General features: G+C 47.0%; 2 protein-coding genes across 7 annotated transcripts; both read right to left on the bottom strand.

Annotated features, from left to right (window-relative positions):
• Nucleotides 1–559: 559 nt before the first annotated feature.
• Nucleotides 560–12,895, bottom strand: LG01H1orf115 (linkage group 01 C1orf115 homolog). The gene is made up of 2 exons (XM_048498853.1): nucleotides 12,256–12,895; nucleotides 560–2,889 (listed from the first exon to the last, which is right to left on the bottom strand). The coding sequence occupies exons 1-2, from the start codon at nucleotides 12,559–12,561 to the stop codon at nucleotides 2,770–2,772; spliced, it is 426 nt and encodes a 141-aa protein (XP_048354810.1). The 5' UTR covers nucleotides 12,562–12,895; the 3' UTR covers nucleotides 560–2,769.
• A 3,085-nt stretch (nucleotides 12,896–15,980) lies between these two features.
• MARK1 (microtubule affinity regulating kinase 1) lies at nucleotides 15,981–96,791 on the bottom strand. Of its 6 annotated transcripts, none has more exons than XM_048498309.1 (18): nucleotides 96,412–96,789; nucleotides 54,003–54,206; nucleotides 51,245–51,298; nucleotides 48,887–48,935; nucleotides 47,665–47,730; nucleotides 43,262–43,332; nucleotides 41,418–41,474; nucleotides 40,905–41,141; nucleotides 40,706–40,825; nucleotides 35,729–35,828; nucleotides 34,616–34,728; nucleotides 32,129–32,303; nucleotides 30,440–30,633; nucleotides 26,280–26,380; nucleotides 25,461–25,622; nucleotides 22,829–23,080; nucleotides 20,452–20,496; nucleotides 15,981–18,047 (listed from the first exon to the last, which is right to left on the bottom strand). In XM_048498309.1, exons 1-18 carry the CDS (start codon nucleotides 96,460–96,462, stop codon nucleotides 17,693–17,695), a joined length of 2,406 nt encoding a protein of 801 aa, XP_048354266.1. In that variant the 5' UTR covers nucleotides 96,463–96,789; the 3' UTR covers nucleotides 15,981–17,692. The 6 variants fall into 6 exon arrangements, with proteins under 6 accessions (XP_048354266.1, XP_048354342.1, XP_048354427.1 ...); XM_048498385.1 differs by having other exon boundaries at nucleotides 32,150–32,303; nucleotides 96,412–96,787; XM_048498470.1 differs by lacking the exon at nucleotides 20,452–20,496 and having other exon boundaries at nucleotides 96,412–96,791.
• Between the last annotated feature and the right edge of the window lie 7,718 nt (nucleotides 96,792–104,509).

The raw sequence follows: 104,509 nt of genomic DNA, 5'->3' as shown, positions 1-104,509 counted from the left end.
GAACATACAAAGCTTTAGCTGAGTGAGAAATCTACTCTGAATTTTCAGCCAGAGGAAATGGAGTCTGGACTGAAGTATTCTGAATGTCAGCTTATGCTGATAACAGTGGTACACAGACATGTGAACTAGGAGACTGTCACAGGGAAAAGTAGAAGTGGGGTTATATCCTCCATTTAGATCCAAAAAGTAGAAAGAAATAGGACACTTCTTCTAGACAGAGAAGAAAAATCCTAAATCAGAAGGGGGACTGTGCTCTGAGGAGAAATCTCTGGTCTGTGGCATGCCTGAAAAGATTATCTCAGAGGTGAGATTGTAAATTGAGTTTCCAACAGACAATAGGCTTAGGCAAGGGTACCAGCCTTCAAGAACCCAGTAGTGGTGAGAGGCACTAAGGAAAAACAACTACTTGATTCATGAAATTATATTACCAACAAAGAAACAAAAAAATTCTCTCTCATATAAGAAACTGAGAAACAAAAGCTTTATGACACTAAAGTCTGTGAAAAGAACTGAAAATTGATTAATAAGTTTATAATCTTTTAAAAAAATCTCAATACAATTATCTAATAAAGTTTTTTATTTGTTGGACTTACATAAACCTCAAGTGCCATTATAAGGGGTAAGGGGTTGTTATCTAATAAAGATACACTGTATATTTTTCCAGTAGTTTGTGGTGCTGAGCAAAAAGTCACAGAATTATCTTCCAAAGGATGGTACATTTATTATAACATTAGCCTAAGGCCATTACACTTTGCCAAAGGTGGCTTAGTCTCTGGTGGGAAATTCTGCCTCATGATATGTGATGTCTATAGGGTTGCCTCAACAGGCTTGTTTACAATAGGTCAAAACCTTTCAATGGCAGTAAAACAGCCCCAGAAATCTAGCTTAGTGCTTAATGTATTGCACAGTGATACATGATTCTGATCTCTTATTTTTGGTGCCCATGTTATGGCATGCAGACGAGTTCAATTACATGCTGGGATCATACATCCCAGTCCCACATACACAGATAGCGCTGCTGAAATTGCAGTACCACAATTCAACCTCCCACATCCACAAAAGTTTCCTTAGTGAACATAAACATGGTATGTGCTTTGCTTTTACAGGTTTATGTCATTTAATTTGCTGAAGCATCTAAACAGATGGCTCATGTGGCTTGAAACGTCTTAACATATTTGCTCTACAGGCTCTTTCTACTGTGCTTCCCTTAGTCTCTGCTTGTGATAATGTTCCTGATCACCTGGAAAGATCTGCACATGCCACTGGGTTCAGGTTCAGTAGTAAATTAGAGATCAACAAGATTTTGAGAGTAAAGCTTTCAAGAACCACTCCCTCCATCAGACTCTATACCAAAAGACACTATGCAAATGTACATACTTTATGCACACATTCTAATGTATCTGCATAGCTTTGGCACCAAACTTGCTGTTACAATCCCCATCCATTCTGAAAGGATTACTATGGTCAGCATTCGGTGGGTTGATTTTGGACACAACTGGACTATGCTAAATGCCAATGTATTATTCCATGTGTATCCTGCCCATCATCAATAAGCCCAGAATCCTACCCAATCCAATGAATACCTTGCTTTCTACCTTGTACTGCTTTCCTGCATTGTACTGGTATATTATCTGGTTGAGGCATAATGGAAGGGGTAATGGAAAGGAACCACAGTTCAGCTGTAGAGCATTTGCCTGGCAATACAGAAGGTCCCAGGTTCAATCGCTGGCATCTCTACTTCCAAGTATCAAGTAGCAGGTGATGTGAAAGACCTCTTCTACCTGACACCCTGAAGAGCTGCTGTCTATCAGAGTAGACAATTTTGACCTTGATAGACCAATGGTATGATTCAGTATGAGGTAGTTTCATGAGTTCAATATTCAGCTTCCTCAGAAATTGCCTTTTTGCATCTTTTCAAGCCCATATTCTGAGAGCTCTTCCTCGAAGGCTTATTATTTTACCACTGGGAATAGTAGAGAATTTCACCAGTATGGCTTTTACCATCATGTTGATGGCTGTGCTGAGGAGAAGATGCACCTGACAAAGCTTTCTTTCTATAGCTCCCCCTTAAAGATACAGGTCTCTCCAGTATGATCTTGGTAATCCTGCTAGGGAGGCCTACCTCATACTGAGAACCATGCTGCGAGGTAATTGGAAACAGATTGTCTGAAACCCAGTAGAAGTTAGGCCTTGCTTTGCCTCTTTTTCTGTCTAATAAAGCAAAACTTCTTGTCTCCAACTTGTTCTGAGGCTGCCAAATTCTGGATGTGTTTCCACTGTGCTAATAATATGTAAAAACACCACAGGTGCATCTTTCCCTGACAGGGAGAAGCAGTGATAGGAAACACTGCCCCTGTTAAATGCCAGATCATCATGGAACAAAAAGGAGGAAACTTTTTCTCTTTCCCTCTATTTTCTTCCTTCCTTCTTTTAACCATTTTCTTTCTCTCACTTTGACTTACTTTCCCCCTCTTTCTCCATAATCGAAGGCTTTGAAAAAGGACAATCTGACTGTCTTTTTAAAGGACAAGATCTGACTCATTAATCAAAATGCTGTTCCTTTGGTCTGACTCATTATCTGATCTAATATTAACTTAATTTCTGACAAATGTAAGGAACTGGTTCAAGCCATGCTCTCCAAATGTTCTGGTCTGATCCTTTTCTTATTGCTGAAATGCTGTCAATTCTGAAGACATTAAAGGGGAAGATGGCATGCACCTTGGCGATGAATTCTTTTTTCTTCCATCTTGAAAGAAGAGGGCCACTGGTCTACCGAAACAGTGTTGCTACCGAAGCAGCTACTCCAAAGGGCGATGAGTAGGCATTGGCAAGGCTTTGCAGGCCAAGCACCACATAACGGCATCCTTTCTGCAGCACTTTGCCCACATTCTGGATTAACAGAAAGACAGAGCCATTAAAGAGCAGGAAAACTTTTCTATCTATCAAGCGATTTCTGCAGTAATAAGAACGGTTTAACTGGGGTTTAATTCTTGCATTACCTTTCAATCACACAGTACTGAAGAGCCCACATGGTGTGCCAGTTAAAGCACTGAATGAAGATACTAAGATGATTAATTCTTGTACTGTAACATGATCATGCTTGGCCTAGTCACAGCCTAGACTACCTCAAAGAGTTATTGTGAGACTGAAACTGTAGTGTGGGACTATAATGGCAAAATAAAAATACAATATAGTTACTACATATCATGTCCATATTATATTAATGTTTTTACTTAGTCTGAGTTGTTTTCCTGTTTCCTCACACTAGCACTTTTTATCTAGCACTGTATGTCAAAGTCCACAGTGGCTTACAAATTTAAATGGATTACAATAAACACAGTTAAAGCATTATAAAACCAGCTCAAAATATCAATTAATCACTTCCCAGTAATATCTTCAAGAAGCCCATTTTGATGACTAATGAAATATTCACAATATAAAACAAAGAATTACTACAAATATTACATGAAGTTTTCCTTCTTTTTGAGCTGAACTCCAGCACCAGAATCCAGCTGACCACAGTGTGGAAAGATGAGGCCAGGGGTCAGTTTTCCTTACTTGTGAGCTCTAGACCCTTGCACACATCTCTCTTGAAAAGCCCAACAAAGGAGCAGCAAGGCTTCCGTATGCCTACTCTGCCTGTGACATTTTCACAGTCTCCAAAATCATGATACTTGTAATAACTGGCTTAAAATTTGCCAAGATGGTAAAGCAAATGTTGCCCAGTCATTTCTCATTAAAACCAATGGAAATAGAAAGAAAGACAAAGAATGAAAACTCAAGAAGGTGATAATGCAAAAAAAATGAACACAGTCACAAACATCATTTAGTTGAATGGCACCACATAAACAAACCCATAAATAATGAAAATCCCACAATCTGGACCAGCTTGATTCATTCTGTGAAATGCAAGCAGTTAATGGTTGTAACAGTGGTACTGCCAATAGTTGGCACTGCACTTGGAATGAAACTCCAAGCCCTTTCCTTTCCTCTGGGTTGCCTCAGGGCTGTAGTATACAACATAACTATCTGTTTCAGTTGGCCATGGGCCCATTCATCAGAGCAGATTTGGGTACAGTTCCCTTGCTGACCTTTGGGTGAGTTAGAAAGATGAAGAAACAACACAATCCTGTAGAACAAAACCTGGGCAGGGGGAGTACTTCAAGGGAGGGGTAAGTTGGTGACTGCCTTTTTCAGCAGGGCACCTGTTGCATAAGACATTGCATCACATTCCTATTTGCTGCTTCCACTTTGATATGGAAATCTCCTGTCCCCTGGTTCAGCTTTGATATGGAGAGGTATTAAACCTGCAGGCCAGCAGTCTCTTACCCACTGCCATTGAACATATAAAGCAGTGTTTCCCAACCTTTTTGAAGTCACAGTACCCTTGGCCTCACTCTTCATATCTCACGGTGCCCCTGCCATCCCCCCCACCATCCCCTCCCAGTGCCCCTGCTTGCCACCCCCCACTTTCCCCTCCCAGGGTGAAGGGAATCACTGGGGGCGGGGCGGGAAGTGGCTGCTGACCTTGCGGCAGGCCCTGCCCCATGGGCCAGCTCCATGTCCTTGCTGGCGGTGGCAGGAGACACCACAAAAGCGAGGGGGGCTGGTAGCATTGCTGCGGTACCCCTGGGACATGCTTACGGCACCCCAGGGTACCACGGAACCCTGGTTGGGAATCGCTGGTATAAAGGGTGTCAATACTTTATCTCCTTCCTTACTTTGTGAACATTATATCACATCATTTAACATGGCAGAGATGGCGCCATAAATGTTTGTACCTTGGCCAAAACACTGGCGTCCTGATCTCAGCAATGACTAAAGTCCTTTCCAACACAAATAAACAACACTCCAAGCTCCCAGCGCTTGTGCTTAACCCTGTATGCAGTGCAGCAATATTTGCAAGGCAGGATGTGAATCACGTTTGTTGGCTGAGACTGATGAATCAACTGGAGTTGGAAAACAGCCTTACATCTAATTCATATAAGATTTGAGACTTCACAAAGGACATAGATATTTACCGTACAGTTGTTTGAATCATAACTTCCTTTTCTGGTTGTGGAACATACTACCACATGTGCAATCCATGGAACATATAATGCTTAACTGCCCCAAATATGAAGAAGCTAGGACCAGGCTTTTGACTCTTCTTCCTGCTAAGTTTAAGGAATACTCTGTTGCTGGGAAGGTTGCATTCCTACTAAACAACTCTTCTGTGATTTTAAATTCTGTAGCTAGGTTCCTTTTAGGAACTTTGGAATAATACCTGTGATGGTTTTATGTATGGAACATTTGTCTGGATAATGCTGGTTGTTATATTGGTATTATGCCTAATAAAGGTTTTATGTATGTATACTACCACATATGGAAAGAGCAGTTTTTCTTTGGGGGAGGAAATTTCCTTGCAGAGCACCACTTGATATATATGCCCACACTGTTTCCAGGGGTTCGCTGACAACATGATTTGCGGGGAGCAAAACAGGCTATAGAGGGAAGTGGAATGTTTCTCTTCATTTCCACTCTGCTATGAAAGTTTGCTGGGTGACCTGGGCCCAATCATGTACTTTCAGTCTAAATCAGGGGTCTGCAACCTGCGGCTCCAGAGCTGCATGCGGCTCTTTCAGCCTTATACTGCGGCTCTGCGTGGCCTGGAGGTCGGAGGGTAGCGTGGGCATGTCCCTCCAGCCCTCCAGAGCAGCGCCGGAAGGAAAGGTGAGTGGAGGGGCCGAACCGGAGGCGGCTCTGTGCGGAGCCACCTCTCCGGCTCGGTAGATCTTCGGGGCCATGGAAAACGGGTCCAAATGGCTCTTTGTGTGGTAAAGGTTGCCGACCCCTGGTCTAAATTACCTCTCAGGGTTGTTGTGAAGATAAAATGAATGAGAGGGGACCAATGCAAGTTGCTCCCCACTGAGGAGAAAGGAAGGATAAAAATGATGCAAATAAATAAATAAATCTAGCACAACTCTGCTTGTGCTAGAAAAAAATAGTGATATGATAGTGATACAGTGATTCTTTTTTCTATTTTTTTCCAAAGCATCATTTATTTTTTAATTTTTAAAATGAAAATAAATTATTAAATATGGAATATTCTTGACAAATATGAACTAGCTTCTTCCCCCGAACTGCATATCCATCAGAAAAAAAGGAGACACGCTCATCTTGTCAAGTCTTTGGGAATTCAGTCCCCTCTCCTGTGAAAATTTCATTCATTAGTCAGTTAATTTTTTGAAAAAAACTGCATACAACACCTATCTTAAAGCAGCCCCCCCCCCCACCTTTCTGCGCTTTTGGATGCATTTGGAATTATGACACAGCATGGTGGGCAGAGCAATGAAACAGCAGCAATAAAATGGCTTCCACAGAAGGCAGCCATTAAATGATGGCAACAGCTTAACTTCAATAACTTAGATTCAGAGCCCTTTGGGGATTGGGCGGTATAGAAATCCCATAAATAAATAAAATAAAATAAATAAATAATACAGTATAGATTCTTGTGCTGAGAAGGCTGCTGCTGCTGCTGCTGCTGCGTGTTTTTTTTAAAAAACCAGCACAGCCAATCAAATGTCCACTAATCAATGAGAAGCACTGCTGGACTAAAGCCTTACCTGGCCCCACCCACTTCCTAAAAACAATTGGCAGACATCAGAAAAGGTATTGGCGAGTGCCATGGTGCCCATGGGTACAACATTGAAACCTCTTCCCTTGAAGGGTTCTTGTGAGGCTCAAATTGAGTAGTGTACCATGTACAGTGCTCTGAACTCCTTAAAGGAAGAACAGGGACAAATATGCCTAATTATAAACGTCGAGAGTTGTCAGAGGCGTAGCACCAATGGGGTGGGGTGGTGCATGACGCCCTGGGCAGAGCCATGGCAGAGGTGTGGCCAGGCTGCAGAGGGGACATGGTGGGGGTGTTCCAGGGCAGCAGGGGCGCAGGGCATGCGAGCACCCCGGGCGGAGTTTCCCCTCACTCCACCTCTGAGAGTTGTTGAGTTAGATAAATTATTGTGTTAGGTAGGAAAGAAAGAGTTGTTGAGTAGGAAAGAAAGAAACACAGCCATGGAATTGTAGACCAGTTTATCTTGGGAGGTTGGGTTCCCCTAAAAGGAATGGAACAACAGCTGATTTAACACCCACAATTAAGCTTGTGGTTTCAAAAGTGTCATTTTTTCACTTGTAATACTCTCACTCAGAGAAACAGCACTCTGTAAGAGGAGAGGTAAAAATATCATGCACTCCTTCACTGAGACAATTAGAATAAATATTTCATGTGTGTATGAAAAGATGTTACTCAGCAGCCCTGGTGAGCATTGCCCCACTGAGAAACAGGGGAAGCCCTGGAAGCTGGGGGTGGGGGAGAGAAGTGTTGAGAGCACGAGCCCCACTACCCCCTCCCCAAAGTTTACACCCCTGACTTGTAGTAAAAAGGATATTTTCAGCGATAGCTCCAGCAGCAAACCAGTAGTTGTGCCTAGGATCCAAAAGGAAGGGGAGTATTCTGCTTTTAATCTCTTTGTTACCATTGGAGGAGTGGGAATCAAGCTTCATATGTCTTGCTAATTGGAATGCTGTCAAAATAAGGATGCCAAGTGAAACGCAGCACAAAGAAATGCAAAGCATCTGTCACATGGAGGAGCTTAGAGTCTTTTCTGGATGGAAATGACAGAGCTCTCTTTTGATCTATGTGAACACCGTTTTCATTCGTGCTCTGATAAAACTCGTTTCTTCTAAACAGGAGAGAACAATCCAGCCAACTCCATTACTAGATCTAATTATTTCTTTTTCAAAGAAAATTATGTTTGTGCTGCAGAAGCAGCCTTCTATTTCAAGTGTCGTCCAAAAGTTCTCATGCAGACCTAACCCAAAACAGGGATAAGTTATTATTTGTCACTATCTATTTGTCACGATAAGTTTATTATTTGTCACTATCAATGATTCTTTATTTCTAATCAGGCCTTTTTTCCAAAGAGCTCAGGACAGCATTTTTAGTTATTCTCATTTTATCAGGGAGGGGCCATGGCTCAGTGGCAGAGCAACTGCTTTGCAGATATTAGGTACCAGGTTCAATTCCCTGTATCTCCAATTTAATGGATCAGAAAGATCTCAACCTGAGATGCTGGAGAACTGTTGTTGCCAGAGTAGATAATACCAGTTTCTCCCCAAGCAGGCCTCACCTAATATGGTTATTGCATTACAAACAAAATGCAGTGCTGTGTCCAGCCCCTGGCCTGGCCGAACCCACCCCCCACCCCCCCCAATCTAACAAACCTTGAGCATTTGTAGTAAGCAGTCCTGTGGTGGGAAGCGGCTTGGGGTGGTGGTGGAAGGAAACAATAGTGAGGCAGCAGAAATGGTGGGAAGCAGCGGAGGTGGCAGGAAGCAGTGGCGAGGAGGCAGGGCGTGGCAGGAAGTGGCAGCAAAGTGGCAGGAAGTGACAGCAAATTACACCCCTAAGAATTGTGCATATGGGGTAACCACCCCTATAGCCCTGCCTTGCTGTGCCACTGAATACCACCCCACACTCAGCCACTGAACCAGGACAGAGACAACAGAAGTTGATGGCTTATTTGGGATAATATATAGCTGGGTGACATCAGCATATTGATGATCGTCCATTCCAAAACTGTGGATTATCTCATTCAGGCAGTGGTTCTCAACCTGGGGGTCGGGACCCCTTTGGGGGTCGAACGACCCTTTCACAGAGGTCGCCTAAGACTCTCTGCATCAGTGCTCTCCATCTGTAAAATGGATAAATGTTAGGGTTGGGGGTCACCACAACATGAGGAGCTGTATTAAAGGGTCACGGCATTAGGAAGGTTGAGAACCACTGCATTAAGGGGTCCTGGTGGTAGAAAGTGCCATCAAGTCATAACCAACTTATGGCAACTGCATAGGGCTTTCAAGTCAAGATACGTTTAGGCCAGCAGGCTGCTGCATAACAATCCAGGACTTTCTTGGTAGTTTCCCATGCTTAGCTTCTGAGATCTGACAAGTTCAGGCTGGCTGGCCCATCAAGGTCAGGGTTAAGGTAAGGGGCCATGTTTTTAAACACAGAGAGCCTTGTTGTACTCCATATATTAGCTCCCAAAAGGAGCTTCAGCATCTCCCACAACCTCTGTGAAAACTTTGACTGTGTATTCCTACATGGCAGGGATTGGACTTAATGGCCCTTGAGGTCTCTTCCAACTCTATGATTCTATCATTCTAACTCTGACAGGACACACCAGAAAAATCTCAGTGATGCTCCCCTCAAATCCAGTTTACCTTCTAGACACCTCAGCAGTATCACACAGTCCACCATATTAAAGGATTGACAGACTAATGGCAACAATTTAGAAATCTATAGAAATGTAATAAAATAAACAATCTATAGAACTAATCTATAGAAATCTAATAAAATTTTAAAAATACTATTCCTTGTCTCACAGAAAGAAAGGAATGCAGTCCTACATTGTAAAGCAGAACTCACTGCCAATCCCCAGCTGGTGGGTCAGATCCTCTAGCCACCTCCTATTCCTGTCCGGTCACTTTGCTTTTCCCCAGCAGCTTCAGTACCATTTGGTATTTTCCCGCCTCCCCCATTCCCGGCTAGACAGACTCCAGCCATTGCTGTCTGACTCAGCCTGGTCTCGCCTCTGCTTCTGCCTGCCTCCCACTGATTCAGAGCCACCTCTTTCCTAATGTAGGTTTCCTAATTAGCTTTCCTAATTTTATTTACCATCCTCACGCTTAATTACGAAGTAAATCACAGTTATTTTTATTTTTCAGATTGGGAACAGAGGCTTGGGAGAAAACATTTCTCCCAAAGCCACCCAGTATATAAATGAACTGTTTTTTTATTCCTGATGTTTTACCATGCATTCGCAAGATGCTTGCATGTCTGTTATGGATACCTTATCATAGGTGTCAAACTCATGGCCCTCCAGATGTTATGGACTACAGTTCCCATCATCCCCTGCCAGCATCATGCTAGCAGGGGATTATGGGAATTGTAGTCCATAACATCTGGAGGGCCGTGAGTTTGATACATTTCAACTGTCTGTTCTAAACATCACTTGATATGAGAGCCAATGAGGTGTAGTGATTAGAGTGATGGGCAACTCAAGTACCCACCCACACTCATGCCAGAGAAGCTAACTGGATGACCTTGGGCCAGTCAAACACTATCAGCCTAACCTATGTAACAGGGGTGCAGTGTGGATATAATGGAGGACAGAATGATGTAAGGGAAACAGTAGGATATAAATTAATCAAATAAATACATTAATGTGCATTAATTACCTTTTAAATATTTGTACCACCCTTACAGGGTAATCCATGTCTTTCCCTTGCCCCCCAAGAGCTTTTATTGCATCCCCCTGTAAGGGTAAAACAGGGATGCTTATCTATATTACTATATTTGTGAGTCCAAAATTAAGGGGTGGCACTTTTTACAAGAGCTGGATAACACAGCTTGGCCCAATCTCATTCGATCTTGGAAGCTAAGCTTAGGAGACCGCCAAGCAAGTCTGGATTTGGTATGCAGAGGCAGGCAATGGCAAATCACCTCTGAACACATTTTGCCTTAAAAGGCAAAGGGAGTCACTGTGAGTCAGCTGTGACTTGACTGCACTTTCCAACACAACCGTTCTAATCTTCGGGGGTAAAAGAATGTGACTTTGGGTACACAGTATCACTATTAGCATGGTTCACGCATGGTAAACGGAAACTTCTGTAAGTGTTTAGAAAACAGAAATGGAACTTCATAGCACCTTAGAACCTGATGCATTGTATACTTTTAGTCTTTAAGGTGCCATAAGGGATCTTCTTCTTGCTGCACAAACACAGTCCATTTGCAGAACTTCTGGGAACAGAGGAAAGATTCTGATTCACATTAGTGCTCCTTTACGCTAAGGCAGCAATGCTTCCCAGGTATTACAATGCATGTGACTTATTATCTTAATGGTCTGCTGCTCTGTTTTGGTATAAACCAGGGGTAGGGAACCTTTAACACTCAAAGAGCCATTTGGACCCGTTTTCCACGGGAAAAGAAAACACTTGGAACCGCAAATAATTTTTGACATTTAAAATAAAGATAACACTATATATATTATGGGAGTTACCTTTTACCTCGGCTCATTCTGAGAAGCGCGATGATTGATGTGCCTGCCCTGCCAACCTGCAGGCGGGCAAGTGATGAAGCCGGGTGCCCGGCCTGAAGCTCGCCTTGCCGCTCCAGAATGGCCTGGGCCTCATCTAACGGGGCGAGGCGAGAGGGGGAAGGCATTAGTGGCACGGCCCAGCCGGCCATGGGCAGTTGGTGCGCCTGTCCTGCTGCCTGCAGGGCAGGCAAGGATGGGGCCGGCGGCTCGGCTCGTGGAGCCACAGTGCAAGGGCAGAAGAACTGCATGCGGCTCTCGAGCCTCAGGTTCCCTACCCCTGGTATAAACGTTTGGGAAGGGGGAGGTTACACTCAATCCCAAATGAATTTTAGGTTTGTAGCAGCAGTGGTGTAGGAGGTTAAGAGCTCATGTATCTAATCTGGAGGAACCGGGTTTGATTCCCTGCTCTGCCACCTGAGCTGTGGAGGCTTATCTGGGGAATTCTGATTAGCCTGTACACTCCCACACACGCCAGCTGGGTGACCTGGGGCTAGTCACAGCTCTTCTGAGCTCCCTCAGCCCCACCCACCTCACAGGGTGTTTGTTGTGAGGGGGGAAGGGCAAGGAGATTGTAAGCCCCTTTGAGTCTCCTGCAGGAGAGAAAGGGGGATATAAATCCAAACTCCTCCTCCTCCTCCTTCTATATTTAGTGCCTGATTCAAATTCGACAAAACTCAGCCACCCGCTGGCCCTGGGGAAAAACCTCCAGGTCTCTGCTTCTTAAATCTACACTAGTCTTGGACTCCAGCTTGACCTTTACAATTGTGTCAACCGGCCAAACAAACTAACAACTGACATCCTCCCGCCTCCCTACGCTCTCCATAAGCGACGCCTACTAAACTTTACCCATAAATTTGAACTAGGCAGTCACCTGTTTAAACTAATTCACGTCTACTGACCATGACTCATAAGCAGTGCCCCTGAACACACCCCTTCCTTCAAAGATACAATCCGAATCTCTCTTGTTCTTAAATGCTTTGCTATCGGATTGCACTTTGACCCCAAACTCAACAACCAAACGTGGCAGAGACGGCTCCGATGATCTTCTGGATCCCGAACTAGCCCAGATCCAACCCGCCCTTCTCCACGCACGCACGCCCGCCCGCCCTGCCCTCACCTTGCCGTATTTCTTGAGCTTTCTCCTGCGCTTTCTGCTTCTGCGCTCGGCTGAGGCCTCCTGCGCTTGCTGTTCCCCATCCGCGCCGAGGGGCTTGTAATGGGCCGGTAGGATGGCAAACGCGACTTGCTTGGAGGAGCGGCCGGAGGACTCTTCCTCGGTTTGCCACTTCGGCGCCCTCTTGCCTTGCTCCTGCTCGGCCGTCTCCTCCTCCTCCTCCTCCAGGATGGCGGTTTCGTCTTCTGCGAGCCCCTGCCGGAGCCCCCTGGCTCTCAGAGTGCCCCCCACCCTGGCCCCGACGGTCATAGCACTCGAATGGCCTCCAGCAGGAATCAGGAGAATGTTGCGAAAGCCGAGCGCACCTTTGCTCTTTCCCTCCTGCTAGCGGCGGTGGCTGGCCGAGCGAAGAGGCCACAGGTGGAGCTAAAGAGAGGCACTCCCGGCAGCTGCGTCTTTAAAGCTGGGACTTGGCTGGGCCCTGTCCAAAGCCCTCCTTCCTGCCTGCCTGCCTTGAGGAGAAACGGTTTGATCCAGGCAGCTCAAAGGTTCAGCTCTAATCTATTTATGACATCGTTTCCCATTGCACCAAGAACCTCGATCCGGTCTGAAAAAAATTTAATAAATGCAAGATAAGAAATGGTATTGTTATGATAACAGCTGGAATTCTTTTGCCCATTGCCAGATTTATGCATTCCTCTGAGAACTGCAAGCAGTAATACAAACCAGACTTCTCCCTTTTGTTAGAACTTAGGCCAGGATCCAACAAAGTTGGGCATGCTCAAAGAACCACGCTGTGTGCTGGAGAACTAGAGCGTTCGTTGTCCTCGCTAGTGTTTGGAAGATAGATTTTCTGACCATGGTGCTGCGAAAGCAGGGGAGCCCAAAGCCCCTAGGGCTCCATAGCTGTACAAGGAGCTGGCTACCAAGCTCCCAGGAGGTGAGGCACTTTAACTCTTCTGCTGACTAGTCCACCACACCTTTTTATGCTATCTCTACCTTGGCTAGCAAGAGCAAGTTCAGCTGTCCTCAAGAAACTACAGATGATGTTGTTGCTCTGATGCATACAATACTACAGTCCTGAGTGTCTACCAATCTTGATCCTCTTTGATCTGAGATTGCAAATGCCTTAACAGACCAGGTGATCGGGAGCAACAGCCGCAGAAGGCCATTGCGTTCACATCCTACATGTGAGCTCCCCAAGGCACCTGGTGGGCCACTGCGAGTAGCAGAGAGCTGGACTAGATGGACTTTGGTCTGATCCAGCTGGCTTGTTCTTATGTTCTTATGTCTGGAATTGTACTTAAATTCCTGAGTATTTTACATTTTCAGTGATTTTTAAAAATTTGCATAGAAGTCCCCCCCCCTTCAATAAAAACAAACCCGTTATTGTATAACTGTTCAGAGATGAAGGACACAGATCCCACAACTGGAAGCCTCCATTGTACTATGACTGGATGACTGTCACTGGTGAAAGGGCTCACTAGAATGGGAAGGGTCAGGAAAATATGTGCAATGTACGCCCCACACTTCAGTTTTAATTCTGGAAGATCTCCAGTCCCACCTGGAGGTTGCCAATCCTAGTTCCAATGGAGGAAAATGGCTGCTTTGGAGTGTGGAATCTGGCATTTTACTATTTACTCTCCTCTTGAAACCCCTTTTCTCCGTCCCCAAACCTCATCCCAAGGCTACATCCTCAAATCTTCATGAATTTCCCAAGCTGGAGCAACTCTTAAAAAGAAGCAGGAAAGAGGAAATAGTGGGAGGGGACAATGAGATGCCTCCAACAAGTTCTTGTGGGTTTCCACTTGTAATAATCTAATTCTCAACAAGGCCAAATCTGTGGATACTTAGATCTAGAGACTGGAGCTATCAACAGATCTTTCTACAAACGTGATAAAAGATCCAGGTTGGCAGAAAAAAATGGGGTGTGTGCGTGTTAACTCCTTCCCTCATAGAAGCAGCACCTGAAACTTGATGAAAGCCCGGAGCTGCCATTGTTAGACAATTGCAACCCTCATTTGTCAGTAAAAGGCAAGAGGCTTTCCAAGGCTTTCACTTTTAAAGGAGGCTAATTGGGGCCATGGCCAACTGCAGTCCCTGAGTGGCTTGTATAATTCACCCAGACCCCTCCTGCTTGCTACTGTTCAAATGCAGCCACCCCATGAAAGTCAATGTGGTTTAGTGGTCAAACTCTCTAAGATCCAGGAGATCCCAGCTTGAATCACTACTCTGTCATGGAAGGTGAATGACCTTGGACCAGTTAACACATTCTCAGCCTAACTTACTTCACAGGGTTGTTGTGAAGATAAATGAGTGGAATATAGATATAGCTAAAGAAGGGGGACAAAGAAAAGGTAGATTGGTTGAAGGAAGCATGGAAATATGAGAATCTGAAGCTTGCCAGGAGGAGGAAATAGTGTGGGGAGAGGGATACAAGCAACATAAGTTGCCCCTTGCACGGCCTTCTGGGTTCTCTACTGCATAACAAGACCAGGTGGCCATCACTGCACTGCTGGGTCATGGTTTTCCTAGGTAAGGCTGCTGGGAGAAGGAGGAATAGCTGAATACACAGGGCAGGGAGAGATAAAGCAGGCTGAAAAGAGAAGGAAGCAGGAAAAGGGAAGGTTATGGGGAAAGAGAAGGGAAAGAGAAAATAGCGAGGGAGAGAAAATAGTATGGCTTCTGCAAGTTCTTGTAGATCCTTCATTTGTTTTCCCATATATAACGGCTTGTGATTTTATACTTTCATATCTTCATTGTAAGTCACCTTGAGCACAACTCTGAACAGGTGACACAGAAACAGCAAAGAAACAAATAAGACTGTATTGACAGTGACTATGTTTTGCCCCTGGTTATTTAAGCAATTCACCCCACTACACTTGGTTCACAGATGTTACTGTGGAATTTCAAAATCCTGTAAAATTTGTCTTGATCAGAGAAAACATTGGGATAAAATGAATGTGTACACATCCTACAACCTATCCTGCATTCCCTTCATCTCTGGCTTTGGCATGCCAAAACTTTTTGAGATGCATTAACTCTTCCATAGGGATCAACTTTAACAGGCTTTAAGTCTTTTGGATTGATAACAAGACTTTACAATGTCTTATGAACCAAAGCATTTTACTTTATTTCAATTTATTATTGCTACAGTTGACCCTTGTGTAGGGTCTGAAGTACCACACAGGCTGAAAGATAAGCAAATTGAATAACCAAGAAATCCATGTGCTGGACTGCAGTGGGATGCTGTTGCACATTGAGTAGTCTTGAGGCAATCAGCCTCCCTCCTGCTCAGTATACCGCCCCTGCCCCCCCACACAATGTTTGTGAGGAGAAAATAGTTTTAACTGTGATGAGTAAGCCCCTTTGAAATGCAAGGAAAAGTGCAAATATTTTAATAAATAAAATATGATCATCACCAGTCATATCACAAATGAGTTCCTTGGTGAACTGGTGAGACATAGATGTATGGAATGAATGAACGACTGGGCTAATGTTAGAAGAATGAAACCCCTAATTCATAACTGGGAAAGAACCACTGAGGACGGCATTAACAGAACAATCACTTCTAGACAAAAACAAAACCTGCCTCCCTGTCACAAATGACACTTGGGTTAATTTTGAACATTCATTCCCCCCTTCCCTTTCCTACTCTCGTCGCTCTTGCCTCAACCATCCAACTGCACTGTTAGGTACAGAGTAAAAGTCAAGGACAACAGGATAAGAACAGTTCAAGTAAGTTTTTAATAGAGTGCACCAGTGAATGTGAATTAGGATGACTTGCGTCAAAAAAAAGTTGTTCTTTTAAAGGAACACCAGATAAAAAGGGGTACTGTTCTTTCTTGCCAAAACACCATCCTTTTTCTAAGGCAACAATACACGTTCATTTCAGAACAGAACTGTTACAGAAGAGAGAGCTACATCACAGTACAGTACAGCATGTCAAGTCCATCTGTCAGAAAGCCATTCTCAAAATGGCACATTTAGCTACACTTACAGCCTTCTAATTTCAGGTTACAGAGTTTACCACAGCTTAAAAAAACCGTATAAAGTGACAATTTTGAATGACTTTTCTAATCTTCACAGGAGTGTGCAGATGGGGGCCATATGCTGAAATTACAGTAATTACGACATTAAGTAACATTGCACAACCAATCTCTATGATTAATTCAGTACAAAATAACAAATATTGAAATGTACCAAGCACTAGTGGTTTTACATAGTTTATATCACTAATTAATGAAGGATTTTATCCCTTCTTTCATAGGCAACATACCTATGCACAGCTGTACATTATAGGTGTAATGATGGGGAATAAATACAAGAAATGGGGCAAAATATTAAAACGCAAGATATATGGGAACAAAATTTATACAATCACAGAAGTAATTATCTATTGTTATAAACAAAGTATGCTTAGCTGTAAAGTCTCGACTCTTGAAGGGGAAAGGGGGAGAGTATTTCAAAAACCTGTTAATTCCTGAGGTGGCATTTATTAGCTCTGACTATTAGTCAATATTTCAGATTACTTTGTGCTATGAAACAGTCTCAATATGAAGATACGTTTTCACAAAGTGGGATTTGTATTGTTTTAACAGAACGCAAACAATATTTTATACTGTGCTGAATTTAAACAGTACTGCTATTCTTATGCTACATTGACTAGGCAGCAAGATTTATGGATTTGGAAACAAAATATAGTCAAGATGTGGTTTCTATTTCCCATCATATTTTAAGGAGCCAGTGACTAAACATGCCTACAACCTCCTCTTCCACAACTGTAAGCACCAACACTGTAAACATTTCTGCATTTGTTTTCATGTTCCAAACTAAACACTGTTGTATAGGAAGGGTAAAAGTGAAAGGTAAGCGGGAATAAATTCCGCGCATGATAAAAAGCTGATCTTTTTATCACTTGGTAATTCTGTTTTTATATGTGATTTTTTAAAAAACTAAAATTGTTCATGCTACAGTTGTGAAAACAATTTTTGTGCATTTTTATTACGGACACAATTTTAAAAAATGCATGATAGGAGGTAAGAATTATAAAAACCACAAAAATGTAAATAATGACGGGAAACCTTTCTGACTCAAAGTGAAACACTCTTCTGTGCAGATCTCTAGGCAACTATACAAGATCTGGATTTTTAAGCCTCCTTTTTATTATACAACTCTATGAACATAAAACAAACAGAATGCTCTATATACTTACCTGTACATGTGAACATAACTTCTTTAGCTACAGTTTTTTTTAATATAGGTCATACTGAATTAAATTGTACAATTCAGAATAACTATGTATAACCTTATTGCAATAGGGACAATCTCTACATGGGGCGTTTCACAGGCCAATCAATGTTAGGCATAACCAGTACATTCAAAATGTAAGCTTAGATCACATATGAATCTTCCCTGATCCCAGAAATGACACTGCTCTTTACAGCTTAAGCTCATTTGCTATTTTGGATGCAATGTTCTTAAAGGCGATAGAAGTTCCAGATATTCGCTTGAAGCGGACTCCGTTGAGCGACAGGCGTGGCAATTTACAAACTTCCATCTCCCACTGGACAAGGCTATCCTGTCGTGCATCACCGTGAACACAGAAGAGGAGGAATCTCTCCTTTTGTTCATAGTCACAGCTGTTTGCATCTAACACTTTTCTAATCTCTCTCATCATATCATTGGGGTCCATGGAACTTGTGGTCTTCATACTCCAGGTGAACCTCAAAGACCGTGGCTTAGAATCTTTGCCATCCTCTCTCTCTCGCTCTTTTGGGTCCCCAGAAGTGCTCCTGAAAGATGGAAACAGTTTAAGTGCACAAGTAAGAAATACACTTAATAGCACTTAAGTGCTAGGTGCTTTAAAAATCCTTCCAGTTCAAGCATAACTTTGGTCATGCACAGCTGCAATAGGAGGCACCTCAGCTGTCAACAAATAGATTTCCCTGGACTACACCACACGGAATACACTACACCTCTCCAAAACATCTTAGGATAACATAGACCAGAAGACATGCAGTAAAAAGCAGAGAAGAAAGGAAACCATCCTGCAATCCATGATTTAGTTTATACTTCTTCATAATGGGAGTCTACTCTGCCCATTTCAATCTGAAGTTCTATGAAATGACGGGAACAATTTTGGGTGTTTCTTGTTTCAATTGCTCAACTACAGGCAATTCTGTCTCTGCATGCAGCTAAGTATATTAGGGTATCTTCAGCAACTGTGTTGCTTAGGCCTGCTCTGCAATTTTATAAACAATGCTGAAATACTGTAAAACAATATATTCAGTGTGCACAATCCACAGGGAGTGCTGTGCCCCAACACACAATAAAAAACATATTGGAAAAATTGGCAGTTGCAGAACTGTACCATCATGATCTGTGTGGGGCTATTTGCCACTACTGTTTTTCTGGCTTGCTCTGTTGTGCTACACAGTAGAAGACTTGGGAGGGATTATGCAAAATTATACCTTCTGTGGTCCTGTTTGAAATATAAGTTTTGCATTACACATTGAGCTTTGTCAGCTCCAAGTCATCATTCTGTCCTTGCTCACAACTGTCTACCCATGCCAATATTAAGTAGTGCACGTTGGGCATCAACACTATCAAGTGCAATATGCAAATCTATAACTTCTGGAGTAAGGAGCACAGGCCTCAGAGTGTCTTCTGGGGTGTAAAGTAAGGAACACAATGTTTCATAATAAAAATTTTTGCTGCTTATTACATGTTCACACACGTTATCAGATATTGATTTATTGAACCATCATGTGCTGGCTTCTGCCCTTCTGAAAGCAGGCCCTCTAGCTGTCTGTCAAATGCAGGAAATTCAGGAAGGAGTGTTTGATGAAGAGCCACAACCAATAAAAATGCAGAAGAAAGCTCAATGTAAGCACACAAACAGTTGGGTGGACCTTCAGGAGCTAACTACATCCCGGGATAAACACCTGAAAGGCAGGGTTGGCTTAAGTGTTCATTTCCTAACAGGTTGAATGCATTTCCACAATTGAAAGACTGTAACCTAGAGATGGACAGTGTTAAAAGGCTAATCCATGCAAAGATGAAAGCAAGAATTATACAAGAGTGCCATTTGGTATTTCCCCCACAAACCACTCCCTCTCAAACCTCCTTAATATGCTAAGTCACTACAGCAGTGACTATAACTAAAATCTACTTGGAAAGCACGTTTGTTGTTTCATTAGAAAGTCTCTACATGAAACTCAATACATACGTTTGTATTTCTAAAGAAGAAAAGTGTGTTAAGGACTTTAGTCATAACAATGCACAGGGAAGCTGGATGGGACGGAAGTTTCAGTTGCTTTTAGCAAAAAGGTGAAAGCTTCTAGCATCTCCAGAACACACAGTGCTGGATAAAAGTATCAAGATAGAATAAATTACATGCATTTTTTCTTAACATTTGTGTATGGGAGGGAGGGGAACATAGTATGCAAAAATGCTTATGGATTTGTTTAATGGACAGTTGGCACATATCTCAAAATGGTAATGTATCATTTTATTAAACAATAAAATATATTTTAATACTTATATGCACAAAACTATGACTGTGCAAATGCTTTGGAAGCAGCTGTTTACTAATGTCAAAACACTTGCTGAATCACGGTTATGGATTCAGTTGTGAATAGTTATCTGCCTTACAGCCCCATCCAGATGAGAGGGGGGAGCTCCACGGTGGTGCCATTTCACCTCCAATGGAGCTCCAGGTGGCCCAGCAAACAGTGGGGATAAATCTTTCCACTGCCACCCAGAAACTCAACTGAAAAAAAGAGTTACTCACACCACATGTTTCTGTGGCGTTAGTTACAGGCCTGCGCTGGGGATGTTCCTGGGTTGAAAGCCTGGTGGAAGCTGACTACTGTTGGCTCCATTCCTGACAATGCCCTCAGCCCACCTCCAGCCATGCCGGTGTCCTCCTTTACACTGACACAACCTCCGGGGCCGAAAGCCTCTTCTGGTGGGATGGGCAAACATGTCAGCACAAGCCCACAACACTCCCACAGCCCACTTCACCCACCCTGGACTGGGCTGTTAGTATTTAAAGGAGAAAATGGAAATTCAAATCATATATAGCATTTTAGCAATAAAATAGACTCCTCTTTTCTGCATGTTAGTTCAAAAAACCATGAACCTTGGAACACAAAGGGACCCAGCAGCAGCGAAGTATTAATAGTGGCTCCTCACCTTGAGGTGTCAGTTCTGCCACTGGCTTCGCCTTCACTTGGATCCCTCAAAACAAAGTTAAGGTTGAGATTTTAATAAATGAAGGATTAAAAATAAATAGTAATAATAGTAATCAAAAAGAGTCAAGAAAACCTGTACCTAGAACAAAATTAAGATTACTGTTGTACAAATATTCAGCATGAAATCATCATTTTCTGAGATTTTCAATAGTATTGTTCAGAGCTGCATTTTGCTTCTTCCTAGGAAACCTCAATTTATTTCTGTCCTGCTGGGTAAGTTTCAGTTTCTCTATCCCCCTCCCGTCTTGCACTGAAACTTCAACTAGCTGAAGTAACCACCTTCTGACATTCACAAGCTAGAATAGTCACATATGATGACTTTTGTTCCATTCTTCCTCCTACACACATTAAAAAGGCAAGAACACCACAGCAGTCAAGAAGAACCTAATCCAGAGAGACATTTTACACTGGTGATGGCTGGATTTAAAGGGCTCCTGTAACTGGCATCTCATATCCTTGAATGGACAGCTTTGCAGTCCATTGAGCAATCACATGATCAACCAATTTGTTCATCTCTTCAGGCTCTTCAAAGACACCTGAAAGTAGCACATTAAAGTGCAGGAATTTCCCAATTTCACCAGTGTCAAGACAAATCATATTCTGTGGACAGACATGAGGATTAGAGAAAAGCATTGGGAACTTGTCCATCAATTATTTGTCTGACAGAATGGCCACATGGCAACCATCATCTTCAGAGGAAGTATGCCTCTGAATAGCAGTTACGGGAAAAGAGAACAATCGCTTTCTTGCCCTACTTCTATTTAAGGCACTGCCTCTCAGTGGTGTTTGCAGAAGGTACATCAGACTGCCCATGTCCAGGGGCTCAGTAAAGGCAAACCTAACAATATCTTGTTAAATTTAGGATATGTCAGTGTTCCCAATTTTTTCAGAAATATGTTAATACTTCAAAGATGCTGTCATTATACTGCACACAATATAAATTTGAATACAGTAAAACCAATGTTCCATATCAAAACTTCTGATATCTGAGCCTGTTATGCTAAATGATGCATCTCAGTTTACATAAGACATGCTTACTAATTATCTGGCCCATTAAACATTATAACCAACTCTACAAGAATATTATATTAGACTGACATAGAATGTGACCCACCAAGCCAAACACAGCCCAGCAGCTGCACAAGCAATGTAGTGTAGCAGAGTGTTGAACTGGGACCTGGAGGACTTGGGTTCAAGTCACTGAAGCTTACTTTGTCATTCTCTCTCAGTAACGCCTACCCTGTAGGACTGTTGCAAGGATAAAATAAGGAAGGGTGAATCAAGCATACTGCTCAGAAGGACGTCAGGATAAAAAATTATTAGATTTGATATATAGTTTATACGCACACATATATGTATATGTATATACACATACATACACATATATGTATGGCTACTTGGTGCTGAACAACCTAAACGTTATTGCAATTTTGAGGTAAGTGATTTATCATGCACCTAATGAACACTGTGTACAACTGGTGAGCTGCATTTGGTTTGGGGCTCAAAGTCGTGTAATCCCACCCTATATAGAATGTTATATAAAATACTCTACATACTTACCAGAATAACTTTTAAAAACCCAAAAAATTAATCTTTAGGAGATATTGATCTTTAAATATATCCAATTACATATAGGGGAATTACTTTATTATACTATTTCAAAAGGTACCTCAGAGATTACACAACATGTTTGAACACTGTAGGTCAATGAAATGTATTCTAAGTTACTGTACAGAAAAACAGACAATGTTAAAAAGAACACAATCAAGACTTGAAAGTTCAGATGCAACTATAAGTGATACAAAACAAACATGGTAATTTGCTTTCAAAGTATATTTGTGGGGAGACTTGAGTGAAATTTTATCTGATGTCAAATGGTTCTTGAACTAAGCATGGAAAAACTCAAAACTCCCTTTAGAAAAACATTATAGGTGAAAGTGCAGAGGGTAGAGAGGCCAAGGGCTTGCATGGGGACCTCCAAGCAGTCTCCTACGGTGAGCCTTGCTTAGGTTTAACAACGTATCATCATTTGTTTGGAAAACCAGTCTTTGGGCCTGATCCTAAAATAAGGTTAGCTTAAGCCAACAGAAAACAAGACAATAGTTTTTCAAAATAACCTGTACAAATAGCACTGAATTGGAAAACATAATCATGGAAGAAAACAAAGCAAGAAAGATTTCAATTCATGTTAAACTTTATTCTTTGCCTGAAGATGTACTGTTACCAACCTTGTGAAAGACTCAGGAACCAAATGCACCTAAGTAATCCTTCAGGGTATCTCGAAAGACAGATACGTTCAGAAATGCACAATTACTAACCTGCGAACAAATTTGGATGTTATCTTGCTGATAATGCCAGTTGATGTCCCTCTTCTAGTCTGAGCAAATGTGCCTGTCTCATGTGATGGCGATGCAGGTGGCCCATTGTAAGTGGCATTGCGCCGCTCCCGTAGCTGCTCTCCATGGAAAGTGCTGCGACTTGAACTCCCCCTGGGAAAGCGGGTTCGGTCTGGAGTGCTAGTGCTAATACTGTGAGCAGATGGGGAAGCAGCAGGTGCTCTTTGAGTCGTACTGCCGAAGAACATTTAAGAGAAGCCTTCAGTATCCTCGCCAGTTCTCACAACTTAACTTTGCTAAGACTGATGTTCAAGGTCATGCATGGTTCTCAAGTGTACAATCTGACTCACAACACTGAGATAGTGCAGGTCATAAATTTAATTTTGAAGATATCCTCATTCATTCTACAAAGGCAGCTGAAGAAGCAAGGGAATCTTCACACACTTAAGGAGCAGGAACATTCTTTCCTTGTTCTATAGCGACCATACTGGGTCCTGCCACTATTTCAGTGGATGCATGGGATTTTTCTTCCCCAGGGAAAAAGGCCCCAAAAGGAAAAAAGAAGAGGTCATATGGGGGGGGGAGGGGGAGGGGGAAGCAAATAAATGCTACTAGATATACATGAATACAAATTCTGCCATGGCAACTGGAGCATTTAAGTACAAAACATTTCTCTATTTACATTATTTATAGTCCACCTTGCTCATTGGGACTCAAGGCAGATTACACAGAATGAATCAATACGATCAACAGGATGAGACATTCAATAAACAATGAAATAGGATTTGGTTCACAGAACCAGCCACAAGTCTAAAAAACAGAGCTGGAGAAAAGCATTGGTGTTAAAGTGACACATTAAATGATGCAGAATTACATAGCATGATCCAAATTATAACAAACTATACATGGTAGTATAGACTACAGTCCCTAATAATTTGTCCAAGTAACTTGGTGAATCATTTTGTACAATGCTACCCTATTGCCTGTGTAGAAAAGCTCTCTTGAATATTTCAGTTTTGCATAGTTTGCAGAAAGCCAGGAAAGTGGGAGCCCTCCTGGCCTCTTCGGGTTGGCCAGTGCATAAGGTTGGGGCCACAATGGAGAAGGCACACATGTGGCCAGTTGTTGATTTTGCCCATTTGCAAGGTGTCACCAGCAGAAGGCCCTGCTCAGTTGAACAAAGCTGCCAGATGGGCAAGGATTTTGAGGCAGGATCCGAGGACAAGGCTTCTATCTACAAAGCCTTATTGAGAGCTTAGTAGTGCCACCCTGAAGCTCTCCTTTCCCTTAAGCCAGAGAACGGGAAAGCAGCTGGGGTGCCATCTGTTGCTGCTGGCCCCACTGTCCCAGCTACCTCGCTTTCTAATAGAGGTGGACATATGTGTTTTAAATGATCGTTACATATACAAAAGTAGTAGCAACCAGGGCTGCTTCTACATATGAATTTTGCCCCATTGGGACAGCTGCTTCTAAACAATGTTGTTCTTATTCTGAGCAAAGGGCTGTCCAGTCTCCCCCTTCACATTGGAGCAAAAAAAGTGCCCCCACTTCTGTGCTTTGTTCTGCTCCCTACCCCCTTCTGTAGACACTTTTTAAAAAGTCCATGGCTGCATAGTGGTAGATTGAGCACTGCAACTCAGCTGTGAAGGAAAAATGAGGTTTTGTCAGATTGTGAGGGGGTCCGGTACAACAGCTAGCACTTTTTAACCAACATGACAGGGGCAGAGGACAGCAGCCAGCAGCAAGAGGGTATGTGCAAGAGTTACCCCCCCCCCCCCACGCATCCTTCACCCTGCTAGCTGCTCCTTCCACAGCAAGGCACCATTCCACATTCACCCTTGTGTAAAAGGAACCAGACAGGTGGGCATTGGGGAAAGGGTGTAACAAAGAGCTCCTGTCCCCTTTGACAGGACCAGAAATCAGACCTGCAAAGTTCCACTGCTTATTAGTAAACCCATGACACCACTTTCATGCTATAGACACTATAAAACAGAACCAAAAGGAAACTCACTCTTACTTTAAATAAATGCCAAGAGAAACTACAGCCAACATAACTGATTGGTTAGTATGAATCAACACATGAACTGCTGCTCCCATTCACATTACCATTCCTCTGCCCACAATGCCTCTTAAAAATTGCCAAGTTGCAGAGTACAGGGACAGCAGCAGGCATGACTGTGAAAATACCTTTTCTTTGAATTGGTTAAAAGGTACCAACTTTGGGTCAATCTACCCCGAGAAGCCCTGTGCTCTCTTGGCTCCCTGGTCCCCATTCTTCTGAAGCCTCTTTGTCTGACCACTTTCTTCTTGCTGACAATGCTCAGACCTTATATGAAGCTTCGTCTGTGTTTGGTTATCCCATGTTCCTTTAGCCACGTTGTTTCTTGGGCAGTCTCCCAGTCACTCCTGTCCCGGTTTTTGCCCTGAGTAGAATACAAGGCTTTCTGGCCGAACACATTTATGGAGTTTGTTCAGAGCCCCTGATGCCACACTGAAATATTATGCAGCTCATCAGTACACAGCAATGTGGCACGCTGTGTCACTTACAAAAGTATATCTATGTTTGCATAACATCTAACCATACAAAAGATCAATGTAATGCATTGAACAATACCTTGGCCGGTAAGTTTCACTGCCATCTTTGATAGTTGGCAATGTAACTTTTATTGGATGTCCAGAGGCAGACATGGACTTCTGGTGTCGAGGTCGTGTGGATATTGCACAAGTGACAGCAGAGCCAGCAGAAGAGGTGCTGCTTGCAGACATTTCCGTTAGGCTTTTATTATCAGAAGGAAGGAATAAAAAGAAACACCTTGAGATTTCGAGATGCTTTGACTAAGTATTTGCATGCAACAACTTCAAACACAGTATTGTTTCTTTGCAACAAAATGTTTTCATACAAACTTGTAATCCCTGGACAAAATCTTGAAAAATTTTACAGTCAGCTTCTACTATTATAACAATGTGGCCTAATAGCTTCTTATGGGCTCTGCTCAAAGTCTGGACATGTACTTTTAGATTTCAGAGCATCCTACCCCCACCCCCCCGCAAAAAAAAAAAAGCATGTGGAAAAAACTTAAAACACTGATAATCATTCTCATGGATTCGAGAAAAGAGAAAGTGAAGTTGAGAAAACAGAAATCCGGAACCGCTTTCAAAAATTCAGTGGAGACTGGATGGTTGTTACGCAGACATTTGCTCCTAAACTTGTACAATGGAAGGTATTTTAATTTTTCTCTCCAATCAAAGCAGTGAAACCGTGAAATGGGATATCAAAGTCTATCCATTTTAAAAGTATGTTATTTGTAGTCCATATGATTTAAGGCTGCCACTATTATCTCTTAAACAGTGTCTCAAACAAATACACTAAAACGTTTACAATCCATAACATTCAACGCAAATTCATAAATTCTGGGAGGCTCAGTTTCAATACCTGTTATCTTTTCCATTCTGTATGGCAGAATAGCGATCCGTAGACCTTTCACAGACATAGGTGTTTCTCCGTGTCATGCTAGTCCCAGCAAACATGTTATTCTAGAGAGAAAAGGAATTTACATGTAATTAAATTCAAGATACAAAGTAAGACTGAAAAAAGCACTCACACCAAGCACACTTGAAAATGAGGAAGAAAAGAAGATGAAAAAATGTATGAAGAAGAAGAAGACTTTATTTACAGTCAATGACCAGATATATTACAAAATTCCAAAATATCTACAAACAAAACAAGAATGCAGATCTCTCTCCCGTATTCCAGCACTATCCATCTATAGAAAAAATGTATGCATGAACTATATTTATGGACTTACACTCTGCTTTTTAAAAAAATTATAAGAGCACACAAAGAAAACTGTAAGCAATGTTTTAAAAATATAAAACACAAAAGAATATTCCTTCCCAACTGCCACACACATTATATCATCAATCATTAAAAGCAATAAAATAACAATGTAGTAACACCAATAAAAACAGAAATAAAAAGCAGTTAGTAGTCAGCATCAAGAAAAGAGCAGCAGCGAACATATGTCAGCACTAAATCAAGAAATCAATTAAAGGCAATGAATATCTTAACAGGTTCCAGTTTGTCAAGAATGAGGGAGTCAAATGTCACACAGCAGGAATTTGGAAGGCTGAGGGCTACACTGGAAAAATTATGATCATGCATATAAGCAGATCAGTTTCCTCCTCAGAAAAAATGTGGCCACATGAACTGTAGTCTTAGCCAGAAGGGACTGACCTGCTTCATACACTCAGTAGAAGATTAATGGGGAAGTCTCCAAACCTGAGAACTTTTATAATCCCTACCTCCCAAAAGTGCTATCTACACTATCTACACGACTCTCATAAAGGGGGCGTGGAGAGAGAAGGATTGTATAAACTGCCTACATACAGAGACACATCACACATTACATAGTAACCATGGAGAGAATTCATGAGTATTCATGCTTGCCCTCCATACATATAGACAAGCTGCTTGTCTAAGTACATGAACCTTCCTTCTCACCTCGTCTGTCCCATCTCCCCCTCCCCTCACCTTGAGAATCAAGGGACTCTCTACTGACACTGGAACTTATTCATAATATGTACAGAAAAGGAGAGTACTCATGTCTTCTACAGAATCAAAGACTTCTGTTTTATTTAAACAGAACAAGCTTCCATTACTAGGCACTTTCCCATCCAAAATGGCAGACACAATAAATACAGCCCTGAAGGGAAATATATGCAAATTCTTCTGGCCTGTGGCAAACAGTTACTGCAATTACCTTCCCAACTTCTTTGGATCATCTTTCCTCAAAGAACAGAACAATGATTTGAATTGTCTGACATTCACATACTAAACTGTTCCTGTGTGTAATAAGCCAGTGCTTCAGCATGTACATATTTAGTAGAGACATTATTTCATTTTTTTAAAATAACCACTTAAATGATTAAAAATTGTATTGTTTAAATATTAATTAGAAACAGGCTCAGATACAGGGAAGGAGACTGACCATGCACATCTCCTCATTTCTTTTCTCTCAACAATATACTTCCCTGTTCATCACTGACCGTACCATTTAAATTTTTATAGTAATCTATAAATGATAGATGAATCCTTACGGCTTAATCATTTAATAATTTATATCCCAAATATTTAGAGTATAGCTAACAATGGCACTCTTCAAAACGCTAGTTGTGTAGCTAAAGGGGTTCATTTTTATAGGCTCATTTTAGAGCCTATAAAGTGGAAGGCCTAGGCTTGATAATAGGACTACAAAAGGTCCAAAATTCACTAGCCATAATAATATTGGCTGTTGTGAGTTTTTCGGCTGGGTGGCCATGGTCTGGTACTTTTTGCTTAACATTTTGCCTCCTTAACGTTTTAGGAGCAGCAGTGGCGTAGGAGGTTAAGAGCTTGTGTATCTAATCTGGAGGAACTGGGTTTGATTCTCCGCTCTGCTGCCTGAGCTGTGGAGGCTTATCTGGGGAATTCAGGTTAGCCTATACACTCCAACACACGTCAGCTGGGTTGGCACCTCGGCTGCTAAGAAATCCACAGCTTCTGAGTTTCTCTTCAGCTCCTACCCACACCTGCTACAGGAATTGTTTGTTGTGAGGGGGGAAGGGCAAGGAGATTGTAAACCCCTTTGAGTCTCCTACAGGAGAGAAAGGGGGGATATAAATCCAAACTCTTCTTCTTCTTCTTCTTCCTAATATCTAAGATGCCAGCCGCAGATGCAGACAAAACATTAGGAGCAAAAACTATGAGACCAAGGTCACACCACCTGGGACATCCTCAGCACCCACTTGATCCTGGCCACAAAAACCTTCGACAGCACATAATAATATTACTGTGGATGGGATGCTGCTTACAGATCTCTAAGATTGGTGCACCACCTATTGCAATGCCTAGAATATAAGGAACATGCTCCTGCCTGTCGCTAATCGTAACGAACGGTGCATTACTGGCATTGCAAGCTGACCAACAGCATGGGTAAAGCTACAGTGCATGGAAGGACAACCTTTGCCTGCTTATATATCTGCAATTTTTATAGGCTGGAACAGACAGCAGAAACAATTCATCCAATGAGGCACACTAAAGTTCTTTGGTATTTACAGAGATAGCAACATGATATAAATCCATACGTAGTAAGCAGCACTTAAGCAGTGCTGTAGGAGGGCTTGTACTGCTTGTTTCATGCAGGATAATGCTTAGCCCATGCTGCTCTATAACCACTACAACCATGGGACTATCTATTGGATCAGGGTACCTTTTTTCATTTGCCAGACTACTACATGAGCTAAGACTGCTTTTAGATCCAAAAGAAGCAATAAAAACTAGATATTTTCATCTCAAAAAGTTTTTAAAAATCCACTTGTGAGACAGTTCTTATTCCAAGGACTGCAGAAGATTCTGCAAAACTCAGGATCCAACAAGCCAGACTAGAGGCAAGGGTTGTTGGAACCATACACACTGCCTTCTTTTCCAACACTGTTCAGTTGAGAGATGTAAGGGTTCAGAATTAAATGGAATTCATAGACCACAACAGCCTATTTGCCAGCCCCACTGATTTTAGGTGTCTGGTTACAGGTCAGGTTTATAACAAAATTAAGCGACCTAAACTAAATGTCCCAAGTAGGCCTCTGCGTTCGGCAGAGGCCAATTTACTGGTGATCCCTAGCCCCTCGATGATACGGCTGGCCTCCACCCGGGCCAGAGCCTTTACAGCTGTGGCCCCTGCCTGGTGGAACGCTCTTCCATCAGCTGTCCAGGCCCAGCGGGATCTTGCTGAGTTCCGCAGGGCCTGCAAGACTGAGCTGTTCCACCAGGCCTTTGGGGAGACCAGCCGTTGATAAGGGGCCCTCCTTTTTCCTCTCCCCTTTTACGACATCATGGGGACCCTGCCACACCTCCCCTTTTGGGGTTTTGTGGGAACTGATAACAGGCGCCATCTCGAGTTAATTGATGCTGCATTTTAAATAGGGTAGGGTTTATTTTATTAGAGCTGTTTTAATCCATATTTATTGTATCTAATTCAATGCTGTGCTCTATCTATTTTGTTCACCGCCCTGAGCCCTTCGGGGGAGGGCGGTTTATAAACCCAATTAATAATAATAAAAAAAATAAACGGTTTGGGTCCTGCCTGCCTGAGAGAGCACCTGCGTCCATATGTACCTGCCCAGGCACTGAGATCACAGAGAGAAGCACTCTTGGTAGTACCTCCTCCCTGCGAGGTGCGGGAGTTGGGGCACCCAGAGGGGATTTCTCTGTGATTGCCCCCAGGTTCTGGAATAGTTTTCCCTCAGAGATTTGCCATATGCCTACTCTTTATGGGTTTAGGTGCATGGCCAGGCATTTGGTCAGCCCCTGGAAACCCCCTCTACAGCTGATGGTCTGGGAGTGGGAAGGCTATTTTGATGCAATTTTTATTGCTGTTTTCATTGTAATATTTTATTCATGATAATTCTATTGTTTTAAACCTCTGTATGAGCTGGGGTACAAATATTATAAATTTTTTAAAAATCAAGCGCTTTACTCAAGAATATTAACTGTAATATTTGTTATTACTCTACAGAGAAGATTTTACTCCACCATGGAACAAAAATCTCACTTACACTTGGAACCGGAGTCGATTTTTTTCTTTCGGGACCCACCAGTGGGCTTGCTGTCATCTCTCCTTTGGACCCAACTGTAGTGCTGCTAAGTTTACGTGTTACATCTTTATCCCATTCCTCTTTGTGTTCACTCTCCACACTATTTGCCTGACCCCTTTTTGAGTACGAGACAGCAGGAGGAATTGCTGGGCCAACTGTTAAACAGAGGTAAAGTCAATGCGTGAATATTTTTTGCATCAGTTGACCTGAAAATTATTCCCATGTATACTAAAAATAATATGCAAAACAACAAATACAAATTAAATCCTGATGCCCTTTTATACAATATCATGCACAATATCAAGAAGTTATCTGAAAACAATTTAGCCAGTAGTATCTTGACCGCATAATTTTATACAAGGTGTATTAGCTTGTGATGTGTTCCACATTCATTTAAAATATACACAAGCTCTGAGTGGTTCAATTGCACGTCTACTTTGCCTTTCAAGGCTACTGTTCCATTTGTGGGTTTGCAGTACAACAATTCCAACCAAACATTTTCTCATGAAAATGTCAATCTAGAATTATTACCATCTCAGAATTCCAGAATATCCTGTACATCCCAGATTTATCTTTGATATGCCTGGCATTTACTTTTATTTAATTATTAAATTTATTTATACTCTGCTGTTTTCCCCAGTAGGAACCCCAAAATGGCTTATTTTGTTCTCCTTTCCTCCATTTTTGCATCACTAAAACCCTGAGAGGTAAGTTATGTGGCAAATGAATGATTGGCCCAAAGTCACACAGCGAGCTCCCATTGCAGACATAGGATTTGAACCAGGGTCTCCCAGATCCTAGTCTGACATTCCAATCATTATACAATGCTGTCTCTAGGACTGCCAACTTCCAGGTGGCACCTGGAGAATTCCTGCTATTTCAACTGATCTCCAGACAACCAAGACCAGTGGAGAAAATGACAATTTGGAGGGTGGATGTTACAGTGTTATATCCTGCTGAGGTCCCTCCCCTCCCCAAGCTCCACCCCCAAAATCTCCAGGTATTTTTCACCCCAACTGGTTTTCTAAAAGGCTGCAAAATTTATAACAGAAAAGTTTCTTAACTGATTTTTAAAGTTTTACTCTCTTTCCCCTCTCATCTTCCATGTGTAGAATATTTTTGTTTCTAGATTACTTCTGTGGATGCTGAATGAAGCCCTGACCTGGATAGCCCAGACTACCCTGATCTTTCCAGAGCTTGACAACTAAGCAAGACCCCGCCCTCTGGTAGCTCCGCCTCTGGTAAAGAGGAGATCCAACCTTCTGGGCTGCGAGCATTGGCTTGTGATTTTGATCAGTCATATGGATAATTGCTCTCTGAAGGCAACACAAGCCTAATAATCCAATCAACTTCCCTTTAAAAATTATTGCACTGCTGATATGCTAGTCCAGGTTTTATATTCAGAACAATGACAACAGAGCACACCGCTTTAATTATACAGATAGTTAAAATAGCTATAAATACCAAAAGAAATGCTAACAAAATTCACACATTTGCTGAATAACCCAAACTATATTTACCATGAAATGCTCACATGAGAAAAGCATCATGATGAGATATGAGGAGGCACACAACTAATGCACAGAGAAATTGAGCTGCCAAGTCCAGAAAACACAGCACACAATTTTAAATTGCATTTTACTACTTTACTTGTTTGAATGCCATCCCCACCATGTTCACTGAACCGTCGTTGTTTCTGATTGGCCGATATACTCCTCTGGACTTTTAGCTGAGCAGGAGAATGCATAGAACTGTTGTTGAGATCGCTGCTTGGTCGAGATCTTTGACTCAGGTTACTACTGGACAGAGACTCACTTCCTTCAAACTACAAGAATAAGCAACAGTATTTAGACAGTTAAACATAACCTTTTCCCCTTAAAAAAACCCTTCTAAGCAATCATTATTTAGATCTCTTTTCAAGATAATTTTAGGTGTAATTCTAACAATCTCTAACAACATATAGGATTAAATTTCAAAATAGTATTTACTAACATGTTAGTTATATTCTTGGACCTAGACAGGGCTCTGCAGTTACTGTAAGGCAGAATTTCACTCTAGGCAGTTTTTCAGAGATTATATACAATTTAAAATACACCCTTGAAGTCTGTAATCAAAAACAAAGACACAGGGGTTTTTTTTTTGGGGGGGGGGGTGTACTGTGAAGGACTAGTTAACCCTGTCTTTTCTTGCTGATTTCTGCTTCCCTACTCAGTAGGGAAACAATATGAGAAGTTCCTGTATCTTTTCTCCTATCAGTGGGAAAGTTGTGGGTTGAGTTTTGAGGAAACAAATGGCAGGAATGGAAAGAAATGTGCTACTCTACTAGTTTGATGAACAGAGTTATGTTGGGAGCCAACTGTCACAGGCTACACTGGTTAAGCTCTGGTATAGATATGAAAAAATCCCAGAGAATGATTACGCACAAGGCATCTGCTGTGCAATGAGGGCAAATGTGCACTGCCGTAACATTTGTTGTACAGTATTTCCTCAAGCCCCACTTTCACTTTCTATTCTCCCCATGGCAGGCAAGACCACTTCTAATACAAATTTAATTTTGCTTCGCAGCCAGAGCAGGCACAGTTGCCAGTGAACACAGCTTTGTCCCAGACCGCGTGCCTCTGCCCACAGCCAGCCCTCCTAGTTTCAACCCCTCTCCCTCACACTGCTTTGCATGCTTCCCCCTCCGCCTCTCTAAATGCTTGTATTGATATATCAATAAAAACAAAACAGGCAGGGTCTCTTTCTGGCTCCACCCTATCTCCCCCTCTCAGCTTCTGCACTCTCCAATGATTGGGAAGGCATTTTTAAAACTCTCTTTCAGACAAGCTTCTATTTTAAAAACAAGTCTCTCTCTTGGGCTTTTGCAAAGGAACAACACAAGCAGGGTCGCTTTTTGTTTCCACTTCCCCTGCTCTGCTTCTGCTACCCCGATGATCGGGAGGACTCTCTACAATGTTATTTCAAACAAGACTGTATTTTAAAATGATTTTCCTGGTTGCAGCAGCAGTAGGGGGAGAGAGAGTGTGTGTAAAGGGGAAGGGAGGGAGATCTAACACACATGGTCCCCTTCTTAAGTAGTGTGTGGTCCAGGGAATAACTTTGCCTCTTTCTTTTGGGCAGGCTACAATAGCGATACACTTGCTATCACAAGTATATTAATATAAATGCATCCTGCAATTATGGGTTAGATCTATGCTGGGCACAGTTAAGAGAACCAGAAAAGCTGTAAAGATCCATTGAGACCAACAATTTAGCTTCAAGGCAGGCAGAGAATGGCTCCTTGAGGGAAACAGAAAAATGCGGGGAGACCCCTCTGCAAGCCCACCATGCACTGACGTAAGTGTTCTATGCATAATGGGCCAGAGTGAACCAGCACCTGGTCAGAATAACTTGTGCGAATTGCTCTTCTTTACATACAGGTTATCTATGCCAGTTTGCCTGAGGTGAGGAAAGGCATGTTTCTCTTTGTTTTCAAACCACACAAAGAATGGCTAAGAGACAGATAAAAATTCTTGCCAGCTAAAGACAAGGGCTAATGTCCACAGAATCTTTAAAATAAAATCTACCTTTATATCCTGACAAGCAATACTGGCCTTGTATTGTAATTAAAACAACCAAAGAAAGTACAATTATATTAATCTGGCAAAAATAATGTATTCTTGGAGGATTGTTTCATTTTCACTTTTAAAATAAAGTACAATCTAAACCTGGTCAAAATATATGAAGAAAATCCATTATGCCTCAATGAATGTTCATTCAAATACTCAGGAAATCTGTATTAAACTATGCAAATTTTGACTATAGGCTTTAAATGTTCTGTTGTACTACAATAGCTATAAATGTTTACTAATATGAAATAATTTTTCCAAAGCATTGCTAATAGATCCCAACACAATGCTGACCTGCAGATAAGTTTCCTCAATTTTCAAAAAATAAAAGAATCAAGCAGAAAGCTAGTTTCAAGGGTTGAGAGATACTTTATGTACTGAGCTAAACCACACATAAATCCACAGAAAGCAAAATATATGATACCGAACCTTCTATTCCCAACAGCCTGTGAAGTACATTTACATGTCAGGAATCCCTATCAGACAATAAATATTTCAAAGCTAACAGATAAAAGTAATGATAAATTACCTCAGGTGGTTTTCTGCCAAGGAGCAGGTAAGTAGCCATTACTTCATCATATTTTTGGTTTACTAAAGAATCATGGATTTCATCTCTTGCAAAGCCCATTGTAACCATTATATCTATTAAGAAAAACACAACAGCGTGATTTATGCTTAACCATACATGCCTAAATGTATCAACCCATTCTCACATGCTCCCACAGAGAAATATACACAACAAATTGAGACCTGCAAGGACACACAGGGGACATATGCTCTTATTTCCACCCACAGGTTCTACTGCCCCCGCTCACCCACCCTTAACTTCATTTCCTCTCCTCATGAATGCGAGTGGCTCACGCCACTATCACTATGTTATGTGCCATTATTAGTAGCTATGGCCAAACTCAGTTGTAAACATCAAGAGTTTTGTTTAAAAACAAAACAAAACCCTTGTTAGCATTTTATATTGTTCCTCACAACTGGACTTGCTGAAACTTAGGGACAGATTTTGTTGGACTTGGGCGGGGCACAGATAAGTAGTAGGTATGAGAAACTTTTCTGGCTTCAGATTTGGTCATCAAGATGATTTTTCAAGAAGAAGAATCCATAAGCAAAATGGGGACGGTTGCCAGCTGTGGGTTGGGAAATACATGGAGGTTTTGGAGGTGAAGCCCAGGGAGGGATGTGCTTTCACATCCTGCATGTGAGCTCCCAAAGGCACCTGGTGGGCCACTGCGAGTAGCAGAGAGCTGGACTAGATGGACTCTGGTCTGATCCAGCAGGCTAGTTCTTATGTTCTTAGGGTGGGGCCTCAGTAAGATATAATGCCATAGAGCCCACCCTCCAGAGCAGCCATTTTATCCAGGGAAACTGATTTCGTATGTCTGAAGATCAAGTGTAATAGCAAAAGATCTCCAGGTGTCACCTGGAGGCTGGCAACTCTACAAATATTGTTTCAAAATCACTTCCATAGAACAAAAACTAGTTAAATGAGAATCACTCCATTGAACCTAGTGAAATAAATTGGCAAAACTCTCCAGCCAAGAGTCTGATCATAAACTTGTAAAAAGGGAGGAATTAGATTTGGGGGACAGAAGTAAAAAACTAGAAGACGAAGATGATCATGTAAAATTCTTACCTATTCTTTTGGTGTCATTAAAATCTGGTTCAGGTTCAATATATGGCTTCAATTCTTCTTCTTCATGGCCAACATTCATCCATCGGTCTTTCATTATTTGCTGGAAAATAAAACATGACACTCAAGTATTTGTTCACTGCTAGACCAAAGCCTCGTAAGTGGGAAAACTCACACGGGACTTCAATAGATGAAAGGAACTTCGATGCCTCAATCCAAGCACAGGACACATAACTGAAGTTTCAAGGGGCTAGCCATAAGCAGTACAAAAATAAGCATCTAGCCAAGAAGATAAACCAAACCTACAGTTTTATAGCTTACTGCTTGTTTAGGCTATACATTCTTTCAATTTAAAATCAATTCAACTTTTCTTTCTGTATCAAAAAGAGAAATACCACCAATATACTAAAAGGCCACAGATAATTATGTTCAGATATCACATCTGCCTAAGATCAAGCTTGAATGTGAATGAACCTGGCTTGTTGCTGGGTTCTCGCATGCTCCACTCCTCTCCCCTCAGAGTATGATGAAGGAATCCAGGCTTAAAACCAATACCAGTTATCAGAGATCTACCAGATGCAAGTGCACGGCTTGACTGGAGTTAGCCCCCTCCCCCAAGAAGCCAGGGCTGTAACCCTTCAGCTCTGGTTCAGAATGGTAGGTAGAAGGATGCTACCTTCGTTTTAGCTATGCATTCATTTATATGCCTAGCAATCAGGGTTAGTTTTAAACCACTACTCCTTCACAGTGCCTCACGCAAGAAGATAGTAGAGAACAGGGAAGGGCAAGGCACATAAGGTGTGCCCAGCAACTGGCCAAGTTCACTAGCCAAGTTTAGCCTGATAGGATGTCTCAATGCAACAGCAGCGTTTTTCTTCCAAAACCTAGATTGCATTCCAAATGGATATGAAAAAAATCTATTCATCCATCTCTCTTACTTAAAGTTACTTATCTTAACTGACTTCTATGTTCTAAATGACACAAATTATAAAGAGTAAAACTACTAAATATTAAAGAGATATAAATGTAGTTATCATTTTTCAGAAAAAAATCCTTTACGAGACCTATGCATAAAGACAATCTTTAAAATATTCTTGTTCTGGGTAAACAAAATACTGATTCTCTTAGACCTACTTTAATGGTCCTGGTCAGTATCCTACTATACAGTTCTTAAGATTTACAGCCCTTAAGAACTGTATAGTAGGATACAGACCAGGACGATTAATTCCTAATTGAAAAGGCCACTAGGTCCTGCTCACCTCTTGCCTTAGGTATCCCTTCTACGGGAAGAAGGGGGGCCAAATACCTTTCAGAACAATGATGCTGGCCTACTGTAATGCTCTCCTATAAGCAACTGTAACAGGAAGATTAGCTAAAATTCCTTACCACCCAAGTAATGGGGATTGTGTATACTCCATGGTACACATCTTACTCTACTGCCCCTTTTATACAGTGCCTAGAACAAAATTGCTTCCAAAACCTGCTGTTAGCCAAAAGAGAACATGCCTCTAACTCGCAGAAGATTGTCTTTTAATTAGACAGCACTAGCAGTGATGTAACCGATTCAGTAGCCAAATTTCTTGATTTATATACAACTCACCGTTCCAAGGGGAAAAATTGATTAATATCTTCTCCCCCTCCCTCCTCTTTTTCTTCTGTTTTCCTTTTCTTCTTCCTTCCATTTGGTCTGAATGAATTTTCTGTTTATGTTATTGTACGGTTATGCCAATAAAGACAGTTGATGTTGAGGTTGATTTACAGCCCAATTCAGAGGCCATGGCAGCCGGGGATGGCTCCGCCACTGCACCGCCTCCAGGCTTTGGAATAATCTCCCTTCAAAGATGCGCTGGGCACCTACCCTGTATGGGTAGAGGCACCTGGCAAAGGCTTTCCTCTTCACCCAAACATTTGGTTAGTCTCCCCGGATACCTTCTATAATGCTGCTAGGGGGTGGGGGTGTTGGGTTTAACTTTTGTATGTTGCTTTTTTAATGGGATGTTTTTAATGCTGTAGCTGCCTAGCGATCCTGCATACAGAAAGAGTATAAATGTAAAAAAAAAAAATAAAGGAGGTTTTGAGACTACAAAACAAAAAAACCCAACCACCTGGAAACCCCTGCATAGGGCTGCATGGACTTTGCCACCCTTTTGGGTGGCATAAGTCCAAGGCCCTGGCCCTGGCATTCCCAGCTTGAGCATCCACGTAAAAAAATAAAATAACTCAATAACTTAATGTGTCAGCATATTTTGCTTCTCTGCTTTTGCCCAACTTGTCTATCTCCAGGAAGTCATATTAATGGTTCAGAATAGCAGAATTCAAAAGAATAGTTCAAAAGCTTAATTTTTTAAAACTTTGCTCCTGTTTTATTAGGTAAACTTCAGATGAAGCATTATTGATGATTTTGTCTTCCAAACGCATGGTAGATAAGCAGCAAGTGCCATTGCTTCAAGGTCAACATTATATTTTAGGAATGTAGTTTGGTTTTGAAGCACAAAGCAGCAGAGATAACCAAAGCAGCAGAAAAAACCACAGCAAACATAAATACGGCCTCAAATAATGATAAAAAAATTAGGTCAGGCCACCTTTATTGTAAAAAACCCATGTTTCTACTTTAAGTAGTAATACAAATTCCATGTCAAACAATGTGTACAGTTGAAGAATTCAGGCTTCACTGAAAATAATGCTCAAAATAGTTGCTACACATGCAAAATCCATCTGAGATATTCTCTTGTAGACTGTTACATGGTCTTACATTAAACATTCTCATTTTCTGTTACATGACTGAAGCTCTCTGTACAGAAAGCATGGTAACCTTATTGTTTCTTAGCAAAATATGAATTAAGTTTATCAGAGCACTACCAGTTCATCTTTGTGCAACAGCTCCTGCTGAAAAATAAGATTTTGCCTTAAAAGGGGCCTGTACAGATGTGACCTTGCATTCATGCACTCTGCTTCAAACACCATGTTTTAGATGTAACCCATTTTTGAACCAAATATCGGTTAATTCTTGTAAGGCTATAGACGACAACTTGACTGAGGATTGGAGAGAACTGTACAGTGTTACTGGGTATTTAGTCATACAGTTAAGTTCCTAAAACTGCACCAATACAGATTATCAGCAAACCATATGAAGAAGGCTAGTACAATAATCATAAATTACCAACACTATTGAAAACTTGATGCAGGTCTTGTAAAGACTTTTTTAAAATGCTCTTTATTGGCAAGTGCTGTAAAGCTGAGGAGCAGCACTGATTCCTCAGGCTTTCTGTGACACAACACAGTATATCTCCATATATGGCTGTATACCTCCACACTTGAAAGATCAAATTTTTGTTGCCAGATAAGCCAATTCAGAACTACAAAAAGCTACCATTTAGAATTATTAAGCAAAGATAGCACACACAGAGGACTGCTATACACGATTCTCCTTCTGCTAATTAGGGAGAGTGGCAGAAAACTATGCAGGATACTGAGGAAGAGGATTCCTGGTTGTCTGGAGAGTTGCCTCTCCATGTTTTGCTTACAAAAAGTACCCAGAACTTGAAATCAATGTGTGGAGACTGGGAGAAGGATGGAACACACAATCCTGTTCCTCCCATCACATACTGAAACCATGCGAGAAGTCTCCAATATTTTGAAGTGCCAGAATGTCTCTTTCTTCTCTTCCTCCACTCCCAAACCTGAAACAAGCTGTGAAAATATGCACCCACTACTGCTTGGGCTATGAAACTAGTAGAAAACGCAACAAAGACCACCCTCAATACAAGCACTATTCATCCTTCAGACTTGCTGATTTCAAAATTTTATGAGGTCATTATTCTTGAATTGACCTCTCCTGATCCCAATTATTTAACTTTACAGAGGATTATAACAATGTATGCTACACATCAGTGAAGCAGAAAGTACTCACAACCATATCCCTTTAGTAACCTGACAAAGAATCAGTCTGCATGCGGTCGCTGGCAACCAGGGGTGTATCTCCAAGCTAGTGTTTAAATTATCTATGTCAGAAAGTGATTAAGGGAGATTAATTTGGTGGAATACCATCTCCAGCTACCAAAGCAGAGCTCTGAAGATGAAAGAAAGGTCACTGATGACAAATCTTTCTGGGATACAGAACTTAGAAACAATTATGACCAGGCCAGTGGTGGGAGTCAAATAATTTAACAGCTGGTTGTTCACAAGCACCATTTTAACAACCAGTTCTGCTGAAGTGGTGCGAACCGGCTGAATCCCACCACTGGACCAGGCTCTTAAATGTGCTAGAAGGGCCAAAGTATGTCCCTGAAATAAAGCCCAACAACTTTCATGCCAAACCACAGTAAACAATTGCACAGAAGTATCTTTTAAAACTAAACCATCATCAGGTACAACGTTTACATAATAGTAGCCAGTTTTTCATTTGGAATCTAAATATGTTTGGATGTCTTGGTCTACACAAGCATATAACGAAACCATTTATATGAATAATGATCTTCACTTTTCTTGCCTTGCTTCAACCTCAAAGACTTCATTGATTGATCCTCGGTTTGTCTAATAGTACTAACGTGAGAAAATGAACACCCTAATCCTAAACATATTATACAAAAGAAGCTGGACATCAGGGAGGTTGACTTGCAGATGAGTTTCATGTGTTAACAGACTTCCCAAATGCAAATCCATTTTTAGTAGGAACCAGCAAGCTCCTTCCTTGCAGACTAAGTACCTGCATTACCCATGACAATTGGTCACCATTTCCTAGCATTTGTGGACTGGGTGAGCTTCCTGCCTATTTCACTGACACACACAACAATGTAGACGGCACATTTTTTCTTCTGCAAACGAGCCTTCAAAGTGGGATTTTTTTAAAAAAAATGGACCCAAGAGCAAGTTTAGAATAGAGGCACCAGAAAGGAGACATAGCAGCACACTATTCCATCTGTATTTCAACATATTTTACTGATGTAACCCTCAAAAGATTATAATGACTAGATTACTTACTTCCAGGCTTCCTCTCTTGATTGGATTCAACACAAGTAGCTTTTTCAGTAGATTTTCACAGTCTGTGGACATATAGAATGGTATCCGGTACTTCCCCCGTAACACCCGTTCTCTCAGTTCCTTTAAAAGAAAAAAATTATTGATGAGGAAGAAAATTTGAAGCCTATTATAGCTAAACAATTACAATATTCAGCTTTACCTTTAAATTCTGACCATCAAATGGCAACGATCCACTAACTAGAGTGTAAAGAATGACTCCCAGGCTCCAGACGTCTACTTCTGGGCCATCGTATTTCTTTCCTTGAAAGAGTTCTGGAGCAGCATATGGAGGGCTTCCACAAAAAGTGTCCAGTTTATTGCCAATGGTAAATTCATTACTAAAACCAAAATCAGCAATTTTAATGTTCATGTCTCCGTCAAGAAGAAGATTTTCTGCCTAAGAGGGAAAACACAAAAAGTCTGAAAGTGGACATATTTAAAATGAGACAGATAAGCTTTAAAAGTTCTGTGTTTTGTTTTGTTTTTTAAAATACTGTGATTTACAGAACAACGATCTTGGGCTTTATCTACAGCCCAGCAATCTAAATCATTACGGAAGAATTCTCATGTCCAGTAAAAAAAAACAGATGGGTTTTTTTTAAATATGGGGTTTTCTTCCTTTTGAGTAAATATGGCACAGTTCTAAATCTTGAATGAAAGAAAGCAAACACACCTTAAGATCACGATGAACAATACACTTTTGATGGCAGTACTGCACAGCAGACACAATCTGAAATATCACCATGAACATTGGTAAGAGAACACACACACACACAAAACTTAATATAATATAGAGCAGGAACCTATTCTAATTTTATCTCTCCATATGCCTAACTTGCTAGTTCAGTTTAAATGTTTACATTTAGATTTCAAAACATTCCTTTTGCTTTATATACCAATTTCTATGTTTTATAAGTTTAACCTGAGAATTAGCTTATATCTTAACAGCAGAAAGAAGAATCACCATATTAATGGCATCTTTAAAAGACCCAAATATACTGTAAAGGTAATCATTATGAAGAATGTCAAGGGTTGATATAGTCAGGGAGTCACCAGGGCCTAAAGAAGGTTATAGCTGACCCTTGCACCAATCACTAAGGGAGTTGGAGTGGATTTGAAAGGAGTGCATACTGATGTTTTCCCTAGTCAGAAATGGAAGTTCACCTATGACCCTTTCAATCTCACCTGGAACTAGATTCAACCACAGTCCTTGTTATTATGGATCAAAGAGAGGTAAAGATCCAAAATACAGTAATCTACCTTGAATTTTCAGCCTTCATATTTCTTTTCCTTACATATTAAGGGTACCAACAATTATCTCACTACCCAAATTCTTTGATTTTCAAACCATTCCACTCATTTCTAAATGTATGTCTTTAGCCAGCTATAGAAAGCAAATCTAAGAAACAAGAGCCCAAATGGAGATTACTAAATTAAATTTATATGGCAGAACAGAGTTGGTATTGGTGTAAATTGGTATAAATTGTATTTAAGCCAATAATGAATATCAGTAAACCAGTTTTTATCAGTAATCCAGATTTTAATTAAATTTATGAACGCTATCTTTTCAGTGACAGTTCAGATGAAAGGGTTTCAGGGATCCCCCTTGATTCTTACAGCACTTTAAAGGTGACTTCTATTTTGAAAGATGTCGAGTAACTTGCAAAGTATGCCTTTTAAGAATTAAGGGTGACAACTTCCATGGAGTCCCCCTTTCACTGTAGACCAGGGGTCGGGAACCCGCGGCTCTTCGCTGCTTCTCCTGCGGCTCCCGGCGTGGCTGCCCCTTCCCAGGCAAGCCAGGCAGAAATTAAAGCCAGCGAGGCAAGCAGGTGAGCGAGCGGAGCGGGGGTGGGGGCAAGCGAGCGAGGGCGAGCAAGTGGGCGGGGGAGCAAGCGGGGGGGCGGGGGAGCGAGCGAGTAAGCGGGCGAGCAAACGGGCAAGCGAGCGGGGGGCGGGCGAGCGGGCAAGCAAGCGAGGGCAAGCGAGTGGGCGAGGGAGCGAGCGGGCGGGCAAGCGAGTAAGCGGGCAAGCAAGTGGGCGGGCGAGCAAACGGGCAAGCGAGCGGGGGGCGGGCGAGCGGGCGGGCAAGCAAGCGAGGGCGAGCGGGTGAGCAAGTGGGCGGGTGGGCAAGTGAGTGGGTGGGTGGGTGGGCAAGTGAGCGGGGGGGCGAGCAAGCGAACAGGGGGGCGGGCAAGCAAGCGAGCGGGGGAGCGGGCGGGGGGGCAAGCAAGCGGCGAGTGGGCGGGTGGGGGCGAGCGGGCAGGGTGGGCGAGTGGGGGGTGGGCGAGCGAGCCAAATGGCTCTTTGAATGAAAAAGGTTCCCGACCCCTGCTGTAGACCCATTGCTCCCCCTTTGCTCCCCCCCCAGCTCCCTATTTTTTGGGTTCCATGACACTCTCTAATGAAACGTATTTCCTCTTCAGAATATTCTAACTCCTACTTTTAGTTCTCAGCAATAAATCATACTTTCAGTACAAAGTTTCAAATAATCTTTTCACTGATAGCCTTCTGTACCTGTCTAAACTTTGCACGTGCTTCTTTCTCTTTCATTCTTCCATGCGCGACCAAGTAGTCAAATACTTCTCCTATAACAGAAATAACAAACTTAAATTGCATTGGATTCCAGATAAAAAGACAAAAGTATTTGAGCCCAGCTACCAGATAAAACCAGATGTTCTTTGACTTCTTGCATTTCATTAGGAACACAGTTTTTTTCTAGAGTGTTCTACCGGGGCCATAACCACAGCAAGGGAAAGACCCAAACATTCATGATGCTCAAAGATATGTTTCAAATCCTTTCCCTGGATTTTCAGTGCTCATAAAAAGTGAAGAAATGAGCCTCAGTGTGGACTTTGTAGCAGATGGATAACAATAGGCCTTGGCACTTCAGTTCCTCGTGTTATACAGTTCCCTTCAGCATCAATAGTTCCCCATTTTAGCAGAATTTCTGCCAAGGAATAAGTGTTGACTAGTGAATGCAGCCCGGAATTAGAATTTCCTCTCAGTAACCTCTACATCAGACCAACTAAATCAAAGAGGTTAAGCTTAATTGGAAGGAGTGAAAAGCCATTACAGTGAGGTAACAAGGTGAAAAATCACATCTAGCTCTCATAAAAAAGCAGATGAGGCAGTAAATCTGCGCCTAGACTGTACTACTTCAGTCTGTAGGTGGCTGCTTGTGAGATGAAATATCTCCCAATGGAAAAATAATCACATTACTACATATGGAAAAGAGCATGTTAGAGAGAATGAAGCAGCAGACTTAATTTGAGAGTTTCTTTTCATGGGTGAATTGATGGGTAACCTATTAAGGATTAGTCCTTCCCCTCTGCTCTGCTGGCAGGGTTATGCTGAAAGTTCTGCAGACCCCTTCCATTGCCAGTGCAAGACATCTCTTCAAAATATAGTTTGCTACAGTATGGAGATCAGAAGTCCCCTTTGTTGAACTAAGGAGTATCTGAACTTTAACGTATAATATGTTCTGAATGCAACTGAATGGGTATTGACTTAGTCTCTCAAGGAAAGTAGGTTCCCAACAGGGTCCTGGTGTCCTGGCTGCCATCTTTCTCTCAACTCTCAAGCAACAACAGTCGGAGATTATTCCACAAGTGTAGCCAAGCAGTCCAGGTCGGGGAAGTCAGACAATTTACAGGAGCCACTAATATAGTCCAAGGGCCAAAGTTCCAGGAATCAATAAGGAGGATGTCAGCAGGTTCAGTATTAGTTGAACTCACTGCATCCATGCCCCGCACTTCCTTCCAGGAGACTTTATAGTTACCCACAAGGAACTCACACATGCAGCCTGCGTCTTAGGAGCCATCCTGCAAAGACTCCTCTCCACTGCCAGCTTGCAGTTTGAGCTGAGCAGCCAGGAGTGCACTGTGTCACTGCACCTGCAGTTCTGATCTCATCCTCTTCTACAGGATTCCAGGGGGGCTGATGACTCTGGAGAGCTGGGGCCAGGTGGCTGGTCTGCCCTGGCTGCCTCAGAGTCAGGTGTTGGAGAAGCCTCTGAGCTAACTTCCAGGATCTCCCTGCTGGTCATCTGCTGCCAGCTGTGGGTTAGCTGCACAGGAACCCTCCTCCTCCAAGGAGTCCTCACTGTCACTGGGTTGGACCGTGATATCTGGTCAGGATTGGAAAGGATATCTTTGAATCCACTGAAGAAAACTTACACAGTATGCTGAATTATTCATTTTCCATCAATGAGTATCTTTAGGAGGGATTATGGAAAGCTACTTCATTCCAGGCACAAAAAGCCTGGGGAACCAATTGGGAAAAGATGCAGAAGGCTGCTCTGGATGAGGCATAATTGTCCAGCTTATAGTATTGTTCATAAGTAGAAAAGGAAAGTCAGGTAGATGCTCTGTAGGATTACTCTAAAAAGGCACTGTGGAGAATGTTGCTGTGGAAGCTGAACCCCTAATGGAGTAGTCAGCAATCCTGAAGGTGACTGAGAGATGCTGATCTCATACATGAGGGAAATAGTTGGTGGCTATAGTCTGGGAAGCCTTCCAACCCATGGGCGAAGGGTGAAACAATGCAAAAAGGGTATCTGAAAATTTAAAGTCTGTGGTGCTTCTGATACAAATTTTCATGGGTCTGAATATGTACAATGTGTGTCATTCCTTTTCATAAGGATGACTTGGACAACCACAAGAGCAGTAGTGCTTTATTTCTGTGAAAGAGGAACTGACCTTTGAATGGGGGTGGGGTCATTCCATACAACCACAGAGTCCTTTTGGCAGATGCCAAGTTTCTTTCTTGTGGATGGGGTTCTGAGCTCTTGTACTCTTCTGGGTGAGGTTATGGAAACCAGGAAGGGAAACTTATAGGGTAGAATCTGCAAGGGGAATCTACTTGAGGGTCTTGAAGAGGCCTTTATGGAGACTCTGAAGATCGTGGGTAGATCCCAAGTGGGAAAGCAGTGCACTGTTAGGATGACTGAAAAGGGTTGCAATCTTGAAGAAATGCTGGACACGAGGATAAACAAAGAGAACTGTGAAAATAGTGGCTTTGGTGAATATCTGGGTGAAGACCTTACAGGAAGACATCACAAAGGAAATTTAGAGCTCTGAACCTTGCTGTCAAAAAATCCACACACTTGTGTAAGAACTTTCTGATGCTTTTTATGTTGCTTTATAAATCTGATTTGTGGAGATTTCCTGGAAGACAGCAATGTGTTGATGACTGGCCTTGCATATCCAAAGGTTTCTAGTATCTTCTTTTCAGTCTTCAGGTAGATATGTGGAACCAGTTTGCGTTTGGTTGCTTCCCCCAAGATGTCGTTTACTATGGGAAAGACCCATGTGTCACCTTACTCACTACATCTCAGAATAAGAACATGTTTGACCATAAAGGGTTAGGAATATTTGTTCAGCTCTCTTCTGACCGGCTAAGGACCCTCATGATGAGGGGATTTGAGTGGGTAGGCATGCAGCAAACCTTGGCCAAGAACAAAGAACTACTCTTTCCCCACATTTCCCTATTTCAGTGGTGGCGAACCTATGGCACTCCAGATGTTCATGGACTACAATTCCCATGGCCAATTGGCCATGCTGGCAGGGGCTGATGGGAATTGTAGTCCATGAACATCTAGAGTGCCATAGGTTTGCCACCATGGCCCTATTTTATACTTCAAAAGAATCTTGGAAGTTTCATATTTTTGGGTAAGGTAACGAGATCCAAGACTGACAGCTCTATTTCTCTGCTGTTTGATGGAAAGATATTCTGATTCAGGGCTCATTTCCCCAGATTTAGCCTGGCAATTCAGCCAGTTAGCTTTGACGCTGAATTCATTGCTGCAGTGTTGGGCACTGCAGCAGTGCTGGAGTGCATGGGACTTCAATCCACCCTGACATGAGTTTCTGTCGTAGTGCTATCTGTTAGCATGAGGACATGACTGCCCCCCATATGGCACATGAAAATGCAGAGGACTAGTATGACTGCCTGGAATTTCTGCCAACTTATGCTGGGGTCTGTCTCAGCTATAGAGAGCTTGCCTTGAGCTAAGAGAGTTGGACAATGAGCACCCCATCAGTCAGGCCAACATCCACAATTATTCAGATTGGAGTGAGGGTCTCTGAATAGCCAGTGGAAGGTACTGATTTTAACTTGCCTCCTGCCTGGACAAGGCTAGTCTGGATCCTGGGACTATGCATGACTGGTAAGAGGGGAGTATGCTACTCTTTGATCTCTTTCTGCCTCTGTAGGGCTAGCCCTGATCCCAGAAACTTGACTAGCGGTGGGCAGGGCTATTCAGTTGTTTCATACTGTGCCGGAAACTCACCAGCTAAAGAGATGGAAGGGGTAAGAGTATTCCATCAGAGGCCAAGGCCCGCTGAGTGGCAAGTGCTGTGGACTATGATGAGGTTGCTAGAAAACATTACTTCTAAGTCCTTGGGAACCTCCCTCATGCATGGCTGCGAAAGGTGAGCTCTTGTACCCCTTTGAGAGCTGCTACCCCTTGATTTCAGCATCATCACGATGGCTGGAAATGTAGCTGATCTTCTGAGAGTCTTTTTAATCAGCTGCTTTTGTGGCCTTCTATGTGGCTGAGCACTAACAGGGAATGAAGGGGGTGGGTTGTCTCACGGCTCACAAGTCTGATAAGCCTCTTCAAGGGGCTGAATCCCCCCTTCCCCCGCTTGTTTGACACCCCTGATCTAGATTCAGGTTTACCCATCTCATCTCTTGCTTGTCATAACTCAGGTCTGGCTGGCAATCCTCTTTTAAAAACACATGAATAGATGATACAGCACTGACAAGAAGAAATGTCTTTACTTCTGACTATGGTTTTCATGAAGCTATGAATCATGCAAAAAAACACCAAAAGTGCATTATATCAGCTGAACCTCCATCTTCAAATTCATGTATTTCTAACTTACCCACAGAAGCAGAAGAGAGCACTGACTTACCTCCACTGGCATATTCTATTACTAGATACAACGTTTTCTCCGTTTCAATAACTTCAAACAATTTAACTGAAAGATAAAAGAATGACAGTGAATTACCTCAAGCAGTACAGAAAAAATGATTTAGAATAATAATCTTCAACTGATGCACCTTATCCATATCATAAAGGAAATCCATGCTGAAGTCAAGGTTTAGATCTACACTTCAAATTCTTAAAAAAATAAATAACCACCCACTTCTCTTCCAGAACTAATTCAGGTTAGAAACAGGGCAAATTCTGATTCAACTAAAGATAGCAATTAAATACTAGGGAAGGTTGCAGAACTGTTAAAAATCAGAAGGGCACTGCCCATCAAGTGTATTAACAATAGGATCGTTGCTTATTTAAAAGTTTATGTAAGCCAACAAGAGCCAAGCATGTTGGAAAAGCAGCACCCTCTGCTGGAAGAGGGAGGAAAAAGGGCATACCCTGTATGCAACAATATGTATACCTTGTATGCAACAAGCCCTCTGGCCGATTCAGGAACAATAACTGTCTCTGGAACAAAACTGTTCTGCCTTCCTCAGCCAGAAGAATTGTCATCACAAAGTAGGGCTCTAAAAGCAACGGAAACTAAAGCAGAAAGGGAAAGTTATACACTTTGTAATCCTGTTTCTCATTCACAGGTCTCAGTCTGTCACAACACAGTGATATTGAATTAAACAAAACTGATTTTAAAAACTTCTTGTGTGATCACTATCATATTTTTTTAAAAAACACAGTTACCACAGATTCATTCCATTCTTGAATCAACAGTGCAATCCTATGCAGTCAAACCATTGATTATATATGCTTTAAGCACACATATTCAAGGGTACGCCTAATGTTGGCTTGTTGGACTAGCAATACATTCTTCTAGAACAGGCTCTTACTAAAAGACTGTAAAACCAACTTTAAAACACTGGGGCCTTGCGGAAAGCAGTCAAAGAACTGTGCAAGCCACACAGCCTACTGGTATTCTACCCTTACTTCCAATTAATTAATTAATTTCCTACAGGAAATATTCAGCTGTTTCATTCAGGAAAACGATACCACCATATAAACAGACTGGACAATTTACTCAAAATCTATAAAGGTTTGATCTACACTAGGAATTTGTTCCTAACTCTAAAAGCCTAGTTAGAAAAGATACAAATCCAAATACATTTAATATATAACTCAGCAGAAAAATGGGAAATTCCTACCAATATTAGGGTGACTCAATATCTTCATTATTCGTACTTCTCGGAATAGCTGTTTAAAAAAAGAAAATTATTTTCATTTACAGTGATGCTTATATATGCACAACTGTGTGACACTGAAAGATTTGCACAGACTGTTCCACAAGAGGTACCTGGAAACATGGTTTACATAAAGAATGACAAAAATAACTAGCTCAGGATTCTCAAAAGATGTACTAGCACCTTTCCTGCAAGCTAAAACCAAGAGCCATGGAAATGACTGCCAAATTTCCTTGTTGGACATTAGGGATATCAGGCACTTGCCACTTATCTTATAACATCACATAGCCCTGTAACAGATACTTCAGAATACTTGTGCTTCTGAAGAGACATTAGAGTGCCAGCACCACTTAAAATTCTGCAACAAGAAGTAAAAAGTCAGAACCTTCAGGACAAGATGGTTGGAATACATAAAGGCACTATGTAATTATGTTGGAAAGGGATAAAGGGTTGGTTAAAAAACAAAAAATGCCACCTTTTCAGAATAAGCCATTTCTCAGAATGAGGATTCATTATATAGATAGAATATTGGAAGATTGTCAATTGCCTAATTTAAAAATAATTATCAGATGAATAACCTGTTGAAATATTTTACTACTATTAAGCAGAAGGCCTTTATTCCATATGCCTACTGTAAAAATTTAGGTAGGACTAGTGGGATGTACACATTTACACAAGCCTACACCACACAATTAGGAAGATTAATATTTGATCCAATTAAGTTTAACGCTTTCTTTTACTTAAAATAAGTGAATAAGAAGCAAGCAACATTAAATAGACTTTAAAAGGCAGAAAAATATTTTCTTATTCACTAATTGTGCATTGTCATTCAATGCTTCCTTGCTAACTGGTGAATCATTCGAAGGTCAAGGAACTCAACTGAGGTATTATGGACTGAATGACATCATTTCTACTGTCTTTTAACTTTGTGAAGAAATAGCCTCTCAGGTGACTTTTCCTTAAACATAAAATGTTATTTAAATTTTTGTTTGAAGGCAGTTTGTTTCTTATCTGAGGAGGTGAATAAATTCTTCCACACAATTATCAGTGTGTGAGGGACAGTATTTTCTCCCCATCAAGTCATAGCTGACCTTTCAGTGTAGAGTTTTCAAGGCAAGAGACATTCAGAGGTGGTTTCCCACTGCCTGCCTCCACATCTCACCCCTGGTATTCGTTGGAGGTCTCCCATTCAAAAACTAGCCAGAGTTAGGGCTGAGTGTGTGTGACTGGCCCAGGTCACACAGCAAACTTGCACGGTACAAGTGGGGATCTAAACCCGAGTTTCCCAGGTCCTAGTCTGACACCTTAACTACTACACCACACTGGCTCTCTATGGGGAGGGGGCTGATTAAGCCCCCCAAATAATCTTGGACTTAGAACATACTATAGAGAACATACCAGTCCTTGCTGCTACTGACCAACATTCTGTGTGTGATCTTCCCTACCTAATTTAATGCAAATGAAGTGTCCTTGTTATACAGGCAGATGTTCAGCAACCCAACAAAGTATGTGGATCTCTCTCTATGTTTCTTGCCTCTAATAAAATTAGCTAAGCTCTGACTATACATTCCTATAATATGCAGCTGCACCATAGGGGGTGCTTGAAACTGCTTGTGTGGAATAGCTTCTCCATGAAGCACATAGCCTGGACATACTAAATATCTGTACTGATCAGCTCTCACTGCACAATAAGATTCACCACCACTAAACAGAGCTAGGGGACACACAGAGCTACCCGGAACAGTTTCTAAATGGAGGCAGTTCTAAGCTATATTGAGAGAAATAGTCACTGCCTCTCTGAGTAGACAATTCTGATCTCAATTGAACAATGGTCTGATTCAACTATGACAGTTTCATGGCTCAAAAGCTCAAATTTCACTGATTTTGGGTCCCCAAAATTTAATTTTTTTGGATGATAAATAAGGCTGTTAAACAGTCAATGATTTTAGCTCATTTGCAGAAGTATGGTACATAGAAAATCTAAGGCGCTGATAATAATATACTGAGAATCTGATCCTTTAGCTGTTCACCTTCCATACAAGAACATGCCATTGGTACATGTACTCATTCATCTCATTGCAAAATTTACTAGCATATTCTCACTCCTAGGAATAGAAGCCATGAGCCAAAACACAACACATAACGCAGATCAAGCAACTCTTCCCTCCCATCTCGGATGTAAATATATATTCATCTCAGCTCAACTAAGTCTCTGAGCAGTGACTCAGAGCATATAAACTATTTTCAGAGCTATGTAGTCATCCCATAAGGGCAAGCACAATAAGGTTTCCATTTAGCTATTTAATACAATAACATTCTCACCTTTTGTAAACTGGTGGGATTTAGTTGGGTTTTGTCTATTATTTTCACAGCAACCTAAATTAAAAAAAAGGAAAGGAATTCTCTGAATATGGCATATGCCATTTTAAGAACATGGTGAAAGTTTACAGTTTTTAAAGTTTTAAATATTTGAGGATTTAATTTTGCAGATAGTTCAGCCTGATAATAGCAAAGAAAATGAGACAGATTGCAAAGCAACCAAAGAATGGGCCTGAAAGTTTATTCAATTTGTCAATACCACTGTGAAGTAGCAAATCCAAGTACAGCTGTGCCATAATATGTTCTTAGATAGATATTTTGATTTAAAACAAATAAAAACAAAGAGCTTTTGAATACCTAGCAATAAAAGATTATGAGACTATAAAGCAATACTTAACCTGGTTAAATATACTTCACAATTTGGAAGTTAACTTTAACAATCAAATATGGCAGACTTTATATACAAATAAAAAGAACGTTGCAATTTGCATAGTAGCATGTGCTTTTTTGTGGTAAAAGAGCTTTTCAACCCTAACTGACTCTAACATCCTGGAGTTTTACTAAGCAATGAACAGGTAAACTTAGACTGAGCAGCACTATAGAATGGGCAGCAGAAAAAAAACCCACATTTCCCAAGGATTCTGTTTCTTCTGACAAGCATGAGCAAACCCTCTCTGATCAAGGAATCCTTCTATAGTTTCTCTCCAGGACTGCTGATGGTAATGCAGAAGATCTGGCTAGGACAAACGCCCTTCCAAAGGTAAAGGTAGTCCCCTGAGCAAGCACAGGTCATTACTGACCCATAGATAACATCACATCACATTTACTTGGCAGAGTTTGTTTATGGGGTGGTTTACCATTGCCTTCCACAGTTATCTACACTTAAACTCTGGCAACCTGGGTATTCATTTTACCGACTCTGAAAGGATGGGAGGCTGAGTCAGCCCTGAGTCGAATTTCCAGAGATGAAAGATAGGTTGCTGGTGTGAGGATCCAACATTATCTGAAAAGCATTTCTGCTTAAAACCACAACTAACAATTGAATGCTGATTCCCTTTCAATGAAAGGTTTTAGTGCCTGGGGAAAGAAGCAATTAAGATATTTTTTTAAAAAAATCCTTCTTATTTTCACCTAGTTTGTATTTCGTTAATCAGAGTTAGACTTTTCAGAGAAAATATCAAAAAGAAATGTCTGCATTTTATCCTACCTTTGTTGGAAGAGATTAGACTGTACTTGTCTCATCGACCCTTCCTGAGTGAGTTAGGTTTAGAGACAAGGGCCCATTATGCACCAATGCGTTCCCTGGTACAAGCAGTCTTTTACTTCAGTTCAGATTTTTAATTACGCAACAGCTTCAACATATGATTCAGGTTAGATGTTCCATGAAATGACCATGCTTTTTTAAAGGGAAGCCCTGCATTGGGGAAAACCCGACCTTTTTCTTCCACTTCGCAGGGAAGGCGAAGTAAATGTATGTGTAATGCCTCCTCCCCCCCCCCTCAGTCCCCTCTCCTTTTTCTCCCCGCCCATAACAGTGTCCTCCTACACTTGTGTCCTCCCAGGTTTCCAGCTGGCTCTCTCCTTGTCCCCTTCAACCTCCATTTTTGTTCTGCTCTCTGGTCGAGTGGCTTCTGGTGGATTTTATTTTATTAAATGTGCCACATATCTGTGAACTGCAACTGTAAGACCTATGCTTGTCTGGGGATTTGAGGGTCGATGCTGGCTTCTGCCAGCCCTGGAGAGCTCATTGCCCACCACGCCTGCACCAACTGGGGGGGGGGGGGGTCTCACCAATTCCAACTTGAAACCTTTGTTCATCTGAAACCGTCAGTGAATCACTGCATAAATATTACATAGATACTTATTTTGTTAAATCTACTTTCACTGGGAGTTTTCGCCCGCCCAGCAGGTTTGCGGGTCACCGCCAGTCCTGCTGGAGAAACAGCTCAAATCCTTTGCCAGGTTTCCCCGTGCTTGTTTGTGATTGATGCAGTTTCCCAGCACTGATCCAAGCAGGCGAAATAGGCATCATGGTAACCGCACAAACCCAGGACAGGAGAACACGATTTGCAAGGAAATGTGTTACTGCTGCACTGAGCCAAAAAAAGACTGAAGAGGCAAGGATAAGAGTGCACAATACCTGCCATGTGCCCCACATGAAAAGGAGGTGAATTTACTGCTGACAAGGGGTAGAATAAGACATGGGTGGTAATCTGGTCAGTGACTGGTTTATGGTAATCACACTAAGCTTTGTGACTGAGCAGGGTTTTGTATCCAGGTCTCCTAGGATTGTGTACAACATTCTAATCTCAGTACTCTAAATCAAACCATCCAACCATGTGCTGCACTGGTTCGCATACAGATTATCTTGTCTTCCCACAAACATGTTTTGCTTTTTAATGATTACAGATAGATATGATAGCAACAGCACTCAACCTGGGTCCTGCCAACTCCCTATGAAGTGACATGGGGGGGCGGGGTGATGTAAAGCAGAAAGAGGTGGGCAGGAAGAGCTCTCAACCTTACTTCCTGTCTGTGACCATTTTTATTTCTGGCTCTACTGCCCTCACCAGGAGGGAAAAAATTAAAAAGGGAAGCATGGGAATTCAGCAACCTCTTTATAGTTATTTAACAGCAGATCCAACTCTACATGCAAGCCTCTACCACCATTGTGTGCATTTTGGTCGAGAAAAGTCTGCTACGTATCACAGGGTTAAATGATCACTAAGACAACACGTAATACTGTTTACATGTAGCTTACCTCTCTACCAGTAAGAACATGTCTAGCCAGCTTCACTTTAGCAAAATTTCCTTTTCCTATTGTTTTGAGTAAGCGGTAATTCCCAATGTGAGGGTGGTCTTCATTTGTGGATGTGATTGAGTTCCTACAACGAGGTATGTTTTGCCGGCTGCTTGATTTCGTGGACTGGACATGGGGCTCTGTATAGCCATCAACAGAAGTATGCTACAAGACACAATTTAAAAACATTACAATGGTAACGTACACAAAGTATAAAATAATCTTAAAATCAGAATAAAATAGCCTACCTCACACAGTGGTTCTGAGGAAAAGTATAGTATGGCAAAGCAGTTGGCAAATTAAAAAATAGTCTATACAGTATTAAATATTTTGCTTTGCAGGCTCTGTTTCCTCTACCTGATTTCATGGTAGTCTTCTTTTGAGATATTAATAAAATTGAATTATGCGTTCAAATCAATGAAAGTCAATGAAATTGTCTTCCTTATTAATCTTTCCTTCTAACTAAACACACCTTTGAACTTCCCATTTCAGTTGGCAAATAAACCAGCAACTTAATTTACATTGAGCAATTATTCTTTGCATTCCCCACTCCCATGTGGAGTCAGGGAAACTAGACCAGTGAAAGAAAATTACCAAAAGAAGTAACTTCAGTCCAAACACACATGCTATGTATATACTTTTCATTAGGACCAAACAAAATGACTCAAAACAGTGGGTAAGCATTTACTGAGTTAATTCAATGTACAACAGCATTTCCCACTTTCCCCAACTATCAATGCATTAAGGTTTAAACTCCCTTCCCCCCAAAATCCTTCCAAGTTATAAAGAACACCTCAAATTATTTTTGTTTCCATCAACTGTTCAGGCAAATCTGCAAAATTCATACAATCCAGTCAATAGTTTGAAAATGATGAATAATTGTGAAGTGCATAAAAGCACAACCCCAAGAGTTAAACTGTGCATGAGTAACAAAGCATTTTAGGGCTCATAACAATCACTTTGTAACCACTTTTGGAAATGTTGGCACTTTTGATGCTGGGATTGTGTGTGCACGAGCATACATATACATTTGCTTTGTTTCCAGGAGAACCATAAAGTTTCCAAGAGAACCATAAGAGAACAACTGTTGAGAGAAAAAGTAGAAAGGGAAATTTTGTTCCTTTTCTCACAATATCACAATTCAGGGCATAACTATTCCATACACCAAACATGTCAGATGTGCACTGGGGGAATTAACCTTAGAAAGCGCTTGTTGGCCTGATGCTGGGGAGGAGAAGGAGCTCCCTATCCTGCTTTTGCCAGCAGAAGGGGGGCCTTTTGTCCCTTTTCTCCTTTCATAAGGCACGTGGAGTCAGAGGAAAGAGGTTAAAAAGCACTCCGTGCTGTCCTTTTTGCTGGCAAAAGCAAGCAAGAAAGTTTTGTTTTTTAAAAAATTACAAATTTTTTATGTTGCCTTTCTGTACAATCAGGGTTCACAAGACAACAACCTTGATTAAAGCCTTTAGATAGGACCCCTTGTAGTGCCAAGCAGACAAGGCCTTTTTACAGCGAATTCCCCCCATGTACATCTGACTGCAAGACTGGTCACGCTTCCCTGACCCGTGTTGGCTTCTTACACTTGGCCCACTTGCACCCAATGAAATGGGTTATCAGTGCATTCAAGACGGTCAGAAGGATGCACCATTTCACACAATGAATAAAGGACTGAATTAGATGCCATAAACGGCAGCAATGGCCGCTAGTTTAGATGGGTTTTAAAGGGAGATTAAGCAAATTCATGAAGAACAACACTAGCAGCAACTATTAGCTATAACAGTTAAAACAGGATCTTCAAGTTCAGAGCTAACAGGCCACTGAATATTTCACAGAGAGATGAACAACAGGTGATGTCTGTTGCTCATATGCTCTGTTTTGGGGCTTCCCAGAAGTATCTAGCAAGTTATAACATGAAACAATGCTGGATTAGTCATATACTTGGTTAGGTTCTTAGTTTCTTGTCTCTTCTCGATTTCTGCTTCTTAAGGCATTTCTCTTGAACACCCCAACATCTCCCTTCCCATTTTATGCAAATATGAAATCTCACCTTTCCAAAACTGCCTTCTCAAGTAAAGATCCTTTGGTCTCTGTCTTTTCCTGTCCATTTACCCTTCCCCGTCTTAATGTTTATGTTAGACTGTGATTCCACAGACAGAGTATGTCTCCATTTCACTTTTATGCAATGTCTGGTTTCTAGGCACTACATGAATATTATTTAGATTTTATTACACATCTACAGTAAGAGAAGAGGGAAGTAAAAACTTGGGGCAACCAGTTACAACTGGAAAGAAAAGTTTACAACCCAGTTTCATTTTGCTGCTATCTACCTTGGCCACAAAACATGTGCTCATATCATCACATTGAGAATTCAAAAACTGCATTTATTTATTTTTTTAAAAAAATATTTGTAGACCCAACCATTCCTTTGTAGCTCAAGGCAGCTTACAATTCCAAAATTAAAAACATACCAGCTACAATAAAACCCAGCTCCTCTCCTCAAGAAAATGTCTACAGCTTAATCTCCACAAAAGTCCTACAAATAAAACAACCTACTCTATTCAGGCATCATGGACACAGACAATGACCCAAAAGATACTTAGTGTGCAAATACCTCATCTAATCATTTCTTAGCACTATATTGTTCATACAGCAAGGTCAAGGCGTATAGATACTACCAATGTTTTTGGACAAATATCTTAGGGCCCGAGACTTGAATTTGTGGTAAGAGTATATTGCATACATGCTTCTTTGTGGATATGTTTTTTTAAGTAGTTCATGGCTATTTTAACCCAGTAGTACAATGACATGATAGTGTGTCATGTTAAGTGAGAGCTAGTGGTGTGCAGTGGTTAGAGTATCAGACTAGCATCTGGGAGACTCAGGTTCAAATCCCCACTCTGCCAATGCAAGTTTCCTGGGTGACCCTGGGCTGGTTATCCACACTCAAACAGATCTGTTGCAAGGAGAAATTGGAGGAGAAAATATTGTAAGCCTCTTTGGGTTCCCACTGGAAAGAAAAGTAGGCTATAAATGAACTAACTAAACAAACAACCCAAACAAACAAAACTTAAGTAGTTACTAGTAACATTTTGGGATGTGAGCTCTGTATTTAATGATAGAATCTGAATTTATTTGTAAAATGACACTGTACTTTAACTGCAACACATTTGACTTGATAAGATGTCTAATTCATCACTTAACTTATCTGGTCTTGGAATCATACAGTTGGAAGGGGCCATATAGGCGATCTGGTCCACCCCCCCCCCCCCCCATTCAATGGACGATGAACACATTCATAATCCCTATCTAGATATGTCTGTATATGATTGTTGGACACCGCTCGGAGCCCTCCAGGGGAGGGTAGTATACAAATTTAAATAAATAAATAAATAAGTCAGTGTTTGCAAAGAAAAATATTTGGGAGCTCTCAGGAATTTGTGCTTACCAAGCAAATCTAACGGTGGCATGGAATTTCATCAAGTGTGTGGCAGTATCTAACAGAAGTTGGAGAAATTATGTGCAGTCGGGCCAACTTGTGTGGCAAGACAACGATTGCATCTAGCCATGGGCACGATGCCACATAGCTGCATTGTTGGCAGCCTCCATTTGGTATCAATAAAATATGAAAGAGTTCTCATGTATGAATGGTCCAGCAGAAAAAAATAAACCCTGGGAACAGGATAAATACCTTGTGCATCATTCTCTCTGGCTTTAAAGTCTTCATACAATCTATTATTTTAGTCATGCTATTATTTAGTCATGCTAAGTATGTTGCAATATCCATTTGTTGGTTTTACAACACCGAGTGGAAAAATCATTAAATGATTTTTGCACACACTAAAGTAGAAAGCAAACTTTCAACAAACTGATTTGACAAGTCCTCCTACAGAAGGGGAAAGTTGCCATCTATGCTTATTATTGTTTATTTATGCTGATTATGTCTGCTGTTATGAGTATTGTTGTTTTATGCCTAATAAAGGTTTTTGGATTTTGATGAGTATTGTTGCTTTATTATTTATGATATTGTAATTATTGATGTTCTTGTTTGATTATAATGTTAGATTAATATTATGTTTATTGTTGTTTATAATGAGATGTTATGTTGCTATGCTTATTGATTCTATGTTTATTGATGATTTTATGTTTCATTGATGGTACGTTTATTAATGGTTTGTTGTTTGATGTTATGACTATTTGATGTCTGTAATTATGTTGTTGTTGTTCACTACCCTGAGCCCTTCGGGGGAAGGCGGTATATAAATCTAATAATGAAATGAAATGGGAGGGAGGGAGGGAGGGAGGGAGGGGACAGGGAGGAAATCTGAGAAGATGCTACTATGCAGACACGAACACTTTTTCACATTATTATTTGGCTTGCATAAATGCATTCTTCCAAATATTTACAAAAACCATTACTATCAGATAACGGTCATCCTCACAATTTAGCAAGTAAACTATTCCAACATCCATCCTTATTTTCATTTGCCATGTTTGCCATTTTGCATGCCTATATTTTGCATAATGCATCCATTCTGGAAGTTTTTGGTGGTTTGGGGGCAGAGGGAAGGCATCATGGATATAGCTAAATATCAGGTATCCAAAATGTTTAAATCAGTAAATGAAAATGTTGTCCAGGCATCTTCCCACGGAAGCTGTTATAAGGCTAATGCAGAGGTACACGTTACTCAGCTCCAAAGAGGACTGCAGTGGTTATCTTTTCTTCCCTCTGCTTGAAGTCATGACATTAGTGAGAAGCTGCATCATCCCACATTATAAAGCCAAAAACCGAGTGTTTGTAATAATTAGCACCATTCACAATGACTGGCTTTTAGGCCAATCCCAGACTTTTGATTCCACTACCAGACTGTTTGTAGTCAACCGCATGCCCTCATTTGCAAGGAATTCAAGAATAGATTTGTTCTGAAGCAAGTACATATGCAAAAGCAGTCAAGTAGAACCACTCTTTAGCTTGGTGACTACACAGAGAAAGAGAGATTATTCAAGTAAAAGTTTCCTGGAAGAATATAAATAAGACCTGTCATAGGATAAGCCTTCTGCTTTATATAATGAAGAATTAAAAATCATGCTTTTCTGAGTGTTTTTTTCCTGACTTCTAAGGCAGATCAAGAAACACTAACCAGACACACATCACACAGATGTGACTGCAAACCATGATCTAACAACAAAAAATGGTTGGCAATGACAGTCATGCCTCAGGTTTGTATATTCCCTCTTCCTCTGTTATGATTCAATTCTGTCCTGAATGTTCTGCTTTTCAGAAGCCACAGCTTCCATGATTTAAATTTCCCTCCGAACCAGAATTAAAAATCCACTTCAAACCACGGTTTGTTTTGGCAGGGTAAGGCACCGGGAGGGCTTTCTGTGAAGGAATCTTCACCAGCTTACAATCTGCATCACAGCAACATCTATACTCTTATCTCCACTCTAACGTTGGCCCTTTCAGCACGGGCGCAAGTGGAGGTGCGTCGGCATAAACAATGCCGCCGCACCCCCCTGGGACTGTTCGCATGGATGGTCCCATTAGGGGTGCAGGCAGTGGCGCAGCCTTCGCACAGGCTGCACGGTCCCTGAACGCCGTACCTCATATCCTGGCTTCCGGCGCATCGCAGAGGCCAGGGGACACCCCCCCCCCCACAGGCTGGAGCAGTGGCTCTGGAGTCACAGGTCAGGGGGGCATGTTCCCTGGCCTCTGCGACGCGACGGAAGCCAGGAAACGAGGTATGGCGTTCAGGGACCGGGGGGGGGGGGGGGCCGCCTTCCAGCCACTGCTGTTTGCATGGCAGCAGTTGGAAGATGCTGCTTCCAAAAAACCTCGCTCAGGGAGCGAGGTTCGGAAGCAGAGTTTTCGCGCCGCTCAGGGGTGGCAAGGCCGGCACTACTGCATCGTATGAACCCCTCCCCAGGGACGGCGTTTGCTTGGGGCACTCTATTCCACCTGTGCGGAAAGAGCCTTTGGCTGAACACATCACTCAACTGGGCCTCAGCATATGACAGATAAGACCAATCAGGATACTTCAGGCTCTATAATAACCCAACTTAGAGGCTACTTCTTCAGTCAGGACAACTCATCAGGTGTGATCAGTCCTGATAAAACTGAGCTGAAGCTTGCCCTTGTACTCCAATAAAACACGAGACCACATTATGGACTTAACTAGTTTATTAAAACTAGTGGATCTATTGTCATCAATTAACCACCCCAGCTTACAGGCTTCTTCTTCAGTTTGGACATCTCATCATGTGTGAACAGTCTGCACAAGACTGAGGTGAAACTCTCCCTTCTCTGGATATCAGACCTTTCCTGTTGGTGAATTTGCCTCTTGCCTCAGGAACTCATCTGACTCCTTGAAAAACCATCCCACTGAATGGTTCTGAGTTCATCCTTTGCCTCTGATCCCTTCAGATGTGGACTGAGCCTTGGTAATCTGACAAACCTGAAATATTATAATTTGACCAGATATTAAATTATGGTTGGCACAGATCATGACATTCAGGCAGTTGGGGACCGGAGCATGATAGGGAAGAAGCAACAATACATACCTGGGGCATAACTACAAATGCTGACTAGGCATCACCATATGGAGACAGAAGACTCTTCACATCCTAGTCCCAAATTATTTGGGTTGTAGGGGTATGTACCAGCATTGTGAAGTATACCTAGAAATGGTTTGGTAACCAGTGCCAGCCTTTGAACATTGATGAGATGTTACTTCACTGATGTTTCACATACATCCCCACATAAAGCACAATGCAGTAATCTAACTTAGCCAGATCCTGCTTCCAAGGGCTTCTTCAACATACCAAGTGAAGTTGACTAAAGGTACTATATGTTACAGGAAAAATCCATATATTTGTATAGGAAATGGAGTAGATAAAAACAAGTTGATTCATCTGACTTTGATAACTGAAATGGTTGGAATTCTTTTAAAAGGGCTCACTTAGCAGTCTTTTGACTTTCAGTGGTATAAGGTTTCAAGTGCGTTCTTCAGTGGGCATTATTGCTCACTAATGGATCATACTGGTTCAAGAGGTATCTTAAATAAATTGTGGACCAGGGCTGGACACAGGGGGTGAGGTGGGACAGGTTTCCCAGGCAGAGAGGGGTGTGTTGGGGGGCAAGGGAGTACAATTGCCCAGAAGAGATGGCTTGTTCTGCAATGTGCGCTCATTCCCTCAGATTGGGCTGTCACTAGGAAGTGGGGGAGGTTCAGTTGCCCAGCAGAGTTGGCTCATTATACAGCACACCAAAACCCTTCCCCCATTAGGCTGCTGCTAGCAGGTTGGGGAGGCTCAACTACACAGAAGAGGTAGTCCGTTCTGCAGCGTGTGCTGCTTTAAAACTAGAAGCTGTTTGATGACTGGCTTCACCAAAGGCCACAAGTAGGCCTGCCATCTCATCTGATAGGCTTGGCCTTCCCTTAAGAGCCTGATTTTACACCATGGTAAAGCGGGGACAACAAGAATGGAGGGCCTGTTCTGACTTATGAATTAATGACTTATAAAGCATTCTCTAATTAACAGTTTTGTTCAGGTCATGCAAACTGAGGGCTGTGAATTCCTCCATTGAATCAGTCCATTTCAAGGTGGGTTTTCCTACTGCCTTCAGCGTTTCCCAGCATTATTGTCATTTCCAGTGACTAAAGGACAATAGCTTTAGTTTAATCATTTTAGCTTCTAGCAGCATAATTACCAGATAAAGCTTTCTTGGGCTGCGCCTTACTAGGCTGCAAAGGAGTGTGAAATGTGTTTGATGTTTCCCATGTCAAAATTACATCTACTGTATTTTTAAAAATGCTAGGAAAAAGGCTATGCTGAAAAACATTCTCCTTGGGTTGGGTTTTTATGTGTGCAGAAAGACTGATGGGATATTCAAACATTATAGATAAAATATAAAAGTATAATTAGTCATTATCAGATCATAAAGGACAACATAATTCACTCTATCATTTAAAAGAGTTGTTGATTATATAAGCATTTATATCAAGTAAAAAACGTACATAATGTATGGGGGGATTTGTTCTGTACTTTTGTCCCCCTTTTAAAAAAAATAGATCCGGCTCTACCATGGATGGTGATTGTAATAGCATTCATTCATTCATTCATTCATTCATTCATTCATTCATTCATTCATTCATTCATTCATTCATTCATTCATTCATTCATTCAGCTTGTATACCGCCCTCCCCGGAGGGTTCAGAAAGCTGTTTTTGAGTAGACCTCGTTTTCTCAGACCTTACTTTTAGTGTTGTGAAATTTTAACTATTCTCTTCCCCTTAAACACTGTGTTTTTAATAGTTAATATCATCACAGTATAACTTTAAAATATTTTATTGCTCATCGCTTAAAGTCCTTCTTCACATACAACATTTTAATTATATGCCAGTTCATTGCTTTGAAATTTAAAAAGCTAGATTTCAGTGCAGAAAGACTTGAAGCAAAGATTGCTCTGGTAATAAGCCAAAGGGAACCTTATTTTATTTTCCCATCTTCCTACATACACCAAGCTTAATGGTTTCCAAAATAGGAAATGTCATGATTCACACACTTGCAGCATATAAAGAGCAATCCCTATTGCTAGTTCTTACATCACTGCAGATATCTGTGACAAAATAATTTATTATAGGATTCATGAACCTGCTGTGAACTCAGGTGCCATGTCTGCTCTTTACCCTTCTTCTGACACAAAAGACTTGACAGAGAAAGAGGAAAATGGTGATGATGTTGCCTGATTCACCTTCCTACCAGCCAACCATCATGCCATTGATCCCTTGGGATCCCATGGCCCAGGCATCAACTGTTTGCCTGTCTTTAGGGCCTGCTGGGGGAAACGGAGGTTGGGAATGGACCACAGTCAGCTTCTGCTCATGGTTCTCAGTGTCCCGCCAATAGAAGATAACAAATTACTACACTTTTAAAAGGCAAACAGCAAGCAGCGAGTAGCAATCGTGTCTTGATTCCCCCCCCCCCCCGAGATTGATGTTCAGTGTCTGCTTGACTTCACTTGTAGTGAGATTCCCAACAAGAATTTACCATTTTTATGTTAGTGGAGTTACACAACAACAATATCAAAATAAAGCTATCTTTATGCTCTGGCGACTTTGGCAAAGTGCCTTAAACGAGGGAACTTGGGAGTATGCCTTGTTTTTACCTGAAGTATCACTTTATTAGGCCTTTGCTGCTGAGTAGTCCATATGATACACTTTTAATGATATCTATTGAATATTCAAGAGTCACTGTTGAATTTGTCGTGTCTGTTTTTCATATAACTTAGATTGGTTGACCATTAGAAGATAAGACTACAGATTTTGCTATTGAGCTTTTTACTAATAAAATTGATTTGTGTCACAGTTTAGTTCAGAAACTGAATTAGCTTTATTTTTACAAATGCAGAACAAGTCTGGGGTACCACTTGGAGAGCAAATGTGAACATGTTCCCTGTAATAACATAGCTGTGCTTGATGTTTGCTTAATGTGACTTGTTTTAACCTGCTGGAGGGAACTGACTGTTTGGGCACCCAAACTTTGAAAAGAGCAACTGTGAAACCCATCTTTGAGATGCCAGTTACTTGAGTGGGTACGAAAAATTACATTTATAACAAATGTCATACTAAATCTTTCTTCTCAATGGGAAATGCAAACTGCTTCCATTGTTCTCCTATCCTTTGTTCTATCCTCACAACTCTGTAAGGTAGGCCTGGCTGACAGCATTTCACCCAGCAGGAAAAAAAATTATTTTAGTATTAGAGACCTATGACAGGTTGCTTAAAAACTCTTACTATATGTTGTCTATTATGAACACATACCTGATTTTCTGATTCCCTTAATATTTAACCCTGCAAATCCCATCATCATTATGAGATTGGTGGCCAGTTTTCACACATGTACCATTATTTTCTGATCTTATGCCTGCCACAAATAGAAACACTTAGCTCCCATGGCAAATAGACGGGGGGGGGGGGGGTTGTCAGGAGATAATCTGGGCTGGATATTCCCATGCCTCTTATTCTTGGCCCTGGAACTAATCATCCTGAAGCTAGTGGCCAAGTTAAAATCTCCTAGTTTTATTTTTGGATAAGTCACGCCTGCCACAAACAGACAGATGGTTGGACACCCCAGTTCTTCTATTATTACAGATTCAATGAAACATTTGTTTTGTTATGATATGCAGTTTGGATCAGGGTCATGTGGAAGTGGGGCAGGTATAATCTTTGTTCCAGGGCCCCAGGGGGCTCTCAGCTGCCCTGGCTGAGTGTAGGCAAAACCTACCTCTTATATGTACTGGCCAGGAGATACATTTTGCCTCTTTCATACATGCCCCTGAACGCTTCTATCTACTTTACAGACAACAAACTTTACTATACTAGGTTGGAATCAGTTGAGAAGTAAGCTCACCTCTATTAGCCTTGCCCATCCCCTCTCTCTATTTTATAAAATCCAGGAATGGGCTTCTATAAATATGATTGATTTTTCTGGAAAAATTAGAATGTCCATGTATAGCAACATATACATATAAAACAAAAATTGGAAAAGATAGAATGGTATCAGTTTTAAACACTAAATCAAAATATGGTGGTGGTGGGGGGGATCCAGTTCACAAGAGACTCTCCAGCTCCAGAAATTAAATTGTGTGCATGCTACTGTCACATTCTACAGCATGGCACAGGCACTTTCTCCTATCTCTTTCAACAGATATTTTCTGCTACTACAGCATCACTGCACCCAAAGAAGCATTCCAATGTATAATCTTTATAGCAAGAAAAGTTACAACGGTCATCCTCAACTAGACAATGATGTTTCACACCATCAGTATGTCATCCCATAAATAGATTAAAAGAGCTGTAACTAAACATTTAGAAATTCAAATTACTTTTTATTAATTGGATAACATTTCCTGGACATCTATAATTGGTATGCAGGCCACTTCTTATGGTGGAAACATTTAAAGTATCTAGTAACTTAATCTCCTAAAAATCTGACACTGGTACCGAAGAATTGGAAATATTATTTCAGAGAGAAAATGGGAACTAGACACAGGACACTGACAACCCTGAAACTATTCCAAATAATTTGGAACACATGATAAATGCTAGCTGTAACGCTCTGTACCAGCTTCATAAACTCAAGAATTTTTAATTTGATCAATATAGTTTGAGCACATAAATTTCTGTGTACAACAGACCCCCATTGTGGTGGAAAGCCAGTATTTGTGTTCTCTCACAAACTCTTACAAGCAAGGGGCACAACGTTGAATGATGGATATTCTGATAGATCTCCCCTAAATTGATATTATTCCGTCAAGACTTGGCATTATAACTTATAACTTCCTGTACTACATCACGTCTCACTATTAAAGCAACTCTGTTTCTTCTGTTTTTATCACTCCCCAAGTAAAATACTTTGTAAGGAGGAGGAAAATTGCCCTCAAGACCCACCTGGGCAGACCTCTCCAGTGAGATGGTCTTCCCAATGCCTCCCCAAAGAAACACTGTGTCAGCAGAGCCAGCAGACCTGGATGCCCCAGCTTGGACCCACCTACCATGATTTCCCAGAGCACCCCAGGGGTAGAGGAGGCAAAGGGCTTAGGCTGAGCCGTGGACCAAGTGCAGGAGTACATACCTGGTGCCCTGAGGCCTCCCCTCTGCTAAAAAAATGCCAAGGGAGACAGGATCTGGATCTCAGTACTTCTCATGAGTAGGGAAGTGGACTTCACTTGTGATGAGAAGCCTAAAGGGGGACCCAATAACACCAGTAAGGAAACTCCTTATATAAGGCTTCAGCCAGTGTTGGGATCAACTTGTCTGCAATCCTGCTAATAATTCTACCAGTTTTCTGCCTTGCTGCAGCTCTTGAAACCTTGCTACCTGACTTTTGACTACTTTTGGGCTGTGATTCTGGATGGTGTTACTGAACCTTGGACTTTTCTGCATGTACAGCTTACCATAAGATTTTTCCAGTGGCCAAGTCATCCCACTCACCTCCCCCACCCCCACCAGTTGTTTTCCCTATTGTCACTTCAGTTGCAGTTATTCCACACACTTCTGCTAAAAATATATTACTCCTAATGGTAATGGGATATTATCTGTGACACAGAAGAAGCTGCCCCCTTTTTTTGCACAAGTACTTTAGCCTTACTGCACAGTTACATGGAATTCATAAAATTTCTCAGTTTCCAATTCTACCATACAGAACTACCCACACAAAATGAAAGCCCCCACAACTACTGAATCTGGTACCATTACCCGAAGGAACAGAACATGTTGCCTCTCCACCTAAAAATTCTCTTTTTCTAGCCCAGGGGTAGGGAACCTGCAGCTCTCCAGATGTTCAGGAACTACAATTCCCATCAGCCTGGTGGGGGGGGGGGGGGGTGGGGGGGGGGGGGGGTGGGGGGGGGGGGGGGTGGGGGGGGGGGGGGGTGGGGGGGGGGGGGGGTGGGGGGGGGGGGGGGTGGGGGGGGGGGGGGGTGGGGGGGGGGGGGGGTGGGGGGGGGGGGGGGTGGGGGGGGGGGGGGGTGGGGGGGGGGGGGGGTGGGGGGGGGGGGGGGTGGGGGGGGGGGGGGGTGGGGGGGGGGGGGGGTGGGGGGGGGGGGGGGTGGGGGGGGGGGGGGGTGGGGGGGGGGGGGGGTGGGGGGGGGGGGGGGTGGGGGGGGGGGGGGGTGGGGGGGGGGGGGGGTGGGGGGGGGGGGGGGTGGGGGGGGGGGGGGGTGGGGGGGGGGGGGGGTGGGGGGGGGGGGGGGTGGGGGGGGGGGGGGGTGGGGGGGGGGGGGGGTGGGGGGGGGGGGGGGTGGGGGGGGGGGGGGGTGGGGGGGGGGGGGGGTGGGGGGGGGGGGGGGTGGGGGGGGGGGGGGGTGGGGGGGGGGGGGGGTGGGGGGGGGGGGGGGTGGGGGGGGGGGGGGGTGGGGGGGGGGGGGGGTGGGGGGGGGGGGGGGTGGGGGGGGGGGGGGGTGGGGGGGGGGGGGGGTGGGGGGGGGGGGGGGTGGGGGGGGGGGGGGGTGGGGGGGGGGGGGGGTGGGGGGGGGGGGGGGTGGGGGGGGGGGGGGGTGGGGGGGGGGGGGGGTGGGGGGGGGGGGGGGTGGGGGGGGGGGGGGGTGGGGGGGGGGGGGGGTGGGGGGGGGGGGGGGTGGGGGGGGGGGGGGGTGGGGGGGGGGGGGGGTGGGGGGGGGGGGGGGTGGGGGGGGGGGGGGGTGGGGGGGGGGGGGGGTGGGGGGGGGGGGGGGTGGGGGGGGGGGGGGGTGGGGGGGGGGGGGGGTGGGGGGGGGGGGGGGTGGGGGGGGGGGGGGGTGGGGGGGGGGGGGGGTGGGGGGGGGGGGGGGTGGGGGGGGGGGGGGGTGGGGGGGGGGGGGGGTGGGGGGGGGGGGGGGTGGGGGGGGGGGGGGGTGGGGGGGGGGGGGGGTGGGGGGGGGGGGGGGTGGGGGGGGGGGGGGGTGGGGGGGGGGGGGGGTGGGGGGGGGGGGGGGTGGGGGGGGGGGGGGGTGGGGGGGGGGGGGGGTGGGGGGGGGGGGGGGTGGGGGGGGGGGGGGGTGGGGGGGGGGGGGGGTGGGGGGGGGGGGGGGTGGGGGGGGGGGGGGGTGGGGGGGGGGGGGGGTGGGGGGGGGGGGGGGTGGGGGGGGGGGGGGGTGGGGGGGGGGGGGGGTGGGGGGGGGGGGGGGTGGGGGGGGGGGGGGGTGGGGGGGGGGGGGGGTGGGGGGGGGGGGGGGTGGGGGGGGGGGGGGGTGGGGGGGGGGGGGGGTGGGGGGGGGGGGGGGTGGGGGGGGGGGGGGGTGGGGGGGGGGGGGGGTGGGGGGGGGGGGGGGTGGGGGGGGGGGGGGGTGGGGGGGGGGGGGGGTGGGGGGGGGGGGGGGTGGGGGGGGGGGGGGGTGGGGGGGGGGGGGGGTGGGGGGGGGGGGGGGTGGGGGGGGGGGGGGGTGGGGGGGGGGGGGGGTGGGGGGGGGGGGGGGTGGGGGGGGGGGGGGGTGGGGGGGGGGGGGGGTGGGGGGGGGGGGGGGTGGGGGGGGGGGGGGGTGGGGGGGGGGGGGGGTGGGGGGGGGGGGGGGTGGGGGGGGGGGGGGGTGGGGGGGGGGGGGGGTGGGGGGGGGGGGGGGTGGGGGGGGGGGGGGGTGGGGGGGGGGGGGGGTGGGGGGGGGGGGGGGTGGGGGGGGGGGGGGGTGGGGGGGGGGGGGGGTGGGGGGGGGGGGGGGTGGGGGGGGGGGGGGGTGGGGGGGGGGGGGGGTGGGGGGGGGGGGGGGTGGGGGGGGGGGGGGGTGGGGGGGGGGGGGGGTGGGGGGGGGGGGGGGTGGGGGGGGGGGGGGGTGGGGGGGGGGGGGGGTGGGGGGGGGGGGGGGTGGGGGGGGGGGGGGGTGGGGGGGGGGGGGGGTGGGGGGGGGGGGGGGTGGGGGGGGGGGGGGGTGGGGGGGGGGGGGGGTGGGGGGGGGGGGGGGTGGGGGGGGGGGGGGGTGGGGGGGGGGGGGGGTGGGGGGGGGGGGGGGTGGGGGGGGGGGGGGGTGGGGGGGGGGGGGGGTGGGGGGGGGGGGGGGTGGGGGGGGGGGGGGGTGGGGGGGGGGGGGGGTGGGGGGGGGGGGGGGTGGGGGGGGGGGGGGGTGGGGGGGGGGGGGGGTGGGGGGGGGGGGGGGTGGGGGGGGGGGGGGGTGGGGGGGGGGGGGGGTGGGGGGGGGGGGGGGTGGGGGGGGGGGGGGGTGGGGGGGGGGGGGGGTGGGGGGGGGGGGGGGTGGGGGGGGGGGGGGGTGGGGGGGGGGGGGGGTGGGGGGGGGGGGGGGTGGGGGGGGGGGGGGGTGGGGGGGGGGGGGGGTGGGGGGGGGGGGGGGTGGGGGGGGGGGGGGGTGGGGGGGGGGGGGGGTGGGGGGGGGGGGGGGTGGGGGGGGGGGGGGGTGGGGGGGGGGGGGGGTGGGGGGGGGGGGGGGTGGGGGGGGGGGGGGGTGGGGGGGGGGGGGGGTGGGGGGGGGGGGGGGTGGGGGGGGGGGGGGGTGGGGGGGGGGGGGGGTGGGGGGGGGGGGGGGTGGGGGGGGGGGGGGGTGGGGGGGGGGGGGGGTGGGGGGGGGGGGGGGTGGGGGGGGGGGGGGGTGGGGGGGGGGGGGGGTGGGGGGGGGGGGGGGTGGGGGGGGGGGGGGGTGGGGGGGGGGGGGGGTGGGGGGGGGGGGGGGTGGGGGGGGGGGGGGGTGGGGGGGGGGGGGGGTGGGGGGGGGGGGGGGTGGGGGGGGGGGGGGGTGGGGGGGGGGGGGGGTGGGGGGGGGGGGGGGTGGGGGGGGGGGGGGGTGGGGGGGGGGGGGGGTGGGGGGGGGGGGGGGTGGGGGGGGGGGGGGGTGGGGGGGGGGGGGGGTGGGGGGGGGGGGGGGTGGGGGGGGGGGGGGGTGGGGGGGGGGGGGGGTGGGGGGGGGGGGGGGTGGGGGGGGGGGGGGGTGGGGGGGGGGGGGGGTGGGGGGGGGGGGGGGTGGGGGGGGGGGGGGGTGGGGGGGGGGGGGGGTGGGGGGGGGGGGGGGTGGGGGGGGGGGGGGGTGGGGGGGGGGGGGGGTGGGGGGGGGGGGGGGTGGGGGGGGGGGGGGGTGGGGGGGGGGGGGGGTGGGGGGGGGGGGGGGTGGGGGGGGGGGGGGGTGGGGGGGGGGGGGGGTGGGGGGGGGGGGGGGTGGGGGGGGGGGGGGGTGGGGGGGGGGGGGGGTGGGGGGGGGGGGGGGTGGGGGGGGGGGGGGGTGGGGGGGGGGGGGGGTGGGGGGGGGGGGGGGTGGGGGGGGGGGGGGGTGGGGGGGGGGGGGGGTGGGGGGGGGGGGGGGTGGGGGGGGGGGGGGGTGGGGGGGGGGGGGGGTGGGGGGGGGGGGGGGTGGGGGGGGGGGGGGGTGGGGGGGGGGGGGGGTGGGGGGGGGGGGGGGTGGGGGGGGGGGGGGGTGGGGGGGGGGGGGGGTGGGGGGGGGGGGGGGTGGGGGGGGGGGGGGGTGGGGGGGGGGGGGGGTGGGGGGGGGGGGGGGTGGGGGGGGGGGGGGGTGGGGGGGGGGGGGGGTGGGGGGGGGGGGGGGTGGGGGGGGGGGGGGGTGGGGGGGGGGGGGGGTGGGGGGGGGGGGGGGTGGGGGGGGGGGGGGGTGGGGGGGGGGGGGGGTGGGGGGGGGGGGGGGTGGGGGGGGGGGGGGGTGGGGGGGGGGGGGGGTGGGGGGGGGGGGGGGTGGGGGGGGGGGGGGGTGGGGGGGGGGGGGGGTGGGGGGGGGGGGGGGTGGGGGGGGGGGGGGGTGGGGGGGGGGGGGGGTGGGGGGGGGGGGGGGTGGGGGGGGGGGGGGGTGGGGGGGGGGGGGGGTGGGGGGGGGGGGGGGTGGGGGGGGGGGGGGGTGGGGGGGGGGGGGGGTGGGGGGGGGGGGGGGTGGGGGGGGGGGGGGGTGGGGGGGGGGGGGGGTGGGGGGGGGGGGGGGTGGGGGGGGGGGGGGGTGGGGGGGGGGGGGGGTGGGGGGGGGGGGGGGTGGGGGGGGGGGGGGGTGGGGGGGGGGGGGGGTGGGGGGGGGGGGGGGTGGGGGGGGGGGGGGGTGGGGGGGGGGGGGGGTGGGGGGGGGGGGGGGTGGGGGGGGGGGGGGGTGGGGGGGGGGGGGGGTGGGGGGGGGGGGGGGTGGGGGGGGGGGGGGGTGGGGGGGGGGGGGGGTGGGGGGGGGGGGGGGTGGGGGGGGGGGGGGGTGGGGGGGGGGGGGGGTGGGGGGGGGGGGGGGTGGGGGGGGGGGGGGGTGGGGGGGGGGGGGGGTGGGGGGGGGGGGGGGTGGGGGGGGGGGGGGGTGGGGGGGGGGGGGGGTGGGGGGGGGGGGGGGTGGGGGGGGGGGGGGGTGGGGGGGGGGGGGGGTGGGGGGGGGGGGGGGTGGGGGGGGGGGGGGGTGGGGGGGGGGGGGGGTGGGGGGGGGGGGGGGTGGGGGGGGGGGGGGGTGGGGGGGGGGGGGGGTGGGGGGGGGGGGGGGTGGGGGGGGGGGGGGGTGGGGGGGGGGGGGGGTGGGGGGGGGGGGGGGTGGGGGGGGGGGGGGGTGGGGGGGGGGGGGGGTGGGGGGGGGGGGGGGTGGGGGGGGGGGGGGGTGGGGGGGGGGGGGGGTGGGGGGGGGGGGGGGTGGGGGGGGGGGGGGGTGGGGGGGGGGGGGGGTGGGGGGGGGGGGGGGTGGGGGGGGGGGGGGGTGGGGGGGGGGGGGGGTGGGGGGGGGGGGGGGTGGGGGGGGGGGGGGGTGGGGGGGGGGGGGGGTGGGGGGGGGGGGGGGTGGGGGGGGGGGGGGGTGGGGGGGGGGGGGGGTGGGGGGGGGGGGGGGTGGGGGGGGGGGGGGGTGGGGGGGGGGGGGGGTGGGGGGGGGGGGGGGTGGGGGGGGGGGGGGGTGGGGGGGGGGGGGGGTGGGGGGGGGGGGGGGTGGGGGGGGGGGGGGGTGGGGGGGGGGGGGGGTGGGGGGGGGGGGGGGTGGGGGGGGGGGGGGGTGGGGGGGGGGGGGGGTGGGGGGGGGGGGGGGTGGGGGGGGGGGGGGGTGGGGGGGGGGGGGGGTGGGGGGGGGGGGGGGTGGGGGGGGGGGGGGGTGGGGGGGGGGGGGGGTGGGGGGGGGGGGGGGTGGGGGGGGGGGGGGGTGGGGGGGGGGGGGGGTGGGGGGGGGGGGGGGTGGGGGGGGGGGGGGGTGGGGGGGGGGGGGGGTGGGGGGGGGGGGGGGTGGGGGGGGGGGGGGGTGGGGGGGGGGGGGGGTGGGGGGGGGGGGGGGTGGGGGGGGGGGGGGGTGGGGGGGGGGGGGGGTGGGGGGGGGGGGGGGTGGGGGGGGGGGGGGGTGGGGGGGGGGGGGGGTGGGGGGGGGGGGGGGTGGGGGGGGGGGGGGGTGGGGGGGGGGGGGGGTGGGGGGGGGGGGGGGTGGGGGGGGGGGGGGGTGGGGGGGGGGGGGGGTGGGGGGGGGGGGGGGTGGGGGGGGGGGGGGGTGGGGGGGGGGGGGGGTGGGGGGGGGGGGGGGTGGGGGGGGGGGGGGGTGGGGGGGGGGGGGGGTGGGGGGGGGGGGGGGTGGGGGGGGGGGGGGGTGGGGGGGGGGGGGGGTGGGGGGGGGGGGGGGTGGGGGGGGGGGGGGGTGGGGGGGGGGGGGGGTGGGGGGGGGGGGGGGTGGGGGGGGGGGGGGGTGGGGGGGGGGGGGGGTGGGGGGGGGGGGGGGTGGGGGGGGGGGGGGGTGGGGGGGGGGGGGGGTGGGGGGGGGGGGGGGTGGGGGGGGGGGGGGGTGGGGGGGGGGGGGGGTGGGGGGGGGGGGGGGTGGGGGGGGGGGGGGGTGGGGGGGGGGGGGGGTGGGGGGGGGGGGGGGTGGGGGGGGGGGGGGGTGGGGGGGGGGGGGGGTGGGGGGGGGGGGGGGTGGGGGGGGGGGGGGGTGGGGGGGGGGGGGGGTGGGGGGGGGGGGGGGTGGGGGGGGGGGGGGGTGGGGGGGGGGGGGGGTGGGGGGGGGGGGGGGTGGGGGGGGGGGGGGGTGGGGGGGGGGGGGGGTGGGGGGGGGGGGGGGTGGGGGGGGGGGGGGGTGGGGGGGGGGGGGGGTGGGGGGGGGGGGGGGTGGGGGGGGGGGGGGGTGGGGGGGGGGGGGGGTGGGGGGGGGGGGGGGTGGGGGGGGGGGGGGGTGGGGGGGGGGGGGGGTGGGGGGGGGGGGGGGTGGGGGGGGGGGGGGGTGGGGGGGGGGGGGGGTGGGGGGGGGGGGGGGTGGGGGGGGGGGGGGGTGGGGGGGGGGGGGGGTGGGGGGGGGGGGGGGTGGGGGGGGGGGGGGGTGGGGGGGGGGGGGGGTGGGGGGGGGGGGGGGTGGGGGGGGGGGGGGGTGGGGGGGGGGGGGGGTGGGGGGGGGGGGGGGTGGGGGGGGGGGGGGGTGGGGGGGGGGGGGGGTGGGGGGGGGGGGGGGTGGGGGGGGGGGGGGGTGGGGGGGGGGGGGGGTGGGGGGGGGGGGGGGTGGGGGGGGGGGGGGGTGGGGGGGGGGGGGGGTGGGGGGGGGGGGGGGTGGGGGGGGGGGGGGGTGGGGGGGGGGGGGGGTGGGGGGGGGGGGGGGTGGGGGGGGGGGGGGGTGGGGGGGGGGGGGGGTGGGGGGGGGGGGGGGTGGGGGGGGGGGGGGGTGGGGGGGGGGGGGGGTGGGGGGGGGGGGGGGTGGGGGGGGGGGGGGGTGGGGGGGGGGGGGGGTGGGGGGGGGGGGGGGTGGGGGGGGGGGGGGGTGGGGGGGGGGGGGGGTGGGGGGGGGGGGGGGTGGGGGGGGGGGGGGGTGGGGGGGGGGGGGGGTGGGGGGGGGGGGGGGTGGGGGGGGGGGGGGGTGGGGGGGGGGGGGGGTGGGGGGGGGGGGGGGTGGGGGGGGGGGGGGGTGGGGGGGGGGGGGGGTGGGGGGGGGGGGGGGTGGGGGGGGGGGGGGGTGGGGGGGGGGGGGGGTGGGGGGGGGGGGGGGTGGGGGGGGGGGGGGGTGGGGGGGGGGGGGGGTGGGGGGGGGGGGGGGTGGGGGGGGGGGGGGGTGGGGGGGGGGGGGGGTGGGGGGGGGGGGGGGTGGGGGGGGGGGGGGGTGGGGGGGGGGGGGGGTGGGGGGGGGGGGGGGTGGGGGGGGGGGGGGGTGGGGGGGGGGGGGGGTGGGGGGGGGGGGGGGTGGGGGGGGGGGGGGGTGGGGGGGGGGGGGGGTGGGGGGGGGGGGGGGTGGGGGGGGGGGGGGGTGGGGGGGGGGGGGGGTGGGGGGGGGGGGGGGTGGGGGGGGGGGGGGGTGGGGGGGGGGGGGGGTGGGGGGGGGGGGGGGTGGGGGGGGGGGGGGGTGGGGGGGGGGGGGGGTGGGGGGGGGGGGGGGTGGGGGGGGGGGGGGGTGGGGGGGGGGGGGGGTGGGGGGGGGGGGGGGTGGGGGGGGGGGGGGGTGGGGGGGGGGGGGGGTGGGGGGGGGGGGGGGTGGGGGGGGGGGGGGGTGGGGGGGGGGGGGGGTGGGGGGGGGGGGGGGTGGGGGGGGGGGGGGGTGGGGGGGGGGGGGGGTGGGGGGGGGGGGGGGTGGGGGGGGGGGGGGGTGGGGGGGGGGGGGGGTGGGGGGGGGGGGGGGTGGGGGGGGGGGGGGGTGGGGGGGGGGGGGGGTGGGGGGGGGGGGGGGTGGGGGGGGGGGGGGGTGGGGGGGGGGGGGGGTGGGGGGGGGGGGGGGTGGGGGGGGGGGGGGGTGGGGGGGGGGGGGGGTGGGGGGGGGGGGGGGTGGGGGGGGGGGGGGGTGGGGGGGGGGGGGGGTGGGGGGGGGGGGGGGTGGGGGGGGGGGGGGGTGGGGGGGGGGGGGGGTGGGGGGGGGGGGGGGTGGGGGGGGGGGGGGGTGGGGGGGGGGGGGGGTGGGGGGGGGGGGGGGTGGGGGGGGGGGGGGGTGGGGGGGGGGGGGGGTGGGGGGGGGGGGGGGTGGGGGGGGGGGGGGGTGGGGGGGGGGGGGGGTGGGGGGGGGGGGGGGTGGGGGGGGGGGGGGGTGGGGGGGGGGGGGGGTGGGGGGGGGGGGGGGTGGGGGGGGGGGGGGGTGGGGGGGGGGGGGGGTGGGGGGGGGGGGGGGTGGGGGGGGGGGGGGGTGGGGGGGGGGGGGGGTGGGGGGGGGGGGGGGTGGGGGGGGGGGGGGGTGGGGGGGGGGGGGGGTGGGGGGGGGGGGGGGTGGGGGGGGGGGGGGGTGGGGGGGGGGGGGGGTGGGGGGGGGGGGGGGTGGGGGGGGGGGGGGGTGGGGGGGGGGGGGGGTGGGGGGGGGGGGGGGTGGGGGGGGGGGGGGGTGGGGGGGGGGGGGGGTGGGGGGGGGGGGGGGTGGGGGGGGGGGGGGGTGGGGGGGGGGGGGGGTGGGGGGGGGGGGGGGTGGGGGGGGGGGGGGGTGGGGGGGGGGGGGGGTGGGGGGGGGGGGGGGTGGGGGGGGGGGGGGGTGGGGGGGGGGGGGGGTGGGGGGGGGGGGGGGTGGGGGGGGGGGGGGGTGGGGGGGGGGGGGGGTGGGGGGGGGGGGGGGTGGGGGGGGGGGGGGGTGGGGGGGGGGGGGGGTGGGGGGGGGGGGGGGTGGGGGGGGGGGGGGGTGGGGGGGGGGGGGGGTGGGGGGGGGGGGGGGTGGGGGGGGGGGGGGGTGGGGGGGGGGGGGGGTGGGGGGGGGGGGGGGTGGGGGGGGGGGGGGGTGGGGGGGGGGGGGGGTGGGGGGGGGGGGGGGTGGGGGGGGGGGGGGGTGGGGGGGGGGGGGGGTGGGGGGGGGGGGGGGTGGGGGGGGGGGGGGGTGGGGGGGGGGGGGGGTGGGGGGGGGGGGGGGTGGGGGGGGGGGGGGGTGGGGGGGGGGGGGGGTGGGGGGGGGGGGGGGTGGGGGGGGGGGGGGGTGGGGGGGGGGGGGGGTGGGGGGGGGGGGGGGTGGGGGGGGGGGGGGGTGGGGGGGGGGGGGGGTGGGGGGGGGGGGGGGTGGGGGGGGGGGGGGGTGGGGGGGGGGGGGGGTGGGGGGGGGGGGGGGTGGGGGGGGGGGGGGGTGGGGGGGGGGGGGGGTGGGGGGGGGGGGGGGTGGGGGGGGGGGGGGGTGGGGGGGGGGGGGGGTGGGGGGGGGGGGGGGTGGGGGGGGGGGGGGGTGGGGGGGGGGGGGGGTGGGGGGGGGGGGGGGTGGGGGGGGGGGGGGGTGGGGGGGGGGGGGGGTGGGGGGGGGGGGGGGTGGGGGGGGGGGGGGGTGGGGGGGGGGGGGGGTGGGGGGGGGGGGGGGTGGGGGGGGGGGGGGGTGGGGGGGGGGGGGGGTGGGGGGGGGGGGGGGTGGGGGGGGGGGGGGGTGGGGGGGGGGGGGGGTGGGGGGGGGGGGGGGTGGGGGGGGGGGGGGGTGGGGGGGGGGGGGGGTGGGGGGGGGGGGGGGTGGGGGGGGGGGGGGGTGGGGGGGGGGGGGGGTGGGGGGGGGGGGGGGTGGGGGGGGGGGGGGGTGGGGGGGGGGGGGGGTGGGGGGGGGGGGGGGTGGGGGGGGGGGGGGGTGGGGGGGGGGGGGGGTGGGGGGGGGGGGGGGTGGGGGGGGGGGGGGGTGGGGGGGGGGGGGGGTGGGGGGGGGGGGGGGTGGGGGGGGGGGGGGGTGGGGGGGGGGGGGGGTGGGGGGGGGGGGGGGTGGGGGGGGGGGGGGGTGGGGGGGGGGGGGGGTGGGGGGGGGGGGGGGTGGGGGGGGGGGGGGGTGGGGGGGGGGGGGGGTGGGGGGGGGGGGGGGTGGGGGGGGGGGGGGGTGGGGGGGGGGGGGGGTGGGGGGGGGGGGGGGTGGGCGGTGGGGGTGGTGGGGGTGGTGGGGGGGTGGGGGGGGGGGGGGGGGGGGGGGGGGGGGGGGGGGGGGGGGGGGGGGTGGGGCGGGAGGGGGGGGGGGCGGGGGGGGGGTGGGGGGGGGGGGGGGGTGGGGGGGGGGGGGGGGGGGGGGGGGGGGGGGGGGGGGGGGGGGGGGGGGGGGGGGGGGGGGGGTGGGGGGGGGGGGGAAAGAACAGTACTCGCCTTCAACGTAAGCACTTTTTTTTATAAAAACCAAACTCCTACCCCAACATGGCAGGCACGGCTGTTAACACCAGGGTGAGGGAGCGCAGCCGCTGAGCAGATCGCGGTATCTGCACGTGGTAGTGGGGATTCCTGCACTGTTTGAAAGAGTGATTGAGATGGATGTCCTCATCACACACACGCTTGAAAAGGTGCAGTTTCTTTTGAAACCTGATTGAATCTGTATTTAATTTTCAGTGGGGATTCGGTCAGTATTTCAGGTGAGGTCTAACCAATGCAGAATGCAGACCAATTACATCCCTCGATCTAGGCACTATATTCCTATTGATGCAACCCAGAATCAAAGGTCTCAGGAAACTTTTTGGGGAAGAGAGGTTTAAGAAGGGCTGTGATCACAAATGACTTCTATTCTTACTTTACAGAGCCCCACCCACCTATTACAAACTGGCTACCAACAAGTATTTTGTTTCATCAAATGTTCTACTTTTTAAAATCTCAGATTTTCTTCTTCCATTAATTTGAGTTTCCTAAAATTAGTACTACATACCATAATCTATTAAGTGCCAAGTACAGTGCATTCTCAGGATTCAAAGATTATGCTGTGGCAGTCTACTAGAACAGGAATAAACAGATGCTGATTTTGCCAAGAATTGTTTTAACCCATTCTCGTCTGAAAGCAAGTTTATTATATGACAAACATGCAGAGAGAACACTGCTAGAGAGATGTGCTAGCTGAGTCCAGTGGCACAGACGTAGTCCTAGTTTACTGCACATCAAGTGTGTCACTACTACTACACAGTACTACTATTCAACACACATATAGGAGCAGGCCAAAGTCAGAGGATGTATCCTACCACTCCCCTCAGCAAATCTTGAAGGCTCCTTCTTCAGGATTAAGTGGCTTTTCTGCAGAGGACAGAGTGGTAGAATACAGGTCGTTATTTCTGTGGTTGCACAAAATGCATTTACATAGGCCAGATAGAATGTCTTCAATCCTTTTTGATCATAGTTTCTCTCCACTAACTTCTGAGCTATAATACAAATATCAGCGGCATCTCTGGCAATGGTAATTGGGGATGGCACTGACCTGATGACCCAGAATTTTAATATTGTAACTTGTTTTATGTCTGTTCCAGTCTGGAAGCCATATGGAATCTTGCTGCACCAAAAATGTCAACATTGCATCAGTTCAACGGTCTTGCACTTTGGTTGCACACACTTATTTGCAAGCATTGGACTATGATTATGATGTATGTCATTTAGAACAGACAATTTGTTTATGGTCCTTTGGGAAATGCAGTATCTTATTAGATAAATTAGTATGACATTACAATGAACACAGAACAGCAACTGGACAGATTATTCAATGTGTCTCAATAAGCTTCAATTACCCAAAAGGGCACTTTGGGAAAGTCATGCTAAAAACAAGATCTCAACCAAAATTTCTATTTTTAAGCTTCTGTGATTATGGATATTTTTAAATATGTAAAGTGCTGTATTAAACTAGTTATGTTGGCTCTTCCAAAAAAAAAATCAAACAGATGCTCACTTACATTAACTCCCTCATTTCCTATTGAGACACCCAAGGTATGAATTCCCCACCCCCCAAAAAATGACTATTTGGGGGGCTATCAAATTATATATAGATTCTCAAAGGGCTCTGTCATACTTTGTGTAATAACATACAGAGGAGTACATACAGCACAGCTGTATTCCTCAAGAGCCTGAGCTGTGATTTTTTTTAAAAAAAGGATGCAATCAATCTCTTAGCCTTTGTACCAACTGAAGACTGTCAGGTGTTCTTGTCATTATCAAAATAAAAGAATTAATAATAAAGCATTAGAACACATGACCTAAGAAGAAACAAGAATACATACAGTTCGATGAAAACCATAGTCTGGGATTCAACAGCTGTTTACAAGATTATTTTTAATAGCGGCATGCAAACATTCACAAACATTGGGAAATCAGAGAAGAGATCAAACCAGTACGGTAATCAGCAAATAGTACAAACAAGCAGGGACCTGTAATAAACATATGGCAGGAGCAATCTTATTCCCCCTAATCTTCGCCTCCTCTTCTCTCTTCCTCTACTTCTCTATTTCCTCTACTTCCCCACCCCATCAATCTTTCTTTCTGCCCCACATCACCCTCCCAACCATCCACCTCTCCCCATCCTACAGCAGCAGTGGTAGCTGCCTTCCTGGCATCCCAACAGAACTCCAAATTGTAGAGATCAGTTCCTTTTAGGGTTGCCAGCAGCAGGTTGGGAAATCCCTGGAGATTTGGGGGTGGTGAGGTTTGGGGAAGGAAGCAACTTCAGCAGGGTATAATGCCATAAAATCAGCCCTTCAAAGCAGCCTTTTCCCAAGGAAACTGATCTCTGTCTTCTAGCAATCAGCTGTAATCACGACAGATTTACAACTGAATGTTGACAACCCCATTCACTTATCTAGGGAGAGTATGGGGTAGATGACCCAGGCACCATTTGCCTGGGTCCCACTGGGGGTGCATTTTGGCCACGTGTTCCCTCCTTCTGCAGGTCAGGCCTGGTGAACTGGGGCCGACTGACCTGCGAGCACCACTGGAGAAGCCCTGTCACCACTGTCCCAAGAATACTTCAGGGCCAGACCACTGGAGAAGCCCCACAGCTGCTGCCCCGAGAGTAGCACAGGGCCAAATTGGTCCCTCCTCTCCATCTAACTGATCCGCAAGCTGCCTCTCCCAGACTACAAGCCACCTCCCACTTCGCTGACCGGCACTGATGGGATCCACTTGGTGCTTCACAGACCAGTTGAACCGTCAGCATGCCAGTGCCGGTCTGCAAAGTGCCAATCAGATTCTGCCAGTGTCATCTGTGAAACAGGAGGCGGCTTGTTCAGGAGAGGCAGCTCACAGGTCAGTCAGAGGGAGGGAGCGATCCAGCCCTGTGCTGCTCTTGGGGCTGCTCAGTCACATGGGAAGCCAAGCCGGCACACTGGAGAAGCCCTGCAGCTGCCTCAAGAGCAGTGCAGGGATTGCTCCCCCTGTCCATCTGACTAACCTGCAAGCCACCTCTCACAGACAAGCCACCTCCTGCTTCACAGACGGTTTTGTTGATTTTTTACGCGGGGTGAGTTTGGAGGAGGTTTGGCCAGGGATGCAATGGGGGGAGGGGCGCAAAGGGCCCGGGGAAAACCCTGGGAACTGTTTACTGACGGTACACCACTGCACAACCCTAGTTCCCCTGGAGGAAGTGGTGGTTTTGGAGGATAGAGTCTATGGCATTACATCCTTCTGAGGTCCCTTCCTTCCTCACACCCCAGGTTCAGGCTCTCAAATATCCAGGAACATCCCAACATGGAGTTGGTAACCCTATCTCCTTCCCACCTAATAGCCAACATACCTTCACTCACCCCTCTGTCTTAAGATTCCCATCTCCTCTCCCACTGTAGCCTTTACCTTGGAAAATTATATCTTATCTCCACAGTGGGAATCAAAGCAGCTTACTTTAGCCTCCTCTTTTTATACATACAAAAACCTTCCGTGGTAGGTTAGGCTGAAAATATGTGACTTGTCCATAAACAACCAGTGAGCTTCCACGGGAAAATGGGGATCAGACCAGAGTCTCCCAGACCCTACCCTGAAGCTCTAACCGCTACACCACATTGGCTTTCATAGGATGGCTGCTGTTGAACAGCAGAAAGCAGACAGGCCTAGTTGAGTCATGGAAATCAGGTGGTATCAAGTCACCCAGAGGCTGTACCAGGTCTAGGATTGCCAACCTCCAGGTGGGACCTGGAGATCCCCCAGAATTACCACTGAACTCCAGTCCACAGAGTTCTGTCTCCCTGGAGATAATGGCTGCTTTAAAGGGTGGACTCTATGGCATTATGTCCTGCTGAAGCTTCTTTCCTCCCCAGACCCTGCCCTCCTCAGATTCCACCACAAAATCGCCAGGAATGTGCAAATCTGGAGCTCTATCCTAGGCCTGGCTCTATCAAAGGCCAAACAATAGGCTTGAAAAGAAGGGTGGCAAAGCAGGATGTAAGAGTATAAGAAATTGGCAAAGAGGAAGAAAAGAGAAACATGCAACGGACAGAAAAAGTCATTATTTCTGCCAGGCAGAACAGGGCAGGGACAGTATTACAGGTAGCTGGCCTCCCTTTTCTTCCCCTCTTTTGTTCTCTGTTTTCTTTCCTTTGGACTGATCATATTTCCATCCCTTGGGTAGTCTTCCCTATCGCCTTTGTTCTGGTCCACCCTCCCCATAATGGTGATAGGGCTTCATTCTGTATGGTGATTAGATTTAGGTTTTATTGTTTTAGTAACATGCTTTAATCTTATATATCTATTTATTTATCGTGTTCACAATGTAAGCTGCCCTGAGCCTGGCCCTGCCAGGGAAGAATGGAGTATAAAATAAATGAATAAAATTATGGAGGGTTGGCTTGCAACCCACTTCCAGGTGCTTCACAATCCACAATCCATGAGCTGGGAAAAACTGTGACTAACATGGATAGAATCAGAAAGGGGTCATGCAGGCCATCTAGCTCAACCCCTTGCTCAATGCAGTGTTCGTCCGACTGTTGCTTGAAGACTGTCAGAGAGCAGGAGCTCCCTAAGGAGCTGCTTCCACTGCTCTTACTGAACTATTACTGATTTTAAAATCTTAATATCTAGCTGGTAACTTTCCATCTGTAATTTGTATCCATTATTGCAAGTCCTATCCCCTGCTGCCAACAGGAATGTTGTTACATTACAGGCACATTCCAATTCCTATTATTGCAGAAAACACACTGAGAATGCAGTATCCCTCAATATTAGCCAAAGCTACCAAACAAACTTGTAACATGCTCAGTCTGGAGGGGAGCAGGGACAGTAAGTGTACTGCAGAAGAACTGGTCTGACCTTGATAGACCAAGGGTCTGACTAGTAGAAGGAAGCTTCATGTGCAGGCTTGATGCCTTCCTGTGCTATCAGGTGGCTAATCCTCTGCTGAAGTGATGATCAGAGGGGAGTTCTGAGGTATACCTTTGCTATATGTACTATCACAGCTTGTTTCCATCATCAACTGCACTTCTTCATGTTTTGCCAGAGGCTGTTTTGCCTGAGGGAGAGGTCCTTTAAAGGATTTGGATTGTCAATAAACTCGAAGAGGCAAGATAACTTGTTTATGGTTTAATCAAAAACAGCTCACAAAATAAATGGTTGGGTCCCAGAGCCTGGTTCCACAGCACCTCCTGCTTTCTGGTGAAAGCCCACCTGCTATTTCTTCATCTTCCTCCTCAACCTGCTAAATTATCACAGGGGCCTTTTGAGCACACCAGACATCACAGAGATCTAGTCTGTGTGAGGTTCTTCTGTCATTTCTTTACTAAGCAGTAGACAGATGGCATCAAGTCTGGTTTGCAAATCCCAGATGTGCCTCTGATGTGTACCATAAAATAGCAAAAAGAGGCCCAAGTACTTTATTGTCTATTCATAACTTTGTCATGATGCTGACCACATAGTTTTATAAGAGGACAACATATAGTATATTATTTCAAAGACTTCTAGTTTACTTTTCAATACAATAATTTTCAAGGCAAGAGAAAATTACATTTAATACACACCAATAAAAAATCCAAAGTGCAGAATAACCAAATTGTAGCAAATAAAACCAAATCAACTTAGATTAGATATGTACAAATAGGTTTTTTAAATCCATAACTTAGAAGATCTCAGTCCGCAAGAAGCTGGTTTTGGATACCACTGCACACAAAGAAAGGCTATTTCACACACTGGTCAGTTTCACTCTCCATTTGTATCCAACAGTTTATGTGCTGGTGAAGGGATTCTCCTTGCCTCCATTTGCTGAAGGTTGCGCCAGAATGTTTGTCCTGCAGGCTCCGATCCTGGGCACCTTTCAGTCCCAAAAGTATATAGTTGTACTCAGCTCTTCCTGCCAACTCCAGCAATATATAATTTTCCTCTTTTTAATTTTGGATGAGCTATCTTCGAAGACATGGCAACATGCATAAGAGAATCTCAGCCGCTCAGAGGACTTCCATTGAAAAGCATTGAGACTGCGAAGGACAGGTCTGCCACCTAGGGCGGAAGAGATGAGTACAACTTTCTACTTTTCAGGCTGAATATGTGCCCAGGATCGGAGCCTGCAAAACAAACGTCCTGGGGCAATCTTCAGTAAATGGAGGCAAGGAGAATCCTTTCACCTGCACACAAAATGTGGGGTACAAGCGGAAAGTGAAACTGACCAGAGAGCGAAACGGCCGAGTGGGAAAAAGCCTCTTTTCTCCTCTGACATCTTTGCTGTATGGAACCAACAGCCACCACTTTTTAAGACTTCCCCCTGAGGTCTTATTTTGGGTGTGTAGAGTGCAAAGAAGCAATCGCCTCTCTTGAAGATGTCCCACAGACGCCTTTTTTTGTGCTGTGCGAAATGGACCATAGATGGTGGAGTTGCTAAAAGATAAAACACATGAAGCTGCCTTTTACTGAATCAGACCAATTGGTCTATTCAAATGAGTAGTGTCTACTCAGACTTGCAATGGTTCTCCCAGGTCTCAGGAAGAGACCTTTCATATTACCTCTGGCCTGATTCTTTTAGCAGTGGCGTAGGAGGTTAAGAGCTCGTGTATCTAATCTGGAGGAACCGGGTTTGATTCACAGCTCTGCTGCCTGAGCTGTGGAGGCTTATCTGGGGAATTCAGATTAGCCTGTACACTCCCACGCACGCCAGCTGGGTGACCTTGGGCTAGTCGCAGCTTCTCGGAGCTCTCTCAGCCCTACCCGCCTCACAGGGTGTTTGTTGTGAGGGGGGAAGGGAAAGGAGATTGTAAGCCCCTTTGAGTCGCCTGCAGGAGAGAAAGGGGGGATATAAATCCAAACTCTTCTTCTTCTTCTTCATTGGCGTTGCTGGGGACTGAACCTGAGACGTTCTTCATGCCAAGCAGATGCTCTACCACTGAACCATGGCCCCTCCCCAAAGGGGATTCTGTGACTTGAATCTTAATGAGAAAAGGAACCTGAATCTATATAATAAAATACAAATATTGTCTAAAAGGCCCCTTCAGTATGGATGATTTTAAACCTTTTAAAAATTTGTCCTCAAACAGAGAGTTAGTGGGTATCTCACACCTTTGTAACAATGGAAAATGCATTATTTGAAAACAGCCCTCTATTCAAACTATTCCTGCAACAGTAGTTTCCTAGTACATAGCAGTCCAAAATTTCACTTTCAGACATTCAAGGAGACAGCAACAATACTGACAGATCTTCCAGAAGTAATTTAAAACAAAACTTCCAACAGCTGCAATCATGCAATGAAGGCATGTTTTGCAGTGATTTGTCAATGCCTGAACACCTTTCTTTAAAAGAAAATTATTTTCATATCCATAGTCATTCTTGATTTATGCACACTTCAAAATAAATGCTCATGCTGCCTTTTTATTACCTTGAGAGATATAACACAGTAGAGATTGTTCTCATCCACTGCATTTAACTTAACATAAAGCAACTTTATTTATTAGATTTCTTTCCAACAGTATCCTATGAGCTCAGAAAGGGTGACAGCAGTTTTTCTAGACATATTTAAATTTATACAAACTTAAAAAAATGCATGTCAAATGAATTAGCTTCACTCAGAACACTGTATATTTTTCTACTCTTCCACACTAATTGTCTTTTCTCAAGGTTCTGACATTCCTCTATAAGTTCCCCCATCTGGGCAGCACTACAGCCTGCCTTACACATACTGAATAGAGGCAATCATTCAAACTCACTCCAATGTACAGGATAAAACCAATTTGCTTCATTCTCACTCTTTCAATTACGCTTTGTTCAAAACCATGAAAAAAAGCTGTATATAAAATGGCTTCTCAATATACTGACCTTTTCTGAAGGGACCTTGAGACACTGAAAAACCTGGGATTTTCTTAATTTCAAATAACCCTCATGCATCCACCACTTCTTGGAATAACCATAAGACACAATCACAAAACAGCATTAAAGAAGAAAACTGCCTTTTCTGCCAGAACACTATTCTACAGCATTCAAATTACAGTAACCTACAATTCATCACAATAAGAAATGCTTCCACCAAAAAAAGCTCTCTGTTCTTGTAGAAAAGGTTATAAATAAGGGGGGAAAGCATCCAAATGCTCTGGCAATACCAAGTGAAGACTTAATGCAGCCACATGGCTCAACTGTCACCTGTTACTTCCAACCTGGAAGCATGAAGCATCAGAAAACTATCACAAGTAAAACTCCTAGAACCTTACCACAAAATGTCATGAACCCACAGTCCTGCGTTTCAAACAGTCTTACAACCCACACCCACAAAGATTCCACTATAAATAGCGATGAAAGCTTTACAAATGAAACTAAACATCTTGTATTAGCACATCTAAAAATTACTTCTGTAGCAAGGAATTTAAAATTCAGTATTATTCAGTATTTAGGATATTTACTATATGTACACCCAGCATCTGTAACCCAGCTAAACCTTTAATGAATAAAGGTACCTAGTAAGAAAAAGAGGCTCCTTTATACAGTTTCCATACTAGCGGCTGGTCTCTTCTAGAGGGTCCATTCCATCCCACCCCAATGAATTCAGCCACGGTCATAGGAGTGTTACATAACCAGGAATTAAGCCACTGTCCTCCCCAGCTACCTTCTCAAGTCATCTTGCCCCATTATCCCAGGCAGTGCAGGATTTAGAAGAACAGGGGCCCTGGCTCTTCCACTTGTGAGGCCCCTCCCAATCCCCCACCCTCACAACTAACGAAAGATGGAAGAGTGTTTAAAATTCCACAATTCACAATTCCTCCTCTAAAGGACATATGATGTTATTGTTAAATAGTATTAAACAGTATTATTATTAAACAGTATTATTCTGAAATGGAGTGCAGGGAAAGTTACTCAACGGTTGTTTAGAGACTACAGTGCATTATGACAGCATGTGCAAGAAAGGCATCAAAAAAGAAATTGCATCAAAAAAACTACACACCTTGGCCAGAGGCCAGCTAGATTTTGAAGCCCTAGGCTTCAGTCTGCCAAACCCATAGGTAAATCCAACACTGATCTCAGGATACCCATGCCGACAACGGAAGTATTAAGAAGAATACAGCTTTTGTCATTTTCAAATCTGGATGGCATTTGAAGAGTGAGAACTCAGGAAATGGGCCAGCTGTGTCACCTGATAAATGCTCTTTGTTATTAATTAGCAAAATAGGTTTAGATTTGAAAGCAAAATGACTGTCACATATATTTCTGTTTTCTCCAAAATTACAAGGCCTTACCCCAAAGAGGAAAAAAAAAATCCCAGTGAAAGCACCTTTTTATGTCCTTGTGGGAAAAAGGAAATTATTCAGACTTCCCAGATCCTGTGTCTATCTGGCCCCCTCACTCCACTCTAGGTATCTTGGCCTCCCTTTCTGGGTATTGTAGTCACAAGCAAGTCATTAGTTCCAGGGAATTCTCACCATATGGACTGACATGTAGGTTCCCTCTGCCACACAATGTAAAGGCTACCCTTGGTAGTGACATCTCCCCTGTTACCCTCTCTGGTTTCTGAGAAGTGTCTGGTAGGACACTCTAGCAAGGCAGGGTTAACTGCTGCACATTCCCTTCTCTCTCCCATTTTGGTTTGTGTGGATTGAACAAGGACATAACATGGGTCTCAGGGATCAAACTAACAGCATTTAAAATGAAAGAAAATGGATTAAGAAAATAAAAGTGCATTCATCCTCTGAGAACACAATAAACTGAACAAGGGTCAATGAAAAGGTGATCAGTACAATTCTCTGCCCATGTATCTTATTATTCCCTAGCAATGATAAATAAGGATAGGCCGTTTAATACTTGAAGCTGCAAAAACTCAGAAATCATCCAGTTTCGTCCCTTTTTTAATTCAGCAGCATGGGGTCATGGCTGCCTCCTGGAGACAATAAGAATTCAGATGTGAAGTGGCCAAGAGAAAATGGACAAAGCCCCTCAAGATAAATGGCCTCTTTTACTCATGCCCAGGGATTTAGGATCACCCCTTCTGCCCCTCCTCTTTGCAGACCCTCTTTTCCCCTGTCCCAAACAGAAGTACGATTCTTGTTTATCCTCTGAAGCTATAGCTTTAAATATGACTATGAGTGGACTGTGAGGTTGCCTGTTTGTTGTGCTCTTCTGGCTAAGATCAGCTGTATTTCTATGGCACTGAAAGAGAAATGTGATTCAAACTTTCACTTCTTTTCTCTTTCCCTCTGCCAGTCAGCAAAAACACTTTGTAGACTAAGACAGTGCAATCCTAGGGGGGCGGGGTAGGGGTAGTGAGCTGGCACCACCTCTGAAGAGGCTTGCTGTGCTGTGGCCAGCAAGCAACAAGAGATGCAGCCCATGCAAATGGCCTATGCAGCACTATGGGGCTGAACCACTGATTTTACCGGTGTAAGTGTGCACTGGCAAACGGAGGGGTTTCTGATTTGAAAGGGTTAAGATAGCTGACTAAAGCAGGATCTACCCCTGGAAACACCCCCTTCAGTGCCGGTGTGAGGTTCTGAACCAGAAGAGCGTTGGCACCGTGGCTTCTCCCCACACACAACAGTGCGCGCCCCCCCACCTTTGGATTACACTGTAAATCTGTACAGACAGCAAACACAACTATTGTCCCACTGGGCTGTGAACTCCTGTTATGTAAGGTGTTTCACTACATCCATCTTTAAAATTTCTGGAAATTGTACATCTCTACGCTCAAGGGCTTTTTGTGACTCATACTTAAGTTCTCTGCAAAACTGTTTTATTAATGCTTTATGCTGCTGGTTGTTTTTATGCTGCACTATATTTATGCTGATTTTATGTCCCTTTTGGGTACTTAGGTAGTCATGATTTTATTGTTACATTATTTTAACTTGTATTTCTATATATACCATTTATTAAATAGATAATAAGCACTTAAAACCACAAACCCCTTTTATAAATTAATTACATATCATAGTATGCTGAAAATAAATATGAAATATTCGATTTTATAATTTGGAGTTCCAGTACATAAAAAGATAAACAATCATTCATAGAATTTGATCACCCCAAAATTCAACCATGTGCATAGTATGTTCATTTGATCAAAATTATTTTCCAGATCTTATTAAATCATTATGATATTGTTAATGCTTTTTCATTTTTCCAATTTATCACTATACGTTTTTGCTTCAGTCAGCAGATTTACAACCATTTCCAAATCCATATCATGTACTATATTTTTTTAGATAGCTGGATTTGTCATCACTCTGTAGCTTGTAAATTTAGATACCTGGTTCAAATTTTAGCCCACAAAGTGTGAGTTTTAGGAAGAAAATGTTTAAAATCTGCTCTGTTAGTATGGCACTTTCTACGGTATATTTATTGGTATCTGTTGTATATATTAAGTATATTGGGAACATTGTCAATTTTTTAAACAAATTTTCTTTTAAAACTGCTGAGATTTATTTATTTAAATTAATTAATTAATATACAACCTTGTTAGCTGATTTAAACAAGTTTTTTAAGAGGTGGCTTTAAAAAGTGAATCAAGTCTCAACCTCAGTCCTTCCAATATGATTTCCCACTTTCAGAGGGCAATGGAGTTACAACCACACTGCTCATATAATCCAAGCTCAAACCCATACCTTGCGGTAGCAGAATACAAAAGTATTTCTGTTGGACTAGGATCTAAGACTAGGATCACCTCATCATCCAGAACAGCGGTTCTCAACCTGTGGGTCGCGACCCCTTTGGGTGTCAAATGACCCTTTCACAGGGGTCGCCTAAGACCATCAGAAAATGGTCTTTTTATATTTTATATATACCAATTTTATGGTTGGGGTCACCACAACATGAGGAACTGTATTAAAGGGTCGTGGCATTAGGAAGGTTGAGAACCACTGATCCAGAAGGTGGAAGAAGCAACAAGGGGAACCAATATTTTAGATCTGCTCCTAACCAATAATGACAACCTGATTAGTGGAGTGCAAGTAGTAGGATCCTTAGCTGGGAGTGATCATGTTCTCCTGGAATTTGTTATACAGTAAAAAGGGGATGCTAAGCGTAGTCATACACACATTCTAGATTTTAAGAAAGCAGATTTCAGTAAGTTTAGGAATCTACTGGGCGCGATCCCGTGGTCAAACACACTAAAAGAGAAGGAAGTGCATGATAGCTGGGAATTTCTTAAAAGAGAGATCTTGAAGGCACAATTTCAAATAGTTCCAAAGAGAAGGAAAAATGAGAGGTGTCTAAGGAAACCAGGATAGCTGTATAAGAACTTTCAACTGAGCTAAGATTTAAAAAGGACATGTACAAGAAATAGAAAAGGGGGGAAATTACCAAAGAGGAATTCAAACAAATAGCCAGGATGTGTAGGGAAAAAGTCAGAAAAGTTTATGCTCACAATGAGCTGAGGCTTGCCAGAGAGGTTAAAAACAACAAAAAAGGCTTTTTTGGTTATGTCCATACCAAGGGAAGAAAAAAGATAGGACAGAATCACTGCATGGAGAAGATGGGAAAAGGCTAACAGAGGATGGAGAAAAGGCAGAACTACTCAACACTTTATTTGCCTCAGTCTTTTCCAAAAAAGGAAACGGCACTCATCCAGGGAAAAATGAAACAGAAGATACAGTAGGAGAAATTCAGCCCAGAATAAACAAAGAGTTAGTGCAGGAACACCTGGCTACTTTAAACGAATTCAAATCTCCAGGAACTGATGAACTACATCCCAGGGTATTAAAAGAACTGGCAGAAGTAATCTCAGAACCACTTGCTATAATCTTTGAGAACTCCTGGAGGAGAAGTCCCAGTGGACTGGAGGAGGACTAATGTTATCTCCATCTTCAAAAAGGGGAAAGAGGAGGACCTTAATAATTACAATCTAGTCAGCTTGATATCAATACCAAGGAAGATTCTGGAGCAGATCACAGAACAGACGGTCTGTCCGCACTTAGAATACTGTGATAACAAAAAGTCAGGATGGGCTTCTGGAAAACAAGTCATCTCTTTTTTATATATAAGAGTGACAAGCTTGGTAGACGAAGGGAATGCATACCTTGATTTTAGTAAAGCTTTTGACAAGGTGCTCCATAATATTCTTGCAAGTAAGCTAGTGAAACGTGGACTAGATCATGCTACTATTAGATGAATTTATAATTGGTTGCTGGACCGAACTCAAAGGGTGCTCATCAATTGCTCATCTTCATTGTGGAGAGAAGTGACTAGTGGGGTGCCACAGGGTTCTCTCCTGGGGCCAGGGTTATTCAATATTTTTACCAACGACTTGGATGATGGAATAGAAGGTATGCTAATCAAATTTGCAGATGACACCAAAATAGGAGGGGTAGCTAATACCCCAGAGGACAGAGTCAGAATTCAAAATGACCTGGACAGATTAGAGAGTTGTGTCAAAGCTAAAAAAATGAACTTCAACAGAGATAAATGTAAGATATTACACTTAGGCAGAAAAAATGAAATGCACCCATAGGATGGGTGACACCTGGCTTGACAACACTACATACGAAAGGTATCTGGGAGTCTTAGTAGACCAGAAACTGAACATGAGTCAGCAGTGTGATGTAGCAGCCAAGAAAGCCAATGCAATTTCGGGCTGTATCAATAGGAGTATAGTGTCTAGACCAAGGGATGTAACTGTATCTCTCTATTCTGCATTGGTTAGACCTCACCTGGAAAACTGTGTACCGTTCTGGGCACTGCAATTCAAGAAGGATATTGACAAGCTGGAATGGGTCCAGAGGAGGGCAACCAAAATGGTAAAGGGTCTGGAATCCATGCCCTAGGAGAGACTTAGGGAGTTGGGAATATTTAGTTTGGTGAAGAGAAAGTTAAGAGGTGACATGATAGACATGTTTACATCATGTGAATGAGGGAGCAAGCTTGTTTTCTGCTGCTCCGGAGACTAGAACCAAGAGTAATGGGTTCAAGGTGAAGGAAAAGAGATGCCACTTAAACATCAGGAAAAACTTCCTGACAGTAAGGGCTGTTCAACAGTAGAATGAACTACCTCGGAGTGTGGTGGAGTCTCCTTCTTTGGAGGTTTTTAAGCAGAGGCTGGATGGCCATCAGTCAGGAGTGCTCGGATTATGTGTTCCTGCATTGCAGGGTGTTGGACTTGATGGCCCTTGGGGTCTATTCCAACGTCATGATTCTAAGAATCCCAGGTTCAAGATAATGGCACAAGACACTTGGAGTCCCCACTGGGGAGAAAGACAGCATATAAAGGAAGTAAAATAAAATTTGGAACCAGCTTGTTCATATGGCGGGAAGAAAAGCTAATCCCATCTTTAAAAATCTCTTCAGATCATTTTTCAAACCACTAGTTAGTTGCTTCTGTTCTGTACTTCTGTATTTACAACACTGTTTTTTCTTAGCAATCTTCACATTGCAATCCTCACAATCTTCCTTCAATGAAAGATGCAAGTATTGAGGACTACAGATTGCTACTATTTTCCCATTCAGAAATATCCACAGGAGGCTCAGTGTCCATTTATGCTACCATAACCATATTCTAAATTATTTCTAGGATTCCAAAAGTCTACTTTACAGTATGAAAGTAAAATTAAACTTCTTCAAGTTTCTATTAGCTTTACCTGAGCATGCAAACAAGATGCACTTTTAATTATTTAGAACATGTATGATGCTGCTCCAGAGATCTGCTTGGGGCGGCTTACAAAAAACCAGCATAAAATATTAAAACAGCCTAAAATGCTATTCATAAAAGAATCAGGCTAGAAGCAGACCACAAAAACAGGTATAGAAAATGAAACCCTCAGTTAAAATCCAAAGAAAAGTTTTGGCTAGGCGTGGAAAGAAGAGAAAAGTAAGCATCAGGTGTGCATTCTGGGGGAGGGTACTGCAAAGATTAGATCCCAGACCTGAAAAAGCCCTGACTCATTTCGGCAAGCAAGAGCAGGACTTGACAAGAGGATATTAACTGGTGGGCCAGACAATATGGGAGGAGGCTTTTGTTATTTCCCCATTAAGCTTTAGTTTCCCCATAGTTAGCATGGTTTTAGTTCTTTGTTAAGTCTTCTATGGGAGGGTATTTTAGTTAGCCCCTGCCCCTTTAAGACATTTCCCAATAGGCAGTTTCCTTTCTTTACCCAGCAATCCCCTGTTTAAGTTTTAGTCAGTCTGTCTGAGAGAGTTGTTAAGGGTAATTGGAAACTGGAATATTTGTGACATCCATATATTACCGGTATATGGTGGTCCATAGAGTACAAGTCAAGTTAACAGCAGTTAAAACTAGAAAAAGACTGAAAGAACTGAAAGGAAGCAAGACACAGTGGACTTTCTTGAAAGCAACCAAGAGAAGACACAGTCTACAGCTTCAAACCTGCTCAAGACAAGCAAGTACTCTGATTTAGACAGACTCAAGGGAGCAGTTAGGGTCTTGTTTCTCTCCAGTAATAAACCTATTGTAAGAACAGTTGAACCTGGCTTGTGTCTCCCCTATTCTGTCCTAGCCAAGTACAGGGCACCTCAAACAGATTCACTTGGGGGGCAGAACAGTCAGTATTTGGAAGGGAGACTACCAAGAAGGACTCTGCATAGCAAAGCAATGGCAAACCACCTCTGTGTCTCACTTGCCTCGAAAGCCCCGCTAGGGTTGCTGTAGGTTGGCTGTGATTAGGTGGCACTTTACATATGCCCAAGGTACAAACCAGTACTGTTAACTGCGGCCGGAAACAGATGGGCAGCACATGTAGCTGAACCCAGTACATGGCAGTAGCCTAGCACCACATTTCAAAGCAACTGAAGTATCGAAATACTCTCATGTAAAGCACATTACAGTAATGCCACCTGGATAAGATCAAAATATGTGTTTCCATGGGCAGACAACACTTTCTGAGGAAGGACTACAGCCATCATACCAATCAATGCTACTCGAATGAATTAGGTACCACAGAGGTGATCTGAGCTTCCAGCCACAAGCTGAAATCCAACAGGTAGAAGTCTAATCTGTTAAATATTTAAAAGATCAAACAGTTATTAATCTACCATTATATGATTCTGCAAACATCTAACCATAAGGCCAAATGAGCAGGGGAATCTGTTAACGGGAGCCAACAGAGCAATTAGAGAATCTGCAGGACTGGTCTCTTTCCCTGTGCATGAAGTCCTTTCCAGCAAAGTGAATTATGTTTGAATGGCTGCTTTTAAAAATGAAATTCATATTCCCACCAGCAGCACTTCTAAGTCACAAACCTGTTCCTTTATCAGGTGTTCAAGGACTCCTCAGTTCTTCAGTGGTCCAATCATTGACTAACAGCACTTTAATCTTATCTGGATTGAGTTTCAGTTTATTGACCCTCATCTATCCCATGGTCTTCTTCAGACAGCTGCTCTATTTTACTATCATCTATTCACAGAACAGAAGAAACAAACTCATCTGCCAAACTGTGAAATCGAGCCAACCAAATGCCATTTGTCAAGGAAATAATGTCAAAATATGACAAGCCAAAAGGGGAGGAGCCCCTTTTTGTGACATGAACCATACTTTCAATCTTGACTGAAAATTTTAAAAAAATCATAGCACAATGGTAATCTTAGCACTATACTATCCCCTCTCAAGAATAACAGATGTTGCCTTTGGAAGGGATGCTGTTATCTTTAAGAACACTGTGGATAAAGAAACAACTCTTCTTCACTCTTCCTTGAAGAAGTTGCAGCAGTAGGCAGGAACTACAGACCTAATAAGAGATAAAACATCCCCATTTTAGAGGTCTTACAAATATCAAAACCCATTGGGAAATGATATAGCATAAGTATAAAAACAGAAGACCAGAGAACAGCACCCATTACAAGTAACCATGAAGAGAAAACACTCTTTTGTAACAAGTGCTTCACCCTAATTGGTAATTTTACCACCTGCTGACTCATTCTGAAAATATAAGAAAAGATTGATGTGGGGGAGCATTAAGACAGCTATGTCCTCCACTCCTGACCTGTAATCCTCCAGGTAACTGAGGCATTCATGAAACAAGTGGCTCTAAGCATGTATAATACATCTACTGAGAAAAAGGATAACTTGACTAGTAAAATGGCAAGAGTAACAAAACAAAATCAACTCATTCAAAGATTAGTAGGTCACAACCCAGAAATAACACCAGATTCCTTAAAAGAAAAGGGATGCAGCCATGCCTTCTGTAGCCAGTACATCCTCAAGGGGAAAGGTAATGTTTATTGGGAAGGAAGGTATTTTCTTTTACACTACAGTAGTCATACATCTGAAACTATTAATTAAACCAGGAGAAACTGTTGCAGAATCATCAGGATTAACTATATATTAAGTCTCCAGTAAAAAGGAGACTTCACAAGAAGTTTACACTGGTCAGAAGGTCCAAAAAAGGAATACTGGACTATAGGAAGCAGAGCTTTGTTTCATGACATGAGATGTTTCTCCTTCCGATCGTTCTTTCCCTGGCCCCACAGCACACTTTCACATCAAACCAAACCCTCAAAACAAGAGTTTTTCTATAGGGCTTGGTACATACAATGACACAACATTCCCATGTAAGAATATAAGAACTAGCCTGCTGGATCAGACCAGAGTCCATCTAATCCAGCACGCTGCTACTCGCAGTGGCCCACCAGGTGCCTTTGGGAGCTCATGTGCAGGATGTGAAAGCAATGGCCTTCTGCAGCTGTTGCTCCTGAGCACCTGGTCTGCTAAGGCATTTGCAATCTCGGATCAAGGAGGATCAAGATTGGTAGCCATAGATCAGGGGTAGGGAACCTGCAGCTCTCCAGATGTTCAGGAACTACAATTCCCATCAGCCCCTACCAGCATGGCCAATTGGCCATGCTGACAGAGGCTGATGGGAATTGTAGTTCCTGAACATCTGGAGAGCCGCAGGTTCCCTACCCCTGCCATAGATCGACTTCTCCTCCATAAATCTGTCCAAGCCCTTTTTAAAGCTATCCAGGTTAGTGGCCATCACCACCTCCTGTGGCAGCATATTCCAAACACCAATCACACGTTGTGTGAAGAAGTGTTTCCTTTTATTAGTTCTAATCCCCCCCCCCCCCCCGTATTTTCAATGAATGCCCCCTGGTTCTAGTATTGTGAGAAAGAGAAAAATTTCTCTCTGTCAACATTTTCTACCCCATGCATAATTTTATAGACTTCAATCATATCCCCTCTCAGACGTCTCCTCTCCAAACTAAAGAGTCCCAAACGCTGCAGCCTCTCCTCATAAGGAAGGTGCTCCAATACTTCAATCATCCTCGTTGCCCTTCTCTGCACTTTTTCCATCTCTTCGATAGGTCTGTAAGGTCTGTTGGTCCAATATTGTCTACAATTGCTAGGAAAAGCAAGCACAACAGACTGTGCCTCCAAACCCAGTGGGCTGCATATACCAGAACCCATCTCACCACCACACAGTAAAACCTACCATACTTCAGTTCAACCACCATATTTACAAATGAGCCTTTCCACCCCATCCATAGTTCACTTCCCATCAATCATACCTGCTGACTAGAATAAGCACATATCAACATTAAGCTCCCTGAGTTAGTGATGTGGTTTTCTGGGACAATGTGCATTGGAAAATTTTCTGGAATGTTTCCAATTCACATTTCAATAACATTAGCCAAAAAAGACAAATACACCACATACAAGCCTAGAACATGTATAAAACTGAGGTTTGTCCATGCTTCATACTGCATATTTAGCCCATGTAACATAACTGATTTGCAGCAGAATCCTCCGACATCTGTAGGTAAACCAGCTCTATTTACATAAGTGGAGTGGAAAATTTTCCATAGAAAAATATAGCATTGGAACATTTAGTTTTGAAAAATTTTCTGTCCCACATCACTGCTCTGAACTTAGTCTCTTTTCCTTTAACTAAATCAACCATTAGCAATGTGAAATGGACATCCCAAAATATTTTCTTTCCCAGCACCTAATATCTTCCACTTTATGTGCTCTTATATGTATGAATCACAACACAGTAATTAAAAATACTTCATGTCTTCAATACTGGCTTTACAAGCTTCTCATTCCCTTTTTCTCCTCCTGTATTTTTCTAATAACATTCTTCCAGTGGAAAGTAACCGCCCCTCTTTATTTCTATTGCTCTTATCTCAGTTTTCTCATTTAGCAGCAGTCCTCACACAAAGGGAAGTTCACTGGGATACTTCACAGGAACAAAAAAAGGTCCAAGAAAGCTTCTCCAAGAGGAAAAAGAAAGTTGTTTGCTAGAAGCAGAAGCAAATAGAAGGGAGGAGGAGTCTGGGACAAAACAGGAATGAAAGCAGATCCTGCCCCGGCCCTAATGGATAAAGACAGTGACAGTTTTTGGAGGTCACAAGCAAATATCTAGGGCTGGCCCATTACAGGATGCATAAGCAGCCTCATAACACCCACTCCCGCCCCCGCCCCCCATGCAATGAAGAACGGAGCAGCACTTCTCATAGGAAATAAAGATATAAACCCTGAGTGGGTTTAACAGACAACTTTGGGACGAGAATAGCTATGGAAAGGGAGGGTGGAACACAGAGAGATGCAGAAAGTCTACTCTAAGAAAGGGTTTTGGGAAACTGCTGGTCAAAGCCAGACCGGGGCGGCGGGGGGAGGCGCAGAGACGCACCCAGCCAGAAAATGCTGCGCTCGAGTCGGGAGGCTTTGGAGAGGGCCAGGAGGAAGGGCCGCCTGTCTCCTCGGGAGGAAGAAGGGCCCGGGTGTGGCTTTGGGAGGAGGGAGAAAGAGAGCATCCCCCAGCGGGCAGGGCTGGAGTGCAGGCGGAGAGGCGCCCCAGAGGAAGGCCTGGCGGAGGGGCTACCCGGGTGCCAAAAAGTGGCATCGCAGAAGGTCTCTCTCTCTCTCTCTCTCTTTTGATTTGCAGCATGTTTCCTGCTGACGGACAGCACAACCCGTCCCCCCCCCCCCAGTAAACCCGCCCGGGAGTCGGGCGCCAGGAATGACTCCAGCACAGGCACGAGGCAGCAAACTCGTCCCGGCACTCACGTTCTCGGTGTCCCGCTCGTTGACTGTGGGGAGCGGCGTGCGGGTGGACATCTTGCCGGGCTGAGAGAGCGCCCCGCTGCTTGGCTCTGCAAGGCCTCTGCGGCGCGCCTCGTCCCGGGCCCCTGCCTCGCCTGGCACTGCTAGCGGGTGGCGCGGCGGGCCGCCTGGGCTCCCGGGGGCCCGGCCATGGCCTCTCTGTCGGCCGCCTTCGCCGCCGCCCCCTGGGCCGGGATTCAGGCGGCGGCTCGGCCGACTCCTCCTTCTCCTGCTTCTCCGTCTGCCGCCGCCGCCGCCGCTGCGCGCTCAGGTGAGCGGCCGGCGGAGCTGCGCAGGGGAGCCGGAGCCGCTTCCTCCACGCATCCGGCGCCAGCGGCGGCTCCTCCTCCCTGTTCTCCTCCTCCCGGAGCTAGGCCAAGCCAGGCCGGCAGAACAGGGAGGGACGCGGCTCGGCCCCTGCTGCCGAGGGAAGAGAGCAGCCCCGCCGCCGCTTCCAGTGCGGGAGGACGCAGAAGACACTAGGGGCGCTTCAACAAGGCTATGCGGAGACGCTCATTCATTGACCCTGCCCTCCCCCCCGTCCCGACAGCCGGAGGGCAATTACATTAAATCCTTCCCCCTCCTCTTGATGCTCCGCCTTCTCCCTTCATCCACACGTTACGGAATTCCTGCGGGCGAGAAGGTTCAGCGCGGGCATAAGTCCGATAGGCGCCTGCAGACATGTGATGATCCCACGCTACGGGCTTCTGGAAACCACAGCGAGTCTCACGTGAAGGCTGGTTTTTAATTCGCGCCAGGAATGCCTCCAAGAACGGTCGACGATGCTTTCTCATGATGTGACAGAGAAAGACAGAGATCAGGGGCCGGGCCATGCAGAAAACAGCGTCACGTTTGACAGAACCAGGCATGCCCTGGGTCACCGGGGATACCCGCTACAAGACCCCCTGGCCTCTCGGGGTTTCCTGCCTGCACAGACCTCAGCAGCAGAGACACGTGACCAGAGCACACAGATTTCGTACAGGACATTTTTCTTTTCTTCATCCCTTTGTTGCATGTAGGATAGAAGGGATAATTTCTAAAGGCAATGCCAGTAAAATAAGAACTTGAGGCTTTAGGCTAGGTTTGGGCTACCTGGACAGTGGGTCACTATCCACTCACCATAAGCCGCGGGGTCACCTCTTTAAAAGCCACGGGGGTCCTGGACGCTCCCCACATCTCTGGCGCTCACTGCGCGGCTGCCAGGGATTTACCTCTCTCCCGCCTCCTGGCTGCGCGGCAAATTAGCTCCGCTAAAAAGAGCAACTTTTTAAAACCGCCGGTGCCGTTGTGGGGAACCTCGCTGTTATGCCACAAGCTGATTCGGCCAGACGCAGCTCACGGCCAATCAGGGAACAGGGAGCCGCCTATCTTGTTAAGTGTCCGCCTAAAAGTGCGCCGTAGTGATGACGTGAGACACGCGGTCGACACTCCAGTCGGGTTACCGGCTCAATGTCTCAATCTTTGTTCAAAGCTCAAAGCGAAGTTAAAATGGAAAATGTCGGGCGCCGAGCGAATGAGGAAGTACAAGAGGCGGCGTGCGAGCTGGCTTCGCTTTCACTTCCAAACACTGCTGATGACGTGTCTCCGCGAAAGCGCAGTCAACGATTTACTGCTGACGTCAGCATGTGCCGACGACTGCCCTAATAGAGGGCTGTTAGCGCCTCTTTGATGACGTTCACAACCTATCATAAACAACCTCTTCCCAGCCAATCAATATCTGGAGACCCGCTCTCGGCTGGCCGCCACTTTCACGCAACTCATGACGCATTAATGCTCGACGCCAATCGAGCGCTCCATTCCGTAACGGAACTCCCGCTCTTTTGCTGCCCGCTAGTATTTCAAGAATTGCAAACGGTGGGGAATAAATGTTCTCGGGTAATGTAGCCACGGAGGCTTTTCATTGCGGGGTCGCAGCGGCGTTGCAGTTTAGTGAGGTAAGTGGGTAGTGGCCCAGTGAGTCCAGACTTATGCTGGTGCTGACTGCCTCTTAGGGAAGAATTCTTAAGCAGGTCTACTTTGTTCCATTTTGTTCCATAGGTCTTACTTCCAGCAAAAGTCCCATTTTGTTCAATAGGTCTTACTTCCAGCAAAGTGTTGTTAGGAACGTAGCCATGGTGAAAGTGACTGTCAGTAGATCCATGAGACAGATGGAAATGGTGTGACTCCAGTTGGTTTCCAGTTGTTCTCAAGAGACTGAGAACCCTTAAAAAGAGAAGTTCTGCAAGTTGAGAATTAGTATTGTTTTTGTCATTTAGATACCTCCCCCCACCCACAGTCATATGTATCTGGGCCCAAAAAAGTGGTGTTCTGTCAGTATGTCACATCATGCTCTCCCCCCCCCCCCAAAAAAAAGCTACAATAGAATTTGGTTGCTTCACATATCTAAAACGTTCAGTTTTATTCAGACGCATGTATAGAGACATTCAGAGCCAGCTTAGCACAGGCATGATTTTCCAAAAGACCAATATGAGTTGCTTCATGGATTTGTGGTTTCAGGTGAAAGTGGCTTCAACTGAATACCTATCAGGACGTATTCAGTGTCACCACTGAGACGGGAAAGACTGGCTGATTTCCTGTAATAGCATTTGAACATGGGCTGACTAATAATGCTCTCAGGTTCCCACCCTTTTCCCTCCGGTCATCATTGTGCAGAATGCTATCTTATACTTTTGGAAACCTCAAGTGTTCTTGTTCAGTACTCTCACAATTGTCAATGTGATTTTTTTTCTCTTTTATTATGTGTTGCATTCTGGTCAAGTATGTTCTTAAAGCCAGGTCAGAAGAGAGAGCTGGATCAGCCATAACTGACAGTAAGAAATCTAACTGGGATGTGCAAAAACAAAAGGGAGAAATGACTAAAGCAATACTTTCTTATTTCCTGGAATCCCTCTTTCTCTCTTCACATAAAAGTATACACTTAGCTAACAGCTTTATGACAATATGTGTTTTCAGGCCACGCTGAGGGTAATTTATCTTCGGCTGTTTGCTTTAGTGTCTTCCTGATTTTCAGAAGGGTAGGTCAAGCTAAACAGCTAGCAAAAATCCCATTATGATGGTTTGTAATGCTCAAGGCTGTGAATGCCTGGAACTATAAGACTGAAATTCCCAGTCACCGTAAGCAATGCTTTCTCTAGTAGACGAAGATATATGCTGCAGTTGCTGGACTTGCTCTTTACAACTTTCGTTGTTTACTGGAATCTATTTCTGCCTCCTGAAAATTCACCAAACCTTGCTATATCTGGGGGGGGGGGGGGGGGGGGGGCACACTTACCAACTGACAACCAAAGAAATTCTACAGCAATGAAACCTTGATCAATCAAAACCCCAAATCCGTATTTATTGCAATACAAACCGATTCCCCATGGTCAATTAATTGTGTGATACACGAAATATCAAGGATTCAGGAAGAACTCCCCACTGCCTGATTGACGAACAAGGATTCATCCCGGTTCTGGTGCTCATTCTCCCCCTTATCCAGTGTCTTTGCCGAACCTGCTTGAAAGTACTACTTTTTCAAAAAACACGTCTTTGATCCAGTTTGGAGGGGAGGATCGGGGGTCTAATCTTGGTTCGAATTTCCCACTGTGGAGCGTGATGCAAATGCCTTACAACCAATCAGTGCACATGCTGCTGTTCTCGCGAGAGCACAAGAGAACGAGAACCAGCCAGAAACTTGAGTGGGGGAGACATGATGACATTCTGACATCACTATGTCAGCACGTTTTTGCGAGATAACAAGAAAGATCCTTCCCCAACACGGCATGACAGCCAACCAGAAGAGACCCGCCAAGCCAATTGCATGGTAGTGGGGATTGTTACATTTCTTGAATCTGAGATAGGCCGATGTCTTCACTGGAAACATGCTGCAGTGGGGAGGTGAAACCTTGATGAAAAGTTGCAGTTTATTTTCAAACTTGGTTTGATCTATTCTAGATTGAATTTCCTGGTGGGGATTCGGCCACAGTTGGGCAATAGTGGGTAGTAACATTTTTGGAAGATCCGCCTGATTACCTATCTGACCAATCAGAAAAGCTGGATGGTTAGTTTAGAACAGACAAGCTGAAGGTCCAGATCAGGACCTTGGTCCAATAACAGCTCACTATTGGACTCTAGAACCTCAAATAGTTTGAACCTATGTACAAAGCTGCCTTTCACCAGGGTCGTAGTCCATCTACACCAGTACTGTCTATCCTAACAGTAACTCTCTTTCCCAACACCTGTTGTCTGAAATCCTTTTAACTGAATCAAACCAGGAATTGAATTTCTGCCTTTCTGCTGTAAATCTTGTGTGACACTGGGGCACTTTCCCCCCCTTTTGTTTATTATCCCCTACTTTGTTTTTGAAGCAAAATTGAAAATATGTAACTGCAGTTTCAGAAGGACTGCAATTTAAGGATAGTGACAAGCTGGAATGTATCCAGAGGAGGGCAACCAAAATGGTAAAAGGTCTGGAAATCCATGCTCTACAAAGTGAGACTTAGGGAGCTGGAGATGTTTAGAATGGAGAAGATAAGGTTAAGGGGGACATGAAAGCCATGTTTAAATATTTGAGGGGATGTCATATCGAAGAGGGTGCAAGCTTGTTTTCTACTGCCTCAGAGACTAGACATGGAGTAATGGGTTCAAAGTGTAGGAAAAGAGATTCCACCTAGACATTAGGAAGAACTTTCTGACTATCAGGGCAGTTCGACAGTGGAATTCACTGCCTCGGAGAGTGGTGGAGTCTCCTTCTTTGGAGGTTTTTAAATAGAGGCTGGATGATCACATGTCAGGAGTGCTTTGATTGTGTGTTCCTGCACTGCAGGGGGTTGGACTTAATGGCCCCTGTGGTCTCTTCCAACTCTTTGTTTCTATGATTCTAACAATACAATTGAAAAAAAACTTAAAAATTGAAAAAGCCTTAAAAATATGTAATAATACAAAATTATGCAATGTACAAAACTACTTTAATGTGGGGAAAGGAACACTGTGTGAAGTAGATGTGTCTGAAATGGATAAAGAACCTGTTCACAGCAAGTATGGTTGTTGCTTAGAAAGTTGTGTTGGTAGTGGGTGTCTCCATTTTGTGTACATAAAATGAAATAGACATGGTGACCTATGGTATTAGTCTCCAACTGCCAGCTTGTGAGCTCTTAGTAACTCACTGGTTGCTGAGGAGTACCTCATATAGCGCCAGAAGGCTTGGGAAACAATCATGATAGAGTATGCTTTTGTATTCAGTCAGCTGATCTGACATGTCTTCAAGTCCTGTTCACAATTTGCAGAGCACACATCTACAATATGTGTACAGTGTACACTTGATTTTTCTGTATAAGTGCACTGAGTAATTCTCATGTTGCATTCAACGCATATGCACCTGAATGTGTGGTTGAAACCACATATTGATCCAAACACTGGTCCCCGGAATAGGAACAGAGAGTGTTTTCCAAGCAGGAAGGTGTTCATCTAGCTCTGAAAGGGAGTCTGTAATGTGGAAATGAGTATTAGGAATAGGGGCTGCTGGGTATCCTCTTTGTTTGCCCCCTCCTTTTTTGTGATGCTAATCATTGTTTTTACCTTTTTTCTTCCAAAAGATCATTGCTATTGGAAATGTGTTTAGCATTACTTTTACCACGGTGTGGAGTATTTATTTTTTACTTTCTCTTAGCAAATTGCTGTTATTTTCTGCTTTTGTGGGAATACTACTGCAGGCATTTTTTTAAAGCTTTCATAAGAGTTTTCTTTGTGCTGCTTAGCTGATACCTGGTGCTCTTCCTAGTCCATTGTTTGTTTTTGTAACAGAACTAAACATGGTAAAATGCTGGAGGAAGGAAGCAGTTTGCATATATTCACAGAGATGCATGTTTTAGTTGCTTGGGATATTTTTTTCATTAATCAAAAGCAGCTCTGTACATGTAAATTTTTCAACCTCTCTCTTATTGGAGGGGAAAGTCTGTTTGGTTTCTTTTAAACTGTGGAACATGATTTTCAAATGCTTTAAGTCAAGTTAGAAAAGTCACAAGCTAAGAGCCAGCAGCTCAGACTGAGTCATACACGGGAACCTCTGCTTTAGATTTGTTCACCTTTTAGCCCTTCCCTCCCACTTCTCTTCTAGTCTCATCTGAGTTAGAAAACTGAAAGTAGGCAGCCACAGCTGAGGTAAAATTACTCCAGTGGATTCCAAAGTAAAAGACCACAACAAAATCAAGAAATCAATTTTGTTTGCTGCAGCTCCAGAAGGGGTCCCATATCTTAAAATGCAGTTGGGAGTGACTGCAGTTGTATTCTGTAGCACATATAAGACTTCCAAGTAAGGCTTGTAATTAGAGCACTTAAGTGATTCCAGATCATTAACAGACTTTATACACGATTTTGTAACTGTGAAGGCAGAATTTTGAGGTGACAGAGTGGGTTGTACTACTTCAGACTGTAGGTGCAGAATCCTATTTTAAATGCTTTATTTAAAAAACTTCCTGCATTTTTTAAAAAGTAGCCTGATTAGGGGAAAAGGCTGAAACCTATCTCGTCATATGTGATGTCAGTTTTCCACTTACTGGAAATTATTGAAGGAAGGGAATTCAGAAAAACGTAATCCTTCACCTGAAGAGGTACTGTCCATTCTGTCACCTCAGCACTCTGCCACCTCATTACCAGCTCAGTCTGCTGCACCAGGACTGAACCAAAATTTTTATGAAGGGGGGCAAAAGTAGAAAATGAGGCCCCCCATATATTTTATACTTATATTTTATACAAATAACTTATGTTATTTGTATATACTATACATACATAACCATAACTATACATACATACATAACTATACATACATAACAACTCTTTAGAACAATAGAATTGTGGACCTCTGTAAATTATTAACACTTACATTATCTTATCCATCTGTTATCTATGAGTTCCTCCTAGAATTCCTTTTGTTTTTGGGATTTGAGGGAGTTCATAGCCAGACATGCATGTTGGATATTAGGAAGACAGACTTCAACAAACACAGAGGCATGATCATTCAATGACAAAGATTCTGGAACAGAGAGGAGGAAGTGACGGCTGGGCTATCTTAAAGCAACAGCTGTTGCAACCTCATAAGAACATAAGAACAAGCCAGCTGGATCAGACCAGAGTCCATCTAGTCCAGCTCTCTGCTACTTGCAGTGGCCCACCAGGTGCCTTTGGGAGTTCACATGTAGGATGTGAAAGCAATGGCCTTCTGCGGCTGTTGCTCCCGAGCACCTGGTCTGTTAAGGCATTTGCAATCTCAGATCAAAGAGGATCAAGATTGGTAGCCATAAATTGACTTCTCCTCCATAAATCTGTCCAAGCCCCTTTTAAAGCTATCCAGGTTAGTGGCCATCACCACCCCCTGTGGCAGCATATTCCAAACACCAATCACACGTTGCATGAAGAAGTGTTTCCTTTTATTAGTTCTAATTCTTCCCCCCAGCATTTTCAATGAATGCCCCCTGGTTCTAGTATTGTGAGAAAGAGAGAAAAATTTCTCTCTGTCAACATTTTCTACCCCATGCATAATTTTATAGACTTCAATCATATCCCCCCTAAGACGTCTCCTCTCCAAACTAAAGAGTCCCAAACGCTGCAGCCTTTCCTCATAAGGAAGGTGCTCCAGTCCCTCAATCATCCTCGTTGCCCTTCTCTGCACTTTTTCTATCTCTTCAATATCCTTTTTGAGATGTGGTGACCAGAACTGAACACAGTACTCCAAGTGTGGTCGCACCACGGCTTTATATAAGGGCATGACAATCTTTGCAGTTTCATTATCAATTCCTTTCCTGATTATCCCCAGCATAGAGTTTGCCTTTTTCACAGCTGCCATACATTGAGTTGACATTCCCATGGAACTATCAACTAAGACGCCCAAATCCCTTTCCTGGTCTGTGACTGATAGCACTGAAGTTTGGATTTTTTGCCCCTATGTGCATCACTTTGCATTTTGCTACATTGAACTGCATTTGCCATTTCTTAGCCCACTCACCTAATTTATCAAGGTCCGCTTGGAGCTCCTCGCAATCCTTTGTGGTTCTCACCACCCTACATAATTTGGTATCATCTGCAAACT

Source organism: Sphaerodactylus townsendi, linkage group LG01, assembly GCF_021028975.2.
Source record: "Sphaerodactylus townsendi isolate TG3544 linkage group LG01, MPM_Stown_v2.3, whole genome shotgun sequence".
NCBI lineage: Eukaryota > Metazoa > Chordata > Lepidosauria > Squamata > Sphaerodactylidae > Sphaerodactylus > Sphaerodactylus townsendi.
Note: the sequence above shows the minus strand (reverse complement) of the source record. Positions and strands in the feature narration are given on the sequence as shown.

What these genes read in the sequence shown, in the direction of transcription:
- LG01H1orf115 (XM_048498853.1), bottom strand. Translation starts at nt 12,561, where the DNA reads ATGACCGTCGGGGCCAGGGTGGGGGGCACTCTGAGAGCCAGGGGGCTC. An exon ending in AGCTCAAGAAATACGGCAAG is followed by an intron (nt 2,890 to 12,255) that starts GTGAGGGCAGGG and finishes CTGTTAATCCAG; the next exon opens with AATGTGGGCAAAGTGCTGCA.
- MARK1 (XM_048498309.1), bottom strand. Translation starts at nt 96,462, where the DNA reads ATGTCCACCCGCACGCCGCTCCCCACAGTCAACGAGCGGGACACCGAG. An exon ending in ACGAGCGGGACACCGAGAAC is followed by an intron (nt 54,207 to 96,411) that starts GTGAGTGCCGGG and finishes TGTGTCTTGTAG; the next exon opens with CATACTTCTGTTGATGGCTA. An exon ending in CACGTGCAAAGTTTAGACAG is followed by an intron (nt 41,475 to 43,261) that starts GTACAGAAGGCT and finishes GTGATATTTCAG; the next exon opens with ATTGTGTCTGCTGTGCAGTA.